Source organism: Pleurodeles waltl, chromosome 11, assembly GCF_031143425.1.
Source record: "Pleurodeles waltl isolate 20211129_DDA chromosome 11, aPleWal1.hap1.20221129, whole genome shotgun sequence".
Taxonomy (NCBI): domain Eukaryota; kingdom Metazoa; phylum Chordata; class Amphibia; order Caudata; family Salamandridae; genus Pleurodeles; species Pleurodeles waltl.
The window spans coordinates 449,892,658-450,036,836 of NC_090450.1; positions in this window are offsets into that span (position 1 = coordinate 449,892,658).

The window sequence follows — 144,179 nt, forward strand, 5'->3', positions numbered from 1 at the left end:
ACCTATTGTAGGAAAGTACCATCTTGCCTGGCATATTACCCCCATATTTCACTGTATATATGTTGTTTTAGTCTATGTGTCACTGGGACCCTGCCAGGCAGGGCCCCAGTGCTCATAAGTATGTGCCCTGTATGTGTTCCCTGTATGATGCCTAACTGTCTCACTGAGGCTCTGCTAACCAGAACCTCAGTGGTTATGCTCTATCTGCTTTCCAAATTTGTCACTAACGGCTAGTGACCAATTTTACCAATTCACATTGGCATACTGGTACACCCGTTTAATTCCCTAGTATATGGTACTGAGGTACCCAGGGTATTGGGGTTCCAGGAGATCCCTATGGGCTGCAGCATTTCTTTTGCCACCCATAGGGAGCTCTGACAATCCTTACACAGGCCTGCCAGTGCAGCCTGAGTGAAATAACGTCCACGTTATTTCACAGCCATTTACCACTGCACTTAAGTAACTTTTAAGTCACCTATCTGTCTAACCTTCACCTGGTGAAGGTTGGGTGCAAAGTTACTTAGTGTGTGGGCACCCTGGCACTAGCCAAGGTGCCCCCACATCGTTCAGGGCAAATTCCCCGGACTTTGTGAGCGCGGGACACCATTACACGCGTGCACTGTACATAGGTCACTACCTATGTACAGCGTCACAATGGTAACTCCGAACATGGCCATGTAACATGTCTAAGATTATGGAATTGTCTCCCCAATGCCATTCTGGCATTGGGGGGACAATTCCATGATCCCCCGGGTCTCTAGCACAGAACCCGGGTACTGCCAAACTGCCTTTCTCGGGGCTCCACGGCAGCTGCTGCCAACCCCTCAGACAGGTTTCTGCCCTCCTGGGTTCCAGGCAGCCCTGGCCCAGGAAGGCAGAACAAAGGATTTCCTCTGAGAGAGGGTGTAACATCCTCTCCCTTTGGAAAGAGGTGTGAAGGCTGGGGAGGAGTAGCCTCCCCCAGCCTCTGGAAATGCTTTGATGGGCACAGATGGTGCCCATCTCTGCATAAGCCAGTCTACACCGGTTCAGGGATCCCCCAGCCCTGCTCTGGTGCAAAACTGGACAAAGGAAAGGGGAGTGACCACTCCCTTGACCTGCACCTCCCAGGGGAGGTGCCCAGAGTTCCTCCAGTGTGTCCCAGACCTCTGCCATATTGGAAACAGAGGTGTCTGTGGCACACTGGACTGCTCTGAGTAGCCACTGCCAGCAGGTGACGTCAGAGGCTCCTTCTGATAGGCTCTTACCTCTCTTGGTAGCCAATCCTCTTTCCTAGGTAGTTAAACCTCCTTTTCTAGCTATTTAGGGTCTCTGCTTTGGAGAAATCTTTAGATAACGAATGCAAGAGCTCACCAGAGTTCCACTGCATCTCCCTCTTCACCTTCTGCCAAAGGATTGACCGCTGACTGCTCAGGACGCCTGCAAAACCGCAACAAAGTAGCAAGACGACTACTAGCAACCTTGTATCGCTTCATCCTGCCGGCTTTCTCGACTGTTTCCAGGTGGTGCATGCTCTGGGGGTAGCCTGCCTCCTTCTTGCACCAGGAACTCTGAAGAAATCTCCTGTGGGTCGACGGAATCTTCCCCCTGCAACCGCAGGCAACAAAAGACTGCATCACCGGTCCTATGGGTCCCCTCTCAGCACAACGAGCGTGGTCCCTGGAACTCAGCAACTCTGTACAAGTGACTCCCACAGTCCAGTGACTCTTCAGTCCAAGTTTGGTGGAGGTAAGTCCTTGCCTCCCCACGCTAGACTGCATTGCTGGGTACTGCGTGATTTGCAGCTGCTCTGGCTCCTGTGCACTCTTCCAGGATTTCCTTTGTGCACAGCCAAGCCTGGGTCCCCGACACTCTAACCTGCAGTGCCCAACCTTCTGAGTTGTCCTCCGGCGTCGTAGGACTCCCTTTTGTGACTTCGTGTGGACTCCGGTTCACTCTTCTTCCAAGTGCCTGTTCAGGTACTTCTGCGGGTGCTGCCTGCTTCTGTGAGGGCTCCCTGACTTGCTGGGCGCCCCCTCTGTCTCCTCATCCAAGTGGCGACATCCTGGTCCCTCCTGGGCCACAGCAGCATCCAAAAACCCTAACCCCGACCCTTGCAGCTCGCAAGGCTTGTTTGCGATCTTTTTGCGTGGGAACACCTCTGCAAGCTTCTTCACGACGAGGGACATCCATCCTAAAAAAGGGGAAGTTCCTAGTCCTCTTCGTTCTTGCAAAACACCAAGCTTCTTCCATCTGGTGGCAGCTTCCTTGCGCCCTCAGCTGGCATTTCCTGGGCTCCTGCCCACTCTTGACGCTGTCGCGACTCTTGGACTTGGTCCCCCTGTCTTACAGGTACTCAGGTCCGGAAATCCACTGTTGTTGCATTGCTGGTGTTTGTTTTCCTTGCAGAATCCCCCTATCACGACTTTTGTGCTCTCTGGGGGTTGTAGGTGCACTTTACACCTACCTTTCAGGGTCTTGGGGTGGGCTATTTTTCTAACCCTCACTGTTTTCTTACTGTCCCAGCGACCATCTACATGCTCACATAGGTTTGGGGTCCATTTGTGGTTCGCATTCCACTTTTGGAGTATATGGTTTGTGTTGCCCCTATACCTATGTGCTCCTATTGCAATCTACTGTAACTTTACATTGCTTGCATTACTTCCTTTTGCTATTATCTGCATAATTTTGGTTTGTGTACATATATCTTGTGTATATAACTTATCCTCATACTGAGGGTACTCACTGAGATACTTTTGGCATATTGTCATAAAAATAAAGTACCTTTATTTTTAGTATATCTGTGTATTGTGTTTTCTTATGATATTGTGCATATGACACCAGTGTTATAGTAGGAGCTTTACATGTCTCCTAGTTCAGCCTATGCTGATTTGCCATAGCTACCTTCTATCAGTCTAAGCTGCTAGAAACACCTCTTCTACACTAATAAGGGATAACTGGACCTGGCACAAGGTGTAAGTACCTCTGGTACCCAATACAAGCCAGGCCAGCCTCCTACACCTATGCAGAGTGACGAAACCAGACGCAGTACCTTGCAGACCCTGATAGACACTTCACCGGAACTGACGCATCATGATGCAACCGACGTAGGACCTCAGATCGCAACACCCCGCAGCTCCTGATCGGTGGCTTCACCAGCAGCAATGAAACCATGCAACCCGATGCAGGCCCTTGCAACTCCTGACCAGATGCTTCACCGAAACCAACACAGAACTTTGCATCTCAACACCAAGGACACAAAGATACTTCTGCCAGCTGGAAGAACTAGGGCCCATATTTATACTCCCTTTGCACCAGATCAGCATCATTTTTTTATGCTAATCTGGCACAAACTTAACACCATATTTATACTTTGACACTAGACCGATCTAACGTCAAAATATCCTAGTGTGCGCCATTTTCTGGATGCGTGAAACCGCCTTGCATCAATGAGATGCAAGGTAGGCATTCCTGTCCAAAAAATGACTTAAACAACTGTGCGCTATATTTATCCAACCGGGCAAAAATGGTGCACGTCTGGTAGGTGGAGCCGGAAAATGACGCAAATCCTGATTTGCGCCAAATTTTAACACCTGGGTCAGGGCAGGCGGTAAAATGGGGCAAATACACCACTACTTAAGGAAAACTCACACAAGCAACCTCATTGCTCAAAAAGGAAGACATTGAGGTGCTACTCATGCAGCATGCTCGAAGACGCAGAGCACAGGAGCAACAGCAGCCACTACCACCACACCAACATGGACCCCAAAGGCAACGCAGAAGGCAGGAGAGGATATTCAGGACCAGGACAACCCTTCAGGGCCTCAGGGAACATGACATCATCCAGAGGTACAGACTAAACTGGCAAGCCATACAGCAGCTGCTGCGCCACATTGAGCCACAGTTGGCAGCCAGATTGCAGACACCCCACATCATTCCACCGGAGACCAAGCTGCCAGCTGTCCTGCACATGTTGGCAAGTGTCTCTTTTCAAACCACTTGTGCCCTGGTTGCCGGGATCTCACAGCCCTCATTCTCTGCCTTCCTTCCCAAGGTACTTGATGCCATCATCTCCCTCACACCCCACCACATCAGCTTTTCCAACACACAGCAGAAGCAGCAGGAGACAAACAGAGGTTTTATCAAGTTAATGGCCCTCCACCCTGTGCTTGGTGCCATTGACTGCACACATGTCTGGATTGTGCCACTTGCTGCAACTGAGCACCTACACCGCAACAGGAAGCACACACACTCCATCAATGTGAAGGCCATTGTGGATCACTGGGGATTGTTCACCAACATCATGGCAAAGTATCCTGGGAGTGTACATGATTCATTCATCTTACGCCACAGCACCATCAATCAGCACTTCCAGGATGGACGATATGGCAATGGCCTATTTGTTGGTAAGTACAGAAACCTAGTAATTTACACACAGCACAGCAACCCTGTAGGACACCCAACACATAAACCAATACATTGACATGTGGCCAGGAAGACACTGAGGTGTGACACTGATAGTCATGTTTGAAATCCTGACCCAATGGGATTCACAACTATGGACAAATGACGGATACAAATAACAATAGATGCCACTCTAGAGCCACACGGGACCAATTTAAAACTACACAGTGATAATGACATGGCCTTAACTGGCAGTACAACTTGGAAGATTTACAGTCAATCCCACACACTTCTAAGCAATATGTCCTGTGTAAGGGGTGTGTAATGTGTGTTGCTGCAGGTCAAACACCATGAGACACATAGCATAACGACGCTGACTCTAATGAAGGTGACATGGAATTATTGAGGCAGTATTAACATCTCACATCACTCCTGGGGTGACATTGCCAGCTAGCAATAAGGAAGTGGACTGTGCTATGAAAACATGTGGATGTGACACTAATGCTAAGTGCACACTGCTACACATACGGATTGAGACAGTTCCCCATATACATAACAGATGTACAGGAAGATGGACCTTCCTACACTGAAACCTTCACCCCCACAACCAAGTTAGCCAGCTTACCTGGAGTTCAGTAGTGTAGGTGCACAGTTGCACATGAGCCAACTTGGTGAGGGAACAAAAACAGGTTTGTGTAGAACTTGTCACACATGAGATAATTGTGCATTGTCAATTGTGAACACTTCAGTGCTGCCAACGTATGGAGATGTGTTGTGCATTGTCACCTAGCCAAATCAAAGGGCCTTACTGTTGCATTTTACCTGCAATTACATATGTTTAATTTGATGGAATGTTCAGGTCATATAGTGCAACCATGTTACCATCACAGTGGAATCTATTGTGTGTGTGTGTGTAAGTATCATGTCACCTCCAGTGAAGGCACACGGACACTTCTTTCTCACTACATAACGCATGGGAGATATACACTGAACAGGTTTCTAAATATACCACAGATATCATGTCAATCAGCCAAACACCAGTTTTGCTAGTCAAACAACCCAATGCAGAAAGAACATCACAGAACACTAGGATCTCACACAATACCACAAACACATATGAGTCACAGATGACATAAGATAACAACCGCCATGCAAAGTGACAATCACGGTGCAACCAACAACAAAATACTTACCCTCATTTTCTCTTTCAGCTGATCAGGGTTACGGGATCCAGCCATGCATCATGACCCCATTTGCCAACCCAAGCACAGCAGCAGAGCATGCCTATAATGAGGCACATCGTAGAACTCGCACCATAGTTGAGCGGACGTTTGGCATCCTGAAGTCCACATTCAGGTGCCTGGACATCACCGGAGGCATCCTCCTATATTCCCCTGAAATGGTCTGCAAGATCATTTCGACCTGTGCCATCCTGCACAACATATGTGTGAGGAGGAACATTCCCCTCTATGAACTGGATCAACAAATGCCTGAAGAGGAGAAGGAGGAGGATGCTGTCCGGGAAAATGAAGGGGGAAATCCAAACACAGCTGCAGGATTGTGTCGCAGACAACAGATTGTACAAAACTTCTTCTAACTATAGTCACCATCACCACTTTGTTATCATATGGAATTTAACACCTCACTTCATCACTCAATCATGCTATGGGTAATTATTTATCACATGATCTCTAGGAATCATAATCAGAGTTTTGCCTCATGGAGCATTGCAGAAATACAAATTTGCATATTGCAAAAGCCACATCACATTTGATGGGTGTGAATGTACAGCAAACATCACGCACAGTGTTAATGACATATATCCTGTCTATTTCACATTTGAAGGGCAATATCAGAGGACCACAGCTGTGAGACACATCCATGTTGCCAACATGGTCCATTGCAGCATATGACACCCAACTAAGACACCATCAATCATAAGGTAAAAAAGTGCATCATACATGAGGCAGTGGATGTGCAATTGCAGTAACAGGAATGTATGACCAGACCCTTGACAGCAGTAAGTGTGACATCAGCTATTTCTGCAAGGAGCATGTGTGACAAGAAGTGCATCAAACCTGGAAATGGATAGCACAAGTGCCCCAGGTATGACAAGCATTGCTCACAAGACATGCCCTCCGCAGTCCTTTCCAGGTAATAAGTCGTGCCACTGCCATGTTTTAAGTCTCTCCCCACCCTTCTCTAGGGGGCACTGTTAATGGACTATCTGTACCCTGAGAATCTTCATCTACACTCACCCAGACTCCCCTTCTGACTCCTGTGTGCTTCCCACTTCAGTATGGCATGCCATAGTCATAGTTCATCAGTCTGCATGGACTTCAGGTCAGATAATGCAATGCCTGGTAGTCGGTAAGACCTGTAATCAGCTGTCCATTGCTTCCTATGTGAAAGGTCCAGTTGGCCCTTTGAACTCGATTCTCAACTCCAGCACTTGTGAGATACTGAAGCTGCACACACCTGTGAGCACTTCCATGCAAACCAGCCATTTGAACCTGCCCTGCCCTTGCTGCTGCCTGGAACTGCTTAGAAGCTGCCATTTTCTGAATCTCCTTGTTGTGCATTGGCGTACAAATCACTTGTGTACCAGAGCCCTTGGGGGATTGTGTAACAGAGCAGACCACAGCAGAAACTGTTCTTTGTTCCCACAGTGTTGTTCCTGCTTGTTCCAGTCAGAGTCTGCTCACTGTGTATTTGCCTTGTTCATGTTTGTTCCTGACAGAGCCTGCATCCTGTTAGCCAGACTGGTTCCAGTCTTTGTGTTAACCATAGAGGTTCCCTGTGGCTACATTTGTCTTATAGTTGCTTTCCATGCCCTCTGTTCCCTCCTAGGGTATTGTGTCTGGTAGGTCTACAATGAATACTTAAATGTATAGTATAGTTTAATCAGTTTACTTTTGTATTTTGTTCTGGGACATGTATTCAAATGGCCTAATCCAGCCCCCTTCCCTTGTCTGGTTTTGCATGTATTCATTAGTGCCAAACAGCGACAGTGTGCAATGGCTGTATGCATGGATTTGGTACTGTGCCTCCAGCACAACAAACAAGGGTTGCTAATGTGTATGTAAGGACAAAACATGTTTGTGCCCTGACGGTACACACACAGATTCACTTCTGCCGCCACCTTTTGATGGGGCTTGCGTGGTGACTAGCTGTGAAATTAATCAGCACAGAGGCACTGATGTTCCCTGTTGCAGTGGGAACTTTAGAGCCCACCCTGTGTACAACTGTTGTGATGAAACCTGCCTGTTTCCTATTAATAATCCATAATGTATTTGAGCACACCAAGGTTGCTCTGTCGTCAGCCTTCTAAAAGTTCTGCTGTACCATAGCTGGACTATCCCCATGTGTGCCGTTAGTTGATCTTTGGCTTTTGGTCAAATCTGCTTTGAAGGATACTCTGTTAAATCAAGGGTTGGCTCCACAGACTTATGACTAGACCTGCACGTAACTGTGACAACATAGAGGCCAATACTGACACAGGGTAAGCATGGCCACACACTTGAACTGGACACCTTTGTGCAATGCACCACTGGAAATATGTGAACACATGCAGCATGGTCTGCTGGTCCTCCATAGTCACAGGAGAAACATAGGTCATTTACATGACTCAAACTGTGGTGTACATAACAATTTTAGGATTGGATTTGAGACTCTGTGTCACAAACACTGTACCTACCTAGCATGTTCAAATGCCTGACTCATGGGTAGTAGTATACACACAAGTGACCATGAAGTGGTATCCAACATTTCATTACATGTGAGGCGTAACATATCTGACATAGCCATTATCATCATCATCAAACAGACTTTATTCGGCTTTCAACAGGCCATAAAAGTAACAAGTAATAGTACATTAATAAATATGTATAAGAAAAATTATAAATAAATAGGGAAGATCATAAAACACATCATAATTCATTCAAGGACAGGTATACAAAACTTGATAAATTTACATCAATGCAAAATCGAGTTCAATTACAGTATTTTCTGGAGAGTGGGGAGTTTACCGGAAATTCCAAATTTCCAAATAAAATTAGTTCAGTACGCCCATAGACTTCTTTACAGAGAGTACTGTACATAAAAAGTTTGCTAAAATTCCACACATTTCAATAGAAGATAAAATCTGTAAGCTAAAATACGCGTCGCGGCACTGACGCAAATTAGTCGATCTTAAAAAAGGCAATAAAATACGTTTTCTTGGAATATCATAAAATGTACAAAAGAGGACCACATGCATTGTAGATTGGGGAGCTTTTGCATCACATGGATATACTCTTAAAACTGTACTCCAGTCGCACATAATCGGAAAGGTTACTAGCCGATGGAAGATATTTAAGCGGAATCTTGTAAGGACAAATCGATGTCGGGGATTTGCCACGCTTACTAAGTAGGGCTGGACTGCATCCATCGACAGAATTAGTTGGTTAGACATTACTGTAGATTTTTTTGATTCCACTTCCCATCTCTGTTCATCCAGGTGCTTCAAAGTCAGAGCCCTCAAATCTCTCCTGGTTATTTTTTCCAGTAATTGTGGGTTTTGGTAATATGCTTCGCAGCCCATATTTTAAAAAAAGGTCATAATATATCTTAGCCAGGGAACTCTAAGCGAGTATGTTAGATTCATGCAGTCGGATAGTATGGCCTGGTTTAATCCGGTGTGCTCAGAGGTCCACACTTTATGCCATAATAATAGGGGCTGTATCTTAATTAGATCAGTTACAAAGTGGACCCCTAGTTCCGAATGGCTAATATATGATGACGTGCTATTTGGTGCCATTAGCAGGTATCTCAGGAAGTCATTTTCCACCAACTGAATCGCATGCCAGTTCGTATACCCCCAGATACATGCTCCATAAGTAGCCGCCGGGATACATTTGGCCTTGTAGATTTTTACCATGTTTGACGGGGAGATCCCCCCTAGTTTTTAGGAAAAAATCTTCAAGGCCGCCGTTGTTTTAATAATCTGGTCTTTTTTTGTTTTCACGCAGTGTGCCCAGGTGGCCTGTTTATCGAACATTATACCCAAATATGAGAAGGTGGGAGCTATCTTCACCTTGTCCTCGTGAATGGTGATTTTATAGGACTTGCTCAGTTTCCTGCCACAGTTCATTATGAACGTTTTCGAACGGTTGACTGTGAGGCCCAGGGCTGTCATGTAATTTATACAAGTGGTTAGGAGTTTCTGGAGGGCTAGCGGTGTCCTGGCCATGAGTACTGCATCGTCTGCGTATAGGAGTGCAGGGACGGGGCGATTGCCTATTTGTGGAAGGTCTTTACAATTGCTTATCAATTCACTTTCTAGATTGTTTATGTATAATGAAAATAGAAGTGGTGCGAGAACACAGCCTTGACGCACCCCTCTGTATATGCCAAAAGACTTAGTGCATTCCCCTCTCATCCCTTACACTTGCTCTGCACCCAGTATACAGATCTCTTATGAAATGGACTATCGTTAGTTCGACCCCCATGCTTATTAGAATATCCCATAACTTTTCATGCAAAACACAGTCAAATGCTGAGGACAAATCTATAAAGGCCAGGTGCAAATTGCCCTCTCTGGTCTTCGTATACTTCCCCACTAGGATAGTTAAGTTCAGAGCCTGTTCCACTGTACCTAATCCTGTGCGGAAGCCATACTGCACTGGGGATAGAATGTTATTTTCTTCCGACCATATTTGGAGTCTATTTAAGATTATTCTCTCCATTATCAACCATCCTCGATCTTTCCTGTGTATAGTTAGTCATGGGAAATGTTTTGTCCCCAATGTCAAGTACACTCAGCAGAAGACGCAACAGATATTACAAACACATATCATGGCTGATGTACCTCAATGAATGGCATCTGATGGTTTTACCCATTCATAACACATTCATACATGCACATTACGACAAATTATTTTCATGCTGTTCCCACAGAGGCACAACAATAACTTGAACAGACAATTCACACACATAAACACACAGGCCACAAGTCTATTTGTTTAGTAGCATAGCCTTGCTGTCCTCTATTGATGCAACACCTCCTCAAACTAGGAAATTTCTATTTTATTTCCAAAGTTTGTGTTACTGTTGCATCAGTTAAGAGAGCTAATCCTGCACAAAAACATAAGTATTATGGGCCGCAGTAGTATGGTCTGCCACATGTGCCCAAACACTAGAACACACACTGCAGGTCAAACCAACCTATCTTTGTATAGTTATAGGCTGCATGCATGTTAAAAATTGAAAAATCACTCAAACTCAGTTTAAGACAGATTTCTTGATGCAAATGCGTCAAAAAAGATGCATAGGCATCTAAATATTATGCATATGCATTAAAAAATGACGCTCACACACATTATACATCAATTGGTACCTAGCGTTAATTCCACCAACACACCCCAGGAATGCAGTTATTCATTTAAAATGTATTGATCCTTGATTGCATGGGAATTTTCAGGCATATGCGGCACAAAATATTGCCACAAACCCCGTAAGCATAATAAAATTACATGCAATCAAAAAAACGGGCCGCAATTGAGACAGGAAGTAATGTAATAGGATATGCTGTTTGCAGAAATGCTACAGTGGGAGTACTTTCTCTTTCACTTTGCAGTCTGTGATTATTCTAGACTGTGTGGCTGTGTCTTAACTTGTCTCTGAGCATATTGTGAATGTGTCTCCTGTGTGCTATTGATATTGTATTTTGGTGTTTTGTAAGTGTCTGTGGTACCCTGTGTAAGTGTTTTTTTGTCATTTATTGTAATTAGATTTGTCTTTGTATTGTTGGGAGTCTGTTTGTGGGTATTGTTAGTTGGGGTAAAGTTGGGCTGTCTGTGGGGTATTTAAGTTTCCTTTTCCTACCTCCTTTCCCTGTTCTTCCCTCTTTACCCTTTTCTTTCATAATTTGGTTAAGATGTTGGGAAGGCCACGTCTGGGACAAATGGGTGAGGAGGAGCTAGGGGCATTTGTGTGGCTGGTGTGCCACTTCTTCCCCCTGATGTTGAGGCTGGTGGCCATGTGATACAGGGGTATCACACGGAGGCAAGAAGGCGCAGATGGGCAAAGGTGCTGTTCCACCTGCAGCACATATTCAACAGCCAGCGCAGCGACCACAGGCTGAAGCATCGCTGAGTTGGGCTGACCTGGAGGCCCGAGAGCAGGACCTGCTGGACCACCTGTGTGTGGTGATTGGTGGCCCTGTTGGTGAGTACAAAATTGACTAATGTGTACAGTAGAATGCTCTGGAGTGGCATTAGTAGATTTTGTGATATGCTGCATGCAATGTTTGTGGACATGTGGAATGCCAGTTGAACAAACTGTGTCCCTCATTTGTACAATTTTTGCAATGCATTACTGTCATTTGTTGACACAAAAGCCATGCAAACTCACAAAAGACAAATTTATTTTGTAATTTAGTGCCGCTTTTACGTCAAAAGATGATGGTAATGCGGCACACATTTTTTTTTTTATCAGGGCCTGTGAGTGTACCAGGAATGGGATGTATTTCACATGGCAATACATGGAAACAATGTAGTCCCCAGTTTTGTGGAACCATGAACCATGTCTGAACAGTATTCATGGCCATACATACCAAGCTCTTCATAACCTCCGCTATTATCTTAGGCCCATATTTCTACTTAGTTTGTGTTGCGTTATTTCTGGACGCAAAAGTATAGCACACTTGCTACAGTCAAATATATTTTGCTAATTTCCATCGCTGTAGCGTAAACAAATGAAGCAAATGCAACACAAAAAAAAGACACATCTGGCCCTAAGTTCACTGTTTCTGTGTGTTTACGTCTGGACAGATAATCTTTCACATGGACAAACCCAAATGGTCAAGGATGCTACCAGATTGCAGTAGCACAAAACAGGTTAATCTTGTGGCTTTTCGGAATAGGTGTCTAAATCCTATCATTGAGTAGCAGGGCCCAACAACATTTTTGGCTTGGGTGCAATTGCTGGTACTGAGCTAGTGCAGATACCATCTGTGTCACTTTTGGGCCAAACTATTTTGTAAAGTGAATGGGTCATCATGGGATCCCTACTCTTTGTGAATGCATGGTCACAAATTATTTTTGAGCATGATGTTGTGCAAGGGATCACTGACTGCTTCCATTATACTATTTTAGTGACAAAATAGATTGTTATTTTGCTTTTGGTACACCCCTGATGATATAGTGCAGCATTTGTACAAATGTTAACTTCTCAGTATGAAGGCTGCCACAGACATGGTGGTCTGCTAAGATCAGCAGGCCAGCACTCCTATGAGTGCCGCCATTCCCAAGTGCTTTCAAATAGAGACCTACCTCATCATGATTGCCGAAGTAGGACATCTGCTAACCCATGTTTTTATTAGTGGACAGTGTCAGTTCGGTTGTATTACCACTGATCACCCAACTTGCCAATTCTAAGTTGCTGATTCTGGCAAAGTGTGATTTACAATACCTAATATAGGTACAAAGGGCCTAGAGTAACACATTTCAGGCGCAATTACTATACCTGTGACCACGCATTCTGTCAAGGACGATCAACTAAGACACTTTCAGAATACATCTTTTTGTTGTTTTGAATCAGAGAAGTGGCCAATCCATGTTTAGCGTAACATTGTCATCAAGTAACATACAGGATCCCTGCCATCATGTTGTCATAGAGGGCATATACATGTCAGGATACACTGCCAATGTGGCATATGTAACCTACATACAACACTGGCACACCTATTATGGACCACTGAAAGCACAATAATTCATGAATGCAAATCAACCCACAGGTGCATCACACAGTTACTCATTGCCCATTGATGCACAAGCCAGAATACCTGAGTCACTGGAATTGCATCGCACAAGGAATGTGGCATTGCATGTGTCTCCACATTAAAAATGATGAACTGGAGTACCATCTGGAATGAATTAAGCACAAAATTGAGTATTCATGTTTGGCACCATATGATTGTTAGGGCCAGTGCATGTGTGCATATGTGTGTTTATCACTCACTGGAGTGACAGTGTCAATGCATGTTTGCAGTGGTATGTCTGTTGGGGCGTTTACATGCCTGATGCGCAGCTTTATCATATAAAATGTCACACACAGTGATTTGTTGTTCCAACTTTTGTACAGTGAGCAGACATTAAGCACATATCACCTTTCCATGTTTACAAGTGGACCAGCCCCCTACACAATAGGTGAAGTGGCTCGATTTGCAGACCCAGACGTATCCAGTAAGTGTTAATATTTTTGGCCTGTGTTTTGTTTGCAGCTGTTGTGTGATTGACTCCTGTGTGCTGGACTCATTGCAAGATATGATGTGCTGGCACGTGATCTGATATGTGACTTGACTGGAGGTTGAAATATTGTTCCATGGAAGAGTTAGACATTCAGCGGCGGAGAGTCATATATTGGGAGTCGAGTGCTGCGCAATAGGCATGGGCAGGTGAACAAGGTGATTTGTTGCTACATGTATGCCAAAAAATCATTTGGAGGTGCCCAGTGTCATAATTTAGTCAGCAAGTCATACCCTAATTCACACAGAACAGTGATGCATCAGTTTTACACACAGACCTGTGCATCCCTGTTAAGTAATGAACATGTAGGACTGTATGGGTGACTGTCCCGCAGCATCTAGCGCCACATGTTGTACTCCATTTATGCAGCACTTGAGTGAAATGTCATGGGCATGCGTGCAGGTCAAGGCCAGATGGGTGCTTGAATCAATGTGCTTGATTTTGGAAATGTGTCAGTGAGATCTAATGATGTTGACAATTGTCCGAAAATTGAAAAATTAATGTAGATGTGATTGTCAAATGGTTGACTCAATCCTAGTTGGCAGGCCTTCTTACCTGTGGTGGACTGGCTAAACCCATGTACAGCTGTCCAAAGCTTCGTGGTTGTCCTTGATGTTTGAAAGTATGTGTTGCATGTCCACCCCCGTGGCACAGGGTAAGGGGTAGAAAATATGTGTAGCTAGGTGTGATGGTCACAGTGTAGATGACAGACATGTAATTCAAGCATTCCTGTGTTCCAAACTACAGTGCCCCCTTATGATTACCAACTGCATACCCTCCTGGCAGTTCCATATATAAATCACAGGTCTTGTGTGCCTTGAATTTGATTCAGAAGATAGTGATTAGTCGGCCTAGCACATGTAGAGTACTTGTAGCATTTGTTATGTGACTAATAACAGTACAAATATGCACAGATCATTTAGTTAAGTACACACCTTGTTGTGTATTGCTGTGGTGTTAGATAGTTGATGGGTAGGCTGCGTTGGCATGTCATTCCTCAGGGACATTCTATCATCTGTACTGTGATTTGGACTGCATGTGCTATTTTTGATGATGTGTTAGAGAATATCATCTGTACATGTATCACACAATGATGTCACTAATGTTTGCCTGCCTCTATTTTTACAGCTGGCAACATGAATGCCCAGGAAATACGGGAATTTCAGAGGCAGGCAGTGCGGTACCGCCACATACTCGATGTGGAGGCTGGGTTCCGTATTATGGCAAGGAGATATCGTCATGAGAGAGCCACAGGGGCATGGAGGGCATTTAGCCAAGGGGGGCCAGCATTGCCAACAACTGCCACCACCACCACAGCTCATACCACAGTGGCCCCAGGGATGACAGCCACTCCACCAGGTCCCTCGACCTCGTCAGCCCAAGGCCCACAAGCAGCACCTTCTGCACTTCCCCCTCCAACCACGGCACCAGCACCAGCTTCATCAAGTGTTACCCAGACAACCCCAGCTGCAGTATTGGACATGACCGAGTTCAGGACACTGCAAAGTGACATGCAACGTATGTTATGCCGGATGGACAGGCTGCAGCAGGAGGTGGCCCGCAATAGCAGGAGACTGCGGGGGATTAAGAAAACCCTGAGGAGGGACAATTTGTGACTTGTTGATCCTCACCCATAATTCCTTCCCCTCCCTCCTCTTTCCTCGTTCTTTTCTTAAGTGGGTTTAGGGGGCTTAGTGTTTGGTTAGAGTAGGCTGTTAGTTTAGTTAGGATAAGTGGGTTGGGGGATGGGGGTGTTATATTATTACATGTTTGTTTGTTGGTGGGTGGGTGGGGGGATGAGGTTGGGGTTTATGTGTATAAAAAAAAACGAATAAAATAAAAAATACAAAAAATATATATTTGTTTAGGATAAGTTAGTATGTGTTTAGGTTAGTATATGTTGTCCTACACGTCTCCCGTTATATAAGGGGGGTGGGGGGTTGATGTTTAGAGTGTTTAGTTACATGTGGTAAGTAAGTTTAGCTTAGGGTAGTTAGGACCAGTTGTGGGTAATGTATAGTTAGGATAGGTTAGGTTAGTTTAGGTGTTCCCATAGTTTAAGTTTCCTTTCATACTGATATAATACAGGTTTATGTACTCCTTTACAGTATGTGTCATATGCTTTGGGATCAGGGCCTTTGCATGAGTGTACAGTGTCAATTTTGTATTTGCATTTGTGTTCCATCCTGCATCCAAATCCCATTCTTGACATGGTTATTCCCACTTCCAAATGAGCTGTCACATTGGCAGCTACAACAAAGATACTTCTCCATGCATCACCCATCCATTGCACCCACCACTCAAGGTAACTATGGTTCCCAATGTGTTGTAAAGGTTGGTGTGATTTTAAATCTGTCATTGTTTGAGTCCTGTGTTGGACTCTTGGGCACTGTGGCTTGTCTGCCTGCAGCCTGATGTTCATGTGAACCCTGATAAGCTGAGTGATGTCATAATCTTATGAAGTTCAGTATACATAAATCACACCTATGATTTCTTACATTGTACTCCCAGGTTACGTAATTGTCCATACACTTGTGCACATCCAGTCCTGCTGTATGGTGTGGGTGTGTGATTAAAGTTTAGAGTCAGCTGTCACATACATAATGATTGTCTTGAAGGGAATGTGGGCCACATTGAGTTTCATCTTGTACACACTATGGACCTGACATATTCAGTTCTACACAGCATCATACTGTTTGTGATCTTTTAACTTCAGAAATAAGCTTAAGGATGCACAGATGATGATAAAATCCAGACCCTTGTGCATAGTTATCAGCCCCCATTCTTTCTACACTGTTGTATTGACATTCTGTGGCCATTGACATGTTACATGCTTCACAAATCTCCTACACAGTTGATGTGTCACATTACACAGAGACAAAGTGGTTGTGTAAGTGCTATTTATTTTAAAGTGCTGTAGTTCAATATTTACATAGTTCAGGATTGTAAGTCCATTAGTTTGACGCCTTCTATTGTGACACAACACAAGTCCAAAGGTGAGGGACATGTCAATGGACAAGCTGTGGAGAAGTGTCATTCAGTGCAGAGGACAATGAATTGCCAATGAGGTAGTGACAGACAATTGCAGTGCATAGTGGTAAGGTAAACAGTATGCTGGAGAACAGTGCAAGTTACCAACTGTAGCAAGACTGGCATGTTAACAAGCACAGGACATCAATGCCCATGTGGCATGGACTAGTGCTACCGGGTACTCCTATGGGTGAAGGTGATCTGTTCCACGTCTTCATCTTCTGATGTGTGTGCCATCTCCTCTGCCCTCGGTGGTGTTGGGTTTGAAGGGGCAACACACACTTCAGTGTTTGCAGACGTGGACTCAGAATTCCCGGTAGCTGCCAACTGTGGGGCTTTCAAGGGCATTAATGCAGCAAGGAGGAGCTGCTGGTTCTTGAGTATAGCAGCTACATCGCTGTGGTTGGCAGCCAGGTCAGCCCTGAGTGGGTCATGATTGCAGTCGTACACGCAGTTAAATGTTGGAGATGCCAGGTGTTGTGGCAACTCCCTAACTGTTGTGGGGAAATCCCTCACACACTGTTGTAGTCCTTGCAGTAGGGATTATTGCATGTGCATGGCTGCTGACTGTTCTCGAGATGACATCAGGAACATGCACATCCCCTCAAGGCTAGCTGCCATATTTTGCATCCCTACCTGCACCTTCTTGGCCAGCTCCCGCTGTACTCCCACTACTGTCCTCTCAAAGGTGGTACCCGTGTCATCAGAGTCCTCAGCTGTGTTGGCGCTGGCAGGTCGTACTATAGGGGTGGTGGGTGGGTCCTCTGTGATGGCTGCTACATCTGTGCTCCTCCTTGCAACTGAAGATGGGGTCTGGAGGGTTCCAAGGACATCTTGGAGGGTTTGCTGGCTCATGGTTTTCAGCTCATCCTCTGCAATGAGATATTGTACAATTAGCGTGTCTGTGTTGTGGCAGTTGTAATGTGACATCACTGACTTCCTATTAGTGGGACATTGTAATCTTGGTTCCTGTTCATTGTTCCTGTCATTATTATTAGCCTTCTCACAGACCTATGCCCTACCTGCATGTCACATGTAGTGTGGGCAGTTTGGGTAATTGTCTACATCACATCCTCTAGGTGTAGGTTCTGTCCAAGTTGTGTGTTGCCACCTTCTTGCCCTACTAAACCCTCCCTCTACTTCCATTCTCATGGTGAGGCCTTTCAATGGCTGTGGGTGTTCTGATGCCACTTGCACCACATTTAACAATATGGGACTGACACAGTCTCTGATATTTCACATACACCTATACGTTGCTGAGACCAAGCACATACTATGTATAGCATTGGCAAGGCACGATACAGGTGTCAGCATTGGTAGTGTGTCATGTTGATGTTTGCCAATTTGTGCTAAATTGCATTGCACTAATGGGCCTGGCAGTGTTCCATTTTGTCTTATGACTGTGCGGGTGTGTTTCACTAGCTAGACACATATGCCCTCCCCCTCAATGCTGTTGTCTTAGCAGTATCACAGTTGAGATGTTGCAAGGTGGCATTGCAGCTATTGTAACACAGGCACGGGGTGGACCCTGGAATGGGCAGCATATGTATGACATTACTGCTGTGTACCTCATAATGTAAGTAACAATACATGATGTTTATTGCACCTATAGACATGAGCATTTGACAGGATTTGCACTTTGTTAGGAATTACAGGGGATTGAGAAAGTCATCATCCTGAACCCTCTATTTTGGGTGTGTTTGATCCATGGGCACCTAACTGTCATTTGCTACTTGATCAGCACACAGCACAGGTGGTAGTGGCAACTGTTGTCAATGGTAAATGCCACTTGCGGATATGGCCTGAGATTGGGAATTGAGCTGTAGTTTATGTTGTGACAATACCAGCTGTCCTGTGACAGCAGCCCAGTTTTACGTTCTACCCTACCCTCCTGGACTGGCTTTGCCTTTCCAACAGCCTTGGCATGGCAGAGTACCCCCATACAAAGGTTGTTGGCGTAGTGTTGTGCTGTGCCCCTGGTTTCCCCTGCACAGCCCATGCATCCGTCCTGTGCCCCTTTGCCCTTTCCACTGCCTGATTTCCATGGCTGACATGCATTGTGTAGTAGATACGTACCTCCCCCTGCTTGCAGTTAACATTTAGGCATTTTCCCCCATGCATCTGTGTTGTTTCCTGGTAGTCTGCACTGTCCTGACCTTGAATTACTGTGACGATCTTCTCTGGGATGACAGCTGCCACCATCTCCTCCATCTGGTCCAGGGCCTCCTGCGGTGCTGGACTCCTACCTCCAGTCTGCAGTGCTGCCTTCGTGTTCCTTGCCATTTTTTCCTTGGTCCTGCGCTTGCAGTCATGCCAGCGTTTCTTGCACTCCGTGACTGTTCTATGGACTTCTGCCACACTGTTGATCTTGTCGACAATTTGTTACCAAATTGCCTCTCTCCTCCCAATTGGCAATTTTGATGTGACAAAAAGTTGATGCTGGTGTTCCGTCACCTCTCTGACCAGTATTTCCTGCTCCTCTGTACCGAAACAACACTTCCTTTTCCTTTTCTTCTTCTCCTTCGCCTGGGTCTTGTCTGTGTCCTCCTAGCTGGTTCCTTGTTGATTGGGATCTCCCTGGGGACTCTCCTGGATTCTGGGATCCATTTCGGGGCTCCTTAGCATTGTTTGCTGCATTTGTGTCGCTTTTTTACGCTATTGCGGGTAAAAATGGTGCATATCCGGTTTGCGACATCGTAAACCGGATTAGAGTCATTTTCTCCACATTAACGTCCTTTTGCTTTACGACACGGCGCAATGGTTAAAGTAAGAAAAAATGACTCTAACCCATACTTTGCGCCACGGTGCGTCAAAGTCTAAATTTGATGCCAAGGGGGTGCAAAAAAATGGTGTTAGTCGGCGTTAAAGTTTTGGACTCAAACCTGCGTTTGCGTCAAAAAGTATAAATATGGCCCTTGGTCCTTTATTGTGCCTGCTCCCTATCTCAGTCAGATCGAAGCTGTGACTTTGTCCCAGTCTAGTGCAACCTGATAACAGAAAATGTCGCTTTCTCCTTCTTTGTGCTATTTTCACTTCAAAATTGAAAAAATAATATTTTTGGTTCTACTAATTGGATTTTTGTAATTCTGGTATAATTTCATTTATTAAAGATTACTCTACTTTTCTAAGTTGGTTTCAGGATTGTTGATGTGTTGTGGTTGCACTTTATTGCTGTTTGTGTGCTGCATCGATACTTAACACACTGTCTTTAATTTAAACCTGATATGGTTAAGCACAGGTTATTTTAGAGACTTTTGTGGTTCACCCTGACAAAGATTGTGATTGTTGCCTGAGTGGGGCTTTCACCCTTCACAACTAACAACCCAGGCCCATATTTATACCCTGTTTGCGCTGACTTAGCGTAATTTATTTTGGCGCTAATTCAGCGCAAACCTAACTCCATATTTTATTCTGACACTAGACCGATCTAGCGTCCAAATATTAGAGATAACGTCATTTTTTGGATGCGTGAAACCTCTTTGTGTCAATGAGATGCAAGGTAGGCGTTACCGTCTAAAAAATGAATCTAAGCCCCTAGCGCCATATTTATCCACCCACCCAAAAAAGACGCACAGGTGGGAGGCGGACTTATAAAATGACGAAGTCCAATTTGCATCAAATTTTAACACCTGGGTCAGACTAGGCATTAAAATGAGCAAAACACATCACTACTTAAGAAAAACACACAGAAGCAACATCACAAACCCACAGGACAATATGGAAGTGCAACTGCTCTAGCTTGCGAGACGACGCAGAGGACAGCAACAACAACAGCAACCACTTCAACGTGGCCCAAAAAGGCAATGCCCAAGGCAGGTGAGGGTTTTCAGAAACAAGACAACCCTTCATGGCCTCAGAGAACAAGACATCAAAAGGACATACACACTCAACCGGAAAGCCATAATTCACCTGCTGCACCACATTGATCCACAAATCACAGCCAGACTGCAGACTCCACACAACATACCACCTGTGACAAAGCTGCAAGTTGTCCTGCACATGCTGGCAAGTGGCTCATTTCAAACAACGGGTGCCCTGGTTTCCTGCCAGAGGTGCTAGATGCAATACACTCCCTGACACCCTGCCACATCATCTTCCCCAACACCTAGCAAAAGCAGCAGGAGATAAAACAGGGGTTCTACCAATTTCATGGCTTCCCGCATGTGCTTGGTGCAATTAGCTGTACCCATGTCCGAACTGTGCCACCTGCAGCAACAGAGCACATATACAGGAATCACAAGAACACGCATTGCATCAATGTGCAGGCCATAGTGGCCCACAGGGGACTATTCACAAACATTTTGGCCAAGTATCCTAGGGGTGTGCATGACGCCTACATATCCTGGCACAGCAGGATCAATGAACACTTCCAGGATGCAATATGGAAATGGCCTACTTGTGGGTAAGTCAACAAACCTAGCAATATACACACAACACACCAACCCTGTAGGACAAACAAGACACACACCACTACAAAAACACATAGACAGGGTAACACAGATGTGCAGCTAACATCACATATGTACCATGCTGCAGTACAGCACAATCAGTGCACACCACAAACACATACACCCACATGTATGTAACACACCCACAACTTGATAGGCACACCACGTGAAGGACAGGTGGAGATATGTACCCTTTGCCAACAGAAGAAATACACAAACCACTACAAGTGCCCACAGGTTGCCTACTATGTACTCTTCACACACAGTACACCAAACAAAGAGTAGCACAGCAATGTTAATCGCATACACCATGCTCATGTTATGTAAGTCTCACATAAGCACAGATCCACAAATCATGCCATGCTAGTCACTGCCAGTTCAAACATCAAATGCCAGACAACTGCTGCCAATACCAACTACATTTCATCAACACATACCTGACTTACCTATAGTGTTCATATACATCTGCCTGACGCATTGGCTCACACACATAGGAATACAAAATGAATGCCCATCACATACCATGTGCCAGATTTGTGAGAAGTGGAACCACACCTACTGTAGTGCCACCTCACATGCACCACTTACTGACCCACAACACCATCATCTCTGTACCATCAACAATAAATGGCCCACCATGGGGCACAGTCACTGTTAGACAGTGCAGATCATGGATGCCATAGTGGGACCCTGTAGAAGTATAGAAGACATCACTGACCTTACATGCACTGTGCCAAGGGACACATTTGCTAAGTAGCTGACCACCATCCCGTGGCCTGCACTGTGCATGTGTTAACAGTATAAATGCTGAATCATGTTTTTGAAGATAGGAGAGACACTGGTAGTAATGTTGATCATCCTGAAACAATTGTAAACAAATCCTTGGACACCTGATGGCTGGCACAAATATCAGCTGCCATTCAGGATCGCTAAGGGACTTATGTAAGAGCCCCCAGTGCCATTGTCATGGCCTGCACTGTATGTACAAGTTTGCGGATGACCACTCTTATGTGATCTGAAGTCACATTGGAAATCCGCCACCCTCCCATGCAGCAGTTCCCGTGGAAAGGCTATGCAATGTGTGTTGCTGATGGTATGTCACCACAAGATAATTGGCATGATGATGCTGACTCAGATGTAGGTGTCACCTAAAACCTGAGGCAGTGCCAACATCAAACACAACCTCAGGGGTGCTGTTTACATGTTGCAATAAGTAAATAGACTGTGATTTGAACTCATATGAATATGCCAAACTATAGCATGTTGCATACCTCTGCACACACAAAAATAGCCAATTGTCCATCAAAACAGCATATGTATAGGGAGGTGTCCCTTCCTGCACAGACACATCCACCTCCACAGGGCAGCTAGCCAAGCACCCTGGTGCAAGGTTGGTAGTGTCGGTGCACAGCTGCATATATGCCACTGGTGCAGGAGACAACAAAAGGTTGCCTAGTAACATGTCACACATGGTGCTTTCCTGCATCGTCAAAATATTGCAGCATAGTGCTGAAAATGTTGGAGCTGTGTTGTGCATTGCTACTTACTCATTTAAATGGGCCTAAGTGTTGCACTTCATCTGTAATGACACATGTCAAAATGGCTGGGATGTACAGGCTCTGTAGCACTACTATGTTGCCACCACATCTGACCCCATTGTGTTGTGAGGATGTGTCATGCCCCTTTTAGTGATAGCACACTGATACAAACATGCACAACACAACGCATGGTACATACATACTGACCACCAATTAGGATACCAAATCATATGTCCCAGGTCCTTCAGCCAATACTCAAGATGGTCATGTCCAACAACACAGTGCTAAGGAAACGTTGCCTAAGTCCAGGAACTCACACCATATCACAAACACATCTGAGTCACAACCGCCGAAAAAAATTACAACTGCCATGCTGCATGATGAACCTGTTGCAAGCCTTAACAACAACTTACTCCTATTATCTTTTGCAGTGGATCAGGGTTATGGCATACAGCCATGGATTATGACCCCATTTTCAAACCCAAGCACAGCAGCAGAGCGTGCATACAATGAGGGACATCGTAAGACACAGAATATTGTGGAGAGGACATTTGGCATACTGAAGTCAAGATTCAGGTGCCTGGACATCACAGGAGGCAGTCTCCTATATGCCCCACACATTGCCTGCAAAATCATCATGACATGTGCTATCCTGCACAACATATGTGTGCGGATGAATGTCCCATGTATGACCAGGTTGATGACCTGCCTGAGGAGGAGGAGGAGGAGGATGGTGGTGTAGAAATGGTGGGGGGGGGGGGCAGCACAACACAGCTGCTGGGATAGGCCGCAGACAGCACATAGTTGAAAATGTTTTCACTTAAGTCACCTCAATCATCTTGTCAATTTTGTTAATAAACAATTTACTTATACAACCAATCCTGCTTTGGTCTCTTCAATATCCACTACATATACCATAGTATTGTGAGCCTAACCTCAGGGAGCATGGTATGAATCCAAATCTGACAACTACTTTTGCAACATGATATGTGAAGTGTAAGATTGTACTGCCACCATCACAAACATCACCAATAGCCCCATCACTGGTATGTGACAACAGAAGGACACAATCTATGGACCACAACATATCTTGTACTACTATGTTGCTAACCTGTTCATCAACAGCTCATCACACATAACTACATCATGTCCAAATAGCAAGTATGCAAGGGGCCCACACATGAGGTAGTGGATGACCAAAATTCGAAAGTTAGTCATGTTGGAACAGAACACTGTCACAATTCAGAGTGTCACTTGCAGTGGCTGCACAGAACATGTGTGACAATGGGGGGATGTAATTGGTAACAATGGTCATCATGATTTACCCAGGTATAACAAGCAATGGAAGAAGTTGGGCCTGCTCAGTACATCCATGGTAATCTGTCCTTTAACTGCCATGGGGCCCAGTCCTGACACAGGGTACACATGACCCCACACATTGCACGGACACGTCAGTGGAATGCACTTTAGTATGGATGAGAACATATGCAGCTAGGGCTGCTGCTCCACCCTACAAAACCAACAACCCTTAGTAAATGCAATCAGTTTAATCAAACATTTGTGGTCAAAACATAATCTGGGTGGAATGTCGGACGAGTGTGTCATGCACATTATGTACCAAAGTTGTACACATGTCAGACATATATGTAGGCCACACACAAGTCTCCATAAACACAAATCTACATATGGAGACAGTTGTCGGGTAACATTTCTTAGGTAGCATTGGTTCAGCCATCATCAACAATGCTTGAGCTGTGTATGTAGTTTTAAATATTATGCTCTGTATGACAACATCACACATCACATACAAAACCACAATTCACAATCACAAGCCAGAACTATTTCATTGTACGACTGTCATACATATGTGGATACACTGTTGTCACACATGCATACATATGCACAACGTGCAACTATTTGCATGCTGTTGACTCTGTAAAACACACATTTGTGTAACAGACCAATCACACCCTCATCTTGTTGCATGAACTACCACATGTGGCCATACACAATATGACACACTACAGAACAGCCCATGTCATTTGTATGTCGATACAGGGTGCATCTAAAGACAATGGAACAAAAACACACAATCAGTAATTGAGTCAAAAAAGCTGACGCAAGTGCATCTAAAACATCTGTAATTGCAAAGAACATGACACATGGGCCCTCAGTGTGAATTCTACCTTTGCACTCTTCTCAATGCTGATTTTCAGTGAATTTGACGCATAACGGTGATGTGTCAATAAAAATTACGCATGTGCGTCTTGCGTCTAAAATACCCATGCAAATGTCAACAAGTGTGTTTTTTGTGTATATTTGCATTTGTACTGTGGGGTGTCCGTCTGGGCTAGTTGTTAAGTTGGGATAGTTGGGATTAGTTATTGGGCTTAAGTTTCAGTTATTTTCTTTTTTTTCCAAAGCATTTGTGGTCAACCTTTCCAGTTATAACATTGCTGGTAGGAGGAGCTTGACCATGATGGGAGAGAAAGAGTTGTGTGGCTTTGTGTGGCTGGTAGCCCACTACCTGCTGATGGTGTTGGAGATCAGGGGCCAGGTCATACAGGGCTACCGGACCAAGGCGAGGCGGCTGCGGTGGGGCAAGGTGCTCCACCACCTGAAGAGGGTCTATAAGAGCACCGGGATTGAGCACCAGCTTAAGCATTGCTGGGCATATCTGGTGGCCAGGGAGCAGGATTTGCACGATCATCTTGGTGTCGAGATCGGTGGCTCTGTTGGTGAGTCTCCCATTGTCATACTATTTGCTGTTCACTGCTCTTGAATGACGGTAGCAGAGTACTGCATGCAATGCTTGTGGACAGGTTGCGTGCAACCAGAATGAAGTGTAACTGCGCCAGTCTAGACAGGGAGTTCATATGCCCTACCATTATACCAATGCAGGTCAGATGTCTGGTGAGTCATTCACAACCATCACTAAGTCATTCATTTCAGGAGCCATGGCGACATCTGTGCCCCGGCATAGTGTCATGTATTATACGCCAAGACACCACCAGCCTACCATATTTTCTTGGATTGTGTCAACAAAGTAGGGCAATGCATGTATAGTGCTACTTTGTCATCATTTCACACAAATGATTCCCTCTGCCATTATGTCAGCAAAGGGGGGCTTATCCGCCTTATAGGGCAATGTAAATGGTGCATTTGAAACCATCAGACAACTTTGCCACATCAATCATGGATTACTCAACGCACGTTCATTGCAGACATATAATTGAGCCGCATGTCCATCACAAAGTGCCTCTGGGTGCCTTGCAGGACAAGCTTGAGTACCTGAGTCAATTGTCTTGCTAAGCACATGGGTACTGTCATATATTTTTTACACAACTCCCCTTTATACCATGGAGTTTCATCTCCTATAGATTGCTCACATATGGCTGTTGCAGGGTGTAGCACTACATGATTCTGGCCCAGGGTAAGTGTGCAGATGTGTGGCTGTCACTCACCTGAGTTTCTATGTCAATGTGTGTTTGTAGTGGTGTGTCTGTTGCACTGTTTTACACTAGGATAACTTGCTCTCTCCTCTAAAATAGTACACACTGAAATTTGTTGTCCACTAGCAGCAACAGTGATATGACACTAAGCTTGGCTTTCCATTCATATCTTACAGGTGGGCCTGCCCCCCCCACAATCGGCGAAGTGTTGCGATTTGAGGACCCTGATGTATACAGTAACTGTGTTATAATGTGTGTTCTCTGAAGTAATCCAGGGTTTGGTGTGAGTGAGTCATGTGTGTTGCACACAGTGCTAGATGTGATAAGCTGTCAAATGATCAGATATCAAAGTAGGCTGGATAGTGACATTGCGTCCCATTGAAAGGTTCCCTATGCACCACCAGAGGGTCATATATTGTGAGACTTGTGGTGCTCAATGGTCAGCATTGTGTAAACAAGGTGATGACAAGCCACATGTACAGCCATATGTGACTAAAGTGAAATGCTGTGAGAATATTGGCAGTGGGGCATTCCGTCATTTTCACAACACAGGGATGCATGGTTTTGAACCTATTGATGCATCCCTTTACTGTCATGAATATGGAGGACTGGGATGGCAATTGTCCCCCAGCATGGCGCTCCGTATTTTGCACTCCATATACGTAACACTTATGTGAAATGCAACTGGCATGCATGCAGTTCATGGCCAAACGTGTGCTGGCATGGACATGGGTGTATAAGGAATAGTATTGGCAGATCAGGTTTTGATGGTTGTCTACACCTCAACACATTAATGTAATTGTGAAAGGCTTATGGATACCAGCTTCCTAGTTGGCAACCCTTCTAACATATGGTCTACTCTCTCACTCTATGTATGAGTAGGCATGCCTTGGTGGATGACCAGGATAGTTGAGATGATGGATTGCATAGCCATCCCCCCTTAGGCACAGGGGGAGAGGAATACCAAATTTGTAGGTAAATGTGATGCTCACACTGTAGATGACAGTCATAATGATCGGGCTTGCATGTGTACCTATCAGTACTGACCCCTTTTGGTTACCAACAACATCCCATCCTCCCAATAACATGTTCAAGTTACTGGTGATGTATGGTTGAAAATTGACACAGATGATGAGGAAGTCTGGGCCTGATCTATGTGAGGTTTACGCTGCCTTTGCATCATTACACATTGTGCGAAAGCAATGCACACCTCATTTGGTTTGTGTTAGACATGGCATCCTTGGCATGGTCTCCCTTAACTTTTTGCCTCTACTTCTCAGGTTGTTTCTGTGTTCTGGACTCTGTTTTTGCTGTTTTGTTTGCTCTGGACACTTTTGCCACTGCTGACCAGTGCTAAAGTGTAAGTGTTCCCTGTATAAATTGTATGTGTATATTTGCTATCCATAATTGGCATTTTGTCATTTACCAGTAAGTCCCTAGTAAAGTGCACTAGAGGTGCCCAGGGCCTATAAATCAAATGGTACTAGTGGGCCTGCAGAACTTGTTGTGCCACCCACATTAGTAGCCCTGTAAACATGGCTCAGACCTGCCACTGCAATGTCTGTGAGTACAGTTTTAAACTGCCAATTCAACTTGGTAAGTGTACCCACTTGCCAGGCCTAAACCTTCCCTTTTTTTTACATGTAAGGCACCCCTAAGGTAGGCCCTAGGTAGCCCCATGGGCATGGTCCAGTGTGTGTTTAAGATAGGGAATATACTAATGTGTTTTATATGTCCTGACATTAAAATACTGCCAAATTCAGTTTTCACTGTTGCAATGCCTATCTCATAGGTTAACATGGGGGCTGCCTTTAAATATTATTAAAATGCAGATTCCCTTTGGGAGCAGATAGACACATGGAGATGGGGGTCTCTGAACTCACAATTTTTAAAATACATATTTTGGTAATGGTTGTTTTTAGATTGTGTATTTGAAAATGCCACTTTTAGAAAGTAGGCATTTTGTTGCTTAAACCATTCTGTGACTCTGCTTGTTTGTGGATTTCCTGTCTGGGTCAGTTTGGCAGTTAGGCTGTATACACCTCTCCTCTAGACAGTGACACAAAGGGAGCTGGGGTGTAGCCTGCATATCCTGATGGGCCATCTGGGCTGAGGGGAGGGGAAGAGTGGTCACTTACACCTGGAAGGGCTGTGCCTGCGCTCACACAATGCAGTCTCCAACCCCCTGGTGTGTGTTTGGGGCCTGGCCTGGGCAAGGAAGGGTCTTGTAAACAACAGAAACTTTCCTTTGAAGTAGGCCTACTTCAAAGGCAGAAAGGGGTAAAAGAAGAACACACAACACCCCTGAAAATCAGATTATTTCCGAAACCAAGAGGAACCTCTACCAAGGAGAAGAGCTGGAGAAGCTGGAGGAGGAGTACTGCCCCTTTGCCTGTGACTGTGCTTTGCTGGGTTGGCCTGCAGTAGCTGCTTCTACCTGAGAGAGGACAAAGACTGACTTTTGTGTGATTTCCCACTGGTGAAGAATCTCTAAGGGCTTGAAACTGAGCTGGCTTCCTGTTGCTGAAGTATCAGTGACAGCAAAGATTTCTCTCTTCCAGCACTTGGGCTTTCTGCTGAGAGTCCTGCCTGCAAGTTGTGGCCTAACCAGTCTCTGGACCCTTGAAAGGTGCAGCTAGTGGAAGAGGAGAGAAATCTATGCAAAGGACGCAGTGCGGGGAAACTTTCGAAGCACCAGCCGCTTCACGGCTGAAAAACGACACGCCGCCTGCATCATGGCTGGTAGATCGATGCAACGTGGCTGGAGAAATGACACGCAACACCTGCAGCAGCTGCTGTTAACAACGCAATCCCCCATGCAGCTCAGTTTCTCATGCGACCGGATTTCGACGCAACATCGCTGGGTATGGAAAATAAACGCAAAGCCTGCCGGGACCTGAGGTGACCGTCCGGATCGATGCATCGCTCTCTTGCGGGAGAGGAGAAATGACACACGCCAACCTGACCAGAGGAGGAATGAAGCACGTTCTCGCTTGCAAGTGAGAAATCGACACATAGCTGGCTTTTTTTGAAGCATGCTGGCCCCCTGCAGCTTTATTTTGACGTTACTTAGGTACTTTTGTACGCTAACAACTTTCTCACGGTTTTCTAAAGAATTGAAGATGCTTTTTAAATTCCGAACTTGGCTCGTGTATGTTGGATTTTTGTCATTTTGGTCTTGTGGAATCTGGGCTCCGGAGAATGGCTCACCACTATCATGCTATCACACTAGCAGTGGTCACACAAAGGAGACCCAGCTTCATAGCAGTGCAGGGGGGCACAGCTGCCACCACAACAACAGCCACAACTGCAACAGCTTCAACCTCATTACATCAGCCCACATGACCTGCTGCCATGGACTCTAAAATGCTGCAGGATCTGCAGAGGGACGTCTCACTAGTATTCCAAAGGTTGGACAGTTTGGAGAAGGAGGTGGCAGCCAATACTAAGAGACTAAAAGACATAAAGAAAACCCTCAAAAAGGCAAAGCTATGATTGTCTTTGTAACTCTCACCTCCCAGTTCTGTCACCTCCCTCTTCATTCATATGTTTTACAGTGGGTTTTCAGGGGTTAGTGTTAGGTTAGAGTAGGTATGCAGTTTAGTTAAGATAAGTGGGTTAGGGGTGGATTTTATACTTTTTACATGTTAATTTGTGGGTGGAGGGTCATGTTGGGGTGTACATGTGCTTTAAAAAAAAATACAAAAAAAAATTTGCTTAGATATAGGCCCTCTTATGACATTGGCGGTTAATCCCACTTACTGCCACGCTGATGGCTGCCAACCTACCGCCACCGCAGCTGATATCTGTTCACCATATTATGACACACACACACCAATCAGTCAGTATTCTGCCACATACACAAATTTGAAAACCCATACCATTACACCAACATAACTATGTCCACCACATTATGACCCATGAATCACCACAGCAGACACTCAACTGTGGTAAACCATTGGTCACACCAAATGTCAGTGATAAATTGGCAGTATGAAAACCCATACCATTACGCCAACAGAACTATGTCCACCACATTATGACCCACGAATCACCACAGCAGACACTCAACTGTGGTAAACCATTGGTGGTACATACCGCTGCGCTCACAATGGATACCCCTATACAAAACAACACCATATTGGACAATTCAAACAACACACACCTGACACCCATACCCACATCACACCCACACTACTATAAAACACAAACTGACATTACCCACAACCCTTTACGAACAACAGTTAACTATGTCCACCACATTATGACCCACGAATCACCACAGCAGACACTCAACTGTGGTAAACCATTGGTCACACCAAATGTCAGTGATAAATTGGCAGTATGAAAACCCATACCATTACGCCAACAGAACTATGTCCACCACATTATGACCCACGAATCACCACAGCAGACACTCAACTGTGGTAAACCATTGGTGGTACATACCGCTGCGCTCACAATGGATACCCCTATACAAAACAACACCATATTGGACAATTCAAACAACACACACCTGACACCCATACCCACATCACACCCACACCACTATAAAACACAAACTGACATTACCCACAACCCTTTACGAACAACAGTTACTGGCAGGAAATTGACACCAAGACCACTGACACAACTAGAGCCACACACTATTCACACCTATACCCCACTCACGCACTACACATCACACACCCCAACACACGGTTACCAACACACCTCACACAACACCCGTGGCATCACAAAGACACCCCTGTTTCACTGAGGAGGAGCTAAGGGTCATGTGGAGGAAACTGTCAGGGTAGAGCCACAGCTCTTTGGAATACTGGTGCAGCAGATATCGACAGCTAGGAAGATGGAGCTATGGCAGAGAATCGTGGACAGGGTCAATGCCGTGGGACAGCACCCAAATACTAGGGATGACATCAGGAAGAGGTGGAACGACCTACGGGGGATGGTACATTCCATTGCAGTAGGACACCAGCTCGTGGTCCAAAGGACTGGTGGTGGACCCCCACCTCCTCCCCCACAACTCACAGCATGGGAGGAGCATTCTTGGCAATACTGCCTCCTGGGGGCCAGGCCGGAGTAGGAGGAGGACTGGACTCGGGTAAGCCAACTCTCTACCACTACTACCCCCCTACCTGCATGCCATCACATACCGTCACCCTCATTCCCATCAATCCACCACTTCCCACACACCCCACCATCACATCTCACTCATCCCAATGGCAAGCCCTACATGCTGTACCAATGCATGGACACCACTCACAGCCCTGCATGGGCACTCATCACTAAAGCATGCACACTACAGAGAATTAACTATCCCACCATACACTAACATACACAAGTGAAAGATGCCAGGGCAAATCCAACCAAAGAGGGGAAGCAACACATGTACAATATGTCAGACACAGAAACCAAAACACATCATTTACATCCCCACAGGTACCCCAGCCAATATCAGCAGAGGGGAGGTGCCAGCAAAATCCAGCTCCCAACTGAAGAGGCCCAAAGTGATGACAGCAACTCTGGTATTCAGGATCTAGATGGCCTACCTGGCCCATCAGGGACCACTGGACAGCAGGTTACCCAGGCCCAGTCACACACCATCACAGAGCCTCCACCATCAGGAAACACCACCGCAGCACCAACTGAGCCTACCCATACCTCTGTCCCCAGGACACATCCATCAGCAGTGTGTCCACCTCTACAGGGACCCCAGGGCACACCTCCCCCCCAAGACAATCAGAGACCTGGGGTCATTGACAGTGGGCACACCATTCAGGGGACAGAGGCACAGGCCACCAGGGACACTGGGAGGACTGCTGTGCATTGGGGGAGGACAGACCCAAGGAACCGACTCTCCAGGAGGCTCTTGCAGAGATCCTGGGAGCTTATAAACATTCCCAGGACACGATGGGCCAGATCCTGGACAATGTGCAGGAGAACAGGTGGCTCAGGAGGGACAGTACCAGGGGATCAGGGAGGACTTGCAGGCCATCAACAACACCCTGATCTTCATAGCAGGGGTGCTGGCAGACATGGCAACATTATGAGGGAGGCAGTCTCACCCCAGTGGGCCCCTGCCACTAGCCAGTCATCTGAACAGCCTTCCACGTCTGCTGCCGATAGTGGCCAGGAGGCCCTCCACAGAACTCACTGGCCACCAGCACCCCTCCCCCTGCAGAAGGTGAACCACCCCGCAAATGTTCCCTGAGATCCAAGCAGAAGCCAGAGACAATTACCAAGACCCCCGCCAGGAATTGAGACTCTCCTCATTGTCACCCTTGTGTCCCACTCTGTCACCCTGTACACCTTGTCACCCTGTACACCTTGAACTGCCATTACTCCCCTTCCTATGTCCCCATAGACAATACACCTGTGCTACAAACAGACTGGAACAATACTCTGGACTTTCCTCCATCATTACCCCATCCCATTGCACTTGCCCCTCCATATATTAGCACTTCAATAAACACCCTTTGGAAAAAAAAAACTATTTTCGAGTATGTCATGTATATCAAATATGTATTCATTGTAACAGGTGCAAATCAACTGTACAGAGAATGAGCATAGATTAATGACCTGTAGCTGGCAGTAGTGATCACACCAGGAGTATATGTCAGGTCACCAACATCTGCAAAATGAATTGCCAGAGGGAACAGTAAGTGGGCATAGAAGTTGAAAATATCAGCATGCCATTGCCACACAAATTAAAACAAATGTTACTGAAATGTGAAGTAAAACTGTCCTACCTGTGTGTCATTGGAAGTATTGTCGGATCACACATGTTCTGTTGTCCTCATCCTCATCCTCTGCCTCCTCATCACTGTCCACAGGGTGTACTGCTGCCACACAGGCATCTCCAGCCTCCTCCTCCTGCAGGAATGGGACATGGCATCTGAGAGCCAGGTTATGCAACAATCAGACTCCCACCACTCTCTGGCAGACCTTCTTTGGTGAGTAGCACAGGGATCCACCTGTTAGATTGAGGCACTGGAACCTGGCCTTCAGGAGGCCAAAGGTCCTTTCTATTATCCTTCTGGTTAGCCCATGTGCCTCATTATAACGTTCTTCTGCCCTTGTCCTGGCATTCCTGATTGTCACCCTTGTGTCCACCTTGAACTGCCATTGCTCCCCCCTACAGGGGTCAGCAGCCATGATAGGTTTGGGTAACCAGAATCACCTGCAAATATTGAGGGACATTATTTAGCCACACACTATCCTATATGGCCCAGATCATACCCATACACCAACATACACTGGGTGGGAACAAGGGCTCACCTATCAGCCACACCCTGTGCCTCTGTAGTTGGCCCATCACATTTGGGATGCTGCTCTTCCTTAGGACAAAGTCAGCATGCATCGACCCAAGATACTTAGCATTGATGTGGGAGCTGTGCTTGTCCACCAAGCACACATCTGCACATTAATAGAGTGGAAACTCTTACGATTCCTGAACAACTGTTCATTCTTGCGGGTGGACAAATGCAATATGTGTTCCATCAATCACCCCAATTATGTTGGGGATATGTTCCACTGCATAAAATTCGGCCTTCACTGTGGCCAAATCTTCAACCTGGGGGAAAACAATATAGCTACACATGTGTTGTATCAGGGCAGACAACACTCTTGTCAGTACTATTGAGAATATTGTCTGTGACATTCCTGCTGCCAAGCTCACTGTAACTTGGAAAGAACCAGTTGCCAGGAAATTGAGTACAGATAGCACTTGCACAAGAGGGGGGATCCCAGTGGGGTGACAGATAGCAGATATCAGGTCAGGCTCCAATTGGGCACACAGCTCAGTGATTGTGGCCCAGTCAAGTCTATAGGTGAGGATAATGTGCCTGTCCTACAGTGTTGCCAAGTCCCCCAGGGGCCTGTAAACGTAGTTATGTATTCATCTCCTATTCATCCACAGCGGTAGGAATCGAAGGGACAAAAGAGTGAGGAGCCAGTCACAATCTGAACAATGGAACTAAAACAGAACTTTGCATCCTGTAAACATGTAATGGGTCATTGTAATTTGCACAGTATATACCAATATCTCCTGTGATGCAGCATTATTCCAGGGCCTGCTCCCCCACCCTGAAATGGCGTCTGCCAGTCCTGTGTGGAGGGACAGGTGGAAGTGAGGTAATTCCGCTGACATTGTGCGCCGTTGCGGGAGGCGGTCAGGAACCGCAGTGCAACTCCTCATTGGTTAAGATTGGGCCCTATGGGATACAGTGGCCAATGGTGATCTACGCCGGCGGTGACGGTATGCACCGCCGCGGACGTGACCACCATTTTCTATCTGATTCCTCACTTGTTACCTGACCTTCCACTGAAGAGGACCTACACTGCATGTGCTGCTGTGATCTGTGTTTGGAACCTACCATGTCCTGTGTGACCAGGGAAAGGACCCCCGCCTTCACTTTGGAGGAGTTGGAGAGGCTTGTGGATGGGGTCCTACCCCAGTACGGACTGCTGTATGGGCCTCCAGACCAACAGGTGAATACACTGTGAGCACAATGCATGTGGCATGAATGCATGGAGTTCTGTGTGTGAAGGCTTCATGTAAGGGGGGGGGTGGGTGGATGTCCTCTTGGCGGCGTACAGGTTGTGTACCGGGCCATGTGTGTTTAAATGGTGATGTGAAGGGGTATGGTAGGCCATATGTGTAACAGGCAGGACTGTTTGTCTAATTCTGTTTTCCTGTGTGTATTGCCTCTGCAGGTCAGCGTGCATCAAAAGAAGAGTATATGGTGTGCCATCGCAAAGGATGTGCGGACCCTGGTGTCTATGGCAGGTGGAGCACCCACTGTCGCAAACGGTGGGAGAACCTGGGACGCTGGTCACGGATGACGGCGGAGGCCCAACGAGGAAGGGGTACCCATCAAACCATGACCTACCTGATAGCCTGCATACTGGCGGAGGCCTATCCTGAGCTAGCTGGCCACTTGAGGGCATCACAGCAGCCCCAAGGGGGTGAGTACAGTGCCCATAATTACAACTTAACCATGGTAGGGTGGTATCTACAGCTCTTCTCCAGGCAGAGGTTCCTCTTGATTTCCAGAAGTGTTCTTAAGTCTGTGGTTTTGGGTGCCCTTCTTATACCCATTTTCCCCTTTGAAGCAGGCCTACTACAAAGCAAAGTCTATCTTGTTTGTGAAATCCTGCCATGCCCAGGCCAGACCCCAGACACACTCACCAGGGGGTTGGAGACTGCATTGTGTGAGGGCAGGCACAGCCCTTTCAGGTGTGAGTGGCCACTCCTCCCCTCCCACCTAGCACAGATCCCTTTGTGTCACTGTCCAGTGAGAGGTGCAACCAACCCACCTGTCAAACTGACCCAGCCAGGGAATCCACAAACAGGCAGAGTCACAGAAATGGTATAAGCAAGAAAATGCTCACTTTCTAAAAGTGGCATTTTTAAACACACAATCTTAAAATCAACTTCACTAAAAGATGTATTTTTAAATTGTGAGCTCAGAGACCCCAAACTCCACATGCCTATCCACTACCAAAGTGAATCTACACTTTAATCAGATTTAAAGGTAGCCCCCATGTTAACCTATGAGAGGGACAGGCCTTGCAACAGTGAAAAAAGAATTTAGCAATATTTCACCATCAGGGCATATAAAACACATTACTATGGCCCTCATTACAACCCTGTTGATCGGTGATAAAGCGGTGGTAATACCGCCAACAGGCCGGCGGTAAAACAATTGAAGTATAACCACGGCGGAAACCGCCAACACAGACAGCCACTTTAAAACACCGACCGCCACGGCGGTAGCAACAAACACTGCTGCGGTAACTGCCAACAGCCAGACGGAAGACAATGTACCGCCCATCCTATTACAACAAGCCAATCCGCCAGCTTTTCCGGGGTGAAACCAACGCCATCAAAAGCACGGCGGAAACACTACACAGAAGGGAAACGACTTACCTCTGGACAATCAGGGAACAACCACGATACTATGGAGCCTGAACTACGGGTTTTACCCATGCTAGTCTACCTCTTCCTACACCAGGAATACCAACGCTGACGTAGACGACTGAGGTGAGTACCGCACCTAGCACACAGGGGAGGTGGGAGGAAAAAGAGAGTGACACACACATGCAACACGCAACACCCCCAACACCATACACACAAACAGATGCATTAACGTTACATATCTACCCCGTACCCCTCAGGAATGATGCAAGGACAAAAGGAATTGAATAAAGTAAGTGTAATAAGATAAAATAGTATAAATACGTGATTCAAAATCAAAACAGTATATACATATATACAAATGGAGGGACATAGGGGGTCATTCTGACCCTGGCGGTAAATACCGCCAGGGCCGGGGTCGGCGGTAGCACCCCCAACAGGCTGGCGGTGCTCCGCCGGGCATTCTGACCGCGGCGGTACAGCCGCGGCCAGAAGCGGAAAGCCGGCGGTGTACCGCCGACTTTCCGCTGCCCATGGGAATCGCGCCACCATGGGGATTCTGGCCCCCCATACCGCCATCCAGTTCCTGGCGGTTCACCCGCCAGGAACAGGATGGCGGTATTGGGTGTTGTGGGGCCCCTGGGGGCCCCTGCAGTGCCCATGCCAATGGCATGGGCACTGCAGGGGCCCCCGTAAGAGGGCCCCACAAAGAATTTCAGTGTCTGCTTTGCAGACACTGAAATTCGCGACGGGTGCAACTGCACCCGTCGCACCTTCCCACTCCGCCGGCTCCATTCTGAGCCGGCTTCCTCGTGGGAAGGGTGTTTCCCGCTGGGCTGGCGGGCGGCCTTTTGGCGGTCGCCCGCCAGCCCAGTGGGAAACCCAGAATGACCGCCGCGGTCTTTTGACCGCGGTACGGTCTTCTGGCGGTTCCCGCTTGGCGGGCGGCGTAGAATCAGGGCCATAATGTCCGTGGCCCACAGGGCCATATCACATAGGCCAAGGCCCCACTTGACTCCTGCCTCATATGGAGAGAACACTGCTGGGGCATCAGGTCGAAAATACACAGGCACCTCCGGGGGACGGGGAAGGTGGGGCACCTCAGCTGGAAGATGGTACAATGCTACTGCTCCTGGAGGGGGCTACATGCACACTGCCTGGTCCTGGGGAGTGCAAGGCCACAGTCTCTCTAGTGGCTGGTTTGCCCACTGCTTGGTCCTGCGGAGTGCAAGGCCTCAGTCTCACAAGTGGGTGGTTTGCCCACTGCATGGTCCGGGGGAGTGCAAGGCCACAGACTCTCAAGTGGGTAGTTTGCCCACTGCTTGGTCGTGGGGAGTGCAAGGCCACAGTCTCTCAAGTGGGTGGTTTGCCTACTGCTTGGTCCTGGGGACTGCAAGGCCACAGTCTCAGGAGTGGATGGCTTCTCCGCTGGTTCTGGAGGGGGCTTAGTGGCCAGTCTGCTTCATCCTGGCAAGGAAGGGTTGAGTAGATGCCTTCTTCCACCGGTTCTGGAGGGGGCTTTGTGCCCAGTGTGCTTCATCCTGGCAAGGAGGGGGTGAGTTGATGTCTTCTTCCTCTGGTTCTGGAGGGGGCTTAGTGCCCAGTGTGCTTCATCCTGGCAAGGAGGGGGTAAGTGGATGCCTTCTTCCACTGGTTCTGAGGGGGCTTTGTGCCCAGTGTGCTTCATCCTGGCAAGGAGGGGGTAAGTGGATGCCTTCTTCCACTGGTACTGGAGGGGGCTTAGTAACCACTGATGCAGCACTTGGGGAGTGCCAGGTCACAGTCCCTCACCTGGGTGTCAGACCAATGAGATTTGGAGTAGGCAGGATGCATGACACTCCATGGAGGCAGGACTACAGTCCATCCGCCAGCGGCTACGGCTGCACAGTGGTGGAAGTGCTGGTGCTGGTGGCGGTGCTGGCAGTGGTGGGGGGACCTTACAGCCCTTCCCCTGCAGCCTCGGACGGCTGCTGACTGGACTGCTGCTGCTGGCAGTGGTGCTGACAGTGGTACAGGTGGCGGTGCAGCTGGCTGTGCTGGTGGGGGCTGGTGATGGTGCTGGTAGCGGTGCTGGCAGTGGTGGGGGAGGCTCCAACCCTTTCCCTGCAGGCTCGGAATGCTGCCCACTGGGGCTGCTGCTACTGGCAGTGGTGCTGACAGTGGTGTAGGTGGCACTGCAGGTGGCGGTGCAGCTGGCAGTGGCTGGGCTGGTGGCGGTGCTGGCAGTGGTGGAGGGAGGCTTCAGCACTTTCCCTGCAGCCTCGGACGGCTGAAGTGCCATGGTTGGTGGTGTGTGCTCAGCTCCAGCTCCAGCACCAGGCACCCTATCCATCCTGCCTGTAGTGGCCGGCCCTTTGTCTTTGCCCTTACCAGCTGGTGGTCCCTTCTTGCCAGATGGTGGTGCCTCCTTGCCCTTGCCAGCTGGTGGTGCCTCCTTGCCCTTGGTAGCTAGTGGTCCCTTCTTGCCCTTGCCAGCTGGTGGTGCCTCCTTGCCCTTGGTAGCTGGTGGTCCCTTCTTGCCCTTGCCAGCTAGTGCAGGCACACTGCCAGTGCTGACAGGTGTCTCCTTGTAGCCTCTTACACCTGCAGTAGCTGACAAAAATACAGTGGCCGTGGACTGGGTGGCTGAGGTGCTGGCCTGGGTTCTGCCTACCCTGGCCCGAGTGTAGGACGGGGTAGGGGCAGCGAAGAGGTCAAGGGAGGAGAGGAAAAGCTTTTTAGGGACACTGGGGCGGGAAGAGGGTGAAGGTTTGGGAGTGGAGGAAGACGGAGTGGTGGTTGGAGGTGTCTGTCTGCTGTGTTTGGGTGCAGGGGCATGGGCTGGATGCTGTTGTGAGGTGAATGGCTGTTGGGTGTCTGAGTGCTTGCGTTTGTGTACTTTGGGAGGATGGGACACAGACACAGTGGGAGAGGACAGAGGGGACGTGTGCATGGATGAGGGGGTGGTGACTGCCAGTGAGGAGCGTATAGTGATAGGCATGATGGTGGTAGTGGATGAGGATGTAGTGCATGCAGGTGTGAGTGGAGATGCTACTGGGAGGGTGGTGGATAAGGAGGAGGGGGGGAACAGTGGAGGCAGTGGATGTTGGCATGTCTGATTCTGGATTGTGTTTGTGTGAGTGCCTGTGTGATGATGTGTGGTGCACGTGTTTGCCTGTGCCACTCCTGTGTGTTATCTTGGGTGCATGCTGGTCTGATGGTGTGCTTAGATAGGCTGGGGTTGAGGAGAATGGGACTGGGTAGAGGAAGTTGGAGGGGGGAGGCTAGAGACAGGGACAATGGCTTATATCAGGGAGGCGGCCAGAGCCTGAAATGATCTATGTTGAGCCACCACGCCAGAGTGAATGCCCTCCAGGAATGCACATGTTTGTTACAAATGCCATGCCAGCCCCTGGATGGCATTCACAATGGTTCACTGCCCAACAGAGATGGATCTCAGGAGGTCTATAGACTCCTCACTCAGGGCAGCAGGGCTGACTGGGGCAGGGCCTAAGGTGCCTGGGGCGAAGGAGATACCCACCATCCGGAGTGAGCGGGCACAGGAAACACGCTGAGGGGCTGCTGGGAGGGCGGTGCTGGTACGGGGGAGGCAGCTGTACCAGTAGTTGGGGTGGCCACAGAGGTGTTCGCCACCACCAGGGAGCTTCCATTGGAGGAGGTATCACTGTCCGAACTGTACCCTCCAGACTCCACCTTGGTGCTTCCTTCTCCCTCTGTCTAGCCTCCCCCCTCCTCACAGTCGGTGGGTTCGGTCTCCAGGCCCATGTGGGATGCAGCTCCAACCGTCGCCTGTGCCTCTGCTCCTCCACCAGATGATGCTGATGCACATAAGGACAGGGTGACAAAACAAAAAGGGGGGGAGAGAGACAGAGGATACACTTGGTCAGTGCCAGCAAGAACATCACCATTGGCATACACAACGCACAGGGGACAGCCCTATGCACAAGGCGATACACTACCAGTCACAATGCTAGTCACCAGACCATGGAGAATTATGCCTTATGCCAATAGCAGCATACCTGAGACCCAAAGAACCCTGCCCAGTAGTATATGCTCACTAGCATGTTTGTGGGGGAGGGCAACAGACCCTGCCCAACATGGAACCTACCCTGCAATGTTCGACCTGGCCTAGAGGCACCCACAGGCCCACATCCCCCACCCAGATAACACCCCACCATGCGCAATTTGCAGAATTTGAAACTGTACTCACCCCCTTGTCGCTGCTGTGATGCCCTGAAGTGCCCATCCAGCTCCGGATAGGCCACCGCCAGTATGCAGAACAGCAGGGGGTCAGGGTTCGGCGGGCATCCCTTCCTCGTTGGGAGGCCATCCCTAGCTGGGCCTCCGCTGTCTTCCTTGCCCAGCGTCACAGGTCCTCCTACCGTTTGCGACAGTGGGTGCTCCGCCTGTCGTAGACCCCCAGGGTCCGCACATCCTTGGCGATGGCACGCCATATACACTTTTTCTGATGGGCCCTGACCTGCAGGGAAATAAACATAGAATAATGCTATGAGTCATATCGTCCGGCCTGTTACACTCATGGCCCACCATATCCCTCCCATCCCCTTATGCACCTACATTGCCCGACATACATGCAGCTCTCTGCCCAGGACCCCTCAACCAGCGCCCCCTTACACGAGGCCTTCGCACACAGCACTCCATGCATTCATGCCCCATGCATTGTGCAAACAGTGTACTCACCTGTTGGTCTGTAGGCCCATATAGCACTTGGTACTGGGGTAGGACCCCATCCACCAGTCTCTCCAACTCCTCCAAAGTGAAGGCTGGGACCCTTTCCCCAGAGATTCAAGCCATGGTCGCTTCCAGAGACAGGTCACAGCAGCACTTGCAGTGTAGGTCCTCTCCTGTTGAGGGTCAGGTAGCAAGTGAGTGAACAGATAGAAAATGCCGGTCACATCTGGGGCTGTGCATACCGTCACCGCTGGTGTACATCACCATTGGCTACTGGAACCCATAGGGCCCAATGATAACCAATGAGGAGTTGCACAGCGGTTCTCAACCACCTCCCGCAACGGCGCTCAACATCCGCGGAATACCTCATTTCCACCTGTCCCTCCACATAGGACAGGCATCCGCCATTTTAGGGGGGGGGGGGCAGGCCATGGCACCTAACTGCATCACAGCCGGCATAAGCACATTTTGGGAATAAACATGAACAATCTGTTTCTGTCACAACATGCAATGCATTGTACAATGACGAAATGTTGAAAAGTGACCAGATGCTCACTGTTTTTACACCTAGAGTACAACCGCTGAGGATGATTAGGACATTGCAACATACCCCTGTGTACAGGCCCCTGGTGGACTTGGCAACAATGGAGGACAGGCACATTATCCTCACCTACAGACTTGATAGGGCCGCAATCCTTGAGCTGTGTGCCCAATTGGAGCCAGACCTGATCTCAGCTATCCGTCAGCGCACTGGGAACCCCCTCTTGTGCAAGTCCTAGCAGTGCTACATTTTTTGGCAAGTGGCTCCTTCCAAGCAACAGTGGCCATGGCAGCAGGGATGTCGCAGCCGATGTTCTCAAACGTGTTGACCAGAGTGTTGTCTGCCCTGATGAAACACATACGCAGTTACAACCGTTTCCCCCAGGTGGAGGATTTGGCCACAGTGAAGACTGACTTCTGTGCAATTGGACATATCCCCAACACCATTTGGGCAATTGATGGTAATTATATTGCCTTTGTCCCCCCCACCCCAGGAGAAATTATCATGTGTTCAGAAATCGAAAGAGCTTTCATTCTATGAATGTGCAGATAGTGTGCCTGGTCGACCAGTACATCTCCCATGTGAATGCAAAGTATCCTGGGTCTGTGCATGATGCCTTTATCCTGAGGAATGGCAGCATCTCATATGTGATGGCTCAACTCCAGAGGCACCGGGTGTGGCTAATAGGTGAGCCCATTTGCAGGTGACTCTGGTTACCCCAACCACTCATGGCTACTTACCCCAGTGAGGAATGCTAGGACAAGGGCAAAGGAACGTTACAATGAGGCACATGGTTGTACAAGAACAATTATTGAGCGCACCTTTGGCCTCCTGAAGGCCAGGTTCAGGTGCCTCCATCTGACTGGTGGATCCCTGTGCTACTCACCCAAGAAGGTGTGCCAGATCATCGTGGCATGTTGCATGTTGCACAACCTAGCCTTGAGATGCCAGGTGCCTTTTCTGCACGAGGATGGGGCTGGAGATGGGCGTGTGGCAGCTGTGGAGCCTGTGGACAGTGATGAAGAGGAGGCAGAGGATGAGGATGTGGACAACAGAACAACTATCATACGGCAGAGCTTCCAGTGACACACAGGTAAGACACTGAAATTTCACCTTCCATTGCAGTTTTGTGTAGTTAGTTTTCTCTAGGCAGGCTGCTGTTCCCACTACTCTGGCCACTTAATGTACCCTTTGACATGTCTATTAACAGATCTTTTAGCCCTACTCTGGCTCATGGTGTATTGACTGTAGCACATTACAAGTCATACCTATGTATACATTACTGTACAGTCTAATTGTAATGTCTACAGATCGTAAAACAAATACATCCTTAAATCATTTGACAGACTCCATACTTGTATTTTTAAGAGGGTGCTTATTTCAGTGCTGAGAAGTAAATGGGGATGTGCAATGGGCTGGGGTGATGATGGAGGAAAGTCCAGGATAGAGTTCAGGATATTTGTATAACAGGTGCATTGTCCAAGGGGCATAGGAAGTGGAGCAATGGCAGTTCAAGGTGGACATGGTAAGAGAGTGGAACACAAGGGTGACAATCAAGAGAGTCTTATTTCCTGGCAAAGGTCTTGGCAATGTTCTCTGGCTTCTGCCTGGATCGCAGGCCCTTTTGCGTGGTGGTTCTCCTTCTTCAGGGGGTAGGGTGCTGGTGGCCTGTTGTTCCTGTGGCAGGGCCTCCAGTCCACTAGCGTTGGTGGAGGTGGAGGGCTGTTCATCGTTGTGGCTAGTGTCAAGGGCCCGTTGGTGTGCCACTGCCTCCCTCATGGTGTTGGCCATGTCAGCCAGAACCCCTGCAATGGTGACCAGGGTGGTGTGGATGTCCCTCAGGTCCTCCCTGATCCCCATGTACTGTCCCTCCTGCAGCCGCTGGGTGTCATGCAATTTGGCCAGTATGTGGCCCATTGTCTCCTTGGAATGGTAGTATGCTCCCAGGATGTTGGTGAGTGCCTCCTGGAGGGTCGGTTCCCTGAGCCTGTCCTCCCCCTGTCGCAGCTTCCCTGTTGTCCTGTGCCTCGGTCCCCTGAACCGTGTGCCCACTGCCACTGACCCCAGGTCCCTGATTGTCCTGTGTTTGTAGGGTGTCCTGGGGTCCCTGTAGTGGTGGACACACTGCTGATTGACGTGTCCTGGGGACAGAGGTATAGTGTTTCCTGAGGGGGGAGGCTCTGTGGTGGTATGGGACTGGGCTGGGTAACGGACTGTCCGTAGGTCCCTGATGGGCCAGGTAGGTCATCCTGATCCAGGCGTGCTGAGCTGCGGTGACATTGTGTGGGGGACCTGTTGGGATGTAAATGCAGTGTTATAGTTTCTGCATGTGTCATCTTGTGCATGGGTATGTTGCCATCTATGGTTGATATTGCCATGGCAGATTGGCCTTAGTGAGAGTTGTTATTTGGTGAGCCAGGTGATTATCGCTAGTGTGCATGCAGTGGTGATGGTTGTCCATGCAGGTGTGTGAGTGGTGTCCATGCATTGGTATATCATACATGGCTTGGCATTGTGATGAGTGGGTTGCGATGGTGGGGTGTGTGGGTAGTGGTGGAATGATTGGAGTGAGGGTAGGGGTTTGTGATGACATGCAGGTGGGGGGGGAAGTATTCATGATTTGACTTACCAGAGTCCAGTCCTCCAGCTACTCCTTCCAGGCCCTCAGGATTCAGTATTGTCAAGACTTGCTCCTCCCATGTTGTTAGTTGTGGGGAAGAAGGTGGGGTCCACTGCCAGTCCTCTGTACAGCTATCTGATGTCTTGCAACCACGGAACGCACCTTCCCCCGAAGGTCGTTTCACCTCTTCCTGATGTGATCCCTTGTTCTTGGGTGCTGTCCCACGGCGTTGACCGATCCTCCGCCATCACTCCATCTTCCTTGCAATGGATGTCTGCTGCACCTGTGATCCGAATAGCTGTGGCTATACCCTGTGATTTCCTCCACCATGACCCTTAGCTCCTCCTCTGAGAACCTGGGGTGTCTTTGTGGTGCCATGGGTGTAGTGTGAGTGGTGTGTGGGGTAATGTGTGTTCTGTGAGGTGCGTGGATGGTGTATGGGTGATGGTGTTCTGTGGCTCTGGTTCTGTGGGTGCTCTTGGTGTGTCTCTCTCTCTCAGTTGTCAATTTTTTTGAGTCGTAAAGGGTTGTGGGTAATGTGAGTGTATGTTTTATAGTGGTGTGGGTGTTATGGCGTGTTCATGAGTGTCAGGTGTGTGTAGTTTGAATTGCCCAATGTGGTGTTGTTTTGTATGTGTGTGTGTATTTTGAGCGTGGCGGCATGTACCGCCAACTGTTTACCGCCACTGAATGTCCGCCGTGGTGATTCGTGGGTCATAATGCTGTGGGCGTAGTTCTGTTGGTATAACGGTGTGGGTTTGGATACCGCCAGTTTATCACTGACCTTTGGGCTTGCGGACTTGTGTGTGTGTCTGTATAGTGATGGATTTCTATGTGTGTGTCATAATATGGGTGGCGGTATACCGCCGGGTTCTCGCTATGTTGGCGGCAGTTGCCATGGCAGTAAGTGGGACTTACCGCATATGTCATAATGAGGGCCTATATGTCCTACATTAACCATACACTGCACACTGCCCTTGGGGCTACCTAGGGCTTACCTTAGGGGTGTCTCACATGTAAGAAAAGGGAAGGTTTAGGCCTGGTAAGTGGGTACACTTGCCAAGTAGAATTTACAGTTAAAACTGCACCCACAGACACTGCAGTGGCAGGTCTGAGACATGATTACAGCCAACAGCAACAGGTCAGAAACAATAGGAGACAGGAGGCAAAAAGATTGGGGATAAGCAAAATAGTCCAACGTCTATTATCTTGCCTTACTTATTATTTCTACTGTGGTGATCTCATTACAAACACTTTGGTGAAATTGTTTTGTCCTTGCATTATTCAGCCTAGTTACGGGGTCACATTTTTTATTTAATGCATATGGTGTGTGTGTGTGTGGGGTATGTGTTGTGCGTGTGTGTCATTCTCTTCCCCCCCACTCCCTTGTGCGCTAGGCGGCTGTACTCACCGCCGTCATCTTCGCTGGTGTTGGTGTTCGTAGAGGAGCAGAACGTAAAATATCATCAGAAAAACATGTATTTCTGGTTCCATGGTGGAGTGGTTCTTCCCTGTGTCTCCAAAGGTGAGTCATTTCACTTCTGAACTCAGTTTCTGTCAGTTTGATATAGTTGGTACCGCCCCGGAAAAGGTGGTGGTGTGCAGGGTCTTAATATGGTGGGCGGAACATTGACTTCCACCTGGCTGTAGGCGGCTGCCACCGCAGTGCCTGTTGTTTCTGCCCAGGCGGTCAGTGTGGTACATTGGCTGTCTTTCAGAGATCTTTCCACCATCGTCATAATTTGGTGGTAGTTACCACCAGCCTGTTGGTGGTATTACTGCCACTTTATCACTGACCGCCAGGTTCGTAATGAGGGCCATAGTTAGTATATGTGTAGTTTAGTATATGTTGTCCTGCATGTGTCTTGAAACATAAGAGGGGGCGGGGGTCAATGTTTAGAGTGTGTTGTTAAATGTGTTAGGTAAGTTTAGCATAGGGAAGTTAGGTTTAGTTGTTGGTTAAGTATAGTTAGAATAGGTTAGTTTAGGTTAGGATGTGTTTTCTTGAATTTTTTAGTTTAGTTTCATTATTAATAAACATTTTTGGATACTACTTTACTTTTGTGTCATTTGCTTGTGTCTCAGGGCACTTCCATGAGTGCACAGTGAAAATTGTGTGTTGGCCAACGGATTCCGTCCTGCCCCCAAATCCCTCTCTTGACATGTTCATCACCTATTTACAAATGAGCTGTCACATTGGCAGCAACAACACATCTACTTGTCTATGCATCTGCCATCCAGCGAACCCATCACTCAAGGTGACTATGTTTACTTTGTATTGGACAGGTAGGTGTGGTAATTCAGTAGTCAGTGTTAGGGACCTGTGTAGGGATGTTGGGCACTGTGGCACATCTGACAGCAGCCTACATATACAATATTTCAAGCAAAACTGACCAATGGCAGATACAGATGAGGTTAAGTACCTCTGTTTCACACCAATGTGTTCTGCTGGTACTCCCAGATGACGATATTGCCCGAGAACTGTTTCACAGCCATTGCTGCCATATGTAGTGGGTAAAGCATACATGTGTTCTACATTTTTGACCTACTCAGTGAATTGCTCGTATGGGATGAGACCAGCATTGTTGTTTATCATGTAGGAACCTTGTGCGTAGATATGTTCCCCCATATTCCTGCACTCTTGTACTGACACTCTGTGACTAAAGACATGGTTACACACATCACAATTGCTTAGCGTAGTATATGTGTCACAATACACAAAGACATGCTGGTGGTATAGGAGGTGTTTATTTATAAGTGTTGTAGTGCAATATTTATAATGTCAAGGTATGTGACCCCATTAGTGAAATCCATACAATTGTGACACAACACAAGTCCAGGGTTGAGGGACATGTCATGGGACATAGTTGGTGAAGTGTTGTTAAGTGCGGAGGAACATGATTTGCCAATTTGTAGGTCAGAGACAATGACAGTCCTTAGCAGACAGGTCAACCTTGTGTCCATGAAGAGTGCACATATCCAACTGTGCTACACTGGCATGATTTCAATCACAGGACAAAGGAAAACACTGACCATGTGGCATGGGCTGTGCTGCCGGGTACCCTTATGGGTGGAGATGATCTGTTCCACATCTTCATCCGCCAATGTGTGTGGTGACTCCTCTACTCTTGATGGTGGTGGTGGGGAAGTAGAGGGGGCCGCACACACTTCAGTGGTTGGAGATATGGACTCCTAATTCCAAGCAGCTGCCATCTGTGGATCAGCATATGGCATCACTGCAGCAAGGAGGAACTGCTGATTTTTTAGAATAGCAGCAACATCCCTGTGGTAGGCAGCTATGTCTGCCCTGAGGGAGGCTACTTCCTGGTGCATTGAGTCCAGCTTGTTCTCAATCACGCTGCTGCCATTTTGCGAGGGCAGTTATTGTGGCCTCTCCCTCATGGCAGCAGCTATGTCCCTCAGACACTGCTGGACTCCATGCATTAGGGAGTGTGTGCCTCATTTGGCTGCATTCTGTTCATTGGCCATAACGAGGCACATGCGCATACCCTCTAGGCTGGCTGCCATGGTCTGCATCCCCTCCTGCACCTTCTTGGCCACCTCCTACTGGACTCCTACCACTGTCCTCTCATAGCTGGTCCCTGGGTCCTCGGAGTCCTCAGCTGTGTGGGTGCTGTCAGGTCATACTATTGGGGTGTTGGGTGGGGCATCTAGGATGGCTGCTACATTATTAATCCTCCTTGCGGCTGGAGGTGGTATCTGGACGGATAAGAGGACTTCTTGGAGGGTCTCTTGGCTGATGGTCGTCAGCTGTCATCCAGGTCACTGGGGTACTCTAGGACAGGTAGATCAGCAGGAGAACCATCATCCTCTACAATGTGGTTGTGTAAAATCAATCTTTCTGTGTTGTGGGAGTTGATGTGTCACGTCACTGACTTGCTATTGGAGGGTCATTGTTATCTTAGTTCCCAAACATTGTTCCTGTACATCATGGTTGTAGTCTATAAGTCTTTTGCCCCACCTGAGTGTCACATGAGGGGAAGCTCAGGTGAGGCAATTGGCTGCATCATATCTACTAGGTGTGATGTATATCCTTTCTATGGCTTGAGATCATCTTATCATTGTCAACTCCCCCTATGCATCCATTTGCATGGTGAGGCCTTGCAATGGGTGTTGCATTGCTCAAGCCACAGCACCACACATGTCAATATGCTGCTGTCCCAGTCTTACATGTTTCACATACACCCATGCAGTACTGAAACTTTGCACCACCTAGGGTTGGCCTTGCCAGGAAACTATGCTCTTGCTACAATTGATAGCTCCTCATTTTGATGTATGTGTATGTGTGCTACATTGCACAGCACACATGCACCTAGCAAAGTTCAGTTTCATCTTCTGTCTGTGCAGGTAGGTGCGCCTTCCTACACAACTATGATCTCCCCCTTCAATGCAGCCATCCTTGCACTATGATACATGAGATGCAGCATGGTTGTAGTGCAGCTAATTTGAAACAGGAACATGGGTAGACCCAGGGATGGCCAGCATGGGTATAATATTTTTCGGTGTACATCATTATGTATGTGACAGTGCCTGATGTTAAATGAGTTTATGGACATAGCCAGTTAACTGGAGATGAACTTCGGTCAGGGCCTCAAGCTAGTTTGATGGTGATTCTGCAGGTAGTCAAACATGTCCGTCATTTCAAGAACGGCAGTCCTATGACCACCTGACTTCCATTGTCTATATGACCACCCCCAACAGCGCAGGTGGTAGTGGCAATTGTTGTCAATGGGGAATGCCCCATGGCCTGGCAGGTTTCCAGCATCTTACGGACCGGCAATGCCACCTGTCTTGCGACACTAGACCAGTATTAAGTTCAACGCTACACTCCAGGTCTGTTCCCGCATTTCTACCAGCCTTTGAATAGCGGTGAAACCCCCATGCAAAGTTTGGTGGTGATGTGGTGTGCCCCTGGATGCCCCTGCACAGCCCATGCACCTGGCATGGACAGTGCAAAGGTCCCATGCCCTGCCCTTTTGCCCTTTCCACTGCTTGATTTGCAGGGCTAAGTGCAGCATGTCCTGTCACACCCAATGCACCCCACGACTGGCACTGACACTATTTGACCCATTAACAATGTGGTGCTAAGTGCCCCACAGATCTACCATGAGCAGACTGATTTCCACCCGCCATCCCAATGTGTGACTCATCATGCCAACCACAAAGGGTACACTGCACTGGTAGTCTTACCAACACCACACTTACCCATTCACCATCCCCGCCCATCAATGTGAGATTATACACCATTATGTTCACATTCATACCCCATGTGTTGTATGTGTTTGTTTATTTCCCCATTCCTATGTGTCTTACATGGTTGTGTCAGAGTAGTTGTGGGCTCAGCCTGTAACTCTTGTGACCTACAGTTTTCTATCTGTGGTACATATTTTCTGTAGTGGCACATTTCTGTTCAGCATCAAGCTGTGTGGGTCCACATTACACCAATTTAGTTTGTCTGGGTGGTGGCATGTTTCCAGTGATACAGAACCACCCGGCTATTCCCCCTGCGCCTGCTCAGATTATTGTTCCCTGCACCCAGGGGGCATCCTCACTACATGATGGAGTGGTTGCTGCCTTATGTGGATGTGTTGTCAATGTGCGGGGTGGTGGTGCTACTGGGACAGTTGCAATGAATTGTGTTCTGTAAGATGCAGCATACATATGTTTGGACAATAAGGCAAGGCAGTTGCAAGGTGTTACTGCAAGGGACACCACCATGACGTGAACCCAGGTATGGCATTGACTGGCTACCTAGTCTCTGAAGACTTATGCCCTCATTATGAACACAGGATAGAGGATAGACATGGATAGAGAGCTGCAGATCATGCCAGCCCTTCTCCTTGCCATATACCTCCACGACCGAGACCTCTGACGAAGACGACGACAGTAAGTACCGCAACCTACGAAACAAGGCAAGAAAGGGCACAGTTACATACCCACCCACTCCACCCACCCCGCAACGCACCCACAACCCTTCACAGCAGCACAAGCCATACACCCCACAGCAAGAGGGACTTACCCGACACAAGGCAAATCCAACCTGTCCAAAGTACATACATGTGCCCCACACCCACAAACAATGAAATGAGAGACCAGAGATCCAGAGTGTGCCGCCAAAACACAGGCCACACATTAACTTTTAATTCAGCTCTCTGAGCAAACGAATTGCAAATAAGGCCAATGGCCAGTCCATAGTGCTAGAAGTCCCATGGGCCACAATGGCCCCAACCTGACTCCCACAAGTGCTATGGTACTCCACCTAATAGGGGCAACAATGGGGCATCCAGGCACCTCAGGGAACAGGTGCAGGGGGTGGTGGGGGTGGGGATTTATGATGGGGTGGGGCTTGGATTTGCATTCGGAAGGTGGAGGGGGTTTGGGTTTGGCCTTGGAAGGTGGGGGAGCCAGATGGAATAGGCTCAGCACAGGGCTTCTTCCTCTCTGGGGAAGGGGCACGGGAATGTGAAGGGCAGACAGGGGCGGGCTGTGACCTGGAAAGGGCAAGGAGGTGTGCACGTTTGGGGACGAGATGGGGTGGGCCAGTGGGTTGGAATAGGTCAGCACAGGAGAGGAAAAATTTATTTGGTGCAATTGGGTTGGGCCTGGAGGAAGGCATGGGAGTGGAGGTAGAGGGTGTGGTCGTAAATGGTGTAGGTGTGCGTGTTGTGGGTGCAGGTGACTGGACAGTATGATGAGGTGTGGTGAATGTGTGATGGGTAGGTGTTTCGGTGCGTTTGTGTGTTTTTGGAGGAGGGGGTGGACACATTGGGACAAAACAGGCTGCCAGTGAGAATGTATGTTGTTTGGGTGTCTGCAAGTCTGGTGAGTGTGCTGCATGTGTCAACTAAAGTAGCTGTGGTGAGTGCAGGTGTGGTGTCTGGGGTGCATGAATGGATGCGTGCTATTGTGGTGACTGCAGGAATAGTGTCAGCTGCAGTGAATGAAGGTGCAGTGCCTGGGGATGTGTATGTAGAGGGGACAGACAAGGAGGCAGAAGAGGTGGGCACACTTGGAGAAGTGGATGTTGCTGTGTGTGCATGTGTATGTTGGCTGTGTGAATGCTTGTGGTGGGAGGTGTGGTGCTTGTGTTTTGAAGTGTGCTTCTTGTGTGTTGAGGTGTGTGTCTGCATGTCAGAATGTGTGCTTTGGACGGGTGAAGGGAGTGGGGTGTTGGAATGGTTAGAGGAGGTTTGAGAGGAGACGGAATGACCAGGGACACTGGGTGCCATCAAAGAGGAGGCCAGAGCCTGAAAAGGTCTCTGTAGGCTAAATACGGCACAGTGAATGCCACCCAGATAGGCATCTCTGATGCTAGCCACTGGATGGTATTAACGATGCTTGTCTGCCCTACAGAGATGGTTCTCAGGAGGTCAATAGCCTCCTCTGTGAGGGCAGCAGGGCTGGCTGGGGCAGGGTAAGAGGTGCCTGGGGCAAAGGAGATGCCCACATGCAACTCGGTGGGGAGCAAATGGGAGGGCGGTGATGGTATGGGGTGGCAGAAGATGACACAATAGGTGTGGGCCCACTTGGGTCCGCCATCACCAGGGAGCCCCCATCGGAGGAGGTATCAGAGTCACTACCTCCAGTGGTAGTTGCCTCCCCCGTGGTACTCCCCTCGCCCTCCAACCCACTGGTCCCCTTGGCGTCGGACGACTCTGCCTCCGAGGATCTGTGGGCTGCTGCATCCCCACTCGCCAATGCCTCAGCTCCCACACCAGATGATGCTGATGTACACAGACAACACAAGAGAACAGGGATGGGGAGACAAAAAAGCAGAGATATTTGTAAATAGCTTATTGAAGTGAACATGGTGGTTCATACATGCACCCACCTAGAAGACCCTACAACAGGCAGCACCTACCGCTATACCCATGGATATGCCCCTGACTAGTGCCCAGAACCCTGCTCTACAGCCATTCCCTAAACAACTTAAGGACCCGATGTGTAGGAGACCTGACCAAAACACCCCTAATCCCCACGTGGGCCATAATGTAGATGGACATCAGTCAGAGTCCCTGCAACTAAGAAGCATAAACCCAAATGCACACACAGACATCCATCAAGGGTCAACTATATGGTATGTGTACTCACCCCCTTGTGACAGCTGTGTGGCCTTTAAGCACCCATCTAGGTCTGGGTACACCACTGCCAGGATGCGTAGCATATGGGGGGTCAGTGCCTCGTGGATTTTTCATGCCCAGCTCCGCAGGTCCTCCCACCTCTTCCTGCAGTGGGTGCTTCGCCGGTTGTAGACCCCCTGGGTCCGCATCTCCTTGGTGGTGGCATGCCAAAGTGCCGTCTTCTGATGGGCGCTTACCTAAAAGGGACACACTTAAATGTAACACAGAGGTCAGGCACTGGCCAAACATATACAGCTGGCTATATGTCCCCTATGGGACGGACAGTACAAACGGACTAACAGCACATACACACGTAGCATGTCAGGTACCCTGGCCCATCCAGGGTCAAAGGTGCACACATGTATGCTGCCAACACCAACCATTGCACACATCCATGGCCCACAATCCTTCTACTCACCTGTACCTCTGGCCGTCCGTTGAGCTTGGCATACCAGGGCAGGACCCCATCCACGAGCCTCTCCAATTCCTCTTGGGTGAAGGCCGGGGTCCTTTCCCCTGCAACACGTGCCACTTCCATGACCAGAGGCAGGACACAGCAGTACACTCAGTGGAGTACCTGTTTGCACAAGATCAGGGAGTCAAGTGAAGTTGGGGTGATGAGTTCGCATACGCACCGCGGCTGTGTGCACCGTCACCGCCGACGGCGATCATGATACGCTAGGATTCCACATTGACATCCATGTTAACCAATGAATTTGCGCACGGCGGTAAATACCGCCTTACGATGTTACGTCAGCCGCTAGCAGTATGAGGTCACTTCCACAACGACAGTTCTGGATTACAGGGGGCAGACATTTTGGCAAAAACTACGCATTTATAAAACTCCCATCTGCACAATGCAGGCCCTACTGTTCCCCAAACACACATAGGCATGTGACAATTAACATTATCTCACCTGACAAGCCCTGATCTATCATTGTGGTCAAGTTGATGTTATGTCATACACATTATGCATTTGTGTCGCGACAATCAAGCCAGCAGTGCTCAATGACTGACAATGTGTGCCCATGTATGTGTGTTCCTCACACGTGTTTCCAACTCCTCCTAGGTACAGATCTTTGTGGCGAGGAAGGGCCCCATCGGTGTACAGACCACTTGTGGATTTGCCAACCATGGTGGAGCGTAACATCATTATCAATTACAGACTCACCCGTGCAACTATTCTTGAACTTTGTGCATTACTGGATCCTGCACTGACTCCGGCAAATCGTAATCAGCATGCCATCCCTACTGAAGTGCAGGTGCTTTCTGCACTCCATTTCCTGGCCACAGACTCATTTCAAGTGACAGTGGGCTTGGGTGCTGGATTTTCACAGCCAATGTTTAGCATTATATTGTCAAGATTCCTGAATGCATTTGAACGACACCTTCAGACCTATGTAAGGTTTTCCCAAAGTATTGACCTCCCTGCCATCAAGTCGGACTTCTATGCCTTTGCCAACATACCCCAGGTGATAGGTGCCATTGATGACACCCTCATACCTAAAATTCCCCAAGAGTAAGACCAGTACATCATATATGTGAAAGCCATGTTCTCTGCTTCAGTCCATGATTCATTTGTACTGAGGAACAGTAGTGTGCCACAGAAGATGGAACAACTACAAGAGGACAGAGGGTGGATCATAGGTAGGTGTTTCTGTCACTTATTGCCACCCTGCAGACAGACAGCCTGTCTGCCTATGAGGCTTGTCATTTTAAGTTGTGTTGTTAACCTTTTTCTAGGTGATTCTGGCTATCCCAACTTGCGTTGGCTCCTGACACAAGTGAGGAATCCTGGAGCAGTTGCAGAGAGGAATTACAATGAGGCCCATTGACGTACTAGGAGGGTGATAGAGTGCACCATAGGTCTCCTGAAGGCTAGATTTCATTGTCTACATATCTCTGGCAGTTCCCTGGCCTATGGGCCTGAAAAGGTGTGTAGAATAGTGGTGGCCTGCTGCATGCTGAACAACGTGGCTGTGAGAAATTATATCCCCCTCTTGGAGGAGGAGGGTGCTGTATATCCAGACCAGCTTCCTAGATGAGAGTGATGGCGATGATGAGGAAGGGGAAGATGTAAATTCCAGGACCCAACTGATACAACTCTACTTCCTGTAACTATGTGGGACAATTGGGTGAGATTGGTGTCTGTGCATCATACTGTCAGTGTGCCTTGTCATCTGGGGGGGGTTGGAATATACTAATTGCCACTGTGTCCAGGTCTGCAAAGGACAGAATACAATTTAGTGGGTTTTTTCTAAACATATTTAGGCACAACAGCATGTAAGGCGAGTAGTACAAATAAAGGAGTTATCAACCAGTTGCATCCATACTTCACTTTGTACACACAATGACAGGGGACATTGTAACAGGTGTGATATGTGTTTTATTTGGTGCAGGGATAAAATCGTGCAAATTACAGTGCTGGCAGTGGGTCAATGGTGGTTATCCAAATGGCAACATGGTACCAGCATTGCTGCCAGTATTGGTAGGTCCATCAATGCTTACATGAGTTTTTAATTGTTGTTAGCACTGTTTGGTGGTTGATTGAGTGGGATAGTTGGTGGACAGTTTTTTGCAGAGTCACTTCTTTGAGGGGGCTTTGTTCTTGGCAGGTGTTCCTGTCCCATATCTTGACCTGAGGGTCCGTTTGGGCACCTGTTGGTGGGATGTAGGGGATGAGATGGAGGTCCCCTGTGTTTCCTCAGAGGGTAGTACGTGTGAAGTTGCTGCTGATGCTCTTATTGTAGGGTCTGTCTCCTGTGCTGTAGTGGGGGCTTCTTGTTCTGTGTTGGCCACAGGCTGGGTTTGGACAAGCTGTTGCAGTGCACCTGCTATGCTGGCCATTGTGGCACTGTGCAGTTTCAACTGCTCTATGGCCTTTTGGTGGTGTGCTTGCTGCATCCTCTGACTTTTCTCCAGGGTGGATCTTATCTGGGCCAATCTGTCCTGGGTATGGTTATAGGCTCCCAGGACCTCAGAGATCAGGTCCTGGGCTGCAGCATCCATCCTGGGGCCTCCCCCCTGGGCCAGTGATGATCTCCCACTGGGCCTATCCCCCTGTGCCTGTATCCCCTGCACAAACCCGGCAGTACCACTTGTACTGGGGCCATCATCTTCCTGCCTGGTGGTAGGGAGTGACTGTGGCCTCTGTACCTGTGTTCCACCAGTCTGTGGCCTGGATACACAGGTGTGGGGACGGTTGCCCTGGGCTGATGTTATTGCCTGGGTGGTAGGGGTGTCAGTGGTATCCTGGGTGGGGATGCTGGATGGTGACAGTCCACGACTGTGTGAGGGACCAGCCTGCTCATCAGTGTCCAGGGTTCCATCCCCAGTGTCCTGTGAGGTGCCTCTGTCTCCCTGCGGGGCACTGCCACTCATTGTCCTGTCCGTCAGGGTGGCATGGGTGGTGGTGCCTGTTGGGGGAAATGGACATGCCTGTAACATTTGCATGGTCAGATGGGGGGCAGGCGCCTGGACGGGTTTGTGCAGCTTACACACTTTGGGGCCACGCAGGATGCTTTAGTGGGGTTAGCATTGCTTTTAGCTTAGGATGTGGAGGTGCATTGTGGGTGTTTTAGGCCATTGTGTTTCCTTGCAGGGGTGGGTGGCTGTGCACAGGGGGAGGGATGTGAGCCTGTTAGTGGGTTTGTGGGCATGCAGGGGTAGTGGATTCAGTGCCTGTGGGCTGGTTGGGGTAGTGGTCCTGGTGGGTGTTGGAGGGGTGGGGTGGTGCATGCATTACAGGTGTGATGGATATGGAGTAAATGTAGACGACTTATCCGAGTCCATTCCTCCAGTGAGTCCAGTGAGGCCCTCAGGGTGCAGGATGACCAGTACCTTTTCCTCCCAGTCAGTGTAGTCGGTGGTGTTGGTGGAGGTCCTCCCCCACTCTTCTGGACTGCAATGTGGTGCCTGGATGCCATGCCCCTGACCATCCCCGGCAGATCATTCCACCTCTTGCGGATGTCGTCCCTGGTGCGTGGATGGTGTCCCACTGCATTGACGCTGTTGACAATCGTCTGCCATAGCTCCATCTTCCTGGCAATGGGTGTGTGCTGAACGTGAGCCCCGAATAGTTGTGGCTCGACCTTCAGGATCTCGTTCACCATGGTCCTTAGCTCCCTTTCTGTGAAGCATGGGTGTTTGGGGGGTGCCATGGTGAGTGTCGTGAATGGTGTCTGGTGTGGGTCTGGGTGAGGGTGCTTTTCTGTGGTTGGGTGTAAGTATCATGGATTGTGGCGTTCGGTGTCTGCTTCTGGTGATCTCAGTATTCGTTGGCCTACTTTTGTTGCAAAGGATTGTGGGGTGTGTCTGTGAGTGTTTTATGGTGTTGTGGATGTGTGTCAGGTGTGTGGGTTTCTAACTTATCCAATGTATGCACTTCTTACTGTTGGGTCCACTTGCCGCCCGTGGCAGTCTGCACTGCCAATGGTCATTTGGCTTCCACTGACCGCCAAGGTGATTTGTGCATCATTATTTGGAGGGCGGGATGTGGGTGTGCTCGGCGGTGGCGGGGTGGGAGGTCCAGCATTTCCACCGACAAGGTCCTGGCGGAGACTGGTGGACTGGTGATTTTTGTTGGAATCTGATTTTTGGTTCATTATATGGCAGGTTTCTGTTCACCGTCTCCACGGGGGTCAGCGGTGTTTACCACTGTGTTCATAATGACCGCCTTAGTCATGTTGGTAGGGTTAACATGACTCTATGCAAGGGATGTTGTGATGACACAACCAGAGGCACAGTCATCATACATGCCATCCATCTCATGTGCTGCATATGTACATGTAGGTATTTAGGCCTGGTGATTGACATAAGTCCAGGTTGTGTATGTGTTATTGTGCATGGCACTACCAACGCGTAGGTGCATGTGCAGCTTAGGTCAGCATGGTGCATCTTGCTTAATGTGCAATGTGTCCCTCTGAACTCCTTTGACTTGCCTTGTGTGATTCCTATGTGCCTCCCCCTTCTAGCACTTGACAATTTAGCATTAATTTCCCCCATGCAACTTACCCTGCATTTGTGGTGCTTTCTGGTAGTCTGCGATGTCCTGTCCTGTGATTCCAGTGACCAGTTCCTCCGGAATGACTGCTGCAACCGTCTCCTCAATCTCGTCCAAGTCCTCTTGTGGTGCTGGACTACCACTTGCAGTTTGCAGTGCTGCCTTCCTGTTCCATGCCATTTGTTCCTTTGTCCTTCGCTTACAATCATGCCAGCATTTCTTGCACTCTGTTACAGTTCTCCTCACGTCTACCACACAGTTAATCTTGTTTACTATCTGCTGCCAAATTGCCTCTCTCCTGACAATTGGCAATTTTGAGGTGATGAAGAGTTGATGTTGATGCTCTGTCACCTTTCTCACCAGTATTTTGTGATTCTCCGCACTGAAACAACACTTTCTCTTTTTCTTCTCCCTCCTCTGGGTCTTGTCTGTGTGCTCTGGCTGGTTCCTGGTTGATTGGGGTCCCCCTGGGCTCTCTCCTGGCTTTCTGGCTCCATTTTGCCTCTCGTTTTGCACTGTTTTCTCTGTTAGCATCTCTATTTGACGCTAATGCAGGTAAAAATAGTGCATTTCTGTTTTGCGACATGTTTACGTGTTGTGAAACGGGTTAGAGTAATTTTTCTGGTATTAACATTAATTTTGCCTTACGACAAGCCGCAATGGTTAACGTCAAAACATTTGAGTCTAGCCTATTTTTAGCACCACCCACCATCAAAGTATAATTATGACGCCTGGGTTGTATTAAAAAATGGCGCTAGTCAGCGCTAAACGTTTTGACACAAAACTGCGTTAGCGCAGTTTTACGTCAAAATGTATGAATCTGGGCCCCAGTTTTTTACAATTCAGCATCCAATGGAAGCTATTCAGACAGCATTGTCTGCTGAACTTTGTTAGAAAGTTTCTTAATAAGAAAGTTTGGTCCTATGTGAACGTCCCACACTCTGTGACTGAGGTGACACCTCTTAAATTGTTGAGGGGTAGGGAGCCAAAAACATATCTCCTACCTATGTAGCTAAAGGATTAGTGTAAATCAGGAGTTATGCGTGGTACTGACATTGTTGTATGTCCGTAGCATGTACTATGTTATGTTTGGACTTCTGAATGTTCTTTATGTACCAACGTTTGGCGTGCTCCCAAGCATTCTGCCCTTCACAGTTGCTGCGATGCTCCCTATCCTGCATGTCATGTTCCTGGTTGTGGCCTGTGAGCCCAATGTTGCATCTTACAATAACCTTCTGATGACCATATGCTGAGGACTAAAATTGTGTTATTAACATACCCCATTTGGTGCCAAGTGATGTTCAGTATCATACAACGAGCCCACAGATATAAGCAAATGGCTCAAGAGGTCTCAATAAAATGTCTGTTTGAGGGAGCAGAACTAAGCTAAATTATCATACACTTGAACAAAGTGGTGTTAATTCTATGGTCAAAGTTTGGAGAAATAAATATAATTATACATTCACACAGCAAGGCCTGGAGCAGTGTTAGGAGAAAGAGAAACAATTTATTTTTAAAAAGGCTGTGTATGTGCACTGAGCCATGAACACTCATAATGCAAGACTGATTCTGGCATTTTGCCTGAGTCACACAAGCTAACTCTGCATTCTTTATTCTTCCCATCATAATTTGTAATAAAATGGGTGACATAAGTTGTCGGCAGTAATTTTGAGTTGGCCTAACTCTTCAGACCATCAGGATAATTTTTTGTGGCTTCACTTCTAGACAAGCTCAGGATCAAGTTACAGATTTGTTATCAGCGCTTTGTTTGGAAAACTAATGGACATTAACACAAAGCTTACTCTTGATCTCGCTGCCTGCCCCTCCAGAATGAGGAATGCATAGAATAATTTATAGCAGCATTGCCAATTTTAGCAGCTACCTGCAATTGTGAGAACTGTGTTGACACAAAATACAGGACATCAGTTTGTTTTCAACTGTTTTTCCAAGAAGACACAGGAGAGGTTTTGTACCTGTATAAATCCAACACTGTCAGAAGTAATTGACGTTGCCAAAAGTATCCAATGATCAACCATTTAGTCAAAAGCTCTGGGTGGACAAGACAATCATTGCCCAGTGAACAGTTTCACTGATGAGGCGACAATGTTTACTGTAAGTGCGCACAACTATAGAAACAAAGTTAAGAGATCAGTAAGGACTTGCTATTGATGAGGATCAAGGAGCCATGCTGGTAACAATCCAGTTTGTTTAGCAACTGTGAAGCACTTCAACAATAGCAGGAACATTGAATATGTCCACCCAGTGTGCAAAGCTGAGAGTGGTAAAGTGTCAATAAGCAGTTTGCATGTTTTGAAATGTGAAAACACGTTGAGTAATGTAGTCCTGACAGTGGACTGAGATGTATATGAGCAAAGTGGGTAAGTGATAAAAGTCGTCTGTGTGAAGCAACAATTGGTGGTGTGCAGTTAACAGTGATGGCAGACTCTGGAGTACCAATCACTACTCTGTCTGATAATGCGTTTTACAAGTGCTAGTCAAAAGGTAATATGTTGTACAATACAGACATAAATCAAAATGCATTTGATGAGCATGACATTGAGATGTTGGGTTGTTTCATTAGTAATTTTGAATGTTAAGGATGGAAAATTCAAACTGTGATATACATAGCTGAGGCGGGTCATGATTTGTTGAGGTGGAAGGATTTAGTAAGGCTTAGCTTGATTCTTAAACCAGACTCAGAAACTATTTGGGAAGATACCTATATTGTCCTTGGACATCAAGGATGATGTAGACCAGCACATGACTTCTACAATTCCACTAGAATTCAGGAATAATTTTGGACCTGTAAAGGGTTTTAAACATAATATTAAATTTAAAAAATGCCATACCAGTTGTACACAGGATGAGGATCCCCGAGTTTGTGGAGCGATTTTAAACGCTTTTACGGGGTCTTTTTTCCGATGGAATCATTGAACTGACTGGCTGGGTTTCTCCTATGGTCCTGACGAGGGAATAGTCCAGGGATTTGTGCTTGTGCGTCTTCCTGAACTCATTAATTAAAAGCATCTTGTTTGACTGACATTCTTTGCCTAGATCCAGGAAATGCTTGCCAGTCTGGATTAAACAAGGTTTTGTCAATTAAATGCAATGAATTTAAATGGCACTTACATAGTGCACTGCCACTCTGAGGAGTATCCTGGCGCTCTGCACTTCTATTGAACTGTCCAGTATAACAACAAACTGTTAAACCTGATTAAAAAGCCACATTTTCAGCTTCTTTCTGAGCTGAGCTGAGCAATGGCTGAAATGGCCCGCAACTCCAATCATAGACTTACATTCTGAATACCGAAAAATCCCTTTAGTAATTCACATTCGCTAACTACTTCTGAGACTCCATTTGAAGCCTCTAAATATCTTCAGTTGTAATTTGGGTTTGCTTCCGATGCCAGTGCATTATCAAAATGATGGATTATTTTCTTAGTAGCTGAGAAAATGTTCAAGCATTCTATAATCTGCACCCGGGGTGCCATTCATAAAACTCCTCTCGAAAAAGTTGGCTTTTGATCCAGTTTAGGGCTTTGTAAATTTTACGCCTGTTTTGTTTCCGTGTATACTCTGGTATTTCAACCTTTGAAGGTCTAACCTAAAAACAAAGGGGGTCATTCTGAGTCTGGCGGGCGGCGGAGGCCGCCCGCCAGACTTCCCCCCTCCAAAATACCGCTCTGCGGTCGAAAGACCGCTGAGGGTGTTTTGGCTTTTGCACTGGGCTGGCGGGCGACCGCCAAAAGGCCGCCCGCCAGCCCAGTGCAAAAAACCCTTCCCACGAGGACGCCTGCTCAGAATTGAGCCGGCGGAGTGGGAAGGTGCGACACTGAAATTCTTTTTGGGGCCCTCTTACGGGGGCCCCTGCAGTGCCCATGCCATTGGCATGGGCACTGCAGGGGCCCCCAGGGGCCCCGCGAAACCCCATACCGCCATCCTGTTCCTGGCGGGAGAACCGCCAGGAACAGGATGGCGGTATGGGGTGTCAGAATCCCCATGGCGGCGCAGCAAGCTGCGCCGCCATGGAGGATTCAATAGGGCAGCGGAAAACCGGCGGGAGACCGCCGGTTTTCCCTTTTGCCGCGGTTAGAATGCCCTGCGGGGCACCGCCAGCCTGTTGCCGGTGCTCCCGCCGACCCTGGCCCCGGCGGTCAGAATCACCCCCAAAATGACTTATGTTTGGTTACCTCTCTTCTTAAATCTGTGAGACTTTTGAGGAGGTTAAAAAGTAGTAGGAAAAGCACCGGCGTTGAGTTTTTGTTTCTAGTGGCAAGTGTATAATAAATCTAGATGTTAGCTTCAGGGGCTGAGGCACGCTATAAGGACTTTTGAAGGGCCCAAAAATTAAATTATAGAACTGGTAACGCGTCCCAATCTAGTTAATTTACTCACTCTGGGACTCATTTTAGGCCAATGAATCTTTTGACCCTTATTGAAGACACCTTAAGACGAGATAACTAATCAACATGTCAATCAACAAGTCAATAACACCAGTTTAGTACGATTTTGTGATGTTTATTCCCTATTGATTACAATTCTACTAGAAAGTTTATTAGCCTCAAAACCATGAAACACATCAGCATTGTCATAATACGGCAACTCGAATAAGATTTAATCAGAGCAAAGATCATGAACATTTCAACAAAACATTGATTCTGTCATTTGTCTATTTGCGTCCGTTTAGTGAACCCCTTAACTAACCTCGAATTAGCATTGGTATGTTGGGCTTCATGTAAAACAATTTAGCAACACAAATTTAGAAAACCATCTAACTATGGTCTCTGTCAAAAGAAGCAGTTGGTACCTAGAAAGGAAAGGCAAACAGACAATTACAATTTCATCATCATATAGTTACCCTCCGTTATGGGTCAGCATACAGAGTCAGCCTTCGTCCTCAGGGCATAAGTTGATTCGCCATCAGCCAGGGAATTCAGCAAGACGGGCAAAAAGGGACACTTCCCTCATAAGGAGGAGAAGTATAGAAAGGGCAAGATAAGGGCGAGGATGGTTTGAAGATCCAAACAGCAAAGTCTCTAGGCAAAGTGACAAAGTGTCTGGGTCATAGCAAAAGTTTGCAATGGCATCTCCTAATGGCTCCTTGTGTCAAAGGTTTTGATCCCTTTTCTGTTGTACAGTCCCCTAATTTCTGATTGGGTAGGGTTGGCACCCCACTATCTTCATCCAATGGGTTTCCAGTGGTGCTATCAAATTTGTCAGCCCATAACAGTTCTCACGTAGTTTATTGGTTCTTGTGATTGACGTCTCCAGCAGGTAGAATGTCCGGTATGATTTCATACTCTTGTGGTCCTCTAGCATTTTCACTCAGTAGGTCCATTGTCTGTACCGGTTTAGGCGACCTTGTACCTGTAACTAGTCGACACTGTTGCATTTGGCAAAAATGTTTCCTTGAGCAAGTCGAATTTCATGAGAACGGATCTACTACAGTTACACTCATCTTTTAGCTTTGGAAAAGTACGAGTACATGTCCTTCAGCAAGTCAGCACACTGCACGTTATAAAAACACATTTAATATGAAACCGGGCAGCTAGGCCTCGACTCATGCTAAGGCCTAATGATTTATTAGCAAAACCTTAACATATAACTCTTAATATTAGTGCAAAATCATTAACGTATCATTATTTCATTATTAGTCAGCTTCATTAATCATTGTATACATTGGTGGCCACTCCCCGTGGGCACTTTAAAGCGCATATTTAGCAAAATACATTAATACATTTTCTATGCAGCATTATTATGCATTAGTTAATAAACATTTCATGTTAATTTTGAGTATAAGAGCTATGCTCCCTCAGTACCTTCAAAAGAGATGGCACGGTTTCTGTGTGAGCAGTTCAAGAATTCAAAACATATATTTGGGAACAAACTTTGAAGTGTACACTGATCATAAACATTTAGGCCCTCATTATGACATTGGCAGTAATTGCTGCCTACTGCCACGGCGGCGGCCGCCAATATACCACCGCTGTGGCTACCAGCCGTCCACGCGTATTATGACCGTAGATGGTATTCCGCCAGAAGGCTTGCGGAATGCCACCGACGTTCATGGCGATGGACGGCAGTAAGGTGGCGCTGCTGACAGCAGCACCGCCACGCCAGCAAAACACCGCTGACAGTATCATGAGCAATGATAGGGTCTGGCAGTGTTTTGCTGGCGGACTCTGCTGCTGACAGCAGCGCTGTGACCCGTCTCCTGCAGGAGGACCCCCTGCAAGCAGGTAAGTCGGGTTCTCCGACAGGAGAGGGGGTAGGGGGTGTTGTCTGCGTGTGTGGGCGTGTTGTGTGCGGGTGTGTGTGTCTGTGTATGTTTTGGTATGTGCGCATGTGGGTGTGAGTCGCATTGAATGAGTGCGTGAATGACTGAATGTGAGTGTCCGTGTAAGTTGTGTGTTGTGAATGTGTGTGTACGACAAAGTAGGTATGTGTGCATGCGTGGGGGGATTTGGGTACGCGTGTGTGCATGTGTATATATGGGTGTATATATGGGTGCACGTGTGGGTGTGTAAATGTGCCAGGGAGCAGGAGAGGGAGGGTGAGGGAGGACTCTGGGGAGGGGGCGGAGGACACCCCTATCAGTGCCAGGCAAGCAATTCCCTGGCACTGATAGTGCCTACCGCCGTGGTTTTCGTGACGGTAAGATTGGCACAAAAACTGTGGCGATAGGCAGGGTCGTAAAACTGAGGGTGGGATTGTGACGGCCGTCGGGCTGGAGACCGAAGTCTCCAGCCCAGCGGCCGTTACCACCCTGGCGGTCGGTGTGTTAAAGTGGCTGTCTGTATTGGCTGTTACCACCAGGGTCATAATCCCTTTTTTTTTTACCGCCTGCCTGTTACCGGTATTACCGCCGCTTTAACACCGACTGCCAGGGTCAAAATGAGGGCCTTAGGTTTTTAGGTCGAGCCTAGACAGCAAACATGGCTGTCTGAAATACCTGTTGGGTGGAGTATAGGCATTTTCTCCCAACTGCCACTACCTGCCACTTAACATTAGGTTAAAGGCAGTGTCGCTCTTGTTGTGCTTCCTCCTCACTGCTTTGCCGATACATCACTTCTTGTACTTGGCTGAGGAGCACCAGCCAAGTACAGTTTAATTACGCCTGGAATGTTTTTCTGTTTCTTGTCAGTAAGCACTCATGTCCACATGCAAAGTTCATTTTCTGCCTCTACCCATCAATTGGTCCTTACTTTACATTATCAGTAGTTGTGTCATGTGTGAGTTTTGTACTTTTTTTGTTGCTTTATTTAGCATGAAATTGACCAAGGAATGAATCCGCAACAACAGCTGCTCTCCCGGCACAGCGGGAGAGCTGATATTACTATATTGACTGCCCTAGGGGAAACTCCCCCCCATAATTCTTTGCAGATATTCCTTTTACAAACACATTTTTGGCCATAACTTAGCCTGGGGTAGACCTGGGGCAATGTGACCACTACTAAAACATTCAGAAAGATGTGCTCTTTCTGTCCAGGCCATCTTATGGGCCGCACTAGGTTAGATTGGGCCAAAAATAAAATCCTCTTCCCCCATTCAATGCAGATTTAAACTCTCTTATAGCTGCAGCTTTTGTTACCCTGAAGGGCCAAAATAGGCCGTACTTGACTCCCACATGTGCACTGGGTAATCCACTGTAAAGGGACATCAATGCGGCAGCCAGGCATCTCAGGGAAGAGGGGCAGGGGCTGGCGGTGTGGGGACTTACATCTGGAAGGGGGGGTTTGTTTGGGCTTAGGTTTGGGAGGTGGAGGGGGGTTTGGGCTTGTATTTGGAAGGGGGAGGAGTGGGCTTGGACCGGGGGTGGCAGAGGGACCTGGGGCAACATGGGGTTTCTTCCTCCCTTGGGAAGGGGCACGAGAATGTAAAGGGCGGACTGGGGTAGATTTGGACGCGGAAGGAGTGGACTGGGCAAGGAGATGGGCATGCTTAGTAATGAGACGGGGTGGGCCAGTAGGTTCAAACAGGTCAACACCGGAGAGGCAAGGCTTCTTAGGGGTAGTTGGGGGGGACTTGAAGGAAGGTCTATGAGTGGAGGTGGGGGGCTTGTACCAGGTGTAGGTGTGCCAGACGTGGATGCAGGTGCCTGTAAAGTATGCTGATGTGAGGTGGATGTGTGGATGTCTGTGAATGTTTGAGTTTTTTGGGAGGAGGGGCGTGGGCACAGTGGGAAAAGACAGGCTGCCTTTGTACATTGATGTTGTCTTGGTGTCTGCAGGTCTGGTGAGTGTGCTGCAAGTGTCTGTCAATGTACTTGTGGTGAGTGCAGGTGTGGTGTCTGGGGTTCATGTCTGGATGTCAGATGTTGTGGTGACTGCAAGATTGGGGGCAGGCGCAGTGTCTGAAGGTGCAGTGCTTGTGGGTGTGCATGGTGAGGTGACAGACAGGGAGGCAGGGGAGGTTGACACAGTGGGGGAAGTGGATGTTGTTGTCTCTGCTTTGGTATGTGGGGTGTGTGCATGCCTGTGCTGGGAAGTTTGGTGCTTGGTTTTCTCTGTGTGCTTCTTGTGTGTTGATCTTTGTGCATGGCTGTCTGTATGTGTGCTTGGGATGGGTGCAGGAAGTGGGGTGCTGGAAGGGGTAGAAATGGTGGGAAGGGGACGGAAAGAGCAGGGACACTGGCTGCTGTCAAAGAGGAGGCCAGAGCCTGAAAAGATCTCTGTGGGGCAGACATGGCACTGTGAATGCCCTCCAGTTATGCATTGCATTGCTGCATCTGGAATGCTAGCCCCTGGATGGCATTCACAATGGTTGTCTGCCCTACAGAGATGGTCATCAGGAGGTCAATAGCCTCCCCTGTGAGGGCAGCAGGGCTGACTGGGGTAGGGGATGAGGTGCCTGGGAGGAAGGAGACGCCCACCCTTCTGGGTGAGCGGGCACAGGCAACTGGGTAGGGAGCAACTGGGAGAGCAGTGATGGCATGGGGGTTGGCTGAAGATGACAAGAATGGGTGTGCCCAGTAGGGTCCGCCACCACCAGCGAGCTGCCATCGGAGGAGGTATCAGAGTCTCTACCGCCAGTGGTAGTTGCCGACCCCGTGGTACTCCCCTCGCCCTTCAACCCACTGGTCCCCTTGGCGTCCGCCGACTCTGCCTCCATGGAACCATGGGCTGCTGCATCCCCACTCGCCGGTGCCACTGCTCCCACGCCTGATGATGCTGATGTACACAAAGGACACAAGAGTACAGGGGTGGATAGACAAAATATGGAAGAACTCTGTAAATACCTGAATGAATGTACATCCCTGGCTCACACACACTTCCATCCAGGTCACACACCTACATGCAGCACCTACAACAATAGCCATGACTGTGCCCCTGCCTAGTGGCCACTACCCTAGAATACACCACATTACCCACAGGAAACACGGACCTGATAAACTGTGTGGAGGACACACATGGGGGACCATGCCCAGCGAATGCACCCCACTAGTCAATGAGCCCACAAAGCATCCAAGATTTCAGAAAGGGGACCCCCCATGGGCCTATTTTGACCACCCAAACATGCCCTCACACCATTTCTGGGTCTTTGAGGGGGCAGGACTGCAGGAAGACACCTGTCCGAGTGCCTGGCACTAGACAGCATACATACCACAGCACCCAAACACATCCATCAAAGAAGTATTACAACAGTGTTGGTACTCACCCCCTTGTGGCTGCTTTGCTGCCTTCAAGCGCCCATCTAAATCCAGATAGGCCACAGCCAGAATGCAGGCCATTAGGGGGTCAGGGTCCGATGGGCACCCCTTCCTCGTTGGGAGGCCTTCCCCAGCTGGGCCTCTCCAGGTCTTCCTTGCCCAGCGCCTCAGGTCCTCCCACCGCTTCCTGCAGTGGGTGCTCCACCGGTTGTAGACCCCCAAGGTCCGCACTTCCTTGGCTATGGCTTGCCATAGTCCTCTCTTCTGATGGCCGCTGACCTGCATGGGACACACAGAGCAGAAAAACAGATGTCAGTATGTGTGCTCCTAATACAGATAACATGTTGTCCCCTATGGAACGGACATTTTAGAAAGCCATCCTACCAACTCACATACAGTACATGCCAGACAGTCTACGGCTGGGCAGTCACAAATCGAACACTCATTCATACAGGCATCCGCCACCATCACACACATCCAAGGATGACAGCCGCCAACTCTACTGCCCCTCGGGTCACCTATACAATTTGGCATACAGGGGTAGGACCCCGTCCACCAGCTTCTCCAGTTACTCCGTGGTGAAGGCTGGGCCCGTTCCCCTGTGACTCGCGCCATCTCAGGGACCGGAGTCAGGACACAGCAGCACACGCAGTGGAGTACTGCCCTGCATGGGAATCAGGAGTCAGGAGTCAAGTGGCAAGGGTCTGACAAAATGGAGTACGTTCCGTGGCGGTGTGCACCGTCACCGCCGGCGGCGATCATGAGAGGCACTGATTCCCCATTGACAATCATGTAATCCAATGATTGGGTGCACGGCAGTGAACACTGCCTTCCACCATGATGACTACTGCCGGCGGAATGATGTCACTTGCACTCCCTCAGACCAAGATGGCAGGAGGCTGCAATCTTGCTACCACCACATTATCATCATTATCATAGCCTAGCCAGGGGCCCCATTCAGGGTCTCCAAGTCTCCGACCTTAGTCGCTTGCTGACATGAGTTTCTGATCCTCACATACACCCATCTTTGGAAATGTGTCCACACTGGGATGCCATTACAACAATGTTGACTCTGCACACATGTGCCTGACGGTGTACTTAATACTTAGCGTCTGTGTGTGTAACCTACATGTCACACATTAATTGATACAGTGAGGTGTTTTTGTGCCCTTCATACGTGTTCTTTCCTCCCCCGTAGGTATAGTCCCATGTGGCGAGGGAGGGCCCCATCTGTGTACAGACCTCTGGTTGATTTGGAAACCATGGATGAGCGTCACATCATTGTCACCTACCGACTCAATCTTGCTACAATCCATGACCTCTGTGCTTTACTGGATCCTGTATTGAGACCGGCTAATCGAAATCAGCATGCCACCCCTACTGAAGTGCAAGTGCTATCTGTACTCCATTTTTTGGCTACGGGCTCATTCCAGGTGACAGTGGGCATGGGTGAAGGGGTCTCACAGCCAATGTTTAGCCTCATCCTGTCAAAATTCCTGGGGGCATTCATCCAACACCTGCAGGCATATGTCCAGTTTACCCAAAGGGATGAAATTCCTGCCATCAAGTCTGGATTTTATGCCTTTGTTAACATCCTACATGTGAAAGGTGCCATTGATGGAACCCACAATGCTCTACGACCCCCAAGAGTGAATGAACAGGTGTACAGGAATCAAAACAACTTCCACTTCATGAATATACAATTGGTGAATACTGCTGACCAGTACATATCACATGTCAGTGCCAGGTTCCCAGACTCAGTCCATGATTCCTTTGTCCTGAGAAACAGCAGTGTACCGCACTTGATGGGACAACTACAAGGGGACAGAGGATGGCTCATAGGTGAGTGTGTATGACAATGGTTATGTACATAGGTGAAAGCCAGCCAATATGTATGTGCAGTCAGTTCATTTTGGTCCTGTTTACGTCCACTGTTGCAGGTGACTCTGGCTACCCCAACTTGCAATGGCTCCTGACACCTGTGAGGAATCCCAGGGCAGATGCAGAGAGGAATTATAATGAGGCCCATGGACGTACTAGGAGGGTGATTGAGCGAACTATAGGTCTCCTGAAGGCTATATTTCATTGCCTCCATCTCTCTGGGGGATCCCTGTGCTATGTCCCTGACAAGATGTGTAACATAGTGGTGGCATGCTGCATGCTGCACAACTTGGTTGTGAAGAAAGTTATCCCCCTTCTAGGGGAGGAGTGTGCTGTCCAACCAGCCCAGCAACCTCAGAGAGGGGATGAAAGTGATGGCAAAGAAGAAGGGGAAGATCATAACTTCAGAACCCAGCTGATCTGCCTATACTTCCAGTGACCCTAAGGTACTGTTCAATGATGCTGTTGTCTTCACTGCATAGTTTCAGTATGCCCCATGTAATTGGTAATGTGGTGTCTATAGTCAGTGACACTGTTAACTGAGTACTGAAGTGGCATGTGCCAGGGAACCCAATATTGTGTACATTGTGACTTACCTCAGACACTACAGTGTGTGGGATTCCCTCCTGTAATAAAGATATGAATATGAAATTGAGTAGCTAATGCACACACTCACAATTATCAACTCATAATGAAAAGAGACATACAATTTGGTGCATATGTGTTTTTATTAAGTGACACAATTTTGGAATATCGCTGTACAGTGATAGGGAGTGGGCTCATGGTGCATATCCATACTCTGGTGCATGTGCTCAGCTGTTGGTGGCAGTGAATTTGGTCCAGTTGTCCATTGGTAATTGGTGTGTTGGTAGTGGAAGGACAACAAGGTAGCACAGTGGCACACAAGAGAGACAGCTCAGGGCAGAGTCACTTCTTAGCGGGGGCCTTTGTCTTGGCTGGTGTTCCAGTGCCATGTCTGGGTCTGAGGGCATGTTTGAGTGACTGGAGCTGGACTGCAGGGCTAGGGGTGCAGGTCTCATGTGTGTCCTCTGGCAGTGCCACCAGTCCAGTAGCTGCTGTAGATGTAGATGGCAGGGCAGTGTCCTGGCTAATGGTAGGGGCTTGCAGCTGGGTGTAGATCTCAGGCTGGCTAGGGTAGTGGTAATGCAGCACCCTGCAAAGGTGGCCATGGTGCGATTGAGCTGTTTCCATTGCTCCATGGCCTGTTGGTGGTGTGCTATATACAGCCTTTGACTCTGCTCCAAGGTGGCCAGGATCTGGCCCATGCTGTCCTGGACATGGTAGTATGCTTCCAAGACCTCAGAAATCCTCTCCTGGGCTGCAGCATCCATCCTTTGGCCACCCCCTGGGCCACTGATGCCCTCCCACTGGCCCTTGGCCCCTGTTCCTGTGTCCCCCGCACAGGTCTGGCAGTCGCACTTGCACTGGAGCCCTCATCATCCTGCTTGTTGGTGGGTGGAGACTCTGGCCTCAGTACATGTGGGCTGCCAGTCTGTGCCCAGGAGACACTGGTGTGGGGTCGTTATTAACTGTCCCACTTCCAGATGGTCCCAGGTCAGAAGTAACCACATTTTTCAGGTCTTTTTAATTTACTACCAAATATCATGAAGTACTTGCTTCCACTTGTGGACTATCACTCCAAATGGATATATTTTTATTTTATTGACTCAGGGACGTCTTAAGGATTTCGGGGGCCCTGGGCCAAACATATTTTGAGGTCCCTGCAGAACAGCTTTACATTTATTATCCAATTTCAGCTCTGTTATGTCCCCTTTGGCTAGGTCACTGACAGTGCACAAGCGTACTCATCCAAATTTTTAATTTGTTTCATTTAATATTCAGGAATACTGACGTGTTTTCAATATTGTGACTTTTCGTGATGCTCCGGTGGTGCTATGCCCCGCTATGTACTTACAAGGTGGCGTTAAGTCACCTTTTGTGGCTTAACGCCACCTTGTAAATACAACTACTTCACATTCAGTCCTTTGCGTGGAAGGGGCGTGCAGTGGGTGTTGCTGTGGGTGTGCCAGATTTGCCAAATCGCCATTAGTGATTGTTTATGTGCAGGAAGGGACACTTTCCTGCACATAAATATTCACACCCCTCAACACAGACATCCTTGCACGGTGGTGCAAGGATGCCTGTGTTGGTGCTGGCAGCTAAATTTAGTGCCAGTGCAGGGGACAACACAGGGGTGCAATATATTCAATTAAATATGGCACATCCCTGCATAGTGAAAATGACAGAGCGTGGTGCTGCCAAATTTGAGACAGCGTTGTGCTCTGCCATTTCCCCATAAATATGGGACAAACAATCAAACCCCTCAACGCAGACATTCTTGCACGATGATGCAAGGATGCCTGCATGGGTGCTGGCAGCTAAATTTAGCACCAGCGCAGGAGGAAACACAGGGGTGCGCTATATTCTAGTAAATATGGAGCATCTCTGCATTTCTAAAGTGATGCAGCACAGTGCTGCCAATTTTGGCGCAGCACCGCAATGCACCATTTTTTATTAAATCTGGCCCTATCTTTTTAGGAATTATTCAAGGCAATCAGGGAAAGAATCTGTAGAACAGAGCTGAAAAGGCTGAAAAGGCTGCAGCCCTGGGCCAGAGCTCACTTTGCCCATCACCTTAAAATGTCTCTGTGTTGACTCAACTAATACAACAACAAAAAATTGTGTTTTTGGCATAAATATTTTCAATTAAAGGTTGACCCAAAAATATTGTGACTGATGATAGCACACATTTTACCTATCAGGAGATAAGTGTATTTCTACCCATGCATGATCTGAAACATTTTAATGATCCACTGTACAGTCCAATGGCCTGGGAGAACGCTCTTTCGATATAGCAAGGAAAGTTATTCAAACAGCATTTTCTGCTGGACTTGCTGTAGAAGGTTCCTTAATGAGCAAATTCAGTTTTATGCCACCTCCCCACATTCTGTGGTTGGGGTGCACCTTCTAAACTGTTGAGGGGTGGGGATCCAAAAACAAATGTACTACTTCAATGGTTACAGGATTCCTGTAAATCAGGGGCTATTCCGGGTACTGATGTTGATAAAAAATGTGTAGTATAGTGCAGCTGAAACAAATTAAAGTAAAAAAGTATGTGGATTCAAAGAAAGGTGCAAAAGAGGCTGAATTCAGTGAGGGAGGTTTTTTTCAGTAAAAAAAACTTTTAAAACCTCCAAGGGTGAATCTAAGTAGACTGTAGTAGTGAGCATTCCTTTGGCATTTATGGAATAACCTTATGTCATTACATTTGATGTTCCTTGTTTAAATGGTGGTGGAATGGAATGTTAGGGGCATGATGAGATAGCAGGTTTATGTGGAGAGATAGGAGAAGAGAAATAAAGAAGATCTGCAAATTAAGGTACCGGAGTCTGCAGTTTATTCATTGGCTACTACTATATTAATTTGGTGATAAGATTGGCCTATGTTCCTGTCCAATTCACACGGGGGATGGTCTATTTGTGGAGTTCTCCCAACAAGTAACTGTTGTGGAGTCTTCCCCGCAAGTAACCATCAACGAAAGAGATGCAAAAGGTTTAACAGAATTATCTACTCTGGGCACTTTGGAATCAAATAAGATACAGGTTGTCAGCTATTAATCAGGAAAATTCATTTTGACTGTCTTTAAAGTAATTTTAAGGGCATGCTGCCCCTACCTTTCAACACTTCTCCAACGTCTGACATTTAAAAGACGCGTTCTGAGTTGAAATTACCGCCACGCTCACCCTCCACTTGACATGCACTCTGCTGCAGTTCCCTCTCAGGAGTCACCGCCTCATTCTACCAGTGACGCATGCTCCGCTGCTGTTTTCCGACTTAGCGCATGTACTACACGTTTGGCTCCTCTTCCATGTCACAGTACGTGACCTTACGTTCTGCCTTACCGGCCGCCACATTAGTTGTCTCACAAGTGCGGCGAGAAAGGTTTTGCAAAGTACGCACAGAATGGTGTGTCAGTGGTGATACGATCACCTTGTTGTTCCTTTTTACCAACGTCAGTGTGACTTTCATCGTAAATTAGGCGTGTCAGCGGTGATATGTTCACCTGTTTTCATTTCATATACCATTCTATATTACTTCTTGCCAACCAGGTGATTATTAAGTAGTACCAGCATTACCACTGCATTCCACATTAACAAGTTATTTTCACTATTTATTTTTGTCTTTGTGAATCACTACATTTCCTTAACTCCTCCTTTTGTCTTGCATAATACTATTTCATTGAGGATACATTTTAAACTGGGTATCATCTGCAAAAAGTAAATAGTAAGTTGGTTACAGTATGGAATCTAATTCTGCCAATGCAAGTACAACAACTATGAACATATCTTTGAACACACCCAAAGAATGTTTAAGCATTCCAGGCTAACCTAATGTCAAATGGTCAGAATGGAAAGATTATGTTTAAAATTATATTAACACTTTGGAAGACAAGAGTAATCTGTTGTCATCTGACAGGAAAGAATTATTTTTAATGCAGTGTTTATGTCCTGAAGTCTTAAGGATTTATAATCAGATGCATAAGTTGAAAGAACAGGTGACTTGGATGTTTTCAAATGTGCTTTCTCAGACCTGGCTGAGCATTTTTTCTCCTACAAATTGATAGCTGTTACATTGCATTCATTCTTTAGAAGCAAACAACTTCAGCAGGAATCTATTGAGGAATGCGTTTCAAGCCTCAAAACCTTGGCCAAATCATGTAAATTTAGAATTTTACATGATGAAATGATTCGCGATCAAATTGTGATGTGCACGAAAAACAAAGATATCCAAGACAAGCTTTGGATTGAAGGAGACTCACGTTTAAAGGGCATAGTAGCTTTAGTTAAAAAGGCAGAACATTCTGACCGTTGTGCCAAAGCAGTGTCTCCTCCTGAAAACAATCCATCCGTCAACAAAATTTCAGAGAGAGAAAATGAAAAAATGAAAAAAACTAAATTATAAAACCAATTACAAGAAGAATACATCTGGTAATTGGAACACTAATCAAGGGAAGCAGTTTACTTGCTATCGCTGTGGCAGCAGCTCCCAAAATGCTAAATCGGAATGTTGTCCTGCCAAGTCAGCTAAAGGTATGGAATGTGGCATTTTAGGACATTTAGCGAGAGTGTACAAAAACAAAGACAAAAAGAAAAACGTAGTTGCTTGTCTAACGGAGAGCGATTCAGCCTCATCTAATGAAAATGAAGAAGAAGAACCAAATATCCATTGTATATAAACGATTAGCAGGATAAAGAGTACGGTATTGAATGTCAACAGTAGTGATAGATCTAAACCATTGTGTGTTATAAATTTTGGTGGTATTCCATTACAGGTAGCAGCGGACTCAGAATCTCCATACACTATTATAGCTCATAGTGTGTGAGACAACAAATTTGTAAGTGCAATTGGTCCAATTTTAAAACCACCTGATGTCAATCCGGAAAGGTTTAACACAGTGGGATACATGATATTAGCTTTCTGAATTTAAGAACCGCAAAGCGTCATGTAAATTGTACGCTCCAACTGAGGGACCTTCGGTGTTGAGTTGGAAAGATCAAAAGGCCTTCATATAATACTTGACCCTAACAGCCCTGAACACGTTTTAATGGCATGTGAGATGAAGGACACCATGAAATGGGATTGTAATGAGTTTCAGGATGTGTTCACAGAGAACGTTGGCAAACTCAAAGGTTTTACAAATAAGATTAGAGTTAAATTGTCAGCCACCTAAGATTCACAAAGTTCGCAACATACCCATGATTGCCAGAGATGATGCTAAAAAGAGTTAAACGGATTACAAGATCCTGGATATATCAAACCTATTGAAGCATCTGAATGGATTTCTCCCACGGTTGGTTGCAAGGTACAATAATGGTAAAATTTGTTTATGTATTGACTTGAGATGCCTTAATGACAATATTGTGGTTGATCAATTTCCACTCCCAAGAATTGATGAGATATTCTCCCTAACTACAGGTGCTAAATGGTTTTCTACCTTAGATTTGTCCTTGGCATATCATCTAGTAGTTTTTCATTTCTCTAGTTGAAGTTGTTCTGCATTTTGCACTTCTTTTGGTTGCTTCCTGTTCTGCCACATGCCTTTTGGTTTAGCCTATGTGGCAGCAGTCTTCCAGAGGTTAACATTTATACTATTTGGTGATATGCCATGTATTGTTTTTTTAAGATGATATTTTAATTGTAGGACATAGCAAATCTAAACATGACAAATGACTGAGAAACGTATTGCAATGTTAATGGTCTCACAGCTGAATTTTCTAAATGTCAATTTGCTGAAAAAAGTCACTTATTTAGGACATGAAATAAGTAGCCAAGGAATAAAGCCTAAGGAGAAATTGGTTAGTGCTATTACCAATGCGCCCTCACCAAAATCGAAAGATTATCTTAGATGTTTTTGGGGTCTGGCTGAATTCTATTCAAAATTTGTATCCATTTTTTCAGACAAGACCCATGCAATGAGAGCACTCTTGAAGAACAAGGTTACATTTGTTAAATTTGTGTGGTCTGATGAGTGTCAACAAACGTTCGATGAAGGTAAGCAATCCATATATAAAGCCCCTAACTTACAAGGCTTTGGGCCTTATGCTCATACTAAGTCATAACTGAAGATAGTAGCAAAGTGTTGGGTAGTGTTGTTTTTCTCAAATGGATGATAACAAGAAGGAGGTGGTCATCACTTTTGCATCAAGATCCCTTCCCCCAACTGATAAAAAATACTCTGGTATTGAGCGAAAGACCTTACCATGCATGTGGGCTCGTGAACATTTCAGGAAGTCCTTGTGGGGAAACAAATTTGTTTTAAGGTTAGATCACAAGGCCTTAATGAAACTGCTAACTACAGAGGGTTTGCTCAGAGCAAAACCTAGAATTGCTAGCTTTTCTATGAGACTCCAAAATTTTAGGTATGGCATTCAATATGTACCAGGAGCAAAACATTTTACTGCTGACTTCCTCAGCAGAATGCCTCTACCTCTGATTGAAATTGATTACGACCCCTGGGATTAATATTCTGTAGCTAGTATTTCAAAAGTGGTAGCTGGCAACATAGCAGTGATCAACAAGAATGATCGGATGCTGAAAAAGACGATTGCATTTTGGAATTAGTAAACAGAAAGTGGTGAATGGCTGGAATGCCGTTGAGAAAAATAACATTAGTGATGATTTTGGAGGATTTTGGGAGGTCAGCAATGAAATAAGTGTACCTGATCTACCTAGTGAGAAGAGAAAAAGTTATTCCTCCTAAAAATTGGCAGCTGCCAACATACCGTCGCAGTGGCTACCAGCCGCCAACCTCATTATGACCATAGACGGAATACCGCCAGAAGGCTGGTGGAATTCCAATGACGGCCATGGTGGCTGACGGCGGTAAGGTGGCACTGCTGGCTGCAGCAGCAGCGCCACACCAGCAAAACACAGCCTACCGTATCATGAGCTATTATATGGCTTGGCGGTGTTTTGCTGGTGGACGCTGCTGCTGGCAGCAGTGCCACATCCCTTCTCCTGCCGGAGGCCCCCTTTCAAGCAGGTAAGTCGGGTTCTCTGACAGGAGAAGGGGTCAGGGGGTGATGTGTGCGTGTGTGGGGGTGTTGTGTGTGGGGGTGTCTGTTTTTGTATGCGTGCATGCGGATGTGAGTCACGTGGAATGCGTGCATGAATGACTGAATGTGAGTGTACGTGTATGTTGTGTGTTGTGAATGCGGGTGTGCGACTATCTTAGTGTGCGTTGCGGTGTGTGGGTATGAATGTGTGCATGCATGGGTGTATGTGGGTGCGTGTGTGTATGAGTGTGTATGTGTGCGCGTGTGGGTGTGTAAAGGTGGGGGGCGGGAGAGTGAGGGAGGGCGAGGGAGGAGTCTGGGGGGGCAGGTGTGATCCCTATTAGTGTCAGGGAAGGAATTCCCTGGCACTGATAGTGCCTACCGCCACAGTTATCGTGGCGGTAGGAGTGCCACGAAAACCATGGCAGTAGGCGGGGTCATAATCCTGAGGGTGGGATTGTGACGGCCAGTGCCACAAAAACCATGGCAGTAGGCGGGGTCATAATCCTGAGGGTGGAATTGTGACGGCCGTCTGGCTGGACACCGACGTTTCCAGCCCAGCGGCCGTTACCACCCTGGCAGACAAGAGGTAGACAAACCGCCAATGTGATTATTTGGGAAAAGGTACTACCTTTCCCCAAATTACCGCCGTCCGCCAGGTTCGTAATGACCCCCTTTGGCTTTGTCATGAAGGGCATTCAGGCATTTCACACACTAAACACCAACTTGAAGAATGATATTGTGTGGCTGTGAGTGGACAATTCTGTAGAAAGATTTGTAATATTGTGTACAAGTTGTGAAGTGGCAGACAAATCTAAAAAAATGTATCATTCAACACTGTCTAAACCTACCATGGGAAGAGGTTGCGGATATTATAGGACCCATTAATTGGAATGATAATGGTATCAAATACTTTATTGTTTTCACAGACATGTTCTCTAGATGGTTCGAGTTTTCCATTGACAACAAAGTGGATACCAAGTGTGTGATTGATTTTTTGGAGAGTGTTTTTATAAGAGAAGGATTGTCTGCATCCAGTCTTACTAATAATGGGGTACAGTTCAAGTCTAAAGAAATGAACAATTATTTGAAGGCTTCAAGTATAAAGCAAGGATTCACTGCTCTTTATCATCCCAGGGGTAATGGTGTTGCAGAGAAAATTAACAGAATGATAAAAGGAATTTTGCAACTTTCTAACAGAACTAACACTTCATAGGACAGTGAGTTAAAGAAAATTGTGTGGGCATACAGAGTAATGTTACATGGTTCAACTGGCAGTTACCCATTTGCTTTGATGAGAGGGAGATTACATTTTCAAAGATAAACCCGGGTTGGAAGGAAAAAAGTAGAATAGTAAAGTGTGAGGTTGAAAAAGTAAAGAAAAATATTGAAGCGTCTAAAAAAAATAAAGTATATTATGACACCAAGCATGGTACTAAACAGGTCAACTTATAGGTGGGTCAGTTGGTTCCCATAAAGAAAGCCAGAAAAGTTGCCAGAGGTGAAAGTGTTTTTAGTGAACGTAGAAAAGTTAAGTGGGTCATGGACAATACTGTAGAATTTAAAAAATGGTGAAATTTGACACATGAGCAAACTTGCATTCGCAGGTTCTGACACTAATGGAAAAAAAAAAAGTTCAGCATCAGATATTGGTGGCTAGATATGAAAATGCATGACACAGATTATGAAGTTGAAGAGAATTCTAGCAACAATAATTGCTATGGAAGGTGTGAGAATGGCTTTGAATCCAGAGACAGCTCCACAAGCAATTTCACTGTGGGGGTGAAGAACCTCAAGAGAAATCTATAACCCAGAACTCGTTGAATTCTTCTGAAATTAGAACATTATGGGGAAGAAGTGGGCATTAATTTGGCATTCCCTTATGGAATTACTTTATGTCCTATGTTCCTTGTATAACTGCTGGTGTAGTGGAATGTTAGGGGTAGCGGAGTCTGCAGTTTATTCATTGGCTATTACTACATAGGCCATGGCAGCACAAATAGTTAAAATCACAAAACGGTCTGTTTTGATGCAGGGAAAGAGATGGTGGATCAGAAACCGATTTCATTTATTCAAGCAGAGATTCAGATTTAAATATGATGACAAGTTATATTAAATTGAAAGAATCAATGTTGTCATCTGATATAAATCTAATGGTGTGAACCATATGGAACAACAGAAACTGCAGATGAATAACTAGAGATGATTATAAATATTTTAGTGATGCTATTAAACTGTCATTGTCTGACCTTTCAAGTAGCTCATGTGAACATATGACAACGTCTGTACTCTACGAACAGGAACACAATAGACATTAATAACAAGGCTCCGATTGGAAACTGGAGCCCTATACAGCGTTTAGCTAAGTTGCCTGCTCATTTGCTGATTTTGACATTTGTTTTTCAACATAATATCAAAAGTAACTTATTGGTTAGAATTGTTAGTTAGTGCAGGGGTTTTAAGAAAGACAGTTCACTCCTGACGTGGCTCTATACTCCTCTGCGAACGATAAGGTTTCTTCTTCAGACATCCTTTAGTAAGTTGCCTGATAGGGTCCATTCAGTTTGATTTGTATGTAAATGATTTGGAGCGTTTCTGTTCGATAACATACCTATGAAGGGAGGGGAAAATGCCATTGCAAATGTTTTAGTACTTTAAATATACGAACAAAGCTGGTTATCCATCACTTGCTGCGGGGCTTTGAAAATTACTGCAGTTCCAAAAAAACATACAATCATCACAAATAAAACAAGGTTTGTGGTGATGACAAAGCAAAGGCCCATATTTATATTTTTTGACGCAAAACTGTGCAAATGTAGTTTTGCATTAAAAAGTATAGCACCGGCTTGCGTCATTCCAGAGTGCCAGCCGGGCACCAAATTTATGGAATCAGCAAGCCAGCGGAAAAAAATGTCGTTAGCCGGGTGGGGGTGGCGGTATGGGAGAAGGGGGTTTTGCACCAAAAATTGACGTTAGGCTGGTTAGAGGCATAAAAATGGCTTTGACCACCCTAGCGTCATTTTCTGAGGCAAAGCCATCCACACCACATGACTCCTGACTTATAAAAGACAGGAGTCATGCCCCCCACCCCAATGGCCAGCACAGGGGACAAGGGTCCCCTGGGCATGGCCATTGCATCCTGTGCCATGTAAGTTTTAAAGATACTTACCTCTACTTGTCCTATTTATCTGGGATGGGGTCCCTCTGGTAGGGGTGGGATGTTCCTGGGGCTTGGGGAGGGCACCTGTGACCCATTCCATGGTGCCTGACCATGGAAATGGGTCCACAGGTCCCCTAATGCCTGGTCTGACCCAGGCGTTAAATAATTGTGCAAAGTAAGCTATGCACCATTATTTGGCCCCTCCTCCCACCCATGCATCATTTTAGCACAGGTGAAAAATATGGGGCTATGGGGATAGCACCATTTTTTACATGGGAATGCCTACCATGCATCTTATTGACACAAGGTAGGTTCACGCACCTACAAAATGGTGCAACTCCAATATTTTGACATTAGACGTGTCTCATGTCAAAATATAAATATGGAGTTAAGTTTGCACTGCATTGGCGTAAAAATAAATGACACAAATATGGCACAAACAAAGTATAAATATGAGCCATAGTAACAAGGTAGTGGGTTAAATACCTTCAAAATCAGTGGTATCAAACAAAATGATGGAATGCCTCTGAAAAATGTATTAAGTGGCCCCTGAGTCTCCCGTGAATGCAGGAGACCCCTCTGCTCCACAGAGACAGCAGCGACCTATGTTACTGTAGGAGGCTGGACTGGCTTGTAGTGAGTACCAAGGGGTACTTGCACCTTGCACCAGGCCCAGTTATCCCTTATTAGTGTATAGGGTGTCTAGCAGCTTAGGCTGATAGATAATGGTAGCTTAGCAGAGCAGCTTAGGATGAACTAGGAGACGTGTGAAGCTACTACAGTACCACTTAGTGTCATATGCACAATATCATAAGAAAACACAATACACAGTTATACTAAAAATAAAGGTATTTTATTTTTATGAGAATATGCCAAAGTATCTTAGAGAGTACCCTCAGTGAGAGGATAGGAAATATACACAAGATATATATACACAATAGCAAAAATATGCAGTATAGTCTTAGAAAACAGTGCAAACAATGTATAGTTACAATAGGATGCAATGGGGAAACATAGGGATAGGGGCAACACAAACCATATACTCCAAAAGTGGAATGCGAACCACGAATGGACCCCAAACCTATGTGACCTTGTAGAGGGTCGCTGGGACTATTAGAAAATAGTGAGAGTTAGAAAAATAACCCTCCCCAAGACCCTGAAAAGTGAGTGCAAAGTGCACTAAAGTTCCCCTAAGGACAAAGAAGTCGTGTTAGAGGAATAATGCAGGAAAGACACAAACCAACAATGCAACAACTGTGGATTTCCAATCTAGGGTTCCTGTGGAACAAGGGGACCAAGTCCAAAAGTCACAAGCAAGTCGGAGATGGGCAGATGCCCAGGAAATGCCAGCTGCGGGTGCAAAGAAGCTTCTACTGTACAGAAGAAGCTGAGGTTTCTGCAGGAACGAAAAGGGCTAGAGACTTCCCCTTTGGTGGACGGATCCCTCTCGCCGTGGAGAGTCGTGCAAAAGTGTTTTCCCGCCGAAAGGACGCCAACAAGCCTTGCTAGCTGCAAATTGTGCGGTTACTGTTTTTGGACGCTGCTGTGGCCCTGGAGGGACCAGGAGGTCGCAAGTTGGACCAGGAGAGAGAGGGGACATAGAGCAAGACAAGGAGCCCTCTCAGCAGCAGGTAGCACCCGGAGAAGTGCCAGAAACAGGCACTATGAGGATGCATGAAACGGTGCTCACCCAAAGTCGCACAAAGGAGTCCCACGTCGCCGGAGACCAACTTAGAAAGTCGTGCAATGCAGGTTAGAGTGCCGTGGACCCAGGCTTGGCTGTGCACAAAGGATTTCCGCCGGAAGTGCACAGGGGCCGGAGTAGCTGCAAAAGTCGCCGTTCCCAGCAATGCAGCCCAGCGAGGTGAGGCAAGGACTTACCTCCACCAAACTTGGACTGAAGAGTCACTGGACTGTGGGGGTCACTTGGACAGAGTCGCTGGATTCAAGGGACCTCGCTCGTTGTGCTGAGAGGAGACCCAAGGGACCGGTAATGCAGCTTTTTGGTGCCTGCGGTTGCAGGGGGAAGATTCCGTCGACCCACGGGAGATTTCTTCGGAGCTTCTGGTGCAGAGAGGAGGCAGACTACCCCCACAGCATGCACAAGCAGGAAAACAGTCGAGAAGGCGGCAGGATCAGCGTTACAGAGTTGCAGTAGTCGTCTTTGCTGCTATGTTGCAGGTTTGCAGGCTTCCAGCGCGGTCAGCAGTCGATTCCTTGGCAGAAGGTGAAGAGAGAGATGCAGAGGAACTCGGATGAGCTCTTGCATTCGTTATCTAACGTTTCCCCAGAGACAGAGACCCTAAATAGCCAGAAAAGAGGGTTTGGCTACCTAGGAGAGAGGATAGGCTACTAACACCTGAAGGAGCCTATCAGCAGGAGTCTCTGACGTCACCTGGTGGCACTGGCCACTCAGAGCAGTCCAGTGTGCCAGCAGCACCTCTGTTTCCAAGATGGCAGAGGTCTGGAGCACACTGGAGGAGCTCTGGACACCTCCCAGGGGAGGTGCAGGTCAGGGGAGTGGTCACTCCCCTTTCCTTTGTCCAGTTTCGTGCCAGAGCAGGGCTAAGGGGTCCCCTGAACCGGTGTAGACTGGCTTATGCAGAATTGGGCACATCTGTGCCCAACAAAGCATTTCCAGAGGCTGGGGGAGGCTACTCCTCCCCTGCCTTCACACCATTTTCCAAAGGGAGAGGGTGTAACACCCTCTCTCAGAGGAAGTTCTTTGTTCTGCCATCCTGGGCCAGGCCTGGCTGGACCCCAGGAGGGCAGATGCCTGTCTGAGGGGTTGGCAGCAGCAGCAGCTGCAGTGAAACCCCAGGAAGGGCAGTTTGGCAGTACCAGGGTCTGTGCTACAGACCACTGGGATCATGGGATTGTGCCAACTATGCCAGGATGGCATAGAGGGGGCAATTCCATGATCATAGACATGTTACATGGCCATATTCAGAGTTACCATTGTGAAGCTACATATAGGTAGTGACCTATATGTAGTGCACGCGTGTAATGGTGTCCCCGCACTCACAAAGTTCAGGGAATTGGCTCTGAACAATGTGGGGGCACCTTGGCTAGTGCCAGGGTGCCCTCACACTAAGTAACTTTGCACCTAACCTTTACCAGGTAAAGGTTAGACATATAGGTGACTTATAAGTTACTTAAGTGCAGTGTAAAATGGCTGTGAAATAACGTGGACGTTATTTCACTCAGGCTGCAGTGGCAGGCCTGTGTAAGAATTGTCAGAGCTCCCTATGGGTGGCAAAAGAAATGCTGCAGCCCATAGGGATCTCCTGGAACCCCAATACCCTGGGTACCTCAGTACCATATACTAGGGAATTATAAGGGTGTTCCAGTAAACCAATGTAAATTGGTAAAAATGGTCACTAGCCTGTTAGTGACAATTTGGAAAGAAATGAGAGAGCATAACCACTGAGGTTCTGATTAGCAGAGCCTCAGTGAGACAGTTAGTCACTACACAGGTAACACATTCAGGCACACTTATGAGCACTGGGGCCCTGGGTTACCAGGGTCCCAGTGACACATACAACTAAAACAACATATATACAGTGAAAAATGGGGGTAACATGCCAGGCAAGATGGTACTTTCCTACAGTTACACACCTGCACAAAATAACATATAGGCAAATAGATATTTGTATTAATAAACACATCCACAAACAGAGGTACTGGGCTCTATACCAGTGAATGGTGAATTATAACCTTGTTACACCTGGTGATCTTAGTAGACTATCAGGAAACTAGGGTAACACATATTCTAAACAAAAGAAAAGAGGACTTAGGCTTGAGCAATTACATGATAAGTTTAGGAGCAATGACACATTGTGGTATGTCTACAAATTAAATTCATACCATACATCTCACTCAAGAATATCTGAAATACATTTGTAACATAACCAACTAAATCAGGGCTGGCGCTGCATGAGTGACACACTCTACACATACACATTAGTCTTAGAGTGAAATGTGATGGTATCGACTTGCCCACAGGTATAAGGCGTTTTGATTGAGATGCCAGTTGCAAAAATCATAGTGCACCAATGATTATGTTGCCCACTGTGGTGATGCAGGCAGTGCCTTAGAACTTGGAACGTTCAGAGAGTGAGACGTGAGATAGAATATACGAGAGTGGCAGTTGAGGATGGGCATTTGAGAGAGGTCTGAGGAGTGGGCGGAGCAGCCTGGAAGTGCCTCTTAAAACCATTGTACATTTGTATGCTGGGGTTTGAATAATAAATTAACCTTTATGACTACGAGCCATCATTATACACTCTCACAGAAATGTACAGCAATCAAAGTATAAATTTATGCTTGCAAAACTTTATGCAGATTGCACTAACCGAACAAAAAATATTGGTGGAGATGGTTTTCAAAACATCTAGGTTTTGCAAAAAACATGGACCTGTCATTTTTGTTATGCTAAGGTGGCGTTAGAAGGCCAAAAACGCTGCATGGCATTTACAAAGTGGTGCAATGCATGTCTTGCGTCACTTTGTAACACCTTGGCCACATTATGCCTGCGCCAGGCATAATGTATGCAAAGAGGGCACTCCCCCGTTAGGGGGGGGGGGGCGTAAAAATGATGCAAAGAAATCTAACAGATTTCTTTGCATAATTTTTACCAGAATTTGTACTGCCTGCTCAGAGCGCACACATGGTGGCGTTAGGGAGGCGCCATGAGGCACAAGAAAAGACTACGTGCAGCGCCACTTTTCATATAGCTGCCCCATGGTTTTTACAAGAGTTACCCTAAAACTGATGAACAGATGTCCATTGGATTTTAATGGCACAACCATGGCTCCATGATGCAGTGCCTTTTCTTGGTTTTATGAATTTTAATTCAGAAATGTTCGATATATTACTATGTGGGGCTGCCTAGTACACATGTTCCAACTTTGTGTTTATCCACTAATGTTCTGGATCTTCCGTGATGCTTTGTGTTTGTTCAATTAAATGATGTGTCCTTTGCGAAAGATTTAAATGACATGGGAATGGATTTATAGTGCCAAACCAGTAGGAGTTTGTGGTTTTGAAGAGAGTTTGGTAAACATATACCTTATCATACACTAGTCTACATGTTGCATGTATTCAACTGCAATAGTTCTACTCTTCTCTGAGTATTACAATAAGGTGGGTATCATCAAATTGTTTATGCCCAAAATATGTCATAAATTACCATCATAATGCTGGGAGCACCACTAGTGGAGCTGTTGATGCCATGGAAACCAACAGTATGGCAGGAATTAGAACCTTACTGCCACATTGAGAGGAATAGATGGAGATGTCTTGAGGAGTGGGGTGGCTGTCTAGTGCTTCTCTCCTCTTCATCTTAACGCTCTTCCTCTCCTTGGTCCTTCCTCTTCTATCCATTTCCAGCTATCCACTCCTCAAACCGGTCTTAGCTGTGAGCATGCTCCCTTTGAAGGCAGTACCCATAGGGTGCCTAGACACATAGCGGGGACGTGCAAGAGGAACCTGCAGGCAGGTAGTTATGGGTGGGAGTACTGAGTGTGAAACTATAGCCATGCACAGCTGTGCGGATGGGTCCTCTTTTTTTCCTCACTGGCTGCAGTGCTGGAACATAGGCCTTTTTTGTTTTTATCCCTGCAATGCCAGTAGAAAGTGGTCTCCCTTCCCCTGCATGGCAGTGGGTACTTCCTTTTTCCTTGGAAATGTGCAAAGGCATCCATTTTAAAATATCTCCACATTAAATGTCACCATGATGCTGTTCGGGATTTAGAGGAAAAACCTAGAAATGGTGGCGTTGTAGTGTTTGGGTTCCATAGAGACTTTGGGAATTTTCTCTATGTGGTTGCTGTTAGATCCTGGTGCCAGTTTATGCAGACAATGAGCTATAAAGAGGTTGTTTCGATATCCAGAAGTAAGACAAGACTCTGAACGGTTGGAAAAACACCCACTGTTGTGATACTGAGCCCTGGACTCTCATTCAGAACTGAACCGGCCAGCGGCAATGGCAGTGCAGCCTAGATCATTGTGAGCTCACTAAATAATTTTTGATGGAACACTCCCAATCCCAGAAGAATCCAGGCAACACATTCCCATTCAAGCCAATAGATCCGATTCAGGTGGAGGTCTCCTGAGTTTTGAAGCAAAATTGATTTCATATTTAGGTGTCTCCTGTTGTAAGGAAATGCCACCTTGGCATGATTACCCCCTGACTTTTTGCCTTTGCTGATGCTAAGTTTTGATTTGAAAGTGTGCTGAGGCCTGCTAACCAGGCCCCAGCACCAGTGTTCTTTCCCTAAACTGTACTTTTGTTTCCACAATTGGCACACCCTGGCATCCAGTTAAGTCCCTTGTAACTGGTACCCCTGGTACCAAGGGCCCTGATGCCAGGGAAGGTCCCCAAGGGCTGCAGCATATCTTATGTCACCCTGGGGACCCCTCACTCAGCACAGACACACTGCTTGCCAGATTGTGTGTGCTAGTGGGGATAAAAAGACTAAGTTGACATGGCATTCCCCTCAGGGTGCCATGCCAACCTCACACTGCCTACAGGTATAGATAAGTCAACCCTCTAGCAGGCCTTACAGCCCTAAGGCAGGGTGCACTATACCATAGGTGAGGGCATAAGTGCATGAGCACTATGCCCCTACAGTGTCTAAGCAAAACCTTAGACATTGTAAGTGTAGGGTAGCCATAAGAGTATATGGTGACGGAGTCTGTCATGCACGAACTCCACAGCACCATAATGGCTACACTGAAAACTGTGAAGTTTGGCATCAAACTTCTCAGCACAATAAATGCACACTGATGCCAGTGTACATTTTATTGTAACATACACCCCAGAGGGCACCTTAGAGGTGCCCCCTGAAACCTTAACCGACTATCAGGGTAGGCTGACTGGTTATAGCAGCCTGCCACACTTGAGACATGTTGCTGGCCACATGGGGAGAGTGCCTTTGTCACTCTGTGGCTAGGAACAAAGCCTGTACTGGGTGGAGGTGCTTCACACCTTCCCCTGCAGGAACTGTAACACCTGGCAGTGAGCCTCAAAGGCTCACCCACTTTGTTACAGCACCCCAGGGCACTCCAGCTAGTGGAGTTGCCCGCCCCCTCCGGCCACGGCCCCACTTTGGCGGCAAGGCCAGAGGAGATAATGAGAAAAACAAGGAGGAGTCACTGGCCAGTCAGGACAGCCCCTAAGGTGTCCTGAGCTGAGGTTACTCTAACTTTTCAAAATCCTCCATCTGGCAGATGGAGGATTCCCCAAATAGGATTAGGGATGTGCCCCCCTCCCCTCAGGGAGGAGGCACAAAGAGGGTGTACCCACCCTCAGGGCTAGTAGCCATTGGCTACTAACCCCCTAGACCTAAACACGCCCTTAAATTTAGTATTTAAGTGCTCCCCAGAACCTAGGAACTCAGATTCCTGCAACCTAAGAAGAAGAGGACTGCTAAGCTGAAAAACCCTGCAGGGAAGACAGAGACACCAACTGCTTTGGCCCCAGCTCTACCGGCCTGTCTCTCCCCCTTCTAAAGACACTGCTCCAGCGACGCTCTCCCCAGGGACCAGCGACCTCTGAATCCTCAGAGGATTGCCCTGCATCTAGAAGGACCAAGAACTCCCGAGGACAGCGGCTCTGTTCACCAAAGACTGCAACTTTGAAACAAAGAAGCAACTTTGAAACAACTTGCGTTTCCCGCCGGAAGCGTGAGACTTGACACTCTGCACCCGACGCCCCCGGCTCGACTTGTGGAGAACAATCACTTCAGGGAGGACTCCCCGGCGACTGCCAGACCGTGAGTAGCCAGAGTTGCCCCCCCTGGGCCCCCACAGCGACACCTGCAGAGGGAATCCCGAGGCTCCCCCTGACCGCGACTGCCTGCTTCTAAGATCCGACGCCTGGTAAAGACTCTGCACCCGCAGCCCCCAGGACCTGAAGGATCCGAACTCCAGTGCAGGAGTGACCCCCAGGAGGCCCTCTCCTTTGCCCAGGTGGTGGCTACCCCGAGGAGCCCCCCCCCCTTGCCTGCCTGCATCGCTGAAGAGACCCCTTGGTCTCCCATTGAAACCTATTAAAAAAACAGACGCTTGTTTGCACACTGCACCCGGCCGCCCCCGTGCCGCTGAGGGTGTACTTGCTGTGTGGACTTGTGTCCCCCCCCCCGGTGCCCTACAAAACCCCCCTGGTCTGCCCTCCAAAGACGTGGGTACTTACCTGCTGGCAGACTGGAACCGGGGCACCCCCTTCTCCATTGAAGCCTATGCGTTTTGGGCACCACTTTGACCTCTGCACCTTACCGGCCCTGAGCTGCTGGTGTGGTAACTTTGGGGTTGCTCTGAACCCCCAACTGTGGGCTACCTTGGACCCAAACTTGAACCCCGTAGGTGGTTTACTTACCTGCAAAAACTAACAAACTCTTACTCCCCCTAGGAACTGTTGAAAATTGCACTGTCTAGTTTTAAAATAGCTATATGTCATTTATGTGAAAACTGTATATGCTATTTTGCTAATTCAAAGTTCCAAAAGTACCTACCTGCAATACCTTTCATTGGAAGTATTACATGTAAATCTTGAACCTGTGGTTCTTAAAATAAACTAAGAAAATATATTTCTCTATACAAAAACCTATTGGCCTGAAATTGTCTTTGAGTGTGTGTTCCTCCTTTATTGCTTGTGTATGTACAACAAATGCTTAACACTACTCCTTTGATAAGCCTACTGCTCGACCACACTACCACAAAATAGAGCATTAGTATTATCTCTTTTTGCCACTATCTTACCTCTAAGGGGAACCCTTGGACTCTGTGCATACTATTCCTTACTTTGAAATAGTGCATACAGAGCCAACTTCCTACACCTGTGTACAATGGTCTCTCCATTAATGTAGGCCAATTTGGAAAAAACGTGCCCACAAAGGTTTTTCAAAATCTCCCACTTCCCATTTTGATAAGATTGGCAGGTATGCATTCCATCTCCTAATCAGATTGAAATTTATGCACGCTCCGCACACAAATATCTCACGCCTTGCTACCATGTTGTTCATTTGGACCACAAACAGGGATGGCATGAGAGAGAAGGCATACAATAAACCAGCATTTGCAATGCAACGGGTCTCGCATTTGCTCGAGTTAGAGCTATTAGCGTTGTAAACCCCTAACCAGACTTTTCTTGCCACACAAATTGAAAGAAAAATAACGAGCGCAATTGCGCTATGTAAAACGCAGTGCGACCTAGATGAAATTGAAAACCCCCCAAAATTGGTGCAATCGTGCTATGTAAAACCCAGCGTGATCATGCTGCGTGGAAAATAAAAAGAGAAAGTAGTCCAGAAACCATGCTGAAAACATGGATCCTTGCACTTTTTCAGCAGTTTGCCAGTGCGCTCGAGGAGGGCTAAACACCGGAAAAGGCATGACGTACACATGACTTTTACTAAAAAGATCAAGCAGATTTTAAAAGGCAACCCCACAAACCAATGAAAGTGACAAACCTGCCATGGGTGTGGTTAAATGCACAAAGAGAGATTACAAAAGGGACGGAGCGCTTGTGCACTCGACCCTAAAAAGCAATTGCATTAATAGGAGCACTACACTGTTAGTTTCCACCATTATTACTCAAGCTACCAGTTATTTATGCATTAAAGTTACATGAATCATTGAGGCCCATTACATAACTCAACCTGGCACCAAAAAGTAACCTTACTTTTATCTGCAACTTTTTTGTTCGATTTTGATAACACTTGGAGATGCTCTTCAACAGCTTCCAGGACAGAAAGATGAGCAGCCCCCCCCCACGGTCGTGCTCACAAATGCTAATAGGTACAAGAGTTGTAATTTCCAGTTGCAGTCATGTTGGCTTTTCATTGCTACCCTTCCCATCTCTTCCCTTGTATTACCCTTTCAAGGGCCAGCTACAGGTGGCCAGAAAAAGTATCAACATTGTGACATAAAAAACTGTGGTTATTCTGCGGTTCTGACTCTCAGCTGCCACTTTTTGTTGCTTAGTAACTGAGCCATTATTAATTGTTCTAGCTAACCACTCTAAACATTATAGGATAATAGTGCACATATTGTGCCACATTTGCATCATTTTTGGATGCAAAAGCAGAGCAAACTTACAATTATATTTTGTAAGTTTGCGCAGCTTGTACATCAAAAAATGAGGCAAACGCGGCGCAAAAAAGTATGAATATGGGCATAGGTGCAATTGATGTTACCTGCTCCTTTTAATTTCAGTCATTAGCGTCCACAGACGTCTCAGTTCTAATATGGATAAATGCCAAAGCAGCTCATTTTGGAGCAGGGTTGAGTGGAAGGTGTACTAAACGATTGAATTTGCTTGCTATTAATAAAGAGGCCTACATTGAAAGGGCAGCGTATCCAAACCCTGTCAACACCAAACAAAAAAAGTAATAGAACATTGTAAGAAATGGATTCTATATATATGTGTGTTTGTGTAAATATGTTATGGTTTGCATGGACACTTTGAGAGTTATTGAGTGCAGACGTAATCATAACGTGAGCAATTCATTGTTTTCTTTCAGCTTTAGTTCAGAACCATCACTGTAGTTGTTAAGTGAATTTCTGACTTTTTAAAACTTTTGTTAAAATGTTATAATCAAAGTTAACCAACCATCATTTCTGTTTAATCCGTTTTGTCCATTGAAAAACAAAATACACAATACAGTATTTAGTAGTGGTAGTAGTAGCTTTATTTCGGTAAGATAAAATACCATAAATATATGTGAATATAATAGTTTAGCGACTTTAAAGTTAGGTTCAGATTTTATACATACAAAATCATAGAAATTCACCAGTTACAGTTACCTGAGATAACTATAACTTACACCCCTGCAATGAACTGGTTATGTCCTCACATATTACAACACTCATGACATGGTCAGTGACACCACTGAAGACATCTCAAATGACACTACAATGTCAAAGTAAGTAGTCTAAGCCAGATGGTTCTACCAGTTGGCTGTGTCTGGGGCATGGTAGGAATCTGGTTGGCGTTTTCCATGATGGATGTCTGACAATAGGAGATACCCACCCCACACAGGCCATGAGGCAAGGTGCCCGCTTGGCTTAGGGTACCTACTATGGGAAGGTAGACCTTTTTACTTATACTCACCAATGGCAGTAGTAGAGGGATCCCTTTAGCCCTGATGCATGCCCATGACTTAGTATGAGCCTTTTAGAAGGGCAGAAACGTGTAGGCACCACAGGTGGACACTGGGGCCATGATATCCCTTACTGCCCCAAATTAATATTTTTTATCCATACCGGGATACCACCAAATAAAGGAACCCTTCTGGTTTAAACCAAGGTATTTTTAATTAATTAACTGGATCCCAGAGAAATATCCAGACAAGTAATCTATAAAAACTTCCTAAAGGTAGTCCCCCTTGAGGTTGCGTCTGCCCTGGTAGTATTATCCTACCAGGGTGGGATGAGGTGGCCAATGATGAAGCATGTGATATTTCGTAAGTGAGCTCAACTCATCCAATTCTTGGAATTGCCCTGAAATTGATTAGGCAGGTTCGAGGGCTGGATGGGACTTCTTGTAAATGAGTACGAAAGATAAAAGATATAGGGGCATATTTAAGAGCCCCTACCGCCACTTTGGTACTGCAATAGCATAGGGCCATATGTACAAACACATTTTCCCATAGACATAGTATGGGGAAAACCCTTTGATACATCTGGCCCATAATTGTTTTATGCCAAGGCAGCGCTAAAGTGGCATTTTCCCAGTGCGATATTTACAAAGTGGCGCAATGCTTACATTTGTTTCGGCACTTTTAAAGCCTGCTCAGAGCAGGCATTAAAAGGGGGAATACCATTATTTATAATGGGCCCTTGTGTACTCTGCAGGAGTAGTGGCAACATTTTGGCACTACTCCTGCAGAGTACATCAATAACTTTTTTTAAATTACGCTATTTCCCCCTACCCTGCGCCTTGGTGAGCCATATTTCAGATATGGTGCACACATGGTGGTGGTAGTGGGGTGCTAAGGGATGCAAGGAAAGTGGCGCTGCACTGGGTGCCTCACCACTTTCCTTAAATCTGACCCATAGTACCATATGATTCCATTGCCTTGTCATGATGTATTTTCAGATTTACCATTAGTGGTAGACCTGTGAATGCATGAAAATGCTACTCCTTCCCAGGTGCCTTCTGCAGCACACATAGAAAGAGGAAAATGCCTCACAGGATTGTGTTTGTGCAGGAAGGTATCCATCATTCCACCACAAATACAATCCTTTCTACAATGTAGGCACCCTTACAACATCACTCAAGGGTGTCTGCATGGCGCTAGGCAACCAAAAGTGTGCCAGCCGTAAGAAAGGACACGAATGCATGGTGTTATTACATAGCATTCCTGCCCTTTTTTTTACTTTCATGCAGTACAGCAAGGTGGCTTGCTGCGTTGCACTGGGTGAAAGAACGATAAATCTGCCCCCTAGTATATAAGAAAATGCTTCGATCTCTTCCACCACCACAATTCTGTTTGTTCTCATTTTTTAGCTAGGTTACTGTCACCTATTGGCCATTTCCATTTCTGTTCCAAAATGCTACACGTATCACATGGCTTCTACCGAATACATATCACTTGCAAACGTATTATCATCACAGAACATGTGCCAAATTAGGCTGGCCACCATTCCAAGGGCAGATAAGCATATTCAGGTGCAGAAATCAGAAACCATTGTGATGTTTTGTGTTGTAACGTACAGTAGCAGGCTTGTGATAGTTGGTTGAATATTAGTATGAGTTTGCACATAATCTGAGGTGGAATTTTAATGAGTAGTGTGATGTTTGGAATATAAATTGAAAACAGACAAGTAGAGGGCATTCAACTGTAGTCTATGGATGAATCTGCTTACCTCCTATTTTACTTGAAATAAATCATGTTCTTGACAACCCATTTGCATGAGTATGGTTTCTACATTTTATCCACGTAAAAAAGTTTAGTAAGTTTGTGAGTTTAGTGACTAAGTGGTCTCCTAATGAGTTGTAAACTACACCACTATCACCGATCCCTCTTGCTTTGCTAAGTAGACACATAATTTTGGCCCATTTCCTAGGTGACTGTAAACTGTCATTTAGCTTTGGGTGATTGTTAGGTCTTCACTACTGAGATGCACCAGGCATTCATTGTCTAAATATTAAGGGGGTCATTCTGACCCTGGCGGTCGGTGATAAAGCGGCGGCCAACCCACCAACAGGGTGGCGGTCCAAAAAATGGAATTCTGACCCTGGCGGGAACCGCCAACAGAGCCCGCCACTTTAACACTCCGACCGCCACGGCGGGACAGACAAACAGCGCGGCGGTCATCGCCAACAGGCAGGCGGCAGACAATGTATCGCCCACCCTATCACAACTCACCAATCCGCCACCTTTTCCGGGGCGGGAGCACCGCCGATAAAAATACGGCGGAAACAGACTACGGGAAAACGCTCCCCTCTATACACTCCACGAGGACGGAGGACAGCATGGAGCCCGAATTGAACCTCATACCTGCTCTCGTCTACCTGCTCATCTACCACGAGTACGAACTCCGGCGCAGACGACAACGGTGACTACCTCACCTACGACACAGGTGAGGGGGGGAGGAGGAAGGGTCACGGGCACACACATACGCAATACACCCACCCCCCAACTATCTACACACCAATGCAGAGCACCAAGTCAAAGTGACCCCACCCAAACCCCCCGGAATAATGAAAAGATATAATTAAAGTGAGAAACCAAATTTATGTAAAATAGGTTCATTGAAGTCATGGTAAAATAGGAAAATGAATAAAAAAAATTCAAGTTTAAACATTGCGTAACCGATAAATAGAGGCAATAAGTCCAGCACAGTCACTGAAATTTCAACTGTCCGTGGGCCAAAGTGTATCAACACATGGGCAAAGCCCACACAGGAGACCTGAGTCCGTTGGAGAGAACACTGCAGGGGCATCAGATGATAAAACTACAGGCACCTCAGGGGGAAGGGAAGGGGGGGCACCACAGCCACATGAGTCCACGACGCCAGATCCAAGAAGGGGCTACCATGCCCACTGTTCAATCCTGGGGAGTGCAAAGCCACAGTCTCTCAAGTCTCTACAGTGGGTGGCTTGCCCACTGTCATATCCTGGGGAGTGCAAAGCCACAGTCTATCAAGTGTATAACAGTCTCCACAGGCAATGGAGGAGGCAGGGTGGCCCGAGTGCAGCGTGAACAGTAGCTCGACACAGAACCGGCACTGTCATTGGGCCAGCGGTGCTTGAGACGGTGGGGCCCAGCGGAGCGGTGCTTGACAGGAAGGGCCCAGCGGAGCGGTGCTTGACAGGAAGGGCCCAGCGGAGCGGTGCTTGAGACGGCGGGGCCCAGCGGAGCGGTGCTTGACAGGAAGGGCCCAGCGAAGCGGTGCTTGAGACGGCGGGGCCCAGCGGAGCGGTGCTTGAGACGGCGGGGCCCAGCGGAGCGGTGCTTGACAGGAAGGGCCCAGCGGAGCGGTTCTTGAGACGGCGGGGCCCAGCGGAGCGGTGCTTGAGACGGCGGGGCCCAGCGGAGCGGTGCTTGAGATGAAGGGCCCAGCGGGGCGGTGCTTGAGACGGCGGGGCCCAGCGGAGCGGTGCTTGACATGAAGGGCCCAGCGGGGCGGTGCTTGAGACGGCGGGGCCCAGCGGAGCGGTGCTTGAGACGGCGGGGCCCAGCGGAGCGGTGCTTGAGACGGCGGGGCCCAGCGGAGCGGTGCTTGAGATGAAGGGCCCAGCGGGGCGGTGCTTGAGACGGCGGGGCCCAGCGGAGCGGTGCTTGAGACGGCGGGGCCCAGCGGAGTGGTGCTTGAGACGGCGGGGCCCAGCGGAGCGGTGCTTGAGACGGTGGGGCCCAGCGGAGAGGTGCTTGACAGGAAGGGCCCAGCGGAGCGGTGCTTGACAGGAAGGGCCCAGCGGAGCGGTGCTTGAGATGAAGGGCCCCTGTTCAGCGGTGCTCCTCCCGGCGAGGCCCTGTTCAGCGGTGCCTTTCTGGACGGCGGGGCCCTGTTCAGCGGTGCCTTTCTGCACGGCGGGGCCCTGTTCAGCGGTGCCTTTCTGGACGGTGGGCCCCTGTTCAGCGGTGCTCCTCCCGGCGGGGCCCTGTTCAGCGGTGCCTTTCTGGATGGCGGGGCCCTGTTCAGCGGTGCTCCTCCCGGCGGGGCCCTGTTCAGCGGTGCCTTTCTGGATGGCGGGGCCCTGTTCAGCGGTGCCTTTCTGCACGGCGGGGCCCTGTTCAGCGGTGCTCCTCCCGGCGGGGCCCTGTTCAGCGGTGCCTTTCTGCACGGCGGGGCCCTGTTCAGCGGTGCCTTTCTGGACGGCGGGGCCCTGTTCAGTGGTGCCTTTCTGGACAGCGGGGCCCTCTTCAGCGGTGCTTGTTCTGGAAGTCAAGGGAGTCAGACCTGGCCACGACTCCCTGCTCAGTCGCCCTTCGACCGTGCAGTTGCTGGACCCTTCGGTGACGGTGTCCTGGGCCCTTGGGTGTCCTCCCTCACACCCGGGATGGGGCTTGTGGGGCCCTCCTGGTCCGCGCTCCTGCTGGCTGACTTCTCCGCCCTGCTGCCCTTGCCCTCCTTCGATGTGGCTCTCTGGGCCTTGCCTCCCCTGGATGTTGTGGCAGGTGAAGTGGCAGAACTTTGGTCCTTGGGGCAGCCGTGTCAGTCTTCTCGCGGCGGCCCCTTACATTACGGGTCTTCTTTCCAGGGGGGGGCTGGCTGTCCCCTTGCTGCTGACCGATGTATCACTGCTGGCAAAGGGGGGACTCCAAAATCCATGCACTACGGTGACCCTTGAAGCCGGGCTGGTGGTGGCTGAGGCGCTCTTGGGACTCTTAGCAGATGGAGGGGGGGGTCAGGTGAGGGAAAGAGGTCAAGAGTGGAGAGGTAAAAATGTTTAGGACCAAGGTAAAGGGTAGGTGTAGTGGTTATGGGAGTGGAGGAAGAGGAGGTGGTTGTAGGAGAGTCAGGTGTGCTGTCCTTGGGTGAAGGTGCATGGGCTGGAGGCTGTCGTGAGGTGGTTGGCTGTTGGGTGGGTGGCTGCCTGCGTTTGTGTGTCTTGGAAGAGTGGGTGACAGACACAGTGGGAGAGGACACAGGGGACGTGTAAATGGCAGTGGGGGTGGTGACTGCACGTGTGTGGACTGTACTGGAGGGTGTGCTGGTGATGGAAGTACTGGCTGTTGGTGGTGTGCATGCAGGTGTGAGTAGAGACGTCACAGGGAGGGAGGAGGGAGACGAGGAGGTGGGGGACACAGAGGTGGTAGTGGCTGTTGGCATGTCTGCATCTGGGTGTTGCTTGGGTGAATGTTTGTGTGATCTGTGGTGCTTATGTCTGGATGAGCTGCCCTTGGGTGTTGAGGTGTGTGCAGGCTGGTCTGATGGTGTGGGTGGGATAGGCAGAGGAACAGGAGACAGAGACAGGCTGGAGGCAGTTAGAAGAGGGAGGCTGGAAACAGGGACAATGGCTGCCGTCAGTGCTGAGGCCAGAGCATTGAACGATCGTTGATGGGCAGCCTGACCCGAATGAATGCCCTCCAGGTATGCATTGCTACGATTCACCTCCCTCTCTACCCCCTGGATGGCATTCAAAAGGGTAGACTGCCCAACAATGATGGTCTGTAGGAGGTCAATGACCTCCTCACTGAGGGCAGCAGGGGTAACAGGGGCAGGGCCTGAGGTGCCTGGGGGGAAGGAGACGCCCGCCTTCTTGGGCGAGCAGGCACGGAGCGAAGGCTGAGGGGCTGCTGGGAGGGCGGAGCTGGTGCGCTGGGTGGCGGCTGTACCTGTAGAGGCGGGGGACACGGATGTTGCCGCCACCGCTAGGGAGCTCCCATCCGAGGACGTGTCGGTGTCGCTGGTGTCACCACGGGTCCCCGTTGTGAAGCTCCCCTCGCCCTCCGTATCACTGGTGGCCTCTGTGTCTGTGCCATGGCCCACCGGGGCCTTGTGAGTTGCAGCTCCCTCGTGCTCCGGTGCCAATTCTCCTCCGCCTGATGATGCTAATACACACATGCACAAGAAGATAAAGAAAAAGGGTGGGGGGAGAAATAAAAACAGGTTGAGTGCATGCATTGTCAACACCGTTGGCGGAGAGGACAGACACAGGAGCCTCATGCACTAAGCCGCGCAATCGGGGTACACTACTCAGTACTTGTGACTAGGCCAACAGGTCTAGGGACAACAAACGCGCACATGGGTGATGCAGGACCATGGATAGCTGTACTTGTCACCCTACAGAGGTGGGGGGCGGGGGCACAGGGAAATGGCTAAAGGAGAGGACTACACTACAAAAAGCGCCCTGGCCTAATGTCACCCACAGCCCTCTTCCCCCACCCAGGCACCTCCACTGCGCGTAAAGATAGCTGCATGTGCTGGTACTCACCCCCTTGTGTCTGCTGTGATGTCCTCACGCGCCCATCCAAATCGGGGTAGGCCACCGCCAGGATCCGGGACATCAGGGGGGTCAGGGTACGACTGGCACCCCTCCTAGGTTGGGAGGCCATCCCCAGCAGTGACTCTGCGGTCTTCCTGGTCCCGCGGCGGATGTCCTCCCACCTCTTGCGGCAGTGGGTGCCCCGTCTGTTGTGGACCCCCAGGTTCCGGACTTCCTTGGCGATGGCACGCCAAATGTCGACTTTCTGATGGGCGCTGACCTATTTGACATGTACAGGGTGGAATTGGAAATATCATCAATTTTCCGCATGATAGATGCGATTGGCCCCCCTTCCCCAACCTTGCCATGTGGCACATGCTCTCATCTGTCATGCCTTGCACTCGTCATTGTCTCCCCACCCCACCATCTAATATCCACCCCACTCAACACAGGCATAGCCCATTCAACGTGCACACAGTGTACTTACCTGTTGGTCTGGAGGACCGTAGAGTCGCGCATACTGGGGCAGGACCCCATCCACAAGTTTCTCCAACTCTTCTGTAGTGAAGGCAGGGGCCCTTTCCCCAGTCGCAGCAGCCATTGTCTCTTCCAGACCGAGTTCACAGCAGCACTTGCAGTATAGGTCCTCTCCTGTGGATGATCAGGTAGAAAATGGCGGTCACGGCCGCGGCGGTGCGTACCGCCGCGGTGCGTACCGCGACCGCCGGCGCACCTAGTCATTGGCTCGTGAAACCCATAGGGTTCGATGTTAACCAATGCGGCTTGGGGCCGCGGTCTTCGACCGCCTACCGCCACGGTGTGTCACGCCAGCGCATTGACCTCACATCCCACTGTCACACTTCTCAGGTCAGGCAGCCGCCATTTCAAGGGCCCACATGGCTTAATTTCTACTGCGTCACACAGGCCTAGGCCTTGCATTGCCACTCATACAAGCCATTCAATGCATTGAGAATCGTGTACTGTGCAAGCTGTAGTTACGTACCTGTGGGTTGCTTGACTCTGTACTCCATGTTGTCCTTCCTAGGCACCGTCCGCTGGGACTTGCGAGGAGAAGGATGAATCCTCCCGTGTACCGACCGCTGGTGGACCTGTTGACAATGGAGCAACGTCATATAATACTTCGATACCGACTTCACCGAGCCACTATACATGAACTGTGTGCCCAGTAGGAGCCAGCACTGATGTCCCCCATCCGCCAACCCACAGGAATTCCCCCTCTGGTGCAGGTTCTGTCAGTCCTCCATTTTTTGGCAAGTGGGTCTTTTCAGACAACAGTGGCCATGTCATCAGGGATGTCTCAGCCTATGTTTTCTAAGATTTTGTCCAGAGTGTTGTCTGCCCTGACGAAATACATGCGGAGCTACATTATTTTCCCTGAGGAGGGTGATTTGGCCACTGTGAAGGGTGACTTCTATGCCCTTGGACATATCCCCAACATCATTGGTGCCATTGATGGGACCCATGTGGCCTTAGTACCCCCAAAAGACGATGAGCAGGTGTACAGAAACAGGAAAAGTTACCATTCAATGAATGTGCAGGTGGTCTGTTTGGCTGACCAGTACATCTCCCATGTAAATGCCAAGTTCCCTGGATCAGTGCATGACACGTATGTTATGCAAAATAGCAGCATCCCCTATGTGATGGAACAGCTACAGAGACAACGTGTGTGGCTGATAGGTGACTCTGGTTACCCCAACCTGCCGTGGCTACTGACCCCAGTGAGGAATCCCCATACCAGGGCAGAGGAACGTTACAATGAGGCCCATGGGCGATCTAGGAGGATCATAGAAAGGACCTTCGGCCTCCTGAAGGCCAAGTTTAGGTGCCTGCATATGACAGGGGGATCCCTAATGTACTCACCAAAGAAGGTGTGCCAGATCATCGTGGCCTGCTGTATGCTTCACAATCTTGCATTGCGACGCCAGGTGCCTTTCCTGCAGGAGGATGGTCCAGATGGTGGTGTTGTAGCAGCTGTGGAGCCTGTGGAGAGTGAAGAGGAGGAAGACGACGGGGACGACACGGACAACAGGGACACAGTCATACAACAGTATTTTCAGTAGCACACAGGAAAGAATCCCCCACGCCATTTTACATTTACTTCCGGCCTCCTGCATCTCTACTTTCTGTGTTTCCCCCCAGTTCCTTTCAACTGAATTGTGACTTTCCCTTCCCTTTTCAGAGCTGTATGACCCACTGCGTGACTTCTGGTTTGTTCGCCCATGGAGTAAAGCACATTGACATTGGTATGTTGTCATCACAATGTAACTGAACATTTTTGAACCGTTATGTGTAATACATTTGTTAAGAATACAAGCAGACTCCTGAGTGTTTTAAGTGCAATTAGTGATTTATTTAAAGTGCTACATATAGGTCCATCATAGTAAAACGGTGATGGGTGGGGGTGGAGTGATGTCCATGGCAGAGTCCAGTTCTCGGTCGCACAGGTGCATTGTCCATATGCCTGTGGAAGGATGGAGCAGGGGCAGTTCAAGGTTGGACAGGGTGACAATGTGGGACAGTGGAATGACATCCGGGGGTATCTTATGCTGGCGGGGGTCTTGGCATCCTACTCTGTCTTCCTTTGTGATCTCAGGTTCCTCTTGCGGGGTGGTTGATCTTCAGCAGGAGGTGGGGTTCTGGTGGCCCGTCGTTGTGTGGGGGCCTCCTGTCCACTAGCGCCGGCGGAGGTGGTAGGCTGTTCCTGGTCCAGGCTGGTGACAGGGGCCCTTTGGGGTGCCACATGGTCCCGCAATGTGGTGACTATTAGGTTCAGGGCCAGGACGATATTCCTGAGCTCCTCTCTGTACCCCATGTACCGTTCCTCCTGCTGTGCCTGGATCTCCTGGAATCTGGCCAGTACCGTCGCCATCGTCTCCTGGGAACGGTGGTATGCTCCCATGATGGTGGTGAGGGCCTCTTGGAGAGTCGGTTCCCTGGGCCTGTCCTCCCCCCCCTGTCACACTGCAGCCCTCCCAGTTGCCCTGTTTCCCCGGGCCTCTGTCCCCTGGACGGTGTGCCCACTACCACTGCCCCCAGGTCCCTGTTGTTGTTGGGGTGTTGGGTCAGCCTGGGTGCCCTGTAGTGGCGGACACACCGCTGATTGACCTGTCCTGGAGACAGAGGCATGGGCCCGCTGGGTGGGAGCTGTGCTGATATTCCCAGAGGGGGTTAGGTCTGCTGTGGCCTTTGTCTGTGTGTGGGGAACTGACTGTCCAGAGGTCCCCGATGGTCCGGGCTGGTCATCAGGTTCTAGGTCGACAGAGCTGCTGTCCTCACTGGGGGCCTGTTCTGGGGGTGGGATGGACTTATCTGGACCCTCCTGGCCGGTGTGTTGGCGTTCGGGCCCTGCAGGGGTGAAAGAGTATGGTTATTGCTTCTGTGTGTTCCATGGCGTGCGATTTGTGGATGCCCTTGTCCCCCAGTGCTGGCATTCCCTTGTGGGAGGAGTAGTGAGGGTGGTTTGTGGGGGGGATGGGTATGTGCAGTGGTCATGCATAGGTGATGGGTGTCCATGGTTTGTGTTGGCATTCAGGGTTTGATTTTGGGTTGGGTGGGTTGTGCTGGTGAGACATTGGCAGGGAGGATGTGTGCTGGGGGGTTGGGGGTTAGGGTGGGGGTGTGGGTTGGCATGCTGGTGGTTGGGGGGGGAGTAGTTGAGACTAGACTTACCAGAGTCCATTCCTCCGCCTACTCCAGCGAGGCCCGCAGGATGCAGGATGTTCAAGACCTCTTGCTCCCATGCTGTGAATTCGGGAGGAGTGGGTGGTGGTCCGCTGCCAGTCTTCTGCACAGCGATGTTGTGTCTTGAGACCGTACCTTCCCCCGTAGGTCGTTCCAGCGCTTTCGGATGTCTTCCCGGTTTCTGGGATGCTGTCCCACAGCGTTGACCCTGTCGACGATCCTTTGCCATAGCTCCGCCTTCCTGGCTATTGTGGTGTGTTGCACCTGTGTGCCGAAGAGCTGGGGCTCTACCCTTATTATTTCCTCCACCATGACCCTGAGTTCTTGGTCCGAAAACCTGGGGTGTCTTTGGGGTGCCATGGGGTGGTGTGGATGAGGTGTGGGGTGGTGTTTGTGGTGATGTGAGTGGTGGTGTGTGGTGATGTGTGCGTAGATGTGGTGTGGTTGATGATGTTGGGTTCCTGTGTGTGTTGGGGTTTTCGATTGCTGTGCTCTCTCTCTCTCGCTCTCTCTATCGCCTTCTCTCCGATTTCCTACTAGTGGGGGTTTGTGGGTGATGTGGGTGTGTGTTTTATAGTTGCTTGGATGTGTGAGAGTGGTCTTTGTATGTGTATCAGGTGTGTGTATTTCAAATTATCCAATGTGGCTGTGTTTTGGAGCTGGGTGTGTATTTTGACCGCGGCGGTGTGTACAGCCAATGGAATACCGCGGTTGAATGACCGCCGCGTGGATTCATGGGTCGTAATGGCATGGGCGTGTTTGTGTTGGCGTGGCGGTTTGGTCATCTCCAGTTTATCGCTGCCCGCTGATGAGGCGGCCTTCCGTGGATGTCGGGTTTTTGGCGGCTTGGCAGTTGTGGGTCAGAATGACCGTGGCGGTTTACCGCGGCCGCGGCGGTAGAATGGCGGTCTTCTGACCGGCGGTAAGAGCCTTTTACCGTCCGAGGTCAGAATGACCCCCTAAGTGTACTAAAAGATTTTAATGACTTATTGCTTTGAAGGTGATTTTTATTTCTCTTTGTCAACAAATAAAGGTCCATAAAACCAGTGGAGGGGCTTATATAACGATTTAATGATTATCCCCAACGATGTAGCTATAGAAACCCCCACTCTCCCATCTGTCCCATTAAACTCTTAATCTGACCTTGCTAGATGATGGATCCATCCACTTGTTGAGACATACTCTTCAAATCTTCTTCTCCATAGGAGATGTCATAGCTAAAATCCTCAGGGAGGTTCACTTTCCCAGGTTGCCATTTTGATTTCTCTCCCCAGCACCCTAGCACCTCCTGCTCAACCCTTTGCCACTTTATCATTTAGGTCATAGCCTAAATTCTTTCTTTCTAACATGTAAGACAAATTTTGCCTTGACCTCCATTGGTCTTCCTGATGATCCTGTAAGATGTCCTAGACAGGTGCATGATGAATCCAAGTTATAGAAATTGAAGGAGCGTAACCTAGCTGCGCAATTATGCTTCCTAAAATGTGAGAAGAAGGTGATTATTTTTCCTTTTATAATGTGAAAAAGGAATTGTTAACGTAGTGCACTGAAATATGTTAGTAAAAAGTACACAGCAAAAGTTAACGTTCGACATAAGCAATATTTAATATTCATTTGCAAGAATGTCAGTGTTATAGTACCTTAGAAATGTTATTCATTATAATAATTATATCTTCAACAAGTTAGACATTTAAAATATATTTGAACTAAAAGTATATTTGTGTTCGTTTTAGTTGGTCGAAGTGAAGGCCTCGTTCTTGTTGAATGTTCTAATCTCCAACGTCAAAGCTTGTTTTTCCAAAGCTCTGGGTACTGAAATTGACAAGGCGCTTGCTGTGCTCGAGAGATAGGAGAGTCTGAGAGAAGTGTACCGGATAAAAGGAGTATCCTGGCATTGGCAGCTATAGCTTTTAAAATTCTTGAACACAAGGGTGCATCAAGGTCGAGTGCTGAAGGCTTCGGAAGGCTGAAGTGTTAATTATAATTGATTTGCACTTTTGGTTTTCAAATGAGAGCTTTGGTCATGATGTCATCACTATTGAAAAAACAAAGATTTAGGTGTGGTTTAGTAGGTGAGAGATTCAGATTCTCTCCGCCCCTTGTTCAGAGCGGACCTTTTTGAAGTACAGACCTCATACTTTCTCTGCGGCTTTATGCCATTGAACCTCTCTTGAACAGAATCTTCTACTGAATTTCTGTTTGCTACCCTTTGTCCAATGTTCCTTTAGTATTAGAATGGTTTAGGAGCTAGATTCAATAGTTAGGCAAGAGAAATTAATTTAGGAACCCAGACATCACATACGTTTCCTGATTTCCTCCATTGCTGCTACTGAAGTTTTGGTCTTTTATGTGTTGATTTTTTTTAATATTGTGCGACGCCTTAATTCTCCATTGTTGATTCTGTATATATATACTATGGTCTTGAGACTCACCTATGTAACTGACTTCAAGTTTGTAATAAAGCCCTTTGAAACTTTAACATGGACTCTGAGGTTCATAGTGTGACTAATGAGTTGAATAATCTGTTAAATTAAATCTTCACCCCTCAGAACAGAGTAGAAAAGATTGATCGTATCCCAGATAAAAAAAATAGCGTCCCGTGCTGGATCAAAACTGAAACATATCACATGTTTTGAGAAGAATCTCTCTGCTTTCTGTTTTTTCTTAGAGCTCCAGTCTCTTAAACTTTCATAAAAATACCTTGTTCATTACTGGCACTAGTACGAAGATGCCCAGGCTCAGTTAAAGTATAAGGGTCAGATTTATTACTAAAAAGTGGCTCAGCGTGGTGCACCCCTGCATCTCCCTCTGTGCTGGCACTAAATTGAGATGCCTAGTGCCAACTCAGGCATCCTTGCACCATAGTGCAAGGATGTTTGCGTTGAGGGGTTTGATTGGTTATGTTTGGGAAGGTGCCCTTTCCTGCACATAAACAATAACTAATGGCGATTTGGCACAGAAGTGCCAAAGTGTCATTTTGAGAGATTGTTTATGTGCAGGAAGGGACAACTTCCCGCACATAAATGATAATTTCTGGCATTTTGCTATTTCTATGCCTGCTGTAGAATGCAGAACACATAAAAAAGCAAAAAACAAGGAGGAAAAAAAGGTATTCCTCCTCGTTGTGTCTTCCTAATGCCACCCCTTGCGTGGCGTTAGATTTTGCCTCTGCTTCAGGTTTACGAAAACTCATAAATCTGAGGCAGTGTCAACATACAATGGGTGTTGCTGTGGCACGCCCACAGCAACACCCATTGCACACCGCTTCCACGCAAAGGGCTGCATGTGAAGGGGCCATATTTACAAGGTGGCATAACGCCACCTTGTAAATATGGCACAGGATATTGTGCCACCGGAGCATCACAAAAAGTGAAGCTCCGATGGTGCTAGGGGCTCTTAAATATGCCCATAAATGCAATCTGTTTCTTGCCCCAGATTCCTTATTTCCAAGATCACATATGTCAATTCAGAACACAACTAAAGGCATTTTTAATATTTCAGGATATCTATCCCCTTTGCTGCACCTCTAAGAATACATATCTTGCTTAATCTCCTCCAAATTTTAAATTAGTATTAATACACTTAGCTTTTTGACTCCATCTTTGGCATTTACAGGCTTATATTCCCTTCTGACCTGTAGACTGTTCTTGAAAACTGCTCCCTTTTCAAGATTGCAAAAGTATAATTTCCATTAAATTTCGTTTCCTCCGTGACTCCTCTCCACCTCCCCAATTTAGCAATCCTAAGGATTTATTTCCCAAACTGAAATCCTCTCTTACATCTGCCGTAGATAGCTCCTTCCACTTTACAGGAAGTTATCGTTGGGTCCTTTCTGAAAAACAAATGCTGATTCTTCAAAACAAGCTAATTTCAGACTGCTCTCTAAAACTCCTTTGAAGCACACATAGGAGAACATTTTCTCAACATCCAACTTACTGATTTGAGATTTTGGGGCCAGATGTATGAAGCGCTTTTGCATTCGCAAACGGTGTGACTGTCCATTTGCGTATGCAAAAATGCCATTTCTGATGTATGAAAGGCATTCGCAGGGTGAAAATAAGAAATCGCTAAAATATCGATTTTTTACGAATGAGACAGGAATTAGTGTGTCGCAAACAGCGTATCGCAAGTAGCGATATGATTTACTGTATCGCAATTTGCGAAACGCTAATTGTGATAAAGATTAGCGATTCGCAGATAGTGATCTGCAAAATCCTGATGCTATTTGCGATACGCTGATAGCAACATGCAAAAACGGATTTGCAATGCAATGCCGCCTAAAATCGCAATTTGCGATTATTCGCAGAATGGCCGTTTGCAAATGCTATTTACCACAAACTGAAACCAGGTGGTAACCAGGAGCAACCTATATAAAGAGGCCGAGAATGCCTCTGTGTTAGACCTGACAGCCTTAGGGTGGTCATCCCTAACTTTTTGCCTGCCTCCCTCCACTTTTTGGACACTGTTTTTGCTGGATTTTAGACTCTGCGCACTTTACCACTGCTAACCAGTGCTAAAGTGCATATGCTCTCTCCCTTTAAACATGGTAACCTTGGATCATACCTGATTGGACTATTTAATTTACTTATAAGTCCCTAGTAATGTGCACTATAGGTGCTTAGGGCCTGTAGATTAAATGCTACTAGTGGGCCTGCAGCACTGGTTGTGCCACCCACTTAAGTAGACCCTTTTCCCTGTCTCAGGCCTGCCATTGCAAGGCCTGTGTGTGCAGTTTCACTGTCACCTCGACTTGGCATTTAAAAGTACTTGCCAAGCCTAAACCTCCCCTTTCTCCACATATAAGTCATCTCTAATGTGTGCCCTAGGTAACCCCTAGAGAAGGGTGCTGTGTGGGTGAAAGGCAGGACATGTACCTGTGTAGTCTACATGTCCTGGTAGTGTAAAACTCCTAAAATTCGTGTGTACACTACTGTGAGGCCTGCTCCCTTCATAGGCTAACATTGGGGCTGTCCTTATACAGCATTGAAGTGGTAGCTGCTGATCTGAAAGGAGTAGGAAGGTCATATTTAGTATGGCGAGAATGGTAATACCAAATCCTGCTGACTGGTGAAGTTGGATTTAATATTACTATTCTAGAAAAACCACTTTTAGAAAGTGAGCATTTCTTTGCACTTAAATCTTTCTGTGACTTACAATCCACGTCTGGCTGGGCTTAGCTGACAGCTCCTTGTGCATTCACTCAGACACACCCCAAACACAGGGTACTCAGCCTCACTTGCATACATCTGCATTTTGAATGGGTCGTCCTGGGCTGGGAGTGTGGAGGGCCTGCTCTCACACAAAGGACTGCCACACCCCCTACTGGGACCCTGGCAGACAGGATTGAACTGAAAGGGGACCTGGTGCACTTCTTAGTCCCCCACTTCAAAGGCACATTTGGGTATAAAACAGGGCCTCTGCCCTACCTCATCAGACACTTGCTGGAGAAGAAACCTGGACCAGAACATGCATCCTGCCAAGAAGAACTGCCTGGCTGCCTAAAGGACTCACCTGACTGCTTTCTACAAAGTACTGCTGCCTTGCTGTTGCCCTGCTGCCTTGCTGAACTCTTGTCTGGCTGTAAAACTGCTCTCCAAGGGCTTGGATAGAGCTTGCCTCCTGTTCCCTGAAGTCTCAGGACCAAAAAGACTTCTCTTTTTCATTTGGACTCTTCGTACGCCAAAGATTTTGACGCACAGCTTGCTCCGCGGCGAGAAAATCGCCGCACACCGACGCTGATCGACGCAACACCTTCGGGGCGACCGGAACTTCGACACACGGCCTCGCAAGGACAACGCCGGCCGACTTCCAGAGGGGAAATCGACCCGACGCCTGCCGTCAGAACGAGAATTCCACGCACAGCCTCCCAGAACGACGCACAGCCGGAAAACAAGCCAAAGAATCCACGCACAGACCCCAGGACATCTGGTAATCCCGCAACCCACAGAAAGAGACTGTCCGCGCGCCGGAAAACAACGCACGACTTCCCCGCGTGAAAAAAAACGGCGCAAGTCCATGTGTGCAGGGGAGAAATCGACGCACACACCATTTTTCCACGTATCTCTTCTTCTGCGGCCCTTTGCAGAGATTTTCCACTTTAAACCAGGTACTTTGTGCTTGAAAGAGACTTTGGGCCTCATTCCGACCCTGGCGGTCATGGACTGCCAGGGCCGGGGACGGAGGAAGCACCGCCAACAGGCTGGCGGTGCTTCAGGGGCAATTCTGACCGCGGCGGTAAAGCCGCGGTCAGAAAAGGGGAACCGGCGGTTACCCGACGGTTTTCCCCTGCCCCAGAGAATCCTCCACGGCGGCGCTGCAAACAGCGCCGCCATGGGGATTCCGACCCCCTTACCGCCAGCCTGGCAGGAACGGGTGTCGTGGGGCCCCTGGGGGCCCCTGCAGTGCCCATGCCACTGGCATGGGCACTGCAGGGGCCCCCTAACAGGGCCCCATTCAGATTTTCAGTGTCTGCAAAGCAGACACTGAAAATCGCGACGGGTGCCACTGCACCCGTCGCACACCAGCAACTCCGCCGGCTCCATTCGGAGCCGCCTTCATCGTTGCTGGGGCTTTCCCGCTGGGTGGGCGGGCGGCCTTTTGGCGGTCGCCTGCCCGCCCACCCAGCGGGAAAGTCAGAATGACCGCCGCGGTCATTCGACCGCGGTGCGGTCTTCTGGCGGTCTCCGCCCGGCGGGCAGCGCCCGCCGCCCGCCGGGGTCGAAATGACCCCCTTTGTTTGCTTTTTAAAGACTTAAGACACTTTATATCACTTTTCAGTGATATCTCTACAATTTCACATTGCATCTTTATTCGTTTTGACCTACAATTATCCTGATAAATATTATATATTTTTCTTAACACTGTGTGGTGTCTTTTTGTGGTGCTATATTGTGTTATTGTATGATTTATTGCACAAATACTTTACACCTTGCCTTCTAAGTTAAGCCTGACTGTACGTGCCAAACTACCAGAGGGTGGGCACAGGATAATTTTGGATTGTGTGTGACTTACCCTGACTAGAGTGAGGGTTCTTGCTTGGCCAGAGGGTAACCTGACTGCCAACCAAAAACCCAATTTCTAACACTCCGCTCCTCCTCCACAATGGTTACACTCTACATCATGGCGAGGAGAATGAGGATCTTGGCAGGTTTGAGGAGAGAGAGGAGGAGACAGGAACGCATTTTCAGAGTGCGCATAGCCCTTTTTGACCAGACTGAGGAGGAAATTTATGAGAAGTACAAGTTAAAATTAGCCATGATACTTGACCTGATAGCTGAGCTGCAACCCATGCTGCAGCACACAACACACAGGACCAATAGCATACCCACCCATGTGCAGGTATTATGCTCCCTGCACCTACTAGCCTCAGGGAGCTATCAAGGGGTCATAGCAGCAGCAGGAGGGGTATCACAGAGTGCCCTCTCAAGATTTTTCAAAGCATTTCTCAACGCCATGCCCAGCAGAATACAACTGTACATAAGATTCCCCAACACCTCACAGGCATTACAACAAACTAAAGTTAAATTCTACCAGGTAGCACAGTTCCCACATGTCCGAGGTGCCATCGATGGGACACACATAGACATCTGTCCACCATCGGCCAGCGAGTATGTGTATCGCAACCGAAAACACAATCATTCTATGAACAAACAGGTGATATGCAATGCATCCTACATCATTACCGATCTCGTGCCAGATACCCAGGGAGCACACATGACTCCTACATCTTTTGCAACAGCGGGATACACACAAGACTGCTAGCCGGGGAGTTTGGGGAAGGGGAGTTTGGGGAAGGATACCTACTAGGTAATTTGATAGTTCAGAATAATGCATTGATGTAAGCATGACGTCAGACAGCACATGTACTCATTTTACTCTCTGTGCATTCACGAGACAGTGCCTATGATGTGCACACCTATATGCTAACGCCCTAACTGAGCCCTGCAACTCTAGCAGAGAGGAGGTACAATGCTGCACATAGACAACCCTCAATGTGGTGGAGTGCACCTTTGGGCTGCTGAAGAGCCATTTCAGGTGCATACATAAGAGTGGAGGTGCACTACAGTACAGCCCAGAAACAACATGCAAAATTGTGGCCACTTGTGCTATCTTGCACAACATAGCAACCACCAGGGGCATACCAGTGGAACTCACGGAGCCTGACTCAGATGAGGATGATGATCCATTACCACCCCTTCTACCAGCAGACAGGACCAGTGCAGCAGAGGGCAGGCAAGGACGTGCTGACATCACACGCAACCATTTTTGATGTAAGTAATGACAAAACCACTTAAATGAAATGTATTTCTGTAGTTACCATCTTTTTTCCTTGACTTCAGGTAAACAATGTGTCATTAGGACATAGCTATTTACAATGGGCAGACATGAACAATTCACAGTGTCACACTATTAGCATCATAGCATGACTGTATTTGTACATGTGTAGGTGGTACCCTGTAGCCCTCAACATCACACCTTATGTCCACGCACTCCACTTGAGTGCTCTGCTCCCTCGCTGGCACCTCTAGTTGCAGGTTCACATGCAGTCCTGTGTCTGGCACTGCAACGCCGCAGATCAATCACAGGGACTGTCAGACTGCTGAGGCTAGAGGACTCCTACCTGTCCCCAAAACCCAGTTCGCTGATTGTGGCACTGCGTGCTGTTTGCATGGCATCCAGTATGTTGGTAATTTGCACCAAGCCCTGTGCAATGTCCCATCTGCAATGTGCCATCTCCACCTGTGTGGCAATGGCACACCTTGATATCAGGGCTGTAGAACTTGCTCGCCAATTGACGGATCTACAGAAGCTCCCCAAATATTGGTGATGGCACCTGCTCTGGCTGACGCGCTCCTGCCGTATCTCAGTGCAGAGTTTCCCAAAGGCCTGTGTCAACTCCTTGGTGTTTTCAGCAGCTGTTTGCTGTCCCTCAATCAGAGTCTCCAACTGCTTGTGTAGTAACCCCACATTGCTATTGTGGGACACAAACTGTCTGTGCAGTGTCTTCAATTATTTACATTGAAGGCACTGCACCTTCAGCATGGAAGCTTCAAGGCAGCCAAAGATTGATGGGCCCACTCCTTCTACTGTGCACTGTCTGCCTGCATCATGACGCCTCCTGAGGGGAGTTGACTGGCGCTGGTGCAGAGACTGCTGTCTCCCTGTGGGATTCGCCTCTGGTTGTGGTGTGGATTTGTGTTCTGGCATCTCATCTGGGTCCAGGTTAGACTCTGGCAGTGGTAACACCCTTGCCCTGCGTCTAGTCGGAACAATACTGTATGACTCACTGGTATTAGAGTCAGACTGTGGCTGTGTTTCTGCTTCCCCCACTTTTTCAGATCCTGCAGCAGCAGGGACCGAGTCATCTGCAAGGACAATGTGCAGCATGTAAGTTCTGGCATTTTTCACAGATTTCAACAGTGTTGCTTTAAATGTACAATTAAATTGTGTCACCCTGAGTCGTTTGTGGTGTTTTTCTATGTGGCTGACCACTATTTTGCTATTTATGTTGTATATTCACCTTAGGGTTGTGTACTACCACTCCCATAAGGCACTGATGTGTTGTATGTTGTGACATGGACTACTTTTCACTGTGCATCAAGCTATGTTCTATTCCCTAAGAGATATTTGTACATTCACATGTGGGGATACACATAACTACTGGCCTTACCTTTGCTGGTGCTGGTTGTCCCTGAGGTGTCAATGTCAGTTACACCACTGACAGCTTCTGCCATCAATGTGGACTCCACCAGGTTTTCCATAGGGGTGGACGGTGTCTGGGTCGATGGTCCGCCTCCAGTGCTCCTTGCCTACATAAGCCTGCTGGCCACCATCTCCTAGGTTCGGGACCGCAAGTCGTATCATCGCTTGCGTATCTCCTCCACAGAGCGCTGCGGAACACCCACTGCGCATAATTTTGTCTGTATGTCAGACCAGAGTTTCTGCTTCTTACTCTCTGGTACTTGGAGTGAGTTTTTGCCAAATACTCTATCATGGTTCCCAACAACCTCCTCAATGAGCACCTCCAATTCTGCCTCACTAAATTTAAGATTCCTCTTCCTGTCTCCCTTCTCCTTCCCATTTCCAGCATTGGCCATGTTGCAGTTTGGTCCTGGCTTACTCACACTGCTGACTCCCTGGTGCTGGGCTGTGTCTCTCTCCCTGCTCCTGTGGGTGTGGCTCCTGGAAACAGCATGGGATGACTCACTTCCTGGTTGTGATGTCATCAGGCTGTCCCGGTTGCCATTTTCACAATTTGCGATTTTCAGTTACCGAATCGCAAAGTTTTTTGCAATTCAGTATTTGCATCTCGCAAATTTCGTTTGCGAATTTTAAGAAATCGATATTCGCGATTTTCTATTTTGATACATTGCTTTTTGCATTTCTTAAATTGCAATTTCTTAAAAATCGCAATTTGAGAATCGCGAACTTGAATCCCTCTCAAATGTTTTCTTGGAGCAGATCCATAAGATTTTATGATTATGTACCAATTTTGTTCTCACATAACTTCTTCTCTCTGGAATGTTCGTCTTTTTTCAATCCACCACATCGCCAATCATCCGAAACTCCACAAATACTAAAAAAATTCCTTTTCATTATCAGTCCAAGAGGTTCCTGCATGTTCATTTTATTTTGTGTCCATCACCACGGCACATCTGCACATTAGTATGCCTGGTAAAACAATAATCAATCAACTAATCATAGATGACATTTATGGACCCCATTACTGCTGAAGATATGATATCAGAGTTGGATTATATCACCCTCTTCTACTCCTATTGTACGCTAAGCTTCTAAAAACTCAGGCCCATATTTATACTTCAATTGTGCCAAATATGCGTCATTTTTTAAAGCATATTTGTCGCAAACCTATCTCCATATTTATATTTTGACCTTAGACACGTCTAGCGTCAAAATATAGAAGTTTGCACCATTTTTTGTATGCGTACACCTACCTTGCATCAATGAGATGTAAGGTAGGCGTTGCCATCTAAAAAATTGTGCTATCCCCATAGCCCCATATTTATCCTCCCCCTGCTAAAATGATGCACGGGTGGGAGGAGGGGCTAAATAATGGTGCAGAGCTTGCTTTGCACCATTATTTAATGCCTGGGTCAAACCAGGCATTAGGGGACCTGTGGACCTATTTCCATGGCTAAACACCACGGAATGGGTCCACAGGTGCCCTCCCAGGCCCCAGGAACACCCCCACCCACACCAGAGGATGGGGGACCCCATGCCAAGTGAGTAGGGTATTATAGGTAGGTATTTTTTAAATGTTTAATGTGCCATTGGTGGCCCAAACTTGGGCCCCCCTGCATGGCACAGGGTGCAATGGCCATGCTCAGAGGACACTTGTCCCTTGTGCTGGCCATTGGGGTGGTGGGCATGACTCCTATCTTTCCTAAGACAGGAGTCATGTTTTCAGTGGTTATGCACTAGGAAATGGCACTAGTCTGGTTAGAGGCATTTTTTTTGCCTCTAACTAGGCTGGCGTCATTTTTTTGACGCACAACCTCCTCCTTCCCTACCACCACTCCCACCTGGCTAGCATCTTCTTTTAAAATGCTAGCCCAAGTTTTGTGCCAGCTTGGGCCATTCCTTCAATATGGCGCCCAGCTGGCACTGTGGAATGGTGCAAACAGACGCTATACTTTTTGCCGCAAAACTGCATTTGTACAGTTTTGCGGCAAAAAGTATAAATCTGGGCCTTAGAGTACAATTATTTCATAGGAAGTTTAATATAGTGATATCAAGCTTTGGCCACCCTTCCCATTACTTCCCTTATCTCCCACAACTAGTGAGCATCTTACACTGCTTTGTTTCAAAGACCTACCTCTACCCCATTCCCTACCATGTCCCTTTTACCTGATCAAAAACACCAGGCAGGTAACCAAATGGGAGACCGTCATGAAGGGCCCTCTGCCCTGCAGACTTTGGGACAGATTTACAAGGCCCTTGTGCCCCTTAACGCCACATTTGCAGCAACATTTTTGCCGCAAATGAGACGCCAACGGGACACTACCATAGCACCATATTTACAAGGTGGCGCAAACTAGGTTTGTGCCACCTCGTAAACCCTTTGCGCTGCATCATTCATAATATATGCATGGTGCCACTCCCTTGTCTATTGTAAATATGGCGCTACCATGGTGGCATTAGGGGATGCAAGGAGGCTGCAAGAAAAATGGCTAGTGATGCACCACTTTCTTGTAAATATGGCCCAGTAACGCAAGAGCAACATCAGACAGCAGGGTTCTCTTTTCCTCAGAGAAGGTAGAACACCAGTTTTATGATCATTAGGGGGTCTCAACACATCAGAAATAAAAGAAGAAATTCTTGGGATGTCAACAGTCCCTCTCCAGCTAATTATGTATTGCCAAACAAAAAGAAGGTAGGAGAAAGGAGAAAGCCTTTAGTATATAAAGCAGGACACCCAGACGTGCTGAACTCCACCATTATCCATCCTTCTTTTACCCTTCCAAGTAAGGGACTATGCTGCTAAAGCTCTAGAATATAGGCCCTCATTACGACTTTGGCGGTCTTTTCACAAGACTGCAAAAGCAGCGGGCGCCAGGAGACCACCAGTGCTAACGGTCTCCTGCCTGCCATATCACGCGTACTGCCAGATTTCCACCACACTTTGGGCGGAAATCCAGCAGTAGTCATGCTGTTGGGCAGTGACGCTCTGGCGGTTTCACTACCAGCCCCGTCCCACCAGAAGGACTCCACCAGCCTTATTATGACCAATTATACAGCCTGGTGGTGTCCTGCTGGTGGGGCGTTGCTGGTGGTGGAAGCGCTCCTTCCCGTTCCCTGCCAGACGACCTTCTCCCTGAAACAGGTAATTTGATAGTCTGACAGGGGCGGGAGGTGGGGTAGTGAGGGATGTTGTGTGTGCATGTGTGGGTGTGTGGTGTCTGCGTGTGTGCATGAATGTGTGTGTGCGTGGTAGTATGCATGTCTGTAAGTCAGTGTGCATGCATGTGAGTATGTGAGTATGCATGTTTGGATGGGTGTGAGTATGCGTGCATGAATGCGTGTGTATGAATGGAGTTGTGAATGCGTGTATCTTTGGAGTTGTGCATACGTGTATGGATGTTTGTGTGAATGCATGCATTTGAGGTGAATGGGTGTATGCGTGGTGGTGCGGGTGTCTGTGTGCATGTATGCAGGGGTGCTATGTCAGATGGGGGTGCTATATCAGTAGAGGGGGAGGAGGCAGCACTGTGGCTGGAGGGGGGTCTAGTGCTTAATTGGGGGGTGGGGGAGCCGTCTACCAGTGACAGGGAAGGAATTCCCTGTCACTGGTAGCCCTTCTGCCATGGTGTTCGTGGGGGTGCTACTGCTGTGGAAACCATGTCGGAAGTCTTCTGTGGACCGCCGGATTGGAAAGGATCATCTCCGGCCCGGCAGTTCAGGCGGCCATGGCAGTTTGAGTGGAGATGTGGCGGGCTGGCAAAGGCCAACCTGCCACAGTCATACTGTGGTGATCTTCACCGCCAGCCTGTTGGCAGTGGGGGTCAAAATGACCCCCATAGTGTAGTTGAGTTGACACAATTAAGACAGGAGTGGGAAATGTGTCAACTCTTTATTTAGTCCTGGACAGTTGCCATGCACTCCTCCATCAAGCTGTCACTTACATTTCAAATCCTTTTCTTTCTCCCTGCACTATTCTAAATACAACATTCTAACACTATGATGTAGATAATATTAACCTTTCCACAAAATAAATAGCGGACATAAGAACACAACACATCTCCTTCCCTCATAACCTAATAAGTTGGAAAACCCAACACTAAGAAAAACAATAATTTACATACAAACCAAAACCCAAGAACAAAATATACATCAAAGTAGCTAATACTAACATTAAATATAATTTAAGTTTTACAAGTAGCTTTTATGAAATACATTCATATAAATACGCAGGTATTCACCAAGGAACACAGTGAAAAACTTTTTTTGCCTTAATATCTTTTATGAAACATAGTCCTGTAAATACATTGGCCACCTCTGTTTATGACCTGATTTACTCTGAATGGCCCAATTCTCCACAGTGGAATCATGAAAATTTTTCTCATTATGCATCTCAACACCATCCACCTCACCATTTCTTCCTTCAGTTCAACGTCCTCCTGCTGCCTGATCATTTATTTTACCATTACAACTTTATCTTACATCACCATTCAACCAGTTGTATGATTTAATCTCTTCCTTGACTTCATTTTCTGTCATACCCCTTCTGCACTGAGCCATTCTACACATTTGTCAAATACAGACACCTGGCTACTTGACAATAAATCATCTCCACTCCAAGAGGTTTGGAAAATTGACTCACACCCTTCTTTACTTTCCTTGGCCTTTTTACATGAACTATATCTCCCACCTGAAGATGCACCTTCCTTGCTCCAGACGTAGGCCCAGATTTATACTCTGTTTGCGCTGAATTAGCATCATTTTTTTACGCTAATTCAGCACAAACTTAAGTCCATATTTATATTTTGATGCTAGACTAGTCTAGCACCAAATAATATTGGAGTTCAATTCATTTTTTGGATGCGTGAAATCACCTTGCATCAATGAGATGCAAGAAGGGCATTCCCATCCAAAAAATGACTCTGAGGCCCTAGCGCCTCATTTATCTTTCAGTTAAAAAATGATGCACGAAGGGAGGCGGGCCTAAATAACGGTGCTAAGCCTGCTTAGCACCATTTCTTAATGCCTGGGTCAGGGCAGGCGTTAAGGGACCTGTGCACCCATTTCCATGGTCAAACACCATGGAAAGAGCCCACAGGTACCCACGCCAAGCCCCAGAAACAGCCCCACCCACACCAGAGGGAGACCAGAGAATGGGGGGGACCCCTTCCCACATAAGTAGGGTAAGTAGAGGTAAGTACTTAAAAAAATTTTTTAACCATAGGGGACCCTTGTGGTGGGCATGACTCCTGTCTTTTATAAGATAGGAGTCATGTGGTATGGATGGTTTAGCATGAGGAAATGATGCTAGTCATCTAACCAGCCTAGCGTAATTTTTTGGTGCAAAACCCCCTTCCTCCATACAGCCACCTCCATCCGGCTAACATCATTTTCCAAAACTCTAGCCCACCCTTTGCGCCAGCTTGCGGCATTCCATAAATATGGCGCCCTGCTGGTGCTCTAGATTGATGCAAGCCAGTGCTACACTTTTTGATGCAAAACTGCGCAAACGCAGTTTTGCATCAAAGAGTATAAATATGTGCCTAAATCCATAGAAACCAATGTATGTATTTCTTTAGCACAAAGTACCTGTGATTCATCAAATCCTTTGTCCTCTACATCTTACGTAAACATATGTCTATTTGTTAGACCTGACAGCCTTAGGGTGGTCACCCCTTACTTTTTGCCTGCCTCCCTCCACATTTTGGACACTGTTTTTGCTGTTTTTTAGACTCTGCGCACTTTACCACTGCTAAACAGTGCTAAAGTGCATATGCTCTCTCCCTTTAAACATGGTAACATTGGATCATACCCAAGTGGACTATTTAATTTACTTATAAGTCCCTAGTATTGTGCACTATATGTGCCCAGGGCCTGTAGATTAAATGCTACTAGTGGGCCTGCAGCACTGGTTGTACCACCCACTTAAGTAGCCCCTGAACCTTATCTTTGGCCTGCCATTGCAAGGCCTTTGTGTGCAGTCTCACTGCCAATTCGACTTGGCATTTAAAAGTACTTGCCAAGCCTAAAAAACTCCAGTTTTTCTACATATAAGACACCCTTAAGGTATGCATGCCCTAGGTAACCCATAGGGCAGGGTGCTGTGTAGGCAAAAGGCAGGACATATACCTATGTAGTTTACATGCCCTGGTAGTGTAAAACTCCCAAATTCGTTTTTACACTGCTGTGAGGCCTGCTCCTTTCATAGGCTAACATTGGGGCTGCCCTCATATATTGTTTGAGTGGTAGCTGCTGATCTAAAAGGAGTAGGAAGGTCATATTTAGTATGGCCAGAATGGTGATATAAAATCCTGCTGACTGGTAAAGTTGGATTGAATATTACTATTTTCAAAATGTCACTTTTAGAAAGTAAGCATTTCTCTGCACTGAAATCTTTCTGTGCCTTACAATCCACGTCTGGCTGGGTTTAGTTGACAGCTCCCTGTGCATTCACTCAGACACACCCCAAACACAGGATACTCACTTGCATACATCTGCATTTTGAATGGGTCTTCCTGGGCTGGCTCTCAGTGCCTCAAGAGGACAGAGTCCACCACTGGACAGTCACCTGGGTTGACTAGTGTAGCGCTCGGGAGGGGGAGACGTCTGGAGCCTGGAACAATGGCCCAAACAGCTGCAAAGAGAAAGGGCAAGAAGCAGGGGAAACCTGCCTCAGATGTTCCCACGGTGGTGGATGGGGCCCCTGAGGAGGAAGAGGCCCCTGAGCCAACTGAGGGGGACATAGCTGACCTGGGTAACCTACCTGATTTTGCTGGCTGGAAATTAGAGGGTGGGCCAACCAGGACAGAATTCTGCAAGGCACAGAAGGAATGCCCCACCGTTGAGGGGCTGAGGCAACAGGCCACAGCCCAAGCAGCAGGTGACGCCTCTGGCACTCACCATATTTACTGGGAGAATGCTCTCCTTTACAGAGAGCCTAAGGTTCCAGGTCCTGGGGCAGCACGTGTGCTGGTGGTCCCCCAGTGTTACCGGGTCTTCCTACTGGGTCTGGCTCACGACATTCCCCTGGCAGGACATCTGGGCCAAGACAAGACCTTTAACAGGCTTGTCACCCACTTCCATTGGCCCAGAATGAGGTTAGCCTCAGATACTTTCTGCAGAGCTTGCCCCACCTGCCAGGCTAGTGGGAAGACAGGGAAAAAGCTTAAGGCTCCCCTGCTCCCACTCCCCGTTGTTGGCACCCCCTTTGAAAGGATGGCCATCGACATTGTTTGTCCCTTGGACCCCAAAACTGCCTTGGGCGTCAGGTTTATCCTGGTTTTGGTGGATCACACCACCCGCTATCCAGAGGCAAACCATTTGAGAACAGTGACTGCACCGGTGGTGACCAGAGCCCTGTTGGGAATATTTACCCGTGTGGGATTCTCTAAGGAGGTTGTGTCTGACAGGGGCACAAACTTCATGTCTGCGTACATGACGTCCATGTGGGATGAGTGTGGGGTGACCTACCGGTTTACCACCCTTATCATCCTCAATCCAGTGGGCTTGTTGAGAGATTAAATAAGACCCTGAAGGGCATGATTAATGCCCTATCTGAAGCCATGAGGTGTAAGTGGGACGTCCTCTTACCATGCCTGTTGTTTGCTTACAGAGAGGTGCCCCAGAAAGGGTTGGGGTTCAGCCCCTTTGAGCTTCTCTATGGTCACCCTGTCTGGGGACCTCTAAGCATTGTTAAAGAGGGCTGGGAGGAAGCTCCCAAGACACCTCCCCAGGATGTGGTCAGCTACATGCTGGCCCTCCGCAACCAAACCCAACGCTTCTGGAAGGAGGCCAAGAGTAACCTCGAGGCCAGTCAGGAGGTGATGAAGGAGTGGTATGACCGGAAGACCACTCTGGTTGAGTTCTCACCTCGAGACAATGTTTGGGTGATGGAGCCAGTAAAGCCCAGGGCTCTCCAAGACCGCTGGACTGGCCCCATTGAGATTAAGGAGCGTAAAGGGGAGGCCACTTACCTAGTGGACCTCAAGACACCCTAGGCACCCCCTAAGGGTCCTCCATCACAACAGGCTCAAACCTCACTTTGAGAGGTCTGAGATCAGTCGGCTCCTGGTCACAGATGAGGGCATGGAAGAGGAGAGTGAACCTCTCCCCGACTTCCTCTCTGCCAAAGAAGGTAATGGGTCAGTGGAGAGTGTCATTCTCTCTGACTCCCTGACTCTAAACCAGAGAGAAGACCTATGAGCTGTTTGAGCAGTTCTCCTCCCTGTTCTCCCTTACTCCTAGACTGACTCACCTATGTGTTCATGACATTGACACGGGTGACAGTCCCCCTGTGAAGATCAAAATTTACAGGTTATCGGATAAGGCGAAGGCCAGCATCAAGGGGGAGGTCTCCAAAATGTTGACTTTAGGGGTTATTGAGAAATCCAGTAGTCCCTGGGCAAGCCCTATGGTGCTGGTTCCTAAGGCTGCTGCCCCCGGTGCGAAGCAAGAACTCAGGTTCTCTATGGACTACCGGGGTCTCAACTCAGTCACATGGACTGATGCTTACCCCATCCCCCGAGCTGATGAGCTTGTTGACAGACTAGGCGCTGCCATGTTCCTCATTACTTTTGATCTTACTTCAGGGTACTGGCAGATCGCCCTGACTGAGGGGGCCAAAGAGAGATCAGCATTTTCTACACTTGATGGCTATTACCAGTTCTGGGTGATGCCATTTGGGCTGAAAAATGCACCTGCTACCTTCCAACGGTTGGTTATTGGGGTCCTAGCTGGCAAGGATGCCTACTGTGCAGCCTACCTGGATGACATAGCTGTCTACAGTTCCAGCTTGGAGGAACACCTGCTCCACCTCAAGGAGGTGCTTCAGGCTCTGCAACAGGCAGGCCTGACCATCAAGGCTAGCAAGTGCCAGATTGGGCAGGGTTCTGTGGCGTACTTGGGACACCTAGTAGGTGGTGGAAAGGTGCAGCCACTCCAGGCCAAGATTGAAACTATCAAGGCCTGGCAACTACCTAGAACACAGACTGAAGTGAGAGCCTTTTTAGGCCTCACTGGATACTACCGCAAATTCGTCAAGGGCTATGGTACTATTGTGTTACCCTTGACTGAACTCACTTCGAGGAAACAACCTAGGTTGGTGAATTGGGCAGAGGCTTGTCAGAAAGCCTTTGATTCTCTGAAGGAGGCCATGTGCACGGCCCCGTGCTCAAGGCCCCTGACTACTCCCAGGAATTTATTGTGCAGACAGACACTTCAGAGCATGGCCTAGGGGCAGTCCTAGCACAGCTAAATTAGGAGGGCTCAGACCAACCAGTAGCCTTTATTATCAGAAGGCTATTACCACGGGAACAGAGGTGGAGTGCTATTGAGAGAGAAGCATTTGCTGTGGTCTGGGCACTGAAGAAGTTAAGACCCTACCTGTTTGGGACTCACTTCTGGGTTCAGACTGACCCCAGGCCCCTCAGATGGCTCATGCAGATGAAGGGTGAGAATCCAAAACTCTTGAGGAGTTCCATTTCCCTCCAGGGGATGGATTTTACGGTGGAGCATCGCCCGGAGATTGACCACGCCAACGCTGATGGTCTCTCTAGATACTTCTACCTTAGCGATGAGAGCTCCCAGGAGGTTGGGGAGCTCTCCCCACTTTCTGCTGGGGGGGACACATGTTAGACCTGACAGCCTTAGGGTGGTCACCCCTTACTTTTTGCCTGCCTCCCTTCACTTTTTGGACATTGTTTTTGCTGGTTTTTAGACTCTGCGCACTTTACCACTGCTAAACAGTGCTAAAGTGCATATGCTCTCTCCCTTTAAACATGGTAACATTGGATCATACCCAATTGGACTATTTAATTTACTTATAAGTCCCTAGTACTGTGCAGATTGTGTGCCCAGGGCCTGTAGATTAAATGCTACTAGTGGGCCTGCAGCACTGGTTGTGCCACCCACTTAAGTAGCCCCTTAACCTTATCTCAGGCCTGCCATTGCAAGGCCTGTGTGTAGTCTCACTGCCAATTCAACTTGCCATTTAAAAGTACTTGCCAAGCCTAAAATACTCCCCTTTTTCTACATATAAGACACCACTAAGGTATGCCCTAGGTAACCCATAGGGCAGGGTGCTGTGTAGGCAAAAGGCAGGACATGTACCTATGTAGTTTACATGTCGTGGTAGTGTAAAGCTCCCAAATTAGTTTTTACACTGCTGTGAGGTCTGCTCCCTTCATAGGCTAACATTGGGACTGTCCTCATATATTGTTTGATTGGTAGCTGCTGATCTGAAAGGAGTTGGAAGGTCATATTTAGTATGGTCAGAATGGTGATATAAAATCCTGCTGACTGGTGAAGTTGGATTGAATATTACTATTTTAGAAATTTAACTTTTATAAAGTAAGCATTTCTCTCCACTGAAATCTTTCTGTGCCTTGCAATCCACGCCTGGCTGGGTTTAATTGACAGCTCCTTGTGCATTCGCTCAGACACACCCCAAACACAGAATACTCAGCCTCACTTGCATACATCTGCATTTTGAATAGGTCTTCCTGGGCTGGGAGGGTGGAGGGCCTGCTCTCACACAAAGGACTGCCACACCCTCTACTGGGACCCTGGCAGACAGGATTGAACTGAAAGGGGACCTGGTGCACTTCTAAGCCACTCTTTGAAGTTTCCCCCACTTCAAAGGCCCATTTGGGTATATAAACAGGGCCTCTGACCCTTCCAACTCAGACACTTCCTGGAGAAGAAAACTGGAACCAGAACCTGCATCCTGCCAAGAAGAAATGCCTGTCTGCCCAAAGGACTCACCTGACTTCTTTCTGTGAAGGACTGCTGCCTTGCTGTTGCCCTGCTGCCTTGCTGCTCCCTTGCTGTATAGGCTTGTGTGTCTATGTAGGCTTGGATAGAGCTTGTCCCCTGTTCCCTGAAGTCTCAGGACCAAAAAGACTTCTCTCTTGCAACTGGACTCCTTGTGTGGTGAAAATTCAACGCACAGCAAGCTAAAAACAACGCACAGTCTGCCTCTCTGTAAAAAATTCACCGCACGCTGAACCAGAATGACGCAGCGCTTGTGACTTCGCTCCACAAGCCCAGGATTCCACGCACGGACCCCGGGGCGTCGGTAAACCCTGCAACCGAAGAGGATCCATGATAGAGCGACAAAAATCGACGCACAGCCGTCCCTGCGTGGAAACTAAACAACGCATCACCGTGTGCCGACCGAGAAATCGATGCACACCTCCTTTGTTTCCACGCTTCTCCTCCTCTGCGGCCCATTGCAGAGATTTTTTCACGCGAACCAGGTACTTTGTTCTAAAAGAGTCTTTGTTTGGTTTAAAAAGACTTGAGACACTTTATATCACCTTTCAGTGATAACTCTACATTTACTTTTTGCATCTTTGATCGTTTTGACCTGCAAATATCCAGATAAATATTATGTGTTTTTCTAAACACTGGTGTATTTTTGTGGTGCTATATTGTGTTATTGTATGATTTATTGCACAAATACTTTACACATTGCCTTCTAAAGTTAAGTCTGACAGCTCAGTGCCAAGCTACCAGAGGGTGGGTACATGATCATTTGGATTGTGTGTGACTTACCCTGGCTAGAGTGAGGGTCCTTGCTTGGAAAGGGGGTAACCTGACTGCCAACCAATGACCTGATTTCTAACACTATTGAGCTGGAGAATGAATCAATAAATAAATGTAGTTGTGCAGAAAGAGACATCTATGGGAAGACTTATCACTCTTTCGCAGTGTAACACAGCACGTTACCTTGTTGCACTGTGCTGAGTGAAAGGGAAAGGGCTGGAATGCGCTATATTTAACATTAGAGAAAAAATGAGGAGAAAAAAAGATATTTATCCTTGTTACGCCTTACCTGTGGAGGTGTTACATTTTGACACATTCCTAGGTCTACCACTAATGGTAAATCTGGAAATACAACAAAAGCCATGAGTGGATGCTTAGAAACCCATGTTCCACCCATGGAACGCCTCCCAGGGGCAGAGTAATGCATGGCAGCAATTTGCGCCTGGCATTTCTCCAGATTTATCAAGCCATGCAGGGTTACACAAGGTGGCCTAGCGTGGCTTGATAAATCTCACTTACGTTTATGTTGCCCTTCCACCTCCTTGTGTGGTGCAAGAGCAACAGAAACCCTTGATAAATATGGGCACTAGTTTGTATGAGCTTAATACAAGATAAAGTTGGTAAATGTCTTTCAGAAACTCCTTAGGGAAGTACCTAAGTATAACTGATATAAACATGAGGAAACACTGTGGCTCTTAAAGGTTTAAAGACTTAAGTAATTAAGTTACCATTGTTACTGCAAATCTGGATGTCTATGTGGGTTTTATACAGTGGAAACAAAGCCAAAATGCAGGCCGGCTTTTGGAATGGGCCAGTGGGCCCAGGCCAGGTGCCAATCTTCAGAGAAGCATAAGGAGCTTTCTGCATTAAGGTAATGCAGACCGCAGAGTCTTGTCACCTGGCTCCAGTAATTCATATTGAAGAGCATTCACAAGTTGTAACATGTTGCAGGCATTGTTTTTAACACTCTATGGGCCAGATTTACTAAAAAAGTGGCACAGCGTGGTGATGCGCCAAAATTTGTGGCACCGCACTGCGTCACTTTAGAAATGCAGGAATGTGCCATATTTATTAGAATACGGCACACCCCGGTGTTTCCTCCTGCGCTGGTACTAAATTGAGCTGCCTAGTGCCAATGCAGGCATCTTTGCTCCTTCGTGCAAGGATGTCTGCGTTGGGGGGTTTGATTGTTTATGTGCTGGAAAGTGTCCCTTCCTGCACATAAACAATCACTAATGGCAATTTGGCACTTCTGTGTGTGCTGCAGAATGCAGCACATACAGAAGTGCCAAATCATCATTATGAGAGATTGTTTATGTGCAGGAAGGGACACCTTCCCGCACATAAACAATCCTTTCTGGTATTTTGCTCTTTCTATGCGTGCTGCAGAATTCAGCACACATAGAAAAAGCAAAAAATGAGGGGGATTGAAAGTATTCCTCCTCATTGCACCTTGCCAACGCCACCCCTGGGATGGCGTTAGATTTTGGCGTGGCCTCAGGTTTATGAAAACACGTAAATCTGGGTCAGCGTCAAAATGCAATGGGTTTTGCTGTGGCACGCCCACAGCAACACCCATTACACAACCCTTCCACGCAAAGTGCTGTGTGTGAAGGGGCCGTATTCACAAAGGCGGTGTTAAGCCACAAAAAGTGGCTTAACACCACCTTGTAAATACAGCGCAGGGCATGACACCGGAGTATCATGTAAAGAGGTGCTCCGGTGGCACTAGGTGCTCATATATGCCCCTTATCAGCTTGCTTTTCTGATCTTTCAGTTTCCTCATACTCCTTGCTGCCACAAACTATTATACACTCCACACCTTATCCAGTCCACACACACCCCTACTCCCCCCCCCCGCTTGCTGTACAGTGTACAATTAGGCAAAGATAATGACAAAGTGTGATTCAAGAGTTAGCTGGTTTCTAAGAGCAAGAATTAATTACTACTGTACCTTTATGTAGTTAAGTATGTTGGTGGCAGTGCTGTAATGCAAACAATGACATCCTGGCAACTTACTTGATAAGGTTTCTTTTTTCCCCTCGGTTCCCTGGAAGTTGCCGATTGAAATAATCAAAGTGGAAGAAATTACATTTAAAGAAAAGCATGCTATTTTGCTAGCTAACGCTAGGTGGCAGTATAAAATGAGAAAAATGAGCATGGAATGATTATCGGTTGATGTTGAGGAGAGGTCGGAATTTGGATATTACTTACTCTTAAAGGGCGCCTATTAGTCAGTAATGCAAAGAGAAAAAAGAGACATTAAAGAAGTAAAAAGCCCACATTTGAAATGTTCAGGGCAACTGCAGATGTCAAGCTTTAGCCCCTTGCCATTATTTTCCTATCTTTCACAACTTCTTTGTTTTTTCTACTTTCTTCCTTGCCATAACGAGTGTCAGTGCCCGCCACCTGCGAACAACATTGCTAAATCTTCCTTTGTTATTCAGAGCCTTTTCTAAAGCAATTTGTTTTTTCTTTGTGAGAAGCTTTGAAACACACATTTGCTTGTATATTTTTTCACATCGAAACAAACACAGGCAACTGATAGCAAAGAAGCCTATAGTCCGTTGTTTTTTTTGTTTTCCACATAGAAACAAAGGGGCACATTTATCAATATTTCACACAGCGCAGCTAGTCACCTTGCTACGCTGCCCGGCGTAAAAGGGAAAGGGCCAGGGTGCAAAAAACAATCTTCTGAGGCATTGTCCCCTTTCTGTGTGTGCTGCAAGATTGCTGCACACAGAGATAGAAGAACAAAAACAAGGAGAAATATATTTCTCCTCGTTATGACTCACCTGGGGAGGAGTAGCATTTTGACGCATTCCCAGATCTGCCACTAATAGTAAATCTGGGAATGCGCCAAAATCCATGGATGGATGCATGGGAACAGCGATGCTCCACCCACGGAACGCCTCCCTGGTGCAGAGTAACACAACGCAGTGATTTGCACTGCATTCCATTACTCTAGGTTTATCAAGCCACTCAGGGCCATGCAAGGTGGCCTTGCATGTCTTGATAAATCTGACTTAGCAGTTGCATTGCCCTTGCAGGCTCTTGAGTGGCACAAGGGCGACTTAACTACTTGATAAATATGCCCCTCGTGGTGCACTATAAAGAAGACTCATGTTTTTCTCACAGAGACTATAATGAAGGTTCCACATTGCTAGAGAGATTTGATCTGAACCAGTGTCAGGTGAAGTTGAGCTACAGGCAGATTCATATGGTGCTATTTATTTATGGGAATGGATTTTAACATTTACTATGGGCCATACATGCCAACCTTTTAGAACACAAAAGTGGGAGATTTTGAAAATAAAATCGGCTGAATGTATTTTCCCCAGTGACTTCTATAAAAGTGGATGCAATTTCAGGTGGGAGTAATTTTATCTGCAAAAAACTTGAGACTTCACCGGAATCGTGTTTATTGGCATTTATGTATTGCATTGTTCAAATTAAAAACAAAACATAATTGTCGATTTTTACTATGCCTCTTACTGCTTATACCGCCTTAGTGCTCAATTTATAACAATGGTTTACAAATAGCATAGTCACATCTTATGTTTACTCAGTTATGAATGGCATTTTAAGTGAAGAATGATTCGTTTTTTTTTCTTTTCATCATGTCGGAATGCCCACCTATTGGAAAATTCAACAATCCTGGGCTTTTATAGTCTTTTCATACAATTTTCTATTTGCGATGAAGGAGAAGCAAAACCATAATGAAGTATCCTTTGCCATTCCGAGCTGTTGTTATAGCAATAACAATATAACAGTAACTCGTGTTGACAAGCGATCCTTCATGATGATCTTTATTCTGCTTCTTAGCAAATTGATAATTTAATGGAAAGGCTGGACAAGCCTAGAATTGTTGGATTTGGCTATACTTGTATTACATAGCCTTTCATTGTCTTCTTTTTTTGCTTGAATCTTTTTATTCATTTTTTTTTCCATTGCAGAGAAATAGATTTACAAAGCATATTCAACAATCATGATGAGAGGACTCGGTAATAAAAAGTCCTTAGCATATTACACACATTGATATGCTAGATGATATTGACATTTGGGTCAGCGTGTGGATATTGTGTACAAGAGACATCAAGGAGTTGACCTGTTAGGACTGTATAATAGATTCCGCCTCCATCCTGTGGGGCTTGTTCAGCTCGGGAGGCATATTGCATCTTACACACATACATAACAACTGGACACTGTGTATCATACATGGAAGCAAATAAGATTCAGCTTGTTTCGCTTATACAACTATATAACAACACAAGAGTAACTTAGTCCGGAATCCGATCCCCAGCAGCCGCCCCCCACCCCCACCCCATGTCAGTTCCCAGTCATCAGCTCACAATGCCTCAACACGGCGCTCCTTGTCTCTGTTTGTTTTGTTCTGCTAAGCGCCCCTCCCCACACAATGGACCATTAAAAGCCAGGCCCATCATCCGATGGGGACTGCAGTAAGTTACCACATTCAGCCAACCTGCCTCTCTGCCATCAGCATGTCATCTACCTGTGTCTCTTTCGCTATGGGCCCTCTTTCTTGATCCCACAACTCCAGCAGCATTGCATCCCAGCTAGAGGCAAGGGGAATTTTACGCAGTCTGAAGCTGTCTTCCCTGCGCAATGCCACCCCCTCTGCCTCTGCCCATACCATGAGCGATCATTTCCGTGCTACGATTGGGGGAAGTTCTGGAGACTTAAATTTTTGGGTGATGATGCGCTTAGCTGTCAGGAGACCAGAACCTCGTGGATACCCTGTGTTTTTTGGCGTTAGGGAAAAGGTCCAGGATACATGCTTCCCACGTGGTTAGCGGTGGGCGCGCTGTGCAGTTCGAGAGCTGCTCCGACTCCGCCAACCAGTAAGGACATAATGAGGGGTAGGACCATAGCATATGTAACAGGTCCGCTGCCTCTAAGGCACAGAGGGGGCATGCCATGTCCATGTAATGAAAATACTGATTATTTTTTGCCAGAATGAGGTACGCCCTGTGGAAAATGTAGAATTGGATCAATTGAAAATGTGCATTTCGCTGGGCGTTAATGTAGCTACTCAGGGCACCTTTCCATTCTTTATCTATGCAGGGTCTGGTCATGTCGCCATCCCAAGCAGCTCGCAGCGCGGTGCAGGTGTGAGTTGCGTGTGTTTGCAGTACCTCAGAAAGCCAACGTACCAAATGCTTACCCTGCCCCATAACGTTCAAATACTGCACCAGGAGATGTGTTGGTGGTTCAATTGAAATGTCTCCCCAGCACTGGGACTGCGAGGCCACTAGTGAGTTATGCAATAAGAACTGTCCCAGCGGTAGCCCCATTTCTTCTGTTAGTGTAGCAAATAGGGTTAACTCACCCTCAGTGTATAGATCTTTCAGTTCGTATAGCCCCACAGCGTTCCAAGGCTCCAACTCCATCAAAGTTGTGTGTTGCGCACCGCGCAGTGTGCTTAGGAGAGCCAAGGCAAGTGCATATGAAGTAACTGCTTTTGTGATGCGCAGGCTCCTACAGTAACAGCAATGTGCCACCTTTACTAGGATTGAGTCTGGTGTCTTAGGATGCGCCCTGGAGTAGAGCAGGTGTGGTATTGCTGTTAACATCAAAGATAGTCAACATTGCCATATCCGATAGCTGGAGTCCAGGAAGCCACCTGGTCGCCCATTGAAACAGGGAGGCCAAGTAGTATTGTTCCATGTTTGGTACACCCAGGACACCCTTTTCCCCTGGAGAGCACAGTTTCGTCAGTGCCACTCTATGCCAGCTTTTAATCCAAATTAAGGGGGTCATTCTAAGTCTGGTGGGCGGCGGAGGCCGCCCGCCAGACTTCCCCCTCCAAAATACCGCTCCGCAGTCGAAAGACCGCTGAGGGTATTTTGGGATTTGCCCTGGGCTGGCGGGCGACCGCCAAAAGGCCGCCCGCCAGCCCAGGGCAAATCATCCTTCCCACGAGGACGCCGGCTCAGAATTGAGCCGGCGGAGTGGGAAGGTGCGACGGGTGCAGTGGCACCCGTCGCGTATTTCAGTGTCTGCAAAGCAGACACTGAAATACAAAGTGGGGCCCTCTTACGGGGGCCCCTGCAGTGCCCATGCCATTGACATGGGCACTGCAGGGGCCCCTAGGGGCCCCGTGGCACCCCATACTGCCATCCTGTTCCTGGCGGGATGGCGGTATGGGGTGTCAGAATCCCCATGGCGGCGGAGCGCGCTCCGCCGCCATGGAGGATTCACATGGGCAGCGGAAAACCGGCGGGAGACCGCCGGTTTTCCGCATCTGACCGCGGTCAGAATGCCCTGCGGGGCACCGCCGGCCTGTCGGCGGTGCTCCCGCCGACCCTGGCCCCGGCGGTCTCGGACCGCCGGGGTCAGAATGACCCCCTAACTCTCTAATCCTGGACTCCAGCTCCCTGATGGACCTAGTCAGGATCTGTAGAGGTAAGTTAGAGAAGTAATGAAGCATCCGGGCGAGGACAACCATCTTCAGGAGTGTGACACACCCCATCACGGATAGCGGCATCATTTGCCAGAAAGAAAGATAGATGTTACCGTCTTTTTAAGGTTTCCGTCGTGTATATCCTCCATTGTGTGATAGACATTAACTCCCAGGTATCTAATTGTCCTGGATTGCCAGGGAATTAGGGCCCACAATAGAACAAGGCCGGGGTCTGGCCAATCGGAGTTAAAAGGAAAGAGACAGGACTTTATCCAGTTGACCCATAGTCCCAACAATGTGGCAATGCACTACAGTGTAACCTGCAACCTCGGCAGGGATATTAGAGATGTCTTTGAAATACAGAAGATCGTCCACATAGAGGGACACAACATGTTCACCATCCCCCAGCGGCATACTCCAGGCCTCCCCCAAGCGGCACAGCTCCACCACCAGAGGTTCTATCGCCACTGCTGTGTCCCCCTGCCCACCTCTACGGGTCCCGAGATAGCTGCACCCATCTTGACCCTGAACTGTGGATTTGTGCATAGCAGTTTCAATAGTCTTAGAAAGCCCGGGCCAAAACCCAGCCAGTGCAGTACCGCAAATAAGGGCCATTCCAAGGAGTCGAAGACCTTCTCCAAATCTAACACCAGGCATCTTGCTCCAGGCCACTGCTCTACAGAATATATCATAACCCGGAAAAGACATCTGATGTTCAGAGAAGTGTTGCACGCTGGCACAGTCATTCTGGTCAGGGTGAATCAGGTGAGGCACCAGAGGCGATATCCTCATCGCCAGCACCTTAGCCGGGATTTTGTAGTCTGTGTTAAGCATCACCAGGGGCCTATATGATCCCCATTCTGCTGGTTTTTACCAGGTTTAGGAAGGAATATGAACAATGCTTCCCGCTGGGATGCCGTCAGAGATGTCACAGACAACGCCTCTCTGTATAGTCGTAACAGGAGAGGCGCAATGGTAGCGGAGTATGATTTGTAGAACTCTGATGGGAGGCTATCGGGCCTGGGGTTTTGCTGGTAGCCAAGGCACGCACACTGTCTTGTATTTCTGCTACAGTTAATGTTTTTAGTCTAGCTCCTACCGGTGCTCCTCTGTGAGGCGGGGCAATGGAAGCAAGGAGAGGAACTCCTAACAGTCTCGGGGCTCGTCTGTGTTCTCGAGTCATATAGAACTGCATAGTAGTGTGTCAGTTCATCATGTATTTCCCCCTGAGTGTAAAGCATGTCTCCGACAGCAACTCCATGATGGGATTGTGCTCCTGGTCCTGACAGATCAGCCAGGCTAATAATCTGCCTGATTTGTCAGCTGCTGTTTGTGTGTGTGCCGAATGAGCTCCATAGTTCAGACTACACAGCCTCTCCACCAAGGATAGGTACTCAGCCCTTTTGATAGCCAAGGCACATGCATCTAGTGGGCTTTACATAGCGTTTCTTTCATGCCGCAACAATTCTTTCTCTACGCAAATCACTTGTTATGGACTTACACATGCTCCATTGTGTGCTCAGGCAGTGACCACGTATGTTCGCTTTGAATGCATCCCATTCAATAAGCCCAGATAAAGCAGTGCTTGTGTTTTGAATGATGCCACTGCCAAGAGAGGACCTGAAGGACGCATCCTCCAGCATCTCCGGTCACAACTGCCAGGTGGGGACGGCAGGCACGGATGTGTCCCATCCCATCTGTAGGATCTGGGGATTGTGGTCAGAGTGAGTTTGTCCAAGGTAATCTGTCTGCAGTACCGTAGGGCCTAGGATTTGTGAACAAAGAATTCTATCCAGTCGCACGTGTAGGTGGTGCGGATGGAAATAAAATGAGTAGACCTTTTCCCCGGCATTTCAATGGTGCCACGATTCTACCAATCACCATCGCTGAAGCCAGTACCTTAGTGTGTGCGGCGTCTTCACCATAGGTGCAGTGGGCTGTGGTGGGTAGGAGTGGTCAAAATCCGGGTCTAGCACACTGTTAAAGTCCCCTCCCACAAGCCATGGAAGACCACTCCAGCGAGAGAGAACTTCAGATAGATCATGGAGGAAGGAGGCCTGTTCTATGTTTGGCCTGTATACTGAGCCCAGCAATAACACGTGACCATCAAACCCCCCCTCGCACAAACACGTGTCGCCCCCCAGCATCCACCTCCCATTCCTCAACCACAAATGGGGTACCTGATCTAACCGAAAGCAGGGCCCTTCTGGCGTATGCAGAGAATTTAGCCACAAACAATTGTCCACGCGAGTGCCACAGTAGTCTTCTGCATTCTGCCTGCGTGAGGTGTGTTTATTGCAAAAGTGCTATGTGGACCTTGTGCCTCCTAAGGTATGAGTATATGGAGTACCTGCACACTGATGTCTCTATACCTCTCACATTCCAAGTGAGTATATTAATTGGGTTCATAGATGGGTGACTATAATAAAATCTTTAGGTTCTCCTCCCTCTGAGGTGGCTAGTAGTACTGAGTAGGTCGGTAAGTCATCAGGGAAGGGGTGCAGCGGGGGCCCGGATTCTAGTCATAAACTAACAAGAATGGCATCCAACCCTCAATAGCGACTAAAGCATAACAAAAGAATACCATCTGAGCACAGGTACAACAGGTATCTACCCAAAGCATCCAACTCGCCTGTAGCATGATTAACATAAGAGAGGAAGATACCCACTAACTAATGGGTAAGTGTGGGGGTTGATCCTTACCCTTATGCGCTGCAGCAACACGCCTATTGTGCCATACATGTAGACGGGGACTAGGCACACAGCACAGCCCGCAGCCACACCACTGTCAATTCCATTCTGCCCAATCAAACAACTTTCAGCAGCAACGGCAGTGCATGACAGAACAATAAGTACATTACATCATGACGGGTTCATATCATGTCTTTCGCCGTCTGTGGCGTCACACTCGGAAGGGTCATGGAACCACTGTCTGAGAGATTTCCACCAAAATAAATGTCTTCTTCATCAGAGTTGTTAAGTTATTTGTCTGTATCTGAAGTGACTGTTGGCTCCCTGATAGCTGCAGCAGTCTGCAGTGTGCTGCACTGATCCTGGATGATCTGCTCCAAGTCTGGGGAAAGGCCCTGCCTCACTGGGGAATTTTCACGGCATCACCGTTTTTTGCGCTTGCGGGGCCCTGAGTTCCATTGTCCTTCTCCTTTGGTGGCAGCTCATGCTGGTTGACCATACCAGATAATTCCAGCCACTCCCACGTGGCTTCTGGAGTCTTAAGAAAGTATGCCTCCCCATGGGCAATCACTTGCAGTTTGGCGAGGAAGAACAGGGCGTAAACCAGACCAAGTGCTCGCAGTTTACATTTCACAGACAAGAAAGAGCCCCTTTGTGTTTGTACAGCAATAGTGTAATCTGGAAACATCAGCACATTAGCATTGTCAACCCGGAGAGCCAGGAGCGACCGCACCACTCGCAGAATAGCGTCTCTATCAGCAAAGTGCAGGACCCAAAACAGGAATGGTCTTGAGTCCCCACCCAGAGGTCGGGGCTTCACTGGAATGCGGTGGTCTCGCACAACTGAAAAGATTTTTGTGAGTGCCTCTGCCAGGACCAGATCAAAACCCATTTCTCCACATATGAAACGGTATTGTCTCCTTCAGTTCTTTCTGGGAGGCCAACCACACGAATGTTGTTTCTCCTAGTACACCCCACTGCATCTTCCACCCTGTGCTCCAACACTTCCACTTTGGAGATCAAATACCTTGATGAGGCATCCATCTGGCTGGCTTTAGGGGTGAGGTCACTCAAGGTAGCCTCCAATAAGCGTGACGTAAAGAGTGTGCAGCAGCACGTGCAGCCCCACCTTCTAGCAGTTTCCAGCTTACACCAGGTGTCTTGCTCCCGAGCTGTTTACACTTGCCTCCGAGGCTCCTCAGTGTGTTCACCTCAAAATCTCACTCACTTCACCTTCCGCCCCCAGGTGCATCCCCGGAGGAAAGTCTATTCAGGAGGGGAAGGCCAGGCAGACTTCTGCCTCCTGTCGGAGAGACGCAACAGGGAAGTCCAACAGTTTCCTTCCTCCAGGCCCCCAGGTGCCCAATGGCACAAAGCCTGCTCATGCACATCCTTCAAGGGGGCAGGGGCTCAGTAGTGCAGACAACCTTACTCCTCCTGCCAGCCTTTCCGCTGCCACCTAGGCCCACCATCTGTCTCTCTAGGAAGGGGCCAAGGGGGTGGGCAGGGCTCGTCACCGCACACGCACGGGGCCAAGGGACCCCAGCCCCTGTTAGTCCTTAGTGGCCAAAAATCCCTGCTCCGTGCCTGCCCCCCCATAGTGCCACTCACCATCTCTAGTTTTCTGGCGGGCAGTCCCCAATCACACTATCACAGCGGGGCTCAGATAGGCTCAGTCGGGCCTCTGTACCTCCACGGTGTCACATGGGTTGGCCAACATGGCTCCCTCCTTTAATTTTTAGCCATGTGGGCCCAGGTGCCGCAGTTCCCCTCGCGTCTTCCCGCGCGTGCCCACAAGTCACTCCGGCTGCACCCGGCGGTGAAGTCTTGCCATCGGGGTTCCGCTACTGGTGCTGCTGTTCCCACAGCACCCAGCTCTCCATTTTCCGTCGGACTACTGATGGATTAGCGGTGCTTTTCTCTGGAGCCGTTTCAGAATACGACCGCCATCGTGGCCTCTCAAGCCACGCCCCATTACATAGCCTTTCATAATGCTGATTTGATTTTTCTAAACACCATAAAAAGTAATATCATTATCCTAATTGACGGTACATGCCTTGTAGTGAGAAACATTTTTACCCAGGCTTGAAAAGTTCCAAACTCAACATAAAAATCATATAAAATCTGAAAAGCCAGTCATAACTCTATGAGCCCTCTTTCCATACAGCAAACATGCCCATCAGACTGATGAAGGCACTCCTAATTTTATTTTGCACAACACAAGCATTCATTGGTTTCAAATGGTTTACTGATTAATAGTTTAATAAAGAAATTACAAATGATACAAGAAATACAACTTAAAACAGAATTCAGTTTTACAATATGGACAATACCAAACAGTACAATTCTGAGTTACTAACAGTAACCATTTCCAGGAACAAACACATAAGCAAAAATGCAATATGCTCAACCAACCACAATATAAACACACAGAAAAAAAAATATCTTCGAAAACTCTAATCCACACCATGGATAGATTTATTTTCAATAAAATTTGGATACATTAAAGTTAACATTACATATTAAGGCTTCTTTCTAAAGATAGGTATTTAGGTTGATTATGCATTTCTTTCTGACATGGATTATTCCCTGAGACCTTCCAATACATTCTCAATGGTCAATTCTGAGACTGACTTCCATTTTTTCAAGAGAAACATTCTAACGTTTACAATGACATCCCAGGGTTTACAAGATCATCTATTGTGCTTGGCAAATGACCAGTTAACTCTTAAATTGAAAGGGTTTGCCCCCATTGCTATGCAATGCAGTTGCCATTTGGAGCAGTTCACAGGGTCTAGCCTGCACCTTCAAATGTGGACTACAGTTTGAGCTGCTAGGACTTCAGAGTTGGGGGATGCTCAATGGAAGTAGCCATCTGTATCCAGGAAAGAAGATATCAATTGAAATTTACTCCTATATTTGGCATTGTTGATTGTATTATTCCTTTGTAATTTATTATGGATGTGTAATTGGTGCCTTTACAACTGCTCCACATTCTTGGATTGCCCACACCTTTAATTCTCTACAATCCATGCATATTGTAAGGTATGGGTGTTCTGAGCATCATTCATTACACATTGGGGTCACCAGAAGAATTGTTACACAAGCCGTGGGTAAGCAACTTCTGCTGAGTAGTAGATTTCCAGTGGGCCATAATTCACGTTTATTATATTGTCTAGCAATATGTGCTAGATGCTGAAGTAATGGTGGCACATTTACTACTGAGTTTAATAGCAATTTATTCTCTAGTGCTGCAAGACCATTGCCGTTGCACCCAAAGGCTCTTCAGGATTCCTGGTCGATAATTCAGAAGGGTTGGCCCAAAGTTTTTTTTAGCAAGTGGTGTTTAAGTGTGTAGACCAAAGCCCAGGATTCATCTGGCGATCTGGGATTTGAGAAAGCTAGGTATTCTCTAAGAAGATGAGACTTTTTAGGTTTTGTCTGCACAGCACTTGCGCTGTGCTTGTGAAATCTATTGTATTCAATATAATTATTAAAAGGGGCTTACATCCACCCCCTTACTTTCACTGGATCCTCTGCTTGCCACTTACTTTTCCTCCATTTCTGTTGGCTATAGCATACTATTTCCTGTGGTTCCTCTCATGTGTCTCTCTTGTCAGTGTCCTGAGGCCCACGTGCTGCTTTTATCTATTTTTATGGGACTCTTTTCTTTTTTTAGGATTTGCCTACACTGGTCTTGTGCTGTGCTTGTGTCACAGTTGGACTCTTGCTCTAGGCAAGACTGCTGGTTTAAAGACGACAGTACTTATGTTTGTAGGTGACTATGCCAGTCTTACAACAAGTCGCAACTGTCGTCCCACCCGTTCCCCGCTCACAAGCAGCACCTCAACAGCAATCCAAACAGTAAAAGGTGATTTGTGGCATCCCTTACGCATGGACTCAAAAGTGTGACATCTCAGGGAGTGTTGTGGTTAAACGGAGATTACCCCTTTCTCACATCAACATGTCTCAATCAAACACAGGCAATGAAGAAGATGCAGTACGGTTTCAATAGGTTTTATTTAGCAAAACTGCATTCTGCATGGGCTAGAATGATTAGGATGATGAACAGTGCAAGAAAGAAAATGGTAAAGACAAGAGTCATTAAGACAAAGACCACCACCATCTTGCAATAACGTGAAAAGACATGAGATGTGAATTATGTCCTATCATGATAGGCCTAACCTCTAACCTAAAAGAGAGCTAGGTATGTTATATCTAATCTGCCACGAGAAGAGCCCCCAACCCTCGTTACCTTGGAATGAGGTCTCTAGCTCAGACTCCGTAGGGACACAAAGACTGGGTCAGGGTCAAGGCGACGTGCATCATCGATAGCAGCGATAGCATCTGGTCGGAATCTCTCCGACTATCTGTTTAGGTGAGTAGTATTTATAGAGATCTGCTTGGACCCCTGACGTAGGTCTGTTCCCAAACAATAGATAAGGCATGCTTGAGAGGGTAATTTATATAAACAATTTCCACGAAAGCGTGAAGAGGGAAAGTACCTCAAGTGAACACCTACAGTTTGTTTATCTTTGTCGCTTGATATTGCTGCCTTAGCGTGGTGGCAAACTAAAACATGGACCTAACTAAAAACTAGGCAGCAATCTTAAAAGATTTAATTAAATAAATGAGCTAAAACAGAGCAAGCAAAGTAGGTTAAAAGTCACTAGGTGTCGGGGGCACGAGTCAGCAAGCCAAAGCCTAAGCTAACTCCTGTATCCCATTAAAAACAAACTAGGATTCAGTACATCCTCCCCATTGCCGTAACACATATGACGCTATAACTGGACACCACTGAAGGTGAATGAATCCAAATGCTAAAAATGCTCTGAACTAAAAGCTAAAAGCATAAAAATTAGATTAAAACCACATGTAAAAACGTGTTACAATCAATAGCTAAAAAACATACCAAGAGATCTAATGTCGGCCATGACAAGCACAGCAGGCCAAAGTGAGGGCAGTAAATGTATACTTTGGATTTGGTGCAATAAGCCAATCATCAAATTGTTTAACAATATTCATGATATTGAAGAGCATCTTCGAAGCCATCGAATGGAAAGGACCTCAAGAAAGAGGCCACATCATCAGATGTTAGATCGATCACGGGATGGGCAGACGGATCCACGGAGCACTAGTGCGTGGTAGTCTCTTGTGCAGGTCCACCTGCAGTAGTGCCATCCTCCATAGTGCAAAGAGACAACTTGTTCAGCAAGGAAGGCTCATAAGTGACCTCACAAATCAGCCTTAGTCTCAAGTGGGACAACCGTGAATGAACCCTCATCGAGGACATCAGCAGTTCTTGGTCCACAGGAGGCACTGGCGAAACAGCAAGATACACTGTAGGCAGGATGTTTTCAAAGAGGTACCATACGCAGCAAAAGACTGGTTGTAGGCACCATAGGAGTGTTCGGAATGACAATGACCAATCACTCTCCAATTCCTCCAGCAAGAAAGCATAGAAGATCTGAAACATGAGTTCACAGCACAGTTGAGCTTGTGGCAGCAGCTCCATTGCTTTGCATAGCTGGAAGGACACAACCACTGTGAATCAGAAAAAATACCAGTACTATTCCACCAATCAATGTCAAAATTATAGGAAAGCCACCAAACACACTTGAAAAGAGTGAATGGATGGCCGATAGGATGACTCCGAAGACATTCTGGAAGATGGACATGAATCCAGACCCAACAACCTTAAAGAAGTGAACAATCCCAGTAGTGCTTGATGCGTTGAAAATTCTGGATACCAGTTCTCCAAAGTGCTTGGGTAAGTTGGTATTTAATAGGGATTGTACCTCTGCTGATGATCTCACTATCTGGAGAGCATACGTCTCTCTAGCTGATGTCAAAGTGACTTGTTTTTTAAACAGTAGCGCCCTTAGTTTACTCAGCTTGTCATAATTTCCATTAACAGTATCAATGTGAGGCCACATTTCTGATACTTTTATCTCTGGTGTTGGGGGGGATAAAACTTGTCAACATGTAACGACCTTAGAGACTGAAATTGCGTAGGCAATTCCTGGTCACATACCACAGCAGCTTTGGTTGCTCAGCACCACATAACTTCCATTTGAAAGTACATGAAATGCTGGTTGAATCAAATGGACGGGAGTACCCTTCAGAAAACAGGCTAAGTTAGCGACCCCTGCATTGCAAAGGCCATGAACGGACAGCAGCTTACAGATCAATGAATGACTGACAGTAGTCTCACATTTGCTTCCGCTAAGAAAGACCACTGTTTCACCTTTCAGACATTTATAATCAAAGGGCAACTCCCACTCTTCTTTAACATAGCTATCGCCTCGTCGCTCATACCTGCCCATGGCAAAATGTTTCAGGCATTTCGAAAAACGAAAAGTGAAATGGGCAGATTAATAATGCCATGTAGGACCCATAGGGCCTGATTCCGCCGCCCACCTCGCGGGAACCGCCATATGGCCGCTCCGCGGTCGAAAGACCGCGGAGGCCATTCAGGCTTTCCCGCTGGGCTGGCGGGCGACCGCCAGAAGGCCGCCCGCCAGCCCAGTGGGAAACCCCTCCCCACGAGGAAGCCGGCTTCGAATGGAGCCGGCGGAGTGGGTATGTGCGACGGGTGCAGTTTGCACCCGTCGCGTATTTCAGTGTCTGCATTGCAGACACTGAAATACACAGTGGGGCCCTCTTACGGGGGCCCCTGCAGTGCCCATGCCATTGGCATGGGCACTGCAGGGGCCCCCAGGGGCCCCGCGGCACCCCCTACTGCCATCCTGTTCCTGGCGGGCGAACCGCCAGGAACAGGATGGCGGTAGGGGGTGTCAGAATCCCCCATGGCGGATTCCAAGGGCAGCCGGTTTTCCTTGTCTGACCGTGGCCAAACCGCCGCGGTCAGAATGCCCGGCGGGGCACCGCCAGCCTGTTGGCGGTGCTCCCGCATCCCCGGCCCCGGCGGTCCTTGACCGCCGGGGTCGGAATGACCCCCATACTGTTGAAGGACTCACTGCAACTGTGAAAGGCAACTTTTCTAACTTCTCTATATGAAGCATTGTGAAACTCGCTTCCCTTTTAGCCATTGTCTGCTGTTCCCTGGATAAATTACAAGCAGTGAACAATTCACTACCCTTAATGTATTTCCACGGAATTCGGCCATTTTTCAATGTTAGTAACGTCCAACCTAACTGCATGATGGAACGCAGCGGACTTTGTCCATGATATAAATGGGACACGTCTGTCTGAATGATATCTATCACAGACGACACTATGTATGACAAGGAGTAAATCCTGTTGGACGGAGTATTCATGCCCTTAACGACAACAGCTAAAGCCTTTTGTAAGTTTTCATTATCTATTTGCCTTAAAGACACAGCAGCTTCTATTTGAGAAAGCTTCCAGATCTCATTATACATAGCATAGATGAATCTTTTGGAGCGTGGCTTCCTAGGACCTAACAAAAAGTCCTGCATGTCTACATCCTCAGAAAGAGTGTTAAGATGTTCTTTAACGGCAGCTAACGTGTTAGATTGTATCCATTGTTTATACAGTTTAACAACATTGTATGTTCTAACTATACCCGTGTATTGACCCGAGACAAAGCAAGGGTCTGGCCGGCTAATCTTGAAACCCCCTGAGGAATTAAAAAAACGTGCCTTGACATCCATTGGTGCCTATTGGCCAAATTAACCACCCGCCGGGACTGAAAAGTGAAGAATTATAGGTACCAGTCTGAACCTCTGCATCTAGCTCTTCCTCTGAGACATTCAGGAAGAATTCCCAATCGTTAAACTTCACCAGTGTGGGGATACTGGGCGTGTTCATTTCTTTCATTTTTGTTAACCCCAGACAGGAAGTCTGTTGAATGGTGTCATTTAAAAAGATAATTTACACAGGAATCAGGCATGCTCTAAATAAAGCTTGCCTACCCTGTATTTGCCAATCTTGTGTTCCCCAAACACTCGTTAAATCAACAGTGTTCTTCCAGTATTCGTAACCCTCAACTGCAAGACGGGAAACAAAGGAATCTAAAAAAATAAGCTTTGTGTCGGTGAGCAAAGTTTTCCTAATTTTGGAAGGAGGTAATTTGAAATAATATGACTCAGGATTTTTTGTGTTGTGCCCAGAAAAATAAGTAAACTTATCTGTACAATGTTTTGGGATCCCCACTGGTGGTGTTGAACAGTGTTCCCACTGCGTGTAATTAAGTACTGGTCTGTGTCTAGTGGCACGTTGCAGGTAGTAATGTCCACAGTTATTGTGACAGAACATTTCCCCATAATTCATTGTACCTCTATACACATCCTCACTTTCAAACACTGAATAGTCCTTCATTTCAGTTAACATGGAATCACCTATCTGGACATTCCCAATCATCAGATACAACACCAGGTGTAATTACATCTGTCATAGAAATTTTAAATGCATGTGGAACTTGAATAACCTCACTAGGCCCATATATATTAAATAGAACGTTGTCCCACACAATACCATCAGGGATTGGCACAGCTGAAATGTTCACAAGGGACAAGTCTCTTCGGACCTTATGTGAGGAATGATATGGAGTTATGACTTCATCCACAAGCTCAACTGAGGAGCGTTCAGGAAGGTAATGATCATTTATAGGCAAAAAGAAAACAGTCACAAAACCAATCCATAGAAACAAAGTAAAAAATGTAAAACAGAACCATAAATAGTTCCATGGGAGAATTAAATAGTTATTTTTAAGCCATAGGTACAGCTTACGTGTCTTTGATACATTTTCAATTACTAGAGTGGATGAATCTGAAGAATAGTCATCAATGTCTATGAAATAAATAGAGGCAGTCTGCAAATGCGGGAGCAGGTGCATTACTGGTGGATGGATCCACTTCACGTGGAGGCTCATAGTAGATGGTGTTATCAGTCTGTGTAGTGTTGGTGTAAAAAACAACTAAATCTTGGACAGGTACTGTCATTGAAGTGGTAACTGGAATCAACAAGAGCTCATTTTCTGCCCTCCCCACGGTCGAGGAGGTATTTGTAGCATCATTGGACATTGTTATGTAGCCCGAAGCAGTGTTATAATTCAACTTTGAAGAGGTATGTCTGTTGGGTAGTGAGAGGGGATCGGGAACTACCCAAGGGACCTCTGGGTCTACTGTGCAGGATCGGCCACATGGTGACATTGACGTCGTCAATGGAAATTAATCTGTTTGGTCTGGAACCAGGCAGTGGTGGTAAGATGACAGTTCTGGTACCTTGTACTCCCAGGACCAGGACTAGTGCTCTATAGGATGGACCGAATTCCTTCTTCACAGCTATATTCTCGCGAACCAGATCCCCGACTTTAGTAATCCAGCCAGTGGAAATTGTTGGTAATTCCCTTATTCCTAAAGTGGCAGCACTGTCGGATTATTTATCATCACAAAATTGCTGAAACTCCTATAAAACAGTGAGAAGTTTATTTATGTCAAAAGGTGTGTCTGCTGCCACCAAACCAGGGCCATCAAGATCTGGGACATACATAGGTATCCCAAAGAGAACCTTATAAGGAGTATATCCCCCTAAGGACCGTCTTGGCAGATTGTTCAGTGCTCTCTGGACCCCATAGAGGTGATGAAGCCAACTGCGGCCAGAACCTAATACTCTAGCTCTTAAGGACTACTTTAAATCAAGGTTCCGCCTCTCCACGACCGAATTTCCCTCGGGGTGGTATGGGGAGGAGTAATGGAGTTCAACACCCATCGTCCCGTGGTGTTCCTGAATGCCTTAGAGGCAAATGCAGGGCCCTGGTCCGAATGGAATGCTGCAACCGCATATGTACCGATAAAGATCAGTGTAGGAAAGTCCTCCTTTTTTGCCTGATCACCCCCACTCTTTTTGGATAGGTACTGGTGGTTACTGACTCTTGGCTGTGCCCTGGGTACTGCTAACCAGTCCCAGGGCCTGTGCTCTGTGTAAAATGGATATGCAAATTAGGCTAATTATAATTGGCTAAGTTAACCTACCTATAAGTCCCTAGTATATGGTAGGGCATGTAGGTTTAGGGACCACAGCATAGGTGGTGCACACCTAGGTGCACTGCTGAGGTGCCCAGTGTCATTTTAAAAGCAAGCCTGCCTTGCTGGCGGCTTTTAAATTAAAGTTATATGCAAATTCGACTTTGGAATTAAAGGTACTTCCAAAGTCTTAAACTACCTTATTTTTACATATAAGTCACCCCTAAGGTGTGCCCTATGTGCCCCTAGGGCTGGGTGCCATGTAACTATAAGCAGGGACTTTATAAAAATAGATTTATAAGCCCTGGTGAGGTAAAAACAGCCAAATTCGTTTTTCCCTCATTGAAGTAAATGGCCTTCATAGGCTAGAATGGGCAGACTTTATTTTAAATTTTAAAGTCTCCTTAAATGTTACATACCAAGAATTTGGTATCAAATTAATTGTTGTAATAAATCCCACAACTTCCAGTTATTGGATTTAATATAACTTGTTCAGGTAAAAAGTTTAGACTTTACCTAAAAAGTTGCCAATTTCAGCTCTGCATTGTTTTTGCTGCTGTGCTCTGATTGGCCAGCCTGCAGCAGCTTCTGCCAGGCTACTTTGATGAGGTGTGAAGTGGCCTGGCTTCACACAAAGGAATGTGCTTGGGGGAGAGAATCTACCCTCAGAAGATGGTGAGGCAGGAAGGGGGAGGGCTGCCAAACTGGTCTTCAAAGGCAGAGAAGGACATCTGGAGCACCCAGCAACACCCCCACATCCTGCAACCCCAGACAGCTAGGTGCCCCCTTGATTAGATTAGGAGAGGGCAGGAGAGGGGTGTGTTTATGATTTTTAGCCACACCAGTGGGTGGGCTCAGCCAGATGTAACCTCTAAAAATCAGATTCAGCCATGTTGGATTTTTAGAGAGTGTTGCCTTTTGGGATGGATTTTTGCCACACTTCCCAGGAAGTGGTCATCACAGGGGGACGACCCTGTACCTGATTGGAGAACCAGGGCCCCCCTGCTTTTCACCCAGGAGCAAGAATAAAACTGGCAGACCTGCCTCCACACCTCAGATCCCCGCCAACTTTCAAGAAGAAGGAACTTAAGGAGAAGAAGGACTGCCCTGCTGGACCCCTGGCCTGCACCTGGACCCTGCACTCAGAAGGACTGCACCAGCTGCACACTTGGGCTTCACCACAAGAAGGACTTTGCCTGGCTTCAACTGGTTGAAGGAGGGACTCCCTGTTTGCTACAGGTGAAAAATTGCTATCCAGAGTCCCCTGCACCAACTCCTAAAAAAGAGACCAGTTGACCACTGCCCAGTGGCCAAAAAGGAGTTTGCGCCAGGTGCATTCTGGGAGTTGAAGTCCGCACCCCCCAAGGACCATCACAGAACTTCTGGACCCTTGGGGTGAGCTGTGGGCCCCAAAAGAACCTTAAAAGAACATCTGGGTGAAGCCCCAGAAGTTTGGAGAAGATTTGACAAATTTTGTAAAAAAGCTCCAGAGAGGGACCGACCCGCCGCGGAAATTCTAGCCGGCTTGCCTCAACCGCGACCCGGCCTGACTTCGTGGTTCGTCCCGGTAAAGAAAAACATCCGAAAAAGAGACTAAGTCCGAACGTAAAAAGTTGACCGGGACCTCCCAGCCATCGTATCCGAGAAGGGCTCCACGGACGTCGGATCAAGATCCAGGTTTACCCCGGTCGAAGGATTTTCATCTCGAAAAAACGACTAAGTCCGAAGGTAGAAATCACCACCGAGGAAACCCACATCGCGTATCCGGACAAGGGCTCCAGGAGGTCGGATTCAACTGGCAGGTTCGTCCCGGTGAAGAAAAACTTCAAAATAAAGACTAAGTCAGAAGGTAACTTTTTAACCAAGGCCTCCCGCGACTTGTAGCCGAGCAGGGCTCCATCGCGGTTGGCCTGAAACTGTGACTTTGCCCCGGTCCTGGTGCAACCAGATGACCCGATTGGCGCTTTTTGTTTCTAAGCGCTAGAAAAATAATAATTCTTTAAAAATTCATATCTCCGGTTCCCCTGAACCGATTTTAATCGTTTTTGTGTCATTTTAAAGATAAAAATATAAACTATTTTTATAAATTGGTTTTGGATTTTTAAACTGTTTCCTGTGTTTTATTTAATTACTGTTTTGTGATATTTGAATGCTTTACACACTGTCTCCTAAGTTAAGCCTTGACGCTCGTTGCCAAGCTACCAACGGTTGAGCTGGGACTAATTTACTGAGACCTAACTGTACCTAGGTGGAGGTTAGTGGCTTGTTGCTAGGTGTAGGTACCTACCTGCCCTTACCAATAACCCATTTTCCAACATTTTTGGTGGCAGCGGTGGGATCCTGTACTTGTGTTCAGTATCACGTTACAGTTTAAGTAAAACAAATTAAAAATCCTTTAAATTGTCTTAGTGCAAAAATTATTATTTTTTTAATTTTTAATTTTTAATTTTTAATTTTTTTATTAATTATTAATTTGGATTAATTTCAATTATTGAATTTTTGTAATTTTTCTAAATTCTTGTTTCCAATTTTTGCAAAAAGTTTTTGTTGACACAAAACTAGGGAACCATGGAGCTTGATCTGGCTAGCCTACCCACACTGACAGTAGTCCAGCTTAGGGGGTTGTGTATTGAGAGAGGGTTGCCTGCAACCACTGATCTCAGGAAGCAAATCCTGATTAAATCCCTGACAGCATGGGCTGAGGCCCAAGAGGTAGAGACAGAGGAAGCTCCAGAGGAGGAAGAAAAAGGGGAAGATGCTAACTCTAACCACTCAGGGGAGGGAAGGCATCCGAGCCTAAGTGAGGAAGAGGAAGAATGGTCCTCAATAGATACAGTCACTAGGTGCAGACCCAAAGCTAGTGGTAGGAAGGGGGTCCCTTCAGGAGGAGAGAACCCATCCATCAGAGAAAGAGAGCTGGAGGCCCAGCTAGCATACATAGCTTTGGAAGCAGAGAAGCTGGCCCTAGAAAAGAAAAAGTGGGCAAGCAAAGAGAAAAGAGATGGTGGCAGCGATAAAGAGGCTGAGGTGTCCCTGGGTGGGGGTTTTGCCCCCAGATTACCCAAAGGGGTGGTTCCTGCCTGTGTAGAGGGGGATGACATAGATAAGTGGCTGGGGGCCTTTGAGAGGGCCCTCCAGATGAGGAAAGTCAAGCCTCAGTACTGGGGTTCACTTCTTTGGGAGTTGGTTCCCAACTCTGGGAGGGATAGGCTCCTAACCATGAGTGGGGAGGATGCAGACTCATACCCCAGTATGAAGAGTTGCTTGACTAAAAAGTTTGGTCTGACCCCAGAGCAGTATAGGCTCAAGTTTAGGGACACCCAAAAGACAAGCACCCAGTCCTGGGTGGACTTTGTGGACATTTCAGTAAAGGCACTGGAGGGCTGGATACAGGGCAACAGGGTAAGTACCTTTGAGGGGCTGTACAATTTGATTATGAGGGAGCACCTTCTAACTAATTGTG